This window comes from Anomaloglossus baeobatrachus, chromosome 2 (genome assembly GCF_048569485.1).
Source record: "Anomaloglossus baeobatrachus isolate aAnoBae1 chromosome 2, aAnoBae1.hap1, whole genome shotgun sequence".
Taxonomy (NCBI): Eukaryota; Metazoa; Chordata; class Amphibia; order Anura; family Aromobatidae; genus Anomaloglossus; species Anomaloglossus baeobatrachus.
The window spans coordinates 796,507,527-796,614,636 of NC_134354.1; the positions used below are offsets into that span (position 1 = coordinate 796,507,527).

General features: G+C 51.2%; 1 protein-coding gene across 3 annotated transcripts; it reads right to left on the reverse strand.

The window, feature by feature from the left end:
* Positions 1–14,989: 14,989 nt before the first annotated feature.
* On the reverse strand, positions 14,990–69,258 carry LOC142292379 (uncharacterized). Of its 3 annotated transcripts, none has more exons than XM_075337708.1 (7): positions 69,143–69,258; positions 66,522–67,235; positions 65,880–66,056; positions 54,906–55,040; positions 28,846–29,553; positions 22,035–22,643; positions 14,990–17,509 (listed from the first exon to the last, which is right to left on the reverse strand). In XM_075337708.1, exons 2-7 carry the CDS (start codon positions 67,096–67,098, stop codon positions 16,470–16,472), a joined length of 3,246 nt encoding a protein of 1,081 aa, XP_075193823.1. In that variant the 5' UTR covers positions 67,099–67,235; positions 69,143–69,258; the 3' UTR covers positions 14,990–16,469. The 3 variants fall into 3 exon arrangements, with proteins under 3 accessions (XP_075193823.1, XP_075193821.1, XP_075193822.1); XM_075337706.1 differs by having other exon boundaries at positions 21,939–22,643; XM_075337707.1 differs by lacking the exon at positions 69,143–69,258 and adding an exon at positions 68,408–69,042 and having other exon boundaries at positions 21,939–22,643.
* Positions 69,259–107,110: the final 37,852 nt, after the last annotated feature.

Sequence of the window (107,110 nt, forward strand, 5' to 3'; positions counted from 1 at the left end):
TACCAGGAGGCTCCTGACATACCCAGCTCTGCTTTACCGCGCGGCTCTACTACGTACCAGGAGTCTTCTGACATACCCAGCTCTGCTTTACTGCGCGGCTCTACTACATACCAGGAGTCTTCTGACATACCCAGCTCTGCTTTACTGCGGGGCTCTACTACATACCAGGAGTCTTCGGACATACCCAGCTCTGCTTTACCGCGCGGCTCTACTACATACCAGGAGTCTTCTGACATACCCAGCTCTGCTTTACCGCGGGGCTCTACTACATACCAGGAGTCTTCGGACATACCCAGCTCTGCTTTACCGCGCGGCTCTACTACATAGCAGGAGTCTTCTGACATACCCAGCTCTGCTTTACTTCGGGGCTCTACTACATACCAGGAGTCTTCTGACATACCCAGCTCTGCTTTACTGCGGGGCTCTACTACATACCAGGAGTCTTCTGACATACCCAGCTCTGCTTTACCGCGGGGCTCTACTACATACCAGGAGTCTTCTGACATACCCAGCTCTGCTTTACTGCGGGGCTCTACTACATACCAGGAGTCTTCTGACATACCCAGCTCTGCTTTACTGCGCGGCTCTACTACATACCAGGAGTCTTCGGCCATACCCAGCTCTGCTTTACTGCGGGGCTCTACTACATACCAGGAGTCTTCTGACATACCCAACTCTGCTTTACTGCGGGGCTCTACTACATACCAGGAGTCTTCGGACATACCCAGCTCTGCTTTACCGCGGGGCTCTACTACATACCAGGAGTCTTCTGACATACCCAGCTCTGCTTTACCGCGGGGCTCTACTACATACCAGGAGTCTCCTGACATACCCAGCTCTGCTTTACCGCAGGGCTCTACTACATACCAGGAGTCTTCTGACATACCCAGCTCTGCTTTACCGCGGGGCTCTACTACATACCAGGAGTCTTCTGACATACCCAGCTCTGCTTTACTGCGGGGCTCTACTACATACCAGGAGTCTTCGGACATACCCAGCTCTGCTTTACTGCGGGGCTCTACTACATACCAGGAGGCTCCTGCCATACCCAGCTCTGCTTTACTGCGGGGCTCTACTACATACCAGGAGTCTTCGGCCATACCCAGCTCTGCTTTACCACGGGGCTCTACTACATACCAGGAGTCTTCTGACATACCCAGCTCTGCTTTACTGCGGGGCTCTACTACATACCAGGAGTCTTCTGACATACCCAGCTCTGCTTTACTGCGCGGCTCTACTACATACCAGGAGTCTTCTGACATACCCAGCTCTGCTTTACTGCGGGGCTCTACTACATACCAGGAGTCTTCAGACACACCCGGCTCTGCTTTACTGCGGGGCTCTACTACACACCAGGAGTCTTCGGCCATACCCAGCTCTGCTTTACCACGGGGCTCTACTACATACCAGGAGTCTTCGGCCATACCCAGCTCTGCTTTACCACGGGGCTCTACTACATACCAGGAGTCTTCTGACATACCCAGCTCTGCTTTACTGCGGGGCTCTACTACATACCAGGAGTCTTCGGACATACCCAGCTCTGCTTTACCACGGGGCTCTACTACATACCAGGAGTCTTCGGACATACCCAGCTCTGCTTTACCACGGGGCTCTACTACATACCAGGAGTCTTCTGACATACCCAGCTCTGCTTTACTGCGGGGCTCTACTACATACCAGGAGTCTTCTGACATACCCAGCTCTGCTTTACTGCGGGGCTCTACTACATACCAGGAGTCTTCGGACATACCCAGCTCTGCTTTACCACGGGGCTCTACTACATACCAGGAGTCTTCGGACATACCCAGCTCTGCTTTACCACGGGGCTCTACTACATACCAGGAGTCTTCTGACATACCCAGCTCTGCTTTACTGCGGGGCTCTACTACATACCAGGAGTCTTCTGACATACCCAGCTCTGCTTTACCGCGGGGCTCTACTACATACCAGGAGTCTTCGGACATACCCAGCTCTGCTTTACCACGGGGCTCTACTACATACCAGGAGTCTTCGGCCATACCCAGCTCTGCTTTACCACGGGGCTCTACTACATACCAGGAGGCTCCTGACATACCCAGCTCTGCTTTACTGCGGGGCTCTACTACATACCAGGAGTCTTCTGACATACCCAGCTCTGCTTTACCGCGGGGCTCTACTACATACCAGGAGTCTTCTGACATACCCAGCTCTGCTTTACTGCGGGGCTCTACTACATACCAGGAGTCTTCGGCCATACCCAGCTCTGCTTTACCACTTGGCTCTACTACATACCAGGAGTCTTCTGACATACCCAGCTCTGCTTTACTGCGGGGCTCTACTACATACCAGGAGTCTTCTGACATACCCAGCTCTGCTTTACTGCGGGGCTCTACTACATACAAGGAGTCTTCGGCCATACCCAGCTCTGCTTTACCACGCGGCTCTACTACATACCAGGAGTCTTCTGACATACCCAGCTCTGCTTTATCGCGGGGCTCTACTACATACCAGGAGTCTTCGGACATACCCAGCTCTGCTTTATCGCGGGGCTCTACTACATACCAAGAGTCTTCGGACATACCCAGCTCTGCTTTACCGCGGGGCTCTACTACATGCCAGGAGTCTTCTGACATACCCAGCTCTGCTTTACTGCGGGGCTCTACTACATACCAGGAGGCTCCTGACATACCCAGCTCTGCTTTACCGCGCAGCTCTACTACATACCAAGAGTCTTCGGACATACCCAGCTCTGCTTTACCGCGGGGCTCTACTACATACCAAGAGTCTTCGGACATACCCAGCTCTGCTTTACCGCGGGGCTCTACTACATACCAAGAGTCGTCGGACATACCCAGCTCTGCTTTACCGCGGGGCTCTACTACATACCAGGAGTCTTCTGACATACCCGGCTCTGCTTTACCAAGGGGCTCTACTACATACCAGGAGTCTTCTGACATACCCAGCTCTGCTTTACCGCGGGGCTCTACCGCATCACGAGTCTTCGGACATACCCAGCTCTGCTTTACCGCGGGGCTCTACTACATACCAGGAGTCTTCGGGCATACCCAGCTCTGCTTTACCGCGGGGCTCTACTACATACCAGGAGTCTTCTGACACACCCGGCTCTGCTTTACTGCGGGGCTCTACTACATACCAGGAGTCTTCGGACATACCCAGCTCTGCTTTACTGCTGGGCTCTACTACATACCAGGAGTCTTCTGACATACCCAGCTCTGCTTTACCGCGGGGCTCTACTACATACCAGGAGTCTTCTGACATACCCAGCTCTGCTTTACTGCGGGGCTCTACTACATACCAGGAGTCTTCTGACATACCCAGCTCTGCTTTACTGCGGGGCTCTACTACATACCAGGAGTCTTCAGACACACCCGGCTCTGCTTTACTGCGGGGCTCTACTACATACCAGGAGTCTTCGGCCATACCCAGCTCTGCTTTACCACGGGGCTCTACTACATACCAGGAGTCTTCTGACATACCCAGCTCTGCTTTACTGCGGGGCTCTACTACATAACAGGAGTCTTCTGACATACCCAGCTCTGCTTTACTGCGGGGCTCTACTACATACCAGGAGTCTTCAGACACACCCAGCTCTGCTTTACTGCGGGGCTCTACTACACACCAGGAGTCTTCGGCCATACCCAGCTCTGCTTTACCACGGGGCTCTACTACATACCAGGAGTCTTCGGCCATACCCAGCTCTGCTTTACTGCGGGGCTCTACTACACACCAGGAGTCTTCGGACATACCCAGCTCTGCTTTACCACGGGGCTCTACTACATACCAGGAGTCTTCGGCCATACCCAGCTCTGCTTTACCGCACGGCTCTACTACATACCAGGAGTCTTCGGACATACCCAGCTCTGCTTTACTGCGGGGCTCTACTACATACCAGGAGTCTTCTGACATACCCAGCTCTGCTTTACCGCGGGGCTCTACTACATACCAGGAGTCTTCTGACATACCCAGCTCTGCTTTACTGTGGGGCTCTACTACATACCAGGAGTCTTCGGCCATACCCAGCTCTGCTTTACCACTTGGCTCTACTACATACCAGGAGTCTTCTGACATACCCAGCTCTGCTTTACTGCGGGGCTCTACTACATACCAGGAGTCTTCTGACATACCCAGCTCTGCTTTACCGAGGGGCTCTACTACATACCAGGAGTCTTCTGACATACCCAGCTCTGCTTTACTGCGGGGCTCTACTACATACCAGGAGTCTTCGGCCATACCCAGCTCTGCTTTACCACGCGGCTCTACTACATACCAGGAGTCTTCGGACATACCCAGCTCTGCTTTACCGCGGGGCTCTACTACATACCAAGAGTCTTCGGACATACCCAGCTCTGCTTTACCGCGGGGCTCTACTACATGCCAGGAGTCTTCTGACATACCCAGCTCTGCTTTACCGCACGGCTCTACTACATACCAAGAGTCTTCGGACATACCCAGCTCTGCTTTACCGTGGGGCTCTACTGCATACCAGGAGTCTTCGGATATACCTGGCTCTGCTTTACCGCAGGGCTCTACTACATACCAGGAGTCTTCTGACATACCTGGCTTTGCTTTACCGCAGGGCTCTACTACATACCAGGAGTCTTCGGACATACCCAGCTCTGCTTTACCACGGGGCTCTACTACATACCAGGAGTCTTCGAATATACCCAGCTCTGCTTTACCGCAGGGCTCTACTACATACCAGGAGTCTTCGGACATACCCAGCTCTGCTTTACCGCAGGGCTCTACTACATACCAGGAGTCTTCGGACATACCCAGCTCTGCTTTACCGCAGGGCTCTACTACATACCAGGAGTCTTCGGACATACCCAGCTCTGCTTTACTGCGGGGCTCGACTGCATCACTACGAGTCTTTGGATATACCCAGCTCTGCTTTACCGCGCGGCTCTACTACATACCAGGAGTCTTCGGACATACCCAGCTCTGCTTTACGACGGGGCTCTACTACATACCAGGAGTCTTCAGATATACCCAGCTCTGCTTTACTGCGCGGCTCTACTACATACCAGGAGTCTTCGGACATACCCAGCTCTGCTTTACCGCGGGGCTCTACTACATACCAGGAGTCTTCAGATATACCCAGCTCTGCTTTACCGCGGGGCTCTACTACATACCAGGAGTCTTCAGATATACCCAGCTCTGCTTTACCGCGGGGCTCTACTACATACCAGGAGTCTTCAGATATACCCAGCTCTGCTTTACTGCGGGGCTCTACTACATACCAGGAGTCTTCGGACATACCCAGCTCTGCTTTACCGCGGGGCTCTACTACATACCAGGAGTCTTCAGATATACCCAGCTCTGCTTTACCGCGGGGCTCTACTACATACCAGGAGTCGTCGGACATACCCAGCTCTGCTTTACCGCGTGGCTCTACTACATACCAGGAGTCTTCTGACATACCCAGCTCTGCTTTACTGCGGGGCTCTACTACATACAAGGAGTCTTCAGATATACCCAGCTCTGCTTTACTGCGGGGCTCTACTACATACAAGGAGTCTTCTGACATACCCAGCTCTGCTTTACCACGGGGCTCTACTACATACCAGGAGTCTCCTGACATACCCAGCTCTGCTTTACTGCGGGGCTCTACTACATACCAGGAGTCTCCTGACATACCCAGCTCTGCTTTACTGCGGGGCTCTACTACATACCAGGAAGCTCCTGACATACCCAGCTCTGCTTTACTGCGGGGCTCTACTACATACCAGGAGTCTTCGGACATACCCAGCTCTGCTTTACTGCGGGGCTCGACTGCATCACTACGAGTCTTTGGATATACCCAGCTCTGCTTTACTGTTGGACTCTACTACATACCAGGAGTCTTCAGATATACCCAGCTCTGCTTTACTGCGGGGCTCTACTACATACCAGGAGTCTCCTGACATACCCAGCTCTGCTTTACTGCGGGGCTCTACTACATACCAGGAGTCTTCAGATATACCCAGCTCTGCTTTACTGTTGGGCTCTACTACATACCAGGAGTCTTCAGATATACCCAGCTCTGCTTTACTGTTGGGCTCTACTACATACCAAGAGTCTTCGGACATACCCAGCTCTGCTTTACCGCGGGGCTCTACTACATGCCAGGAGTCTTCTGACATACCCAGCTCTGCTTTACCGCACGGCTCTACTACATACCAAGAGTCTTCGGACATACCCAGCTCTGCTTTACCGTGGGGCTCTACTGCATACCAGGAGTCTTCGGATATACCTGGCTCTGCTTTACCGCAGGGCTCTACTACATACCAGGAGTCTTCTGACATACCTGGCTTTGCTTTACCGCAGGGCTCTACTACATACCAGGAGTCTTCGGACATACCCAGCTCTGCTTTACCACGGGGCTCTACTACATACCAGGAGTCTTCGACTATACCCAGCTCTGCTTTACCGCAGGGCTCTACTACATACCAGGAGTCTTCGGACATACCCAGCTCTGCTTTACCGCAGGGCTCTACTACATACCAGGAGTCTTCGGACATACCCAGCTCTGCTTTACCGCAGGGCTCTACTACATACCAGGAGTCTTCGGACATACCCAGCTCTGCTTTACTGCGGGGCTCGACTGCATCACTACGAGTCTTTGGATATACCCAGCTCTGCTTTACCGCGCGGCTCTACTACATACCAGGAGTCTTCGGACATACCCAGCTCTGCTTTACGACGGGGCTCTACTACATACCAGGAGTCTTCAGATATACCCAGCTCTGCTTTACTGCGCGGCTCTACTACATACCAGGAGTCTTCGGACATACCCAGCTCTGCTTTACCGCGGGGCTCTACTACATACCAAGAGTCTTCAGATATACCCAGCTCTGCTTTACCGCGGGGCTCTACTACATACCAGGAGTCTTCAGATATACCCAGCTCTGCTTTACTGCGGGGCTCTACTACATACCAGGAGTCTTCGGACATACCCAGCTCTGCTTTACCGCGGGGCTCTACTACATACCAGGAGTCGTCGGACATACCCAGCTCTGCTTTACCGCGTGGCTCTACTACATACCAGGAGTCTTCTGACATACCCAGCTCTGCTTTACTGCGGGGCTCTACTACATACCAGGAGTCTTCGGACATACCCAGCTCTGCTTTACCGCGGGGCTCTACTACATACCAGGAGTCGTCGGACATACCCAGCTCTGCTTTACCGCGTGGCTCTACTACATACCAGGAGTCTTCTGACATACCCAGCTCTGCTTTACTGCGGGGCTCTACTACATACAAGGAGTCTTCAGATATACCCAGCTCTGCTTTACTGCGGGGCTCTACTACATACAAGGAGTCTTCTGACATACCCAGCCCTGCTTTACCACGGGGCTCTACTACATACCAGGAGTCTCCTGACATACCCAGCTCTGCTTTACTGCGGGGCTCTACTACATACCAGGAGTCTCCTGACATACCCAGCTCTGCTTTACTGCGGGGCTCTACTACATACCAGGAAGCTCCTGACATACCCAGCTCTGCTTTACTGCGGGGCTCTACTACATACCAGGAGTCTTCGGACATACCCAGCTCTGCTTTACTGCGGGGCTCGACTGCATCACTACGAGTCTTTGGATATACCCAGCTCTGCTTTACTGTTGGACTCTACTACATACCAGGAGTCTTCAGATATACCCAGCTCTGCTTTACTGCGGGGCTCTACTACATACCAGGAGTCTCCTGACATACCCAGCTCTGCTTTACTGCGGGGCTCTACTACATACCAGGAGTCTTCAGATATACCCAGCTCTGCTTTACTGTTGGGCTCTACTACATACCAGGAGTCTTCAGATATACCCAGCTCTGCTTTACTGTTGGGCTCTACTACATACCAAGAGTCTTCGGACATACCCAGCTCTGCTTTACCGCGGGGCTCTACTACATGCCAGGAGTCTTCTGACATACCCAGCTCTGCTTTACCGCACGGCTCTACTACATACCAAGAGTCTTCGGACATACCCAGCTCTGCTTTACCGTGGGGCTCTACTGCATACCAGGAGTCTTCGGATATACCTGGCTCTGCTTTACCGCAGGGCTCTACTACATACCAGGAGTCTTCTGACATACCCAGCTCTGCTTTACCACGGGGCTCTACTACATACCAGGAGTCTTCGAATATACCCAGCTCTGCTTTACCGCAGGGCTCTACTACATACCAGGAGTCTTCGGACATACCCAGCTCTGCTTTACCGCAGGGCTCTACTACATACCAGGAGTCTTCGGACATACCCAGCTCTGCTTTACTGCGGGGCTCGACTGCATCACTACGAGTCTTTGGATATACCCAGCTCTGCTTTACCGCGCGGCTCTACTACATACCAGGAGTCTTCGGACATACCCAGCTCTGCTTTACGACGGGGCTCTACTACATACCAGGAGTCTTCGGACATACCCAGCTCTGCTTTACCGCGGGGCTTTACTACATACCAAGAGTCTTCAGATATACCCAGCTCTGCTTTACCGCGGGGCTCTACTACATACCAGGAGTCTTCAGATATACCCAGCTCTGCTTTACCGCGGGGCTCTACTACATACCAGGAGTCTTCAGATATACCCAGCTCTGCTTTACCGCGGGGCTCTACTACATACCAGGAGTCTTCAGATATACCCAGCTCTGCTTTACTGCGGGGCTCTACTACATACCAGGAGTCTTCGGACATACCCAGCTCTGCTTTACCGCGGGGCTCTACTACATACCAGGAGTCTTCAGATATACCCAGCTCTGCTTTACCGCGGGGCTCTACTACATACCAGGAGTCGTCGGACATACCCAGCTCTGCTTTACCGCGGGGCTCTACTACATACCAGGAGTCTTCTGACATACCCAGCTCTGCTTTACCGCAGGGCTCTACTACATACCAGGAGTCGTCGGACATACCCAGCTCTGCTTTACCGCGCGGCTCTACTACATACCAGGAGTCTTCTGACATACCCAGCTCTGCTTTACTGCGGGGCTCTACTACATACAAGGAGTCTTCAGATATACCCAGCTCTGCTTTACTGCGGGGCTCTACTACATACAAGGAGTCTTCTGACATACCCAGCTCTGCTTTACCACGGGGCTCTACTACATACCAGGAGTCTCCTGACATACCCAGCTCTGCTTTACTGCGGGGCTCTACTACATACCAGGAGTCTCCTGACATACCCAGCTCTGCTTTACTGCGGGGCTCTACTACATACCAGGAGTCTTCGGACATACCCAGCTCTGCTTTACTGCGGGGCTCGACTGCATACCAGGAGTCTTCTGACATACCCAGCTCTGCTTTACCGCGGGGCTCTACTACATACCAGGAGTCTTCTGACATACCCAGCTCTGCTTTACCACAGGGCTCTACTACATACCAGGAGTCTTCGGACATACCCAGCTCTGCTTTACTGCGGGGCTCTACTACATACCAGGAGTCTCCTGACATACCCAGCTCTGCTTTACTGCGGGGCTCTACTACATACCAGGAGTCTTCTGACATACCCAGATCTGCTTTACCACAGGGCTCTACTACATACCAGGAGTCTTCGGACATACCCAGCTCTGCTTTACCGCGGGGCTCTACTACATACCAGGAGTCTTCTGACATACCCAGCACTGCTTTACTGCGCGGCTCTACTACATACCAGGAGTCTCCTGACATACCCAGCTCTGCTTTACTGCGGGGCTCGACTGCATCACTACGAGTCTTTGGATATACCCAGCTCTGCTTTACTGTTGGACTCTACTACATACCAGGAGTCTTCAGATATACCCAGCTCTGCTTTACTGCGGGGCTCTACTACATACCAGGAGTCTTCAGATATACCCAGCTCTGCTTTACCGCGGGGCTCTACCGCATCACGAGTCTTCGGACAGACCCAGCGTGGATGCAGCACTGCATTGTTTCTTCTTAGGCTATGTGCGCACTAGAAATGTGAAGTTTCTCAAGAAAATTTCTTGAGAAACTTCTGGGAGTGAAAGATTTCCGGACCTCCGGAAAAAATCCGCACCAAATCCGCATGCGGATTTGCCGCGGAATTGCCGCGATTTTCCCGCGGAAATAATGGACATGCTCATTTTCTCAAGAAAGTTTCTCGAGAAATTCTTCTCAAGGAAATTTCTTGAGAAAAATCCGCACAGTGCGCACAGATATTTTTTTTTACCATAGAATTTGCTGGGAAATGTCTGCACAAAGATTGCAGACATTTCTCAAGAAATTTCCATGTCCTATTTGGAGAAGAGCCAGGTGCAGAGATCTGTTGTGGAGCTGCCACAGGGGGATGACTTCTATGGCTACCACCGTCCTCCCCAGATCCGCATGCAGGAGCGCATGGGAACAGATGACCGCTGGAGGGTTCGGATTCTGGACGGATAGCTTGTCCTAATGTTTTCTGCTAGGAACCTTTTATGCTGTGGAAGTGTCTAACATGATCCTCAAGACAAGACAGTGTCTCCAGAGATGTCAGAGAGGATTTCAGCCTGTGATGGTCCAGCCATAAGCTGTCAGTGTCCATGGTCCATGGGTATCTGCTCAGTGCAGGGTGGACGTTGATGGGGACATTGTACATGTAGATGACTTCCCCGAGACGTAGGAGAGGCATGACCAGGACCTCCATGAATACGAGAGAACTATGGCCAAGCAGAAGGATACGAAGTGCCCAGTATGAAGCACAGACATACCGATAGGGAATTTACATTGTGAGCCCCAATGGGGACAGTGACAATATATGTACAGCGCCATAAATAGCGCTATATCAGAGACCTCTGAAGAACGGTGAAGATGCAGAGGATCTGGAGTCCACCAGAAACTTGCCGGATGCCACAGAAGCTATGACGGAGAAGAGAGATTGCAAGGACGGAGCGTTAGCGGAGACGCCTCAGGATCGCAATGAGGACAGGACAATCTTTCTCAGGGCTGCAAACAGGTTTGACGAGAAACCTCTGACAATTACACCACAAATAAGGAGTGATAGAAGGCTCCATAAAGGCCAACAAAGGAGAGCGGAGGACGCCACCTTCTTCTATAAACACAAAACTCGTGTCCTGTGGTCCAGAATGCAGCACCGTAACTGAGAAGAGAGGAAGGGAACACAATCAATTGCCAAAGTATATGGGGGGCTAACGAAGGCAAAGCTTAGTGCCATCCCCGGAGGCTAACCACGGTAGAGCTTAGTGCCATCCCCGGAGGCTAGCCAAAGCATAGTGCCATCCCAAGAGGCTAACCACGGCAGAGCTTAGTGCCATCCCAAGAGGCTAACCACAGCAGAACTTAGTGCCATCCCCGGAGGCTAACCACGGCAGAACTTAGTGCCATCCCCGGAGGCTAGCCAAAGCATAGTGCCATCCCCGGAGGCTAACCAAAGCATAGTGCCATCCCAAGAGGCTAACCACAGCAGAACTTAGTGCCATCCCCGGAGGCTAGCCAAAGCATAGTGCCATCCCAAGAGGCTAACCACGGCAGAGCTTAGTGCCATCCCCAGAGGCTAACCAAGGTAGAGCTTAGTGCCATCCCCGAAGACTAACCAAGGCAGAGCTTAGTGCCATCCCCGGAGGCTAACCACGGCAGAGCTTAGTGCCATTCCCAGAGGCTAACCAAGACAGAGCTTAGTGCCATCCCTGAAGACTAACCAAGACAGAGCTTAGTGCCATCCCCGAAGACTAACCATGGCAGAGCTTAGTGCCATCCCCAGAGGCTAACCAAGACAGAGCTTAGTGCCATCCCCGAAGACTAACCAAGACAGAGCTTAGTGCCATCCCCGGAGGCTAATCACGGCAGAGCTTAGTGCCATCCCCGAAGACTAACCAAGACAGAGCTTAGTGCCATCCCCGGAGGCTAATCACGGCAGAGCTTAGTGCCATCCCCGAAGACTAACCAAGGCAGAGCTTAGTGCCATCCCCAGAGGCTAACCAAGGTAGAGCTTAGTGCCATCCCCGAAGACTAACCATGGCAGAGCTTAGTGCCATTCCCAGAGGCTAATCACGGCAGAGCTTAGTGCCATCCCCGAAGACTAACCAAGGCAGAGCTTAGTGCCATCCCCGGAGGCTAAGCAAGGCAGAGCTTACTGCCATTCCCAGAGGCTAACCAAGGCAGAGCTTAGTGCCATTCCCAGAGGCTAACCAAGGCAGAGCTTAGTGCCATCCCCAGAGGCTAACCAAGGCAGAGCTTAGTGCCATCCCCAGAGGCTAACCAAGGCAGAGCTTAGTGCCATCCCCAGAGGCTAACCAAGGTAGAGCTTAGTGCCATCCCCGAAGACTAACCATGGCAGAGCTTAGTGCCATCCCCAGAGGCTAACCAAGGTAGAGCTTAGTGCCATCCCCGAAGACTAACCAAGGCAGAGCTTAGTGCCATCCCCGGAGGCTAAGCAAGGCAGAGCTTACTGCCATTCCCAGAGGCTAACCAAGGCAGAGCTTAGTGCCATTCCCAGAGGCTAACCAAGGCAGAGCTTAGTGCCATCCCCAGAGGCTAACCAAGGCAGAGCTTAGTGCCATCCCCAGAGGCTAACCAAGGCAGAGCTTAGTGCCATTCCCAGAGGGTAAGCAAGGCAAAGCTTATTACCATTTCTGGAGTTCAGTCACAGCCTACTGGGTAGATGACTGTGACTGAAGCCAGTCCACAGCAGTGTGACACTGGCCGACCTCTAATGTGCTGTGACAGCGGAGACAATGTGCAGGCAGCCATATGGGGCACGGAATGACCACCTGCGCTGTTAGAGTTAAGGATCCTGCTATAAGAGGGGAGCAGAGAATGTGCAGACAGCAGTATGGGACACAGACTGACCGCTTGTGCTGCTAGAATTAAGGGTCCTGCTATGAGAGAGATAATGTGCAGGCAGCAGTAGTCATGGGGAATGTACTGACAGAACAGGGGCCCCTAAGCTGGCCCTCAGACTCAAGACCCTGCGCTGTCCCTTATCTCGGAGGTAAGGTTGATGGTAGCCAGGTCCAAGCCCCCAACGTGACCCTGACTCCTGTATGAGCCCTGATCTTACTCCCCACACCCCGAGAGCGGGCCGGAAAACCCAATAACTAACTGAACCCCCACAGAAAAAATATAGACAAGGGAGAACAAAACCTTGTATACACTGCACTCAAACACAAAGGGGAGACAATATGTGCACAGGGGAATAAAGAAACATTTAGGGAAAAACTCACAACAGCGTAAACAGAACAGCAACTGTACTTCACTAAGAACAGTACAGCCACGGAGACCGGGATCGCTGGAAAGTGTATTGAAAGGTCCGCAGAATATAGCGCTATGGGGGCGGAGCTCCAGACCCTGGACATAGGGTCACATGACCGACAGTGACATGCGGGAAAGGAGGACGCTCACCTCAATGTACATTATATCACGGAGACGAGGCTCCGACAACTCTGCAACAAGTGTAATACCGAAGACACGGGAACACTGGAAATAATACCAGAAGCCTCATCTGCTGTTATATTGTGTCTTATCCTCCAGTCACCTCCAAAGCTGCACTCACTATTCTGCTGTTATATTGTGTCTTATCCTCCAGTCACCTCCAGAGCTGCACTCACTATTCTGCTGTTATATTGTGTCTTATCCTCCAGTCACCTCCAGAGCTGCACTCACTATTCTGCTGTTATATTGTGTCTTATCCTCCAGTCACCTCCAGAGTTGCACTCACTATTCTGCTGTTATATTGTGTCTTATCCTCCAGTCACCTCCAAAGCTGCACTCACTATTCTGCTGTTATATTGTGTCTTATCCTCCAGTCACCTCCAGAGTTGCACTCACTATTCTGCTGATATATTGTGTCTTATCCTCCAGAGCTGCACTCACTATTCTGCTGTTATATTGTGTCTTATCCTAGAGTCACCTCCAGAGCTGCACTCACTATTCTGCTGTTATATTGTGTCTTATCCTCCAGTCACCTCCAGAGCTGCAGTCACTATTCTGCTGTTATATTGTGTCTTATCCTCCAGTCACCTCCAAAGCTGCACTCACTATTCTGCTGTTATATTGTGTCTTATCCTCCAGTCACCTCCAGAGCTGCAGTCACTATTCTGCTGTTATATTGTGTCTTATCCTCCAGTCACCTCCAAAGCTGCACTCACTATTCTGCTGTTATATTGTGTCTTATCCTCCAGTCACCTCCAGAGTTGCACTCACTATTCTGCTGTTATATTGTGTCTTATCCTCCAGTCACCTCCAGAGCTGCACTCACTATTCTGCTGTTATATTGTGTCTTATCCTCCAGTCACCTCCAGAGCTGCACTCACTATTCTGCTGTTATATTGTGTCTTATCCTCCAGTCACCTCCAGAGTTGCACTCACTATTCTGCTGTTATATTGTGTCTTATCCTCCAGAGCTGCACTCACTATTCTGCTGTTATATTGTGTCTTATCCTAGAGTCACCTCCAGAGCTGCACTCACTATTCTGCTGTTATATTGTGTCTTATCCTCCAGTCACCTCCAGAGCTGCACTCACTATTCTGCTGTTACATTGTGTCTTATCCTCCAGTCACCTCCAGAGCTGCAGTCACTATTCTGCTGTTACATTGTGTCTTATCCTCCAGTCACCTCCAGAGCTGCACTCACTATTCTGCTGTTATATTGTGTGTTATCCTCCAGAGCTGCACTCACTATTCTGCTGTTACATTGTGTCTTATCCTCCAGTCACCTCCAGAGCTGCAGTCACTATTCTGCTGTTACATTGTGTCTTATCCTCCAATCACCTCGGGAGCTGCGGTCACTATTCTGCTGTTGTGTACTGCCTTATCCTCCAGAGCTGCAGTCACTATTCTGCTGTTGTGTACTGCCTTATCCTCCAGAGCTGCGGTCACTATTCTGCTGTTGTGTACTGCCTTATCCTCCATAGCTGCGGTCACTATTCTGCTGTTACATTGTGTCTTTTCCTCCAGTCACCTCAAGAGCTGCGGTCACTATTCTGCTGTTGTGTACTGCCTTATCCTCCAGAGCTGCGGTCACTATTCTGCTATTGTGTACTGCCCTATCCTCCAGAGCTGCGGTCACTATTCTGCTGTTGTGTACTGCCTTATCCTCCAGAGCTGCGGTCACTATTCTGCTGTTGTGTACTGCCTTATCCTCCATAGCTGCGGTCACTATTCTGCTGTTACATTGTGTCTTTTCCTCCAGTCACCTCAAGAGCTGCGGTCACTATTCTGCTGTTGTGTACTGCCTTATCCTCCAGAGCTGCGGTCACTATTCTGCTATTGTGTACTGCCCTATCCTCCAGAGCTGCAGTCACTATTCTGCTGTTGTGTCGCTGCCTTATCCTCCAGAGCTGCGGTCACTATTCTGCTGTTGTGTACTGCCTTATCCTCCATAGCTGCGGTCACTATTCTGCTGTTACATTGTGTCTTTTCCTCCAGTCACCTCAAGAGCTGCGGTCACTATTCTGCTGTTGTGTACTGCCTTATCCTCCAGAGCTGCGGTCACTATTCTGCTATTGTGTACTGCCCTATCCTCCAGAGCTGCGGTCACTATTCTGCTGTTACATAGTGTCTTATCCTCCAGTCACCTCCAGAGCTGCAGTCACTATTTTGCTATTGTGTACTGCCCTATCCTCCAGAGCTGCGGTCACTATTCTGCTGTTGTGTACTGCCTTATCCTCCAGAGCTGCAGTCACTATTCTGCTGTTACATTGTGTCTTATCCTCCAGTCACCTCCAGAGCTGCAGTCACTATTTTGCTATTGTGTACTGCCCTATCCTCCAGAGCTGCGGTCACTATTCTGCTGTTGTGTACTGTCTTATCCTCCAGAGCTGCGGTCACTATTCTGCTGTTGTGTACTGTCTTATCCCCCAGAGCTGCGGTCACTATTCTGCTGTTGTGTACTGTCTTATCCTCCAGAGCTGCAGTCACTATTCTGCTGTTACATTGTGTCTTATCCTCCAGTCACCTCCAGAGCTGCAGTCACTATTTTGCTATTGTGTACTGCCCTATCCTCCAGAGCTGCGGTCACTATTCTGCTGTTGTGTACTGTCTTATCCTCCAGAGCTGCGGTCACTATTCTGCTGTTGTGTACTGTCTTATCCTCCAGAGCTGCGGTCACTATTCTGCTGTTGTGTACTGTCTTATCCTCCAGAGCTGCGGTCACTATTCTGCTGTTGTGTACTGTCTTATCCTCCAGAGCTGCGGTCACTATTCTGCTATTGTGTACTGCCCCATCCTCCAGAGCTGTTCATTCATCTGAGCTGCACATGGACTGGCCTGTAGGCTGCAGCAGCTCTTGCTGTGATCGGAGGAGACTGGATCTGTATATAGTGGGGAGATGCTGGGTGTAAGGTGGAGATTTGGCTGCAGAGCTGACATCTGCGGGGTTCTCGTGGAAGGCGCACGTGCGCGGTTTTCGGACGGCTCTTCTGGAATCCTCGGGTTTCGGCGGCCGCTTTCTCTGAGACTTTTGTCTTGAAACAATTCAAATTTTCGTTTATTTGGAACAACAGAATAAAAGTCTTAAATAAAATATAGCCAGGATCTAAAAGGTGGGTTCTGGTGGGTGGGCTGCCATCACAGCGGGGGCAGCAGGTGTCCGCCCCCTCCGCCTGCCAGCTCCGGCACCGCCAGCTCCGGCACCGCCAGCTCCGGCAGCCCCGGCAGCTCCGGCACCGCCCGCTCTGGTACCGCCCCCTCCGGCACCGCCCCCTCCGGCACCGCCCCCTCCGGCACCGCCCCCTCCTTGATCTTAGAGTCATGTTGGTGATTGGTGTGCTCGTGTCGCATCCGGGCAGACCGGGAGCAGAAGCTGCGGCCGCACACCTGGCAGCTGAAGGGGCGCTCGCCTGTGTGCGTCCGCAGGTGGTTGATGAGGCTGGGCTTCTGGGAGAAGCAGCGCAGGCAGACGTCGCACTGGTACGGCTGCTCCCCGGTGTGGATCCTTTGGTGTCGGAGCAGGACGGAGCTGCACTTGAAGCTCTTGTTGCACTGCAGGCAGCTGAAGGGGCGCTCCCCGGTGTGCGTCCTCTGGTGCCGCACCAGCGAGAAGTTGCAGTTGAAGGTCTGGCCGCACTCGCGGCACATGAACGTCCCGTCTCCTTTGTGGCTCCTCAGGTGTCTCCTCAGATCTTTGGAGCTGGAGAAGTTCAGGTGGCAGATGCCGCACTTGTGGACCTGCTGCCCGGGGGAGATGGAGGTCACCGGCTCGGGGTAGACGATCCCCGGCTGCTGCCTGCAGTGCAGATTACGATGGCGGAGGAGGGACGACCGGTGGCCGAAACTGTTCCCGCAGTCGGCGCAGACGAAGCAGGGGCTGTCCTCGTGCATCTTCTGGTGCTCGCTGAGGAGAGACTCTGAATGGAAGAACTTGCCGCACAACGGGCAGATACAATTGCTGCACCCCTCCCGCTCCACCTGCGGCTTCTCCTCGCCGGGGTCTTCGGTTTTCACCCTTCCATGATCACTGTTCTGTCCTCCCCCGTGTGGTTCCTGCGGGCCGGGCCCTCCGTCAGTCTGCGACCCCTGCCCGTCCTGCTCCTGGTACCCTGGCTCCTGCTTCACTGAACCCTTCTCCTTCTCCCGTTTGTCGCCTTTCTTGCAGATTTTCTCTGAACCTGAGAAGAAAGGAAAAAAATGCCATTTGTGCTGGTCTGTTACATGACACACCAGCCACCCTTACCCGGCCCGGTGTGAAGGACATGACGGGCCGGTATCTAACCCCCTACACCCCGGGGAGCACAAAACCTCCACTACACCAGCCACCCTTACCCAGCCCGGTGAGAAGGACATGACGGGTCGGTATCTAACCCCCTACACCCCGGGGAGCACAAAAACTCCACTACACCAGCCACCCTTACCCGGCCCGGTGAGAAGGACATGACGGGCCGGTATCTAACCCCCTACACCCCGGGGAGCACAAAACCTCCACTACACCAGCCACCCTTACCCAGCCCGGTGAGAAGGACATGACGGGCCGGTATCTAACCCCCTACACCCCGGGGAGCACAAAACCTCCACTACACCAGCCACCATTACCCGGCCCGGTGTGAAGGACATGACGGGCCGGTATCTAACCCCCTACACCCCGGGGAGCACAAAAACTCCACTACACCAGCCACCCTTACCTGGCCCGGTGTGAAGGACATGACGGGCCGGTATCTAACCCCCTACACCCCGGGGAGCACAAAACCTCCACTACACCAGCCACCATTACCCGGCCCGGTGTGAAGGACATGACGGGCCGGTATCTAACCCCCTACACCCCGGGGAGCACAAAAACTCCACTACACTAGCCACCATTACCCGGCCCGGTGTGAAGGACATGACGGGCCGGTATCTAACCCCCTACACCACGGGGAGCACAAAAACTCCACTACACCAGCCACCCTTACCCGGCCCGGTGTGAAGGACATGACGTGCCGGTATCCAACCCCCTACACCACGGGGAGCACAAAAACTCCACTACACCAGCCACCCTTACCCGGCCCGGTGTGAAGGACATGACGGGCCGGTATCCAACCCCCTACACCCCGGGGAGCACAAAAACTCCACTACACCAGCCACCATTACCTGGCCCGGTGTGAAGGACATGACGGGCCGGTATCTAACCCCCTACACCCCGGGGAGCACAAAAACTCCCCTACACCAGCCACCATTACCCGGCGCGGTGTGAAGGACATGACGGGCCGGTATCTAACCCCCTACACCCCGGAGAGCACAAAAACTTCCCTACACCAGCCACCATTACCCGGCCCGGTGAGAAGGACATGACGGGCCGGTATCTAACCCCCTACACCCCGGGGAGCACAAAAACTCCACTACACCAGCCACCATTACCCGGCCCAGTGAGAAGGACATGACGGGACGATATCCAACCTCCTACACCCTGGGGAGCACAAAAACTCCACTACACCAGCCACCATTACCCGGCCCGGTGAGAAGGACATGACGGGCCCATATCCAACCCCCTACACCCCGGGAAGCACAAAAACTCCACTACACCAGCCACCATTACCTGGCCTGGTGAGAAGGACATGACGGGACGATATCCAACCCCCTACACCCCGGGGAGCACAAAAACTCTACTACACCCGCCACCATTACCCGGCCCACTGAGAAGGACATGACGGGACGATATCCAACCCCCTACAACCCGGGGAGCACAAAAACTCCACTACACCAGCCACCATTACCCGGCCCGGTGAGAAGGACATGACGGGCCCATATCCAACCCCCTACACCCCGGGAAGCACAAAAACTCCACTACACCAGCCACCATTACCCGGCCCGGTGAGAAGGACATGACGGGACGATATCCAACCCCCTACAACCCGGGGAGCACAAAAACTCCACTACACCAGCCACCATTACCCGGCCCAGTGAGAAGGACATGACGGGACGATATCCAACCCCCTACAACCCGGGGAGCACAAAAACTCCACTACACCAGCCACCATTACCCGGCCCAGTGAGAAGGACATGACGGGCCCATATCCAACCCCCTACACCCCGGGGAGCACAAAAACTCTACTACACCAGCCACCATTACCCGGCCCAGTGAGAAGGACATGACGGGCCCATATCCAACCCCCTACACCCCGGGGAGCACAGAAACTCCACTACACCAGCCACCATTACCCGGCCCAGTGAGAAGGACATGACAGGCCCATATCCAACCTCCTACACCCCGGGGAGCACAAAAACTCCACTACACCAGCCACCATTACCCGGCCCGGTGAGAAGGACATGACGGGCCGATATCCAACCCCCTACACCCCGGGGAGCACAAAACCTCCACTACACCAGCCACCATTACCCGGCCCAGTGAGAAGGACATGATGGGCCGATATCCAACCCCCTACAACCCGGAGTGCACAAAAACTCCACTACACCAGCCACCATTACCCGGCCCGGTGAGAAGGACATGACGGGCCAATATCCAACCCCATACACCCCGGGGAGCACAAAAACTCCACTACACCAGCCACCATTACCCAGCCCAGTGAGAAGGACATGACGGGACGATATCCAACCCCCTACACCCCGGGGAGCACAAAAACTCCACTACACCAGCCACCATTACCCGGCCCAGTGAGAAGGACATGACGGTCCGGTATCTAACCCCCTACACCCCGGGGAGCACAAAAACTCCACTACACCAGCCACCATGACCCGGCCCGGTGAGAAGGACATGACGGGCCCATATCCAACCCCCTACACCCCGGGGAGCACAAAAACTCCACTACACCAGCCACCCTTACCCGGCCCAGTGAGAAGGACATGACGGGACGATATCCAACCCCCTACACCCCGGGGAGCACAAAAACTCCACTACACCAGCCACCATGACCCGGCCCGGTGAGAAGGACATGACGGGCCCATATCCAACCCCCTACACCCCGGGGAGCACAAAAACTCCACTACACCAGCCACCCTTACCCCGCCCAGTGAGAAGGACATGACGGGCCGATATCCAACCCCCTACACCCCGGGGAGCACAAAAACTCTACTACACCCGCCACCATTACCCGGCCCAGTGAGAAGGTCATGACGGGCTGATATCCAACCCCCTACACCCCGGGGAGCACAAAAACTCCACTACACCAGCCACCATTACCCAGCCCGGTGAGAAGGACATGACGGGCTGATATCCAACCCCCTACACCCCGGGGAGCACAAAAACTCTACTACACCCGCCACCATTACCCGTCCCAGTGAGAAGGACATGACGGGCCGATATCCAACCCCCTACACCCCGGGGAACACAAAAACTCCACTACACCAGCCACCATTACCCGGCCCGGTGAGAAGGACATGACGGGCCCATATCCAACCCCCTACACCCCGGGGAGCACAAAAACTCCACCACACCAGCCACCATTACCCGGCCCGGTGAGGATATGACGGGCCGATATCCAACCCCCTACACCCCGGGGAGCACAAAAACGCCACTACACCAGCCACCATTACCCGGCCCGGTGAGAAGAACATGACGGGCCGATATCCAACCCCCTACACCCCGGAGAGCACAAAAACTTCCCTACACCAGCCACCATTACCCGGCCCGGTGAGAAGGACATGACGGGCCGATATCCAACCCCCTACACCCCGGGGAGCACAGAAACTCCACTACACCAGCCACCATTACCCGGCCCAGTGAGAAGGACACGACGGGCCGATATCCAACCCGCTACACCCCGAGCATGACAATACGGCACAAACAGGGCTCAGCAAGAACGCCACTAGACCAGCAGGACTAGTATTGTATTAGACCATCAGAGACACCCTCCCCATAGAGACTCGAGCACCCGGCTGGTCACAGCCATACATCCAAAGCCCCACATCTCTAGAAGATCATGGGCCAGGAACACAAGGGGCGAGCAACGAAAACTGTCTAATCTGTCTCACCCCCAAGACCCCAAGGGAGCCGAACTCTGAAGATGGCAAGACGAAGCCCATCAAGAGGAGAGGGATCCAGAAAACCCACCAAGAGGAGAGCAATCCAGTAAACCCACCAAGAGGAGTGGGATCCTGAAAACCCACCAAGAGAAGAGGGATCCGGAAAACCCACCAAGAGGAGAGGGATCCGGAAAACCCACCAAGAGGAGAGGGATCAAGAAAGCCCACCAAGAGGAGAGGGATCTGGAAAACTCACCAAGAGGAGAGGGTTCCGGAAAACCCACCAAGAGGAGAGGGATCCTGAAAACCCACCAAGAGGAGAGGGATCCAGAAAACCTACCTAGAGGAGAGGGATCCAGAAAACCCACCAAGAGGAGAGGGATCCACCAAACCCGCCAAGAGGAGAGGGATCCACCAAACCCGCCAAGAGGAGGGGGATCTGGGAAACCCACCAAGTGACCAGGGATCTGGAAAACCCACTGAGTGACCAGGGATCTGGAAAATCCACCAAAAGGCCAGAGATCCAGCAAACCTGCCAAGATCGCCAGGGACCTGGAACACCCGCTAAGAGCCAGGAGACATAGGGACATTGTTTCTGAGGTTGCGTGGAATGAACATTGCTTATGGCCATGGAGTCACACGCACCTTGTCCTTCGAGAAGGTGATTTTGCTCATGACGCATCAGTGCAGACCGCGAGCAGAAGCTCCGCCCACAGATCCAGCAGCTAAAGGGGCGCTCACCGGTGTGGGTCCTCAGGTGGATGATGAGACTGGTCTTCTGGGAGAAGCCCTTGGTGCACACTTCGCACTGATATGGCTGGTCGGGGGAGTGGATCCTCTGGTGGCGGAGGAGGACGGAGCTGCACTTGAAGCTCTTGTGACACTGCAGGCAGGTGAAGGGGCGCTCGCCGGTGTGCGTCCTCTGGTGGCGCACCAGGTAAAAGTTACTGGTGAAGGTGCGGCCGCACTGGCGACACATGTAGCGCTGATCCCCGCCGTGGCTCTTCAGGTGCCGCCTCATCTCTCCGGAGTCCTGGCAGGCCACCTGACACACGCCACATCTGTAGCTTGGCCGGGACTCTAAGGAGCGAATAGTGACGTTGCAGAGGAGACTTTCCTGCTCTGCGAGGAATGCGCGGTAGTCATATCCCGGCTTCTGTGAGCCCGGACTCTCAGCCACACCGTTCACCGCCTTCCCCTCATCCTGAGCCTCAGGCCTCTTATCCAGGACTGGTCCTCCTGCAGGAGGGGTCACCGTCTGGGTCCTGTGTGGTAAGGGGTCCGTCCTCGTAGCCTCCGCATTGCCCGTCTGAACCATCTTGTGACTCACCGGCGTCCTTTTCTTCTCACCTGCGGAAAAAGAAGGGAATTTTGTTTACTTACCGTAAATTCCTTTTCTTCTAGCTCTAATTGGGAGACCCAGACAATTGGGTGTATAGGCTATGCCTCCGGAGGCCCCACAAAGTATTACACTAAAAAGTGTTAAGCCCCTCCCCTTCTGCCTATACACCCCCCGTGCTCCCACGGGCTCCTCAGTTTTGGTGCAAAAGCAAGAAGGAGGAAAAAAAAAAAAAAATTATAAACTGGTTTAAAGTAACTTCAATCCGAAGGAATATCGGAGAACTGAAACCATTCAACATGAACAACATGTGTACACAAAAAAACAGGGGCGGGTGCTGGGTCTCCCAATTAGAGCTAGAAGAAAAGGAATTTACGGTAAGTAAACAAAATTCCCTTCTTCTTTGTCGCTCTATTGGGAGACCCAGACAATTGGGACGTCCAAAAGCAGTCCCTGGGTGGGTAAAATAATACCTCGTAAGAGAGCCGTAAAACGGCCTCTTCCTACAGGTGGGCAACCGCCGCCTGAAGGACTCGTCTACCTAGGCTGGCATCCGCCGAAGCATAGGTATGCACCTGATAGTGCTTCGTGAAAGTGTGCAGACTCGACCAGGTAGCTGCCTGGCACACCTGCTGAGCCGTAGCCTGGTGCCTCAAAGCCCAGGATGCGCCCACGGCTCTGGTAGAATGGGCCTTCAGCCCTGAGGGAACCGGAAGCCCAGCAGAACGGTAAGCTTCGATAATTGGCTCCTTGATCCACCGAGCCAGGGTTGATTTGGAAGCCTGTGACCCTTTACGCTGGCCAGCGACAAGGACAAAGAGTGCATCCGAGCGGCGCAGGGGCGCCGTACGAGAAATGTAGAGTCTGAGTGCTCTCACCAGATCTAACAAGTGCAAATCCTTTTCACATTGGTGAACTGGATGAGGACAAAAAGAAGGTAAGGAGATATCCTGATTGAGATGAAAGGGGGATACCACCTTAGGGAGAAATTCCGGAACCGGACGCAGAACCACCTTGTCCTGGTGAAACACCAGGAAGGGAGCTTTGCATGACAGCGCTGCTAGCTCAGACACTCTCCGAAGAGAAGTAACTGCAACTAGGAAAACTACTTTCTGCGAAAGGCGTGAGAGAGAAATATCTCTCATTGGCTCGAATGGTGGTTTCTGAAGAACCATCAGCACCCTGTTCAGATCCCAGGGTTCTAACGGCCGCTTGTAAGGTGGAACGATGTGACAAACTCCCTGCAGGAACGTGCGTACCTGTGGAAGTCTGGCAAGGCGCTTCTGGAAAAACACAGAGAGCGCTGAGACTTGTCCCTTAAGGGAGCCGAGCGACAAACCCTTTTCCAGTCCAGATTGAAGGAAGGACAGAAAAGTGGGCAAGGCAAAAGGCCAGGGAGAAATACCCTGAGCAGAGCACCATGACAGGAATATTTTCCACGTCCTGTGATAGATCTTGGCGGACGTTGGTTTCCTAGCCTGTCTCATAGTGGCAATGACCTCTTGAGATAACCCTGAAGACGCTAGGATCCAGGACTCAATGGCCACACAGTCAGGTTGAGGGCCGCAGAATTCAGATGGAAAAACGGCCCTTGAGATAGCAAGTCTGGTCGGTCTGGTAGTGCCCACGGTTGGCCGACCGTGAGATGCCACAGATCCGGGTACCACGACCGCCTCGGCCAGTCTGGAGCGACGAGGATGACGCGGCGGCAGTCGGCCCTGATCTTGCGCAGCACTCTGGGCAACAGAGCCAGCGGAGGAAACACATAAGGGAGCTGAAACTGCGACCAATCCTGAACTAAGGCGTCTGCCGCCAGAGCTCTGGGATCTTGAGACCGTGCCATGAACGCCGGTACCTTGTTGTTGTGCCGTGACGCCATGAGGTCGACGTCCGGCACCCCCCAGCGGCAACAGATCTCCTGAAACACGTCCGGGTGAAGGGACCATTCCCCTGCGTCCATGCCCTGGCGACTGAGATAATCTGCTTCCCAGTTTTCCACGCCTGGAATGTGAACTGCGGAGATGGTGGAGGCCGTGGCTTCCACCCACAGCAGAATCCGCCGGACTTCCTGGAAGGCTTGCCGACTGCGTGTGCCGCCTTGGTGGTTGATGTATGCCACCGCTGTGGAATTGTCTGACTGAATTCTGATCTGCTTGCCTTCCAGCCACTGCTGGAACGCTTTCAGGGCAAGATACACTGCCCGTATTTCCAGAACATTGATCTGAAGCGAGGACTCTTGCTGGGTCCACGTACCCTGAGCCCTGTGGTGGAGAAAAACCGCTCCCCACCCTGACAGACTCGCGTCCGTCGTGACCACCTCCCAGGATGGGGGTAGGAAGGATTTCCCTTTCGATAATGAAGTGGGAAGAAGCCACCACCGAAGGGAAGCTTTGGTCGCCTGCGAGAGGGAGACGTTCCTGTCGAGGGACGTCGGCTTCCTGTCCCATTTGCGTAGGATGTCCCATTGAAGAGGACGCAGGTGAAACTGCGCGAAAGGAACTGCCTCCATTGCTGCCACCATCTTCCCCAGGAAGTGCATGAGGCACCTCAAGGTGTGTGACCGACCTTGAAGGAGAGATTGTACCCCTGTCTGTAGTGACCGCTGCTTGATCAGCGGAAGCTTCACTATCGCTGAGAGGGTATGAAACTCCATGCCAAGGTATGTCAGCGATTGGGCCGGTGTCAGATTTGACTTTGGAAAATTGATGATCCACCCGAAACTCTGGAGAGTCTCCAGGGTAGCGTCGAGGCTGTGTTGGCATGCCTCTAGAGAGGGTGCCTTGATCAACAGATCGTCCAAGTACGGGATCACCGAGTGACCCTGAGAGTGGAGGACCGCTACTACAGTAGCCATAACCTTGGTGAAAACCCGTGGGGCTGTTGCCAGGCCGAACGGCAGTGCCACGAACTGCAGGTGTTCGTTCCCTATGGCGAAGCGCAAGAAGCGCTGGTGCTCTGGAGCAATCGGTACGTGGAGATAACCATCTTTGATATCGATCGATGCAAGGAAATCTCCTTGGGACATTGAGGCGATGACGGAGCGGAGGGATTCCATCCGGAACCGCCTGGTCTTTACGTGTTTGTTGAGAAGTTTCAGGTCCAGGACAGATCGGAAAGACCCGTCCTTCTTTGGGACCACAAACAAGTTGGAGTAAAAACCGTGGCCCTGTTGCTGAAGAGGAACAGGGACCACCACTCCTTCTGCCTTCAGAATGCCCAGCGCCTGCAGAAGAGCCTCGGCTCGCTCGGGAGGCGGGGATGACCTGAAGAATCGAGTCGGGGGACGAGAGGTGAACTCTATCTTGTAACCGTGAGACAGAATGTCTCTCACCCAACGGTCTTTTACCCGTGGCAGCCAGGTGTCGCAAAAGCGGGAGAGCCTGCCACCGACCGAGGATGCGGAGTGAGGATGCCGAAAGTCATGAGGAAGCCGCTTTGGTAGCGGCACCTCCGGTGGTCTGTTTAGGACGTGACTTAGACCGCCATGCATCAGAGTTCCTTTGATCTTTCTGAGGCCTTTTGGACGAGGAGAATTGGGACCTGCCCGCGCCCCGAAAGGACCGAAACCTCGACTGCCCCTTCCTCTGTTGGGGTATGTTCGGTTTGGGCTGGGGTAAGGATGTATCCTTTCCCTTGGATTGTTTGATGATTTCATCCAAACGCTCGCCAAACAATCGTTCGCCAGAAATTGGCAAACTGGTTAAGCGCTTTTTGGAAACAGAATCTGCCTTCCATTCCCGTAGCCACAAGGCCCTGCGGAGTACCACCGAATTGGCGGCTGCAACCGCCGTACGGCTCGCAGAGTCCAGGATAGCATTAATAGCGTAAGACGCAAATGCCGACGTCTGAGTGGTTATAGACGCCACCTGTGGCGCGGACGTGCGTGTTGGCTGCGTCAATTTGCGCTTGACCTGCTGAGATAGCTTGTAGCGCCCATACGGCTGCGAATGCTGGGGCAAAAGAAGCGCCGATCGCTTCATAGATGGATTTCAACCAGAGCTCCATCTGCCTGTCAGTGGCATCTTTGAGTGAAGCCCCATCTTCCACTGCAAGTATGGATCTAGCTGCCAGTCTGGAGATTGGAGGATCCACTTTGGGACACTGAGTCCACCCCTTGACCACGTCAGGGGGAAAGGGATAACGTGCATCCTTAAGGCGCTTAGAAAAAACGCTTATCTGGACAAGCTCGGTGTTTCTGGACTGCCTCTCTGAAGTCAGAGTGGTCCAGAAACATACTCGGTGTACGCTTGGGAAACCTGAAACGGAATTTCTCCTGCTGGGAAGCCGACTCCTCCGCCGGAGGAGCTGAGGGAGAAATATCCAACATACGATTGATGGACGCAATAAGGTCGTTCACTATGGCGTCCCCGTCCGGAGTATCAAGATTGAGAGCGGCCTCAGGATCAGAATCCTGATCAGCTACTTCCGCGTCATCGACCAGCGATTCCCCTCGCTGAGACCCTGAACAATATGATGATGTCGAGGGAAAATCTAAGCGAGCTCGCTTAGTCGGTCTGGGGCTGGGGTCTGTGTCAGAACCCTCAGCCTGGGATCTATGAGATACCCCGGGAGGACATGGTTGGTCCAGCTGAGGTGGGCCAGGGAACAAAGAATCAGCAGAGTCCCTGTGCTGAGATACCGGCCTGGACTGCAAGGCTTCTAGTATCTTAGCCATAGTCTCAGAAAGTTTTGCAAACTCCGTCCCTGTCACCTGAACAGTGTCAGCAGGTGGCTCCCCCTGGGCCCCCCCTAGCAGAGGCTCTGGCTGAGTAAGTGCCACAGGGGCCGAACAGTGCCTACAATGAGGGTCAGTGGAACCTGCCGGTAGCGGCGTCGTACATGCGGCGCAGGCAACATAATAAGCCTGTGTTTTGGCACCCCTGCCTTTCGTGGGCGCCATGCTATTATCTTCCCTGAGCAACACAATAGGGTATATAGCCAGAAATCAACTGTGCACTATACGGTGTAAAATAAACATATAATGTTACACTACTGCACAATGGGGCTAGCACCACAGGTGCTGCTTACCACCCGCTTAAAGCGGTTGTGCGGTCACCAGAGTCCCTGCCTGGGTCTCCCAGATTTTGTCCCCCTCTGCTGCGTCCGAGGAGCTGACAGGAATGCGTCCTGAGGAGAGGAGAGAGCCGTGGGCGTGACCCAGAAAGAGCGATAACTGGTGCCTGCACTGTGCACAGTGAGAGGGGTGGAGTATGCAAAACATGCTCCAGCCCTCAGTGCTGCTCGTTCTGTGCAGCGTCCCGCCCTTCCCCTGCCTGTCAGGGCTGTGGGCGGGAGGAAAGGAAACTAGGCCGCAAAAAGCCGGGGACTCTAGTAATAAACGCGGCCGGCGTGGAAGTCCCCGGCGCACTACAAGTCCCAGCCGCGCCGCAGTGTTTCCATGGCAGCGGCGGTCAGTGCGGCAGTTCCTATACATAAACACACTCAGGAACGCTGAGTGTGTAATGGCACATATTAACCCGGTCAGCGCCGCGGTCCCCGGTGCACTAGCACACCCAGCAAAGCTGGAGTGTTGCTATGTGCGGTCCCAACGGGGACACAGAGTACCTCCAAGTAGCAGGGCCATGTCCCTGAACGATACCCGGCTCCTATCCAGCAGGCTCCACAGGAGTTGTGGATGAAGCACGGTCTCCTGTGCCTGGAGACCGATAGGATCCCACTTCCACCAGAGCCCTGAGGGGGATGGGGAAGGAAAGCAGCATGTGGGCTCCAGCCTCCGTACCCGCAATGGATACCTCAACCTTAACAACACCGCCGACAAGAGTGGGGTGAGAAGGGAGCATGCTGGGGGCCCTGTTATGGGCCCTCTTTTCTTCCATCCGACATGGTCAGCAGCTGCTGCTGACCAATCTGTGGAGCTATGCGTGGATGTCTGACCTCCTTCGCACAAAGCAAAAAACTGAGGAGCCCGTGGGAGCACGGGGGGTGTATAGGCAGAAGGGGAGGGGCTTAACACTTTTTAGTGTAATACTTTGTGCGGCCTCCGGAGGCATAGCCTATACACCCAATTGTCTGGGTCTCCCAATAGAGCGACAAAGAAAACCACTGCGTCACCATCACGATGAATCTCTACAACCTGCAGCAATCTCACCGCAGTGCCAGATTCTTACACAGTGTGCCGCCACGGGTGACCACCAAAGAGCACCGGCCCATCCCCACGTCCCACCACGTCCAGCACACGGCATCAGCACCTACCTTTCCAGTTCTTCATGATGTCATGGCGGCTGCGCTGGTGCCGTAGCATAGCCGAGCGGGAGTAGAAGGCTCTGCCGCAGACGAAGCAGGTGTACGGCCGCTCGCCCGTGTGCGTCCTGATGTGGATGACCAGGCTGGCCCTCTGGGAGAAGCCTCGCCAGCAGAGCTTGCACTTGAAGGGCTGCTCTCCTGTGTGCGTCCTCTGGTGCCTCACTAAGAAGTAGTTGCAGTTGAAATCGCGCCCGCACTCCTGGCACGTGTAGCGGCCGTCGCCCAAGTGACTGGTCAGATGCTTCCGCAGCTCGCTCAGGCCCCGGAACTTCTGGGTGCAGATGCCACACTTCTGCACCAGCTCGGAGGTGTCGGTGAGGACCCGGCTGACGCTAGGGACCTTGGTCTTCTCCACCATGCAGCGAGACTTCTGGTGGCGGAGGAGCGTGGAGCGGTAGCTGAAGCTCTTGCCACACTCGATGCAGGGGAAGGGCTGCCCTCCGGCGTGCATCCGCTGGTGCTCCGAGAACAGTAGAGCAGAGCGGAATGTCTTCCCACAGTCCGGGCAGATGATGCCGCCATCGTCCTCCTTGGGCTCCTGACTCTCCACTTTCCATGGTCCTTTGTTGCCCGGTAATGGCGGCCTCCACGCGTCCTCCTGAGGCTCTACGGAGACTTCTTCAGGTTTTATCAGACGTTGTGCGGATGGAGACGTCTCTGCAAGATTAAGGAGAGGAAACAGTCACATGGAGCCCAGGAGCACGACTTCACGGGGAACTAGGAATCAGGGCCATGGGAAAAAGAGCTGACAATCTATCTGCAACGCCCTCGCTAATCAGTGTGGAGTGAGGGCAGTACGTGGGGTGACACTACTGAGTCGCTGTGTAATTGGCTCTTCCTACGGGGCCACGGGACAAAGAGCTGACAATCTATCTGCAACGCCCCCGCTAATCAGTGTGGAGTGAGGGCAGTATGTGGGGTGACACTACTCAGTCGCTGTGTAATCGGCTCTTCCTACAAGGCCACGGGACAAAGAGCTGAGAATCTATCTGCAACGCCCCCGCTAATCAGTGTGGAGTGAGGGCAGTACGTGGGGTGACACTACTGAGTTGCTGTGTAATTGGCTCTTCCTACGGGGCCACGGGACAAAGAGCTGACAATCTATCTGCAACGCCCCCTGTGAGGCAAATCCCGGGATATGAAGATGAATTATGACTTCCAGTCATAATCGCTCATCACTCCCTGGCAGTGCCCCCCTCCCTTCTTGTCCTCAATGTCCAGCATCTGTGAAGGTGTCACATCCCATGGCCATCTCCTATGATATGGAAATGAGATGATGTGGGAACAATGGACACAGGATGACTCCCTGCCGTGACCCTGTGGTAGGAGCTGCTATCTAATTAGCAAGCTTGGAAGTATCCAGACAGAACGACTCCAGTAAAAAATGGTTCATATCTCGCAAGCCATATTTCCGATAAATATGGCAACCATAAAAATGGTGTCTCCGCATGCGGACGATGCTGGCACACCCTTTTTATGGGAGCGGGAGCTTGGGAAATACCCCAGGCGTGATATCCGCCAATGTGGAACTAGTAGACAAGTCATGAGTCCTCTCGTTCTGTAGCTAAATTCATAGCTGTCACAATGAGAGCGTTGGCGTCCGCCTACGACGCTCCCAGGCAAAGTTATGGCCCATATTCCATGTTGTGGATTGTCCATAACTCCAGCCAGGGGTGGAGCAGTGTTCCCTGTGAGGTCACGAAGGTAGGAGGGGACCTGGATTTGCCCAGGTTGATAACCCTACTTCGGCCATTTTCCAGGGTTCTTTCGCTGGGGGTCACGTGCAGGAAACATCTGTGGGAGTTCCTAGAAACCTGGTCTACAGCGCCCCCCTGTGGCCAGACGCACAAGGTAACTGATTGAATTGCATACCTGTTTGTAAACCATGCTTTATCTGTAACTGTACTCTGACATATGTATATTCTGTAGATTCCCTATTGTATATATTGTAGTTTCTAGTGTGCTTTAGGCTGATTAAATTATATAATTAATCTTGGGCTGTTCTGTTATCTCGATCTTGAATCCCACGTCTGTGTGTTCGGCTAATAGTTACCATAAATCGGTTGGTGGCAGCGAGTTTGTGCCAAGGATTATTGTGGGGAGGCCAGTGAGATTCGGGGAGGTTTTATATATTCCGCCCGCGGAGGTCGGGGGAATATATACCCTACTCTCACCGGGGACCCTTCAATAATCGGCATAAGTAGTATAGCGGCCTCCTTGCTTATTGTCGGGCAATTCCATAATTGGCCTGACTATAAGAGGGGCGCTAGAGAGCGCATCACGTGCTCTGTCTGTCGGTCGGGAGGTATAAAGGAGGGGTGACCCCCACTTGTTACCCCCCGATTGTGACGTACTGGTAGCCAGCGCGGGGGATTTCTGAGTGACCCCCCCGGTGGTTCGTGACATATTGGTGGCATAGCGGTGGGATCGAGATAATAGTGTGTGTGAGTGTGAGACCCATACTCCCAGACACTAAAGACTGCCTGCAGCAGCTGTGGCTGCTGGGGTCTTCAGACCAGACCAACACTAGAGTGTCAGAGTGCAGATACTGTAAGGTGTGTGGAGGCATCAGGTGTCAGTTCTGTGTCAGTGACCAAAAGTCTGCAAGAATGGCTGATGGCACCAGGAGCAAAGCCAAAGGAATGGCCGATGCTCAGGCCAGAGACGATGAGGAGGTTGTCCACGAGCCCTCCAAGAGCCCGACGCCAGAGAACAGCTCTGCAGAGGACATCGCACAACCTGGCACTGCTGGACAAAATGAGGAGGAGCTCGCCCAAGGGTCCTCAACGAGCCAGATGCCAGCCCTCCGCTCTGCAATGGACAGTGAATCACCAGGCTCCGCAGCGGGCCGCAGATCACCACGTGCCATTCCACCGAGCCTGGGAGGCTCGGATAGCCTTCTTCAAATGGCTATGGCCCTTCTCCAGGCTGGAGACCAGGAGGGCTACAAGGAACTCCTGGCAGAGCGCAGGGCAGAGCGGCAGGCAGCGCGTGACGCTGAGGCTGCGGAGCGGCAAGCAGTGCGTGAGGCTGCGGAGCGGCAAGCAGCACGTGAAGAGCGACAGCAACAGGCAGAGCGTGACTACCAGCTGCAGCTAGCTCAGCTCCGGCCCTCATCAGCCACACGTGACCTTCAAGACACCAAACTTCCAAAGGTCCGTGTTGAGGACTTCCCAGTGCTGGAGAAGGATGGAGACTTGGACTCTTTCCTGACTGCTTTTGAACGGACTTGCTTGCAGCACCATCTGGACAAGGATCAGTGGGCCAAATACCTGACCCCCCGTCTAAGGGGTAAGGCCCTGGATATCCTTGGGGACTTGCCTGCTGAGGCAGATCAGGGCTACGACACCATCAAGCGGGCCCTGATCCAACAGTACAACCTCACTCCGGAGTCCTACCGCAAGAAGTTCCGGACCCTGCAAAAGGGACCAAAGGACTCCTGGGCTGACCACCGGCGGGCACTTGCCCGAGCTGCCGACCACTGGACCCAAGGCCTGCAGCTTTCCACCGGACCGGAGATCCTGGACTTGTTCATCACGGAGCAACTCTTGTGGAACTGCCCTGAGGATCTCCGCCAGTTCATCCGAGACCAGAAGCCAAAGGGGTCCACGGCTACAGCTGCCCTGGCCGATGACTACACCAACAATCGGGCCCCGGAGGCCAGGAGAGCGGCCACCAGCAGCACCTGGAGAGGGGGTAAGATGAATTCTGCGACTGCCCCACCTGCCCCTAGACTGCAGGGAGTGTCCCCCTCAACTCCCCTCTCCAGGCCCGTGGCAGAGCCAAGACGGTGCCACCAGTGCAACCTACCTGGACACTTCAAGGCCATGTGCCCTCAGCGTCCCAAGGCCCCGGCTCCGTCCCCGTCCCAAGGGCCGCCCAAGGTGTATTGTGTGGGTGGGGGTGGTGGTAGGTCCCTGGACAGCTTCCAACCTGTCACCGTCGGCCGGTCTGTGACCATAGGACTGCGAGACAGCGCCTCGGAGGTGACTCTGGTGCGGCCTGAGATGGTGTCCCCCCAAGACTTGATCCCTGGAAAAACCCTCGCTGTCTCCGGGATTGGAGGCATTGACCCGGCGCTGCCTGTTGCTGACATTTATGTGGACTGGGGCGCAGGGCGAGGGGTGAGGGAGGTGGGGGTAACTGATCGGATCCCTGCAAACGTGCTACTTGGGACAGATTTGGGGCAGATAACCTCCCAGTTTGGGCCCCCCCCAAGGGCTGAACCTTCAGCCCGTACTGACATGACTCCTAACAATGTTAATGTGTTATCTATGAATGATGTAAGGGAGGAGGGAGTGAACTCTGATATTTCTGCTTGCACAGACACCATAGACACACACACAGCTGCAGCTGTGACAGGAGGGGAGGGGGTCAGAGAAAGGTGTGACAATGCCTCTACAAGTAACCAGCCTGTGAGCTGGGATCTGTTGCCCTCTGCAGGGATAAGCAGAGAGCAGGGTGCTGCAGGGGGAGGACCAGTGTGTGGGGTGGGGGCTACCACAGCAAATGTGGGGTCCCCAGAGATTTCACAGCGGGGTTCTGTTGCTGCAGGAGGGGAACAGGCAGGTGAGATTGGGGCCGGTCCAGGAGCGGAAGTGCTCCCAGGTAAGATCTCGGTGCATGGTTCCCCCACAACCGGGGTGTCAGGAAGCCAGGTAGGTCTGCCTGAACCGGCGACTTGGTCAGGAACGGAGGAGGAGCAGGCACGACCCACGGTCGCAGCGGCTGTGGCCGCTGTCACCCGAAGTGGGAGTGCTGGAAGCCAAGGGGCCTCCCGGAGGTCCGATAGCTCTTCCCCTTCTGACCAAGTGGCAGCCGAGTCAGGCGGAGGCCAGGACACAGGTCCCGGGGTACTGACTGAAGATGTGACAGTCTCGTCGATTCTGGCCACATCTAGTCAGGGGTTTCAGGCAGCGTTAGAAGCTGACGACAGCCTGAAAGCTCTTAAGGAGCAGGCGGCACAGCCTCCCTCGGACTCGGACCCGGAGCGAGTGGTCTGGGACCAAGGACGGCTGTACCGGGCCACGGTCCAGCAGGGTTCACCGGAGGCGTGGCCCAGGGACCGACAGTTGGTGGTACCCTATCCGTTCCGGACGGAGTTGTTGCGGATCGCACATGAGATTCCGATGGCCGGACACCTAGGGATCGCTAAGACCAAGGCCAGGTTAAACCAGCATTTCTACTGGCCAAAAATGGGGGCCGATGTGGCTGCCTACTGCCGTTCGTGTGAAACCTGTCAGAGAGTGGGGAAGGCGGGGCCACACCCCAAAGCCCCACTAGTATCTCTGCCAATCATCGATGAGCCTTTCAGGAGGGTGGCTGTGGATCTGGTCGGCCCGCTGGCCATCCCCAGCAGCTCCGGGAAACGCTTCATACTGACGGTAGTGGACTATGCCACCCGGTACCCAGAAGCAGTGGCCTTGTCGTCCATTCGGGCTGACAAGGTGGCCACCGCATTGCTGGAGATTTTCTCCCGAGTGGGTTTTCCCCAGGAAATGCTCACTGACCGGGGGACCCAATTCATGTCCCAGCTGATGGAGGCCCTCTGTAAGCAAGTCCAGGTGCGACATCTGGTGGCCAGCCCGTACCATCCACAGACTAATGGCCTGTGCGAGCGGTTTAATGGCACCTTAAAGCAGATGCTTAAGATGTTGGTCGACTCCCATGGGCGTGACTGGGAGCGGTATCTCCCACACCTGTTATTTGCTTACCGGGAGGTTCCACAGGCCTCAACAGGATTCTCACCGTTTGAGCTCCTGTACGGGCGACGTGTGCGGGGCCCCCTGGCTCTGGTGAAAGAGGCTTGGGAAGGGGATTTGGCCATCCCTGGAGTGTCGGTTATCGAGTATGTCATGCGCTTCCGGGACAAAATGCAGGCCTTGACGCAACTGGTACACGACAATATGGCTCAAGCCCAGGCCGATCAGAAGCGTTGGTACGACCAGAACGCTTGTGAGAGGACCTACCAAGTGGGTCAAAAGGTGTGGGTACTGGTCCCCGTACCACAGGACAAGCTTCAGGCAGCCTGGGAAGGCCCATACCTCGTGTACCAGCAGCTCAACCCTGTGACGTACCTGGTCACCCTGGACCCTGCCCGTGGAAGGCGGAAGCCCTTCCATGTGAACATGATGAAGGCACATCATGAGCGGGAGGCATGTGCGCTCCCCGTGTGCAACCTGCCCGAGGAGGGAGAAGCGGAAACCCTCTTGGATATGCTAGCCCAGGTTAGGGCAGGCGGATCCATTGAGGATGTGGAGGTTGGCCACCAGCTCTTGGAGGACCAACGGTCCCAGCTGTGGGCCACCCTACACCCCTTCCGGGGGTTGTTTACCAACCAGCCCGGAAGGACTGACTTGGCTGTCCATCACGTGGACACTGGGGATCATCCCCCGATCCGGCGTTCAGCATATCGGGTTTCCCTGGAGGTGCAGCAACACATGCGCCAGGAGATTGACGAGATGCTGAAGCTGGGGGTGATCCAGGCATCCAACAGCGCTTGGGCCTCGCCTGTAGTCCTCGTCCCTAAGAAGGACCGAACCACTCGGTTCTGCGTGGACTACAGGGGGCTCAATGCTGTCACGGTCGCCGATGCGTACCCAATGCCACGCATCGATGACCTGCTCGATCAGTTGGCCGGGGCTCAGTACCTGACCATCATGGACCTGAGCCGGGGATATTGGCAGATCCCCCTGACTCGCAAGGCCAGGGAACGCTCTGCCTTTATTACCCCATTTGGACTATACGAGTCCACGGTGATGCCATTCGGGATGAGGAATGCCCCTGCCACTTTCCAGCGGATGGTCAACACCCTGCTCAAGGGACTTGAAGGGTACGCGGCCGCGTACCTGGATGACATTGCCGTCTTCAGTCCCACCTGGGAGGACCACCTAGAGCATCTAGCACAGGTGCTCAGGCGGATCCACCGGGCAGGTTTGACCATCAAGCCGGGAAAGTGTCAGCTGGCCATGAGCGAGGTCCAGTACCTCGGTCACCGGGTAGGCGGGAGAACACTGAAGCCCGAGCCTGAGAAAGTGGAGGCCATCGCATCCTGGCCCACCCCCAGGACCAAGAAGCAGGTGATGTCCTTCTTAGGGACCGCCGGGTACTATAGGAGGTTTGTTCCACGCTATAGTAGCCTGGCAAAGCCCTTGACGGACCTCACCAAGAAGAAGCTGCCCTCTGCAGTCGATTGGACAATGGACTGCGAGACAGCCTTCCAGGCCCTAAAGGACGCCCTGTCCAGCCCGCCCGTGCTACAGGCAGCCGACTTCACGCGGCCGTTTGTAGTACAGACCGACGCCAGTGACTTCGGCCTCGGTGCGGTGCTCAGCCAGGTGGACTCTGCGAGCCAAGAGCACCCAGTCTTGTACCTGAGCAGGAAGCTGTTACCAAGGGAAGTGGCCTATTCCACGATGGAGAAGGAGTGCCTGGCCATAGTGTGGGCCCTGCAGCGTCTGCAACCCTATCTATACGGGCGCCACTTCATCGTGGAGACGGACCACAATCCCCTCAGCTGGTTGCACACCGTCTCTGGGACGAATGGGCGATTGTTGCGATGGAGCCTTGCGCTCCAGCAATACAACTTCACCATTCGCCACAAAAGGGGCCGTGACCACGGTAACGCAGACGGGCTGTCGCGACAAGGAGAGGTCGCGGACGGGGGAACACCGGAGTGTGCTGCCCCCTAGCGCCCTCAAAAGGGGGGAGGTGTGAGGCAAATCCCGGGATATGAAGATGAATTATGACTTCCAGTCATAATCGCTCATCACTCCCTGGCAGTGCCCCCCTCCCTTCTTGTCCTCAATGTCCAGCATCTGTGAAGGTGTCACATCCCATGGCCATCTCCTATGATATGGAAATTAGGTGATGTGGGAACAATGGACACAGGATGACTCCCTGCCGTGACCCTGTGGTAGGAGCTGCTATCTAATTAGCAAGCTTGGAAGTATCCAGACAGAACGACTCCAGTAAAAAATGGTTCATATCTCGCAAGCCATATTTCCGATAAATATGGCAACCATAAAAATGGTGTCTCCGCATGCGGACGATGCTGGCACACCCTTTTTATGGGAGCGGGAGCTTGGGAAATACCCCAGGCGTGATATCCGCCAATGTGGAACTAGTAGACAAGTCATGAGTCCTCTCGTTCTGTAGCTAAATTCATAGCTGTCACAATGAGAGCGTTGGCGTCCGCCTACGACGCTCCCAGGCAAAGTTATGGCCCATATTCCATGTTGTGGATTGTCCATAACTCCAGCCAGGGGTGGAGCAGTGTTCCCTGTGAGGTCACGAAGGTAGGAGGGGACCTGGATTTGCCCAGGTTGATAACCCTACTTCGGCCATTTTCCAGGGTTCTTTCGCTGGGGGTCACGTGCAGGAAACATCTGTGGGAGTTCCTAGAAACCTGGTCTACAGCGCCCCCCTGTGGCCAGACGCACAAGGTAACTGATTGAATTGCATACCTGTTTGTAAACCATGCTTTATCTGTAACTGTACTCTGACATATGTATATTCTGTAGATTCCCTATTGTATATATTGTAGTTTCTAGTGTGCTTTAGGCTGATTAAATTATATAATTAATCTTGGGCTGTTCTGTTATCTCGATCTTGAATCCCACGTCTGTGTGTTCGGCTAATAGTTACCGTAAATCGGTTGGTGGCAGCGAGTTTGTGCCAAGGATTATTGTGGGGAGGCCAGTGAGATTCGGGGAGGTTTTATATATTCCGCCCGCGGAGGTCGGGGGAATATATACCCTACTCTCACCGGGGACCCTTCAATAATCGGCATAAGTAGTATAGCGGCCTCCTTGCTTATTGTCGGGCAATTCCATAATTGGCCTGACTATAAGAGGGGCGCTAGAGAGCGCATCACGTGCTCTGTCTGTCGGTCGGGAGGTATAAAGGAGGGGTGACCCCCACTTGTTACCCCCCGATTGTGACGTACTGGTAGCCAGCGCGGGGGATTTCTGAGTGACCCCCCCGGTGGTTCGTGACACCCCCGCTAATCAGTGTGGAGTGAGGGCAGTACGTGGGGTGACACTACTCAGTCGCTGTGTAATCGGCTCTTCCTACAAGGCCACGGGAAAAAGAGCTGACAATCTATCTGCAACGCCCCCGCTAATCAGTGTGGAGTGAGGGCAGTATGTGGGGTGACACTACTCAGTCGCTGTGTAATCGGCTCTTCCTACAAGGCCACGGGAAAAAGAGCTGACAATCTATCTGCAACGCCCCCGCTAATCAGTGTGGAGTGAGGGCAGTATGTGGGGTGACACTACTCAGTCGCTGTGTAATCGGCTCTTCCTACGGGGCCACGGGACAAAGAGCTGACAATCTATCTGCAACGCCCTCGCTAATCAGTGTGGAGTGAGGGCAGTACGTGGGGTGACACTACTCAGTCGCTGTGTAATCGGCTCTTCCTACGGGGCCACAGGATAAAGAGCTGACAATCTATCTGCAACGCCCTTGCTAATCAGTGTGGAGTGAGGGCAGTACGTGGGGTGACACTACTCAGTCGCTGTGTAATCGGCTCTTCCTACGGGGCCACAGGATAAAGAGCTGACAATCTATCTCCAACGCCCCCGCTAATCAGTGTGGAGTGAGGGCAGTATGTGGGGTGACACTACTCAGTCTTCCTACGGGGCCACGTTTTGAAGGTTCTGTAGATTTTCGGGACCGTGGCGCAGCACAACACATTCACTTGCACTGATGTGCGGCCTATTAGGCCAGATTTAATATCAGCCAGACAGATGGGGTCGTTTATGTCATGTCTCAGGTATAGAAAGCTAAACTCATGATAAGAAATATGGCGATATCTCCCACCTGCGACTTCACGAGGGCGGGGGCAGATATCCTGCACATCGGGGCTCCCATGTTTGGTACCGGCCCCTATCTGAGCTCACCGGGGGAGGTTGGTGGGAACGGCCGGTACCTGGTAGAAGCAGGGTGTGGTGCACCCCATGTTCAGTGCTGGGAGGTGCAGCGCGGTGTAAGGGCCGCACCATCTCCCGATCAGTCACCCCTCCACACATCACTGTCACATCAACGCTGCTGCTGATCACTTTCTTTTGTTTCTCCCCTTTATAACATTTTTTTTATATTTTTATAAACTCTGATCAGTTCAGATTAAAAATATGAAATGTCGTCACTTCATTCCTCTTCTCTAGAAACTGCTCCCCTGAAGCCAAACGTTAGCCGTCACCGGCGTCCAATCCACACAAACGACTGCTGACAGCAGCAGCTCGTCTCTCATCCTCTAGTCACCTCCAGAGCTGCACTCACTATTCTGCTGTTACATCATGTCTTATCCTCCAGTCTCCTCCACAGCTGCATTCACTATTCTGTTACATCATGTCTGATCCTCCAGTCACCTCCAGAGCTGCAGTCACTATTCTGCTGTTACATCATGTCTTATCCTCCTGTCACCTCCAGAGCTGCACTCCCTATTCTACTGTTACATAGTCATACTGTACTGTACATACTGTTACTGTTACATAGTCTTGGTGAAATGGTGGAAGGGGATGAGGGTAAAGCAACCTGCTGAATGACTTTTTTTCTACGGTTTTTATACAAGAAAATGCCATGGCAGATGACATGACCAGTGATACCATAAATTCACCCTTGAATATTACCTGCTTAACCCAGCAGGAAGTACGCCGCCGCCTCGAAATCACTAAGGTTGACAAATCTCCGGGCCCGGATGGCTACACCCCAGAGTACTACAGGAATTGAGTTCTGTGATAGATAGACCATTATTTTTAATCTTCTCAGATTCCTTAATAACAGGGTCGGTACCGCAGGACTGGCGCATAGCAAATGTGGTGCCAATATTCAAAAAGGGGACAAAAACTGAACGGGAAATTATAGGCCGGTAAGTGTAACCTCTACGGTTGGTAAAATCCTTGAGGGTTTCTTGAGAGATGCTATACTGGAGTATCTCAAGAAAAGAAGGGAATTTTGTTTACTTACCGTAAATTCCTTTTCTTCTAGCTCCAATTGGGAGACCCAGACAATTGGGTGTATAGCTACTGCCTCCGGAGGCCACACAAAGTATTACACTAAAAGTGTAAAGCCCCTCCCCTTCAGCCTATACACCCCCCGTACTGCTACGGGCTCATCAGTTTTGGTGCAAAAGCCAGAAGGAGGAAAAAATTATAAACTGGTTTAAAGTAAATTCAATCCGAAGGAATATCAGAGAACTGAAACCATTTAACGTGAACAACATGTGTACACAAAAAACAGGGGCGGGTGCTGGGTCTCCCAATTGGAGCTAGAAGAAAAGGAATTTACGGTAAGTAAACAAAATTCCCTTCTTCTTTGTCGCTCCTAATTGGGAGACCCAGACAATTGGGACGTCCAAAAGCAGTCCCTGGGTGGGTAAATAATACCTCATAATAGAGCCGTAACGGCTCCGTCCTACAGGTGGGCAACTGCCGCCTGAAGGACTCTCCTACCTAGGCTGGCATCTGCCGAAGCATAGGTATGCACCTGATAGTGTTTCGTGAAAGTGTGCAGGCTCGACCAGGTAGCTGCCTGACACACCTGCTGAGCCATAGCCTGGTGTCGCAAGGCCCAGGACGCTCCCACGGCCCTGGTAGAATGGGCTGTCACAAACCACCGGGGGGGTCACTCAGAAATCCCCCGCGCTGGCTACCAGTACGTCACAATCGGGGGGTAACAAGTGGGGGTCACCCCTCCTTTATACCTCCCGACCGACAGACAGAGCACGTGACGCGCTCTCTAGCGCCCCTCTTATAGTCAGGCCAATTATGGAATTGCCCGACAATAAGCAAGGAGGCCGCTATACTACTTATGCCGATTATTGAAGGGTCCCCGGTGAGAGTAGGGTATATATTCCCCCGACCTCCGCGGGTGGAATATATAAAACCTCCCCGAATCTCACTGGCCTCCCCACAATAATCCTTGGCACAACTCGCTGCCACCAACCGCTTCACGGTAACTATTAGCCGAACACACAGACGTGGGATTCAAGATCGAGATAACAGAACAGCCCAAGATTAATTATATAATTTAATCAGCCTAAAGCACACTAGAAACTACAATATATACAATAGGGAATCTACAGAATATACAGTTATGTCAGAGTACAGTTACAATCAAAGCATGGGTTACAAACAGGCATACACAGTTCCAGCAGTTACCTTGTGCGTCTGGCCACAGGGGGGCGCTGTAGACCAGGTTTCTAGGATCCTTCCCACAGATGTTTCCTACACGTGACCCCCAGCAAAAGAACACTGGAAAATGGCCGAAGTAGGGTTATCAACCTGGGCAAATCCAGGTCCCCTCCTACCTTCGTGACCTCACAGGGAACACTGCTCCACCCCTGGCTGGAGTTATGGACAATATCCACAACATGGAATATGGGCCATAACTTTGCCTGGGAGCGTCGTAGGCGGACGCCAACGCTCTCAATGTGACAGTTATGAATTTAGCTACAGAACGAGAGGACTCATGACTTGTCTACTAGTTCCCCATTGGCGGATATCACGCCTGGGGTACTTCCCGATGTCCTACTCCCATAAAAAAAGGTGTGCCAGCATCGTCCGCATGCAGAGACACCATTTTTATGGTTGCCGTATTTATCGGAAATATGGCTTGCGAGATATGAACCATATTTTACTGGAGTCGTTCTGTCTGGATACTTCCAAGCTTGCTAATTAGATAGCAGCCCCTACCACAGGGTCACGGCAGGGAGTCATCCTGTGTCCATTGTTCCCACATCATCTAATCTCCATATCACAGGAGATGGCCATGGAGGTGTAAGTGGAACACAGACCAGTTCCTTTGACACCTATCTGCTAAACAAACCGTTTATCCCTGTGGTAAATTTTCTGATTGAAGGAGTTGTGTGAAGGAAAGGGGGGGTGACACCAGGAGAGGGCTTCCTGACATAACTTGAATATCATGATTTATCGTCATATCTACGGATTTACCTCACACCTCCCCCCTTTTGAGGGCGCTAGGGGGCAGCACACTCCGGTGTTCCCCCGTGCGCCCGTCCGCGACCTCTCCTTGTCGGGACAGCCCGTCTGCGTTACCGTGGTCACGGCCCCTTTTGTGTCGAATGGTGAAGTTGTATTGCTGGAGCGCCAGGCTCCATCGCAACAACCTGCCATTCGTCCCGGAGACAGTGTGTAACCAGCTGAGGGGATTGTGGTCCGTCTCCACGATGAAGTGGCGCCCGTATAGATAGGGTTGCAGACGCTGCAGGGCCCACACTATGGCCAGGCACTCCTTTTCCATCGTGGAATAGGCCACTTCCCTTGGTAACAGCTTCCTGCTCAGGTACAAGACTGGGTGCTCTTGGCTCGCAGAGTCCACCTGGCTGAGCACCGCACCGAGGCCGAAGTCACTGGCGTCGGTCTGTACTACAAACGGCCGCGTGAAGTCGGCTGCCTGTAGCACGGGCGGGCTGGACAGGGCGTCCTTTAGGGCCCGGAAGGCTGTCTCGCAGTCCATTGTCCAATCGACTGCAGAGGGCAGCTTCTTCTTGGTGAGGTCCGTCAAGGGCTTTGCCAGGCTACTATAGCATGGAACAAACCTCCTATAGTACCCAGCGGTCCCCAAGAAGGACATCACCTGCTTCTTGGTCCTGGGGGTGGGCCAGGACGCGATGGCCTCCACTTTCTCAGGCTCGGGCTTCAGTGTTCTCCCGCCTACCCGGTGACCGAGGTACTGGACCTCGCTCATGGCCAGCTGACACTTTCCCGGCTTGATGGTCAAACCTGCCTGGTGGATCCGCCTGAGCACCTGTGCTAGATGCTCTAGGTGGTCCTCCCAGGTGAGACTGAAGACGGCAATGTCATCCAGGTACGCGGCCGCGTACCCTTCAAGTCCCTTGAGCAGGGTGTTGACCATCCGCTGGAAAGTGGCAGGGGCATTCCTCATCCCGAATGGCATCACCGTGGACTCGTACAGTCCAAATGGGGTAATAAAGGCAGAGCGTTCCCTGGCCTTGCGAGTCAGGGGGATCTGCCAATATCCCCGGCTCAGATCCATGATGGTCAGGTACTGAGCCCCGGCCAACTGATCGAGCAGGTCATCGATGCGTGGCATTGGGTACGCATCGGCGACCGTGACAGCATTGAGCCCCCTGTAGTCCACGCAGAACCGAGTGGTTCGGTCCTTCTTAGGGACGAGGACTACAGGCGAGGCCCAAGCGCTGTTGGATGCCTGGATCACCCCCAGCTTCAGCATCTCGTCAATCTCCTGGCGCATGTGTTGCTGCACCTCCAGGGAGACCCGATATGCTGAACGCCGGATCGGGGGATGATCCCCAGTGTCCACGTGATGGACAGCCAAGTCAGTCCTTCCGGGCTGGTTGGTAAACAACCCCCGGAAGGGGTGTAGGGTGGCCCACAGCTGGGACCATTGGTCCTCCAAGAGCTGGTGGCCAACCTCCACATCCTCAATGGATCCGCATGCCCTAACCTGGGCTAGCATATCCAAGAGGGTTTCCGCTTCTCCCTCCTCGGGCAGGTTGCACACGGGGAGCGCACATGCCTCCCGCTCATGATGTGCCTTCATCATGTTCACATGGAAGGGCTTCCGCCTTCCACGGGCAGGGTCCAGGGTGACCAGGTACGTTACAGGGTTGAGCTGCTGGTACACGAGGTATGGGCCTTCCCAGGCTGCCTGAAGCTTGTCCTGTGGTACGGGGACCAGTACCCACACCTTTTGACCCACTTGGTAGGTCCTCTCACAAGCGTTCTGGTCGTACCAATGCTTCTGATCGGCCTGGGCTTGAGCCATATTGTCGTGTACCAGTTGCGTCAAGGCCTGCATTTTGTCCCGGAAGCGCATGACATACTCGATAACCGACACTCCAGGGGTGGCCAAATCCCCTTCCCAAGCCTCTTTCACCAGAGCCAGGGGGCCCCGCACACGTCGCCCGTACAGGAGCTCAAACGGTGAGAATCCTGTTGAGGCCTGTGGAACCTCCCGGTAAGCAAATAACAGGTGTGGGAGATACCGCTCCCAGTCACGCCCATGGGAGTCGACCAACATCTTAAGCATCTGCTTTAAGGTGCCATTAAACCGCTCGCACAGGCCATTAGTCTGTGGATGGTACGGGCTGGCCACCAGATGTCGCACCTGGACTTGCTTACAGAGGGCCTCCATCAGCTGGGACATGAATTGGGTCCCCCGGTCAGTGAGTATTTCCTGGGGAAAACCCACTCGGGAGAAAATCTCCAGCAATGCGGTGGCCACCTTGTCAGCCCGAATGGACGACAAGGCCACTGCTTCTGGGTACCGGGTGGCATAGTCCACTACCGTCAGTATGAAGCGTTTCCCGGAGCTGCTGGGGATGGCCAGCGGGCCGACCAGATCCACAGCCACCCTCCTGAAAGGCTCATCGATGATGGGCAGAGATACCAGTGGGGCTTTGGGGTGTGGCCCCGCCTTCCCCACTCTCTGACAGGTTTCACACGAACGGTAGTAGGCAACCACATCGGCCCCCATTTTTGGCCAGTAGAAATGCTGGTTTAACCTGGCCTTGGTCTTAGCGATCCCTAGGTGTCCGGCCATCGGAATCTCATGTGCGATCCGCAACAACTCCGTCCGGAACGGATAGGGTACCACCAACTGTCGGTTCCTGGGCCACGCCTCCGGTGAACCCTGCTGGACCGTGACCCGGTACAGCCGTCCTTGGTCCCAGACCACTCGCTCCGGGTCCGAGTCCGAGGGAGGCTGTGCCGCCTGCTCCTTTAGAGCTTTCAGGCTGTCGTCAGCTTCTAACGCTGCCTGAAACCCCTGACTAGATGTGGCCAGAATCGACGAGACTGTCACATCTTCGGTCAGTACCCCGGGACCTGTGTCCTGGCCTCCACCTGACTCGGCTGCCACTTGGTCAGAAGGGGAAGAGCTATCGGACCTCCGGGAGGCCCCTTGGCTTCCAGCACTCCCACTGCGGGTGACAGCGGCCACAGCTGCTGCGACCGTGGGTCGTGCCTGCTCCTCCTCCGTTCCTGACCAAGTCGCCGGTTCAGGCAGACCTACCTGGCTTCCGGACACCCCGGTTGTGGGGGAACCCTGCACCGAGATCTTACCTGGGAGCACTTCCGCTCCGGGACCGGCCCCAATCTCACCTGCCTGTTCCCCTCCTGCAGCAACAGAACCCCGCTGTGAAATCTCTGGGGACCCCACAGTTGCTGTGGTAGCCCCCACCCCACACACTGGTCCTCCCCCTGCAGCACCCTGCTCTCTGCTTATCCCTGCAGAGGGCAACAGATCCCAGCTCACAGGCTGATTACTTGTAGAGGCATTGTCACACCTTTGTCTGACCCCCTCCCCTGTCACAGCTGCAGCTGAGTGTGTGTCTATGGTGTCTATGCAAGCAGAAAAATCAGAGTTCACTCCCCCCTCCCTTACATCATTCATAGATAACACATTACCATTGTCCGGAGGCTCGTCAGTACTGGCTGAAGGTTCAGCCCTTGGGGGGGGCCCAAACTGGGAGGTTATCTGCCCCAAATCTGTCCCAAGTAGCACGTTTGCGGGGATCCGATCAGTTACCCCCACCTCTCTCACCCCTCGCCCTGCGCCCCAGTCCACATAAATGCCAGCAACAGGCAGCGCCGGGTCAATGCCTCCAATCCCGGAGACAGCGAGGGTTTTTCCAGGTATCAAGTCTTGGGGGGACACCATCTCAGGCCGCACCAGAGTCACCTCCGAGGCGCTGTCTCGCAGTCCTATGGTCACAGACCGGCCGACGGTGACAGGTTGGAAGCTGTCCAGGGACCTACCACCACCCCCACCCACACAATACACCTTGGGCGGCCCTTGGGACGGGGACGGAGCCGGGGCCTTGGGACGCTGAGGGCACATGGCCTTGAAGTGTCCAGGTAGGTTGCACTGGTGGCACCGTCTTGGCTCTGCCACGGGCCTGGAGAGGGGAGTTGAGGGGGACACCCCCTGCAGTCTAGGGGCAGGTGGGGCAGTCGTAGAATTCATCTTACCCCCTCTCCAGGTGCTGCTGGTGGCTGCTCTCCTGGCCTCAGGAGCCCGATTGTTGGTGTAGTCATCGGCCAGGGCAGCTGTAGCCGTGGACCCCTTTGGCTTCTGGTCTCGGATGAACTGGCGGAGATCCTCAGGGCAGTTCCACAAGAGTTGCTCCGTGATGAACAAGTCCAGGATCTCCGGTCCGGTGGAAAGCTGCAGGCCTTGGGTCCAGTGGTCGGCAGCTCGGGCAAGTGCCCGCCGGTGGTCAGCCCAGGAGTCCTTTGGTCCCTTTTGCAGGGTCCGGAACTTCTTGCGGTAGGACTCCGGAGTGAGGTTGTACTGTTGGATCAGGGCCCGCTTGATTGTGTCGTAGCCCTGATCTGCCTCAGCAGGCAAGTCCCCAAGGATATCCAGGGCCTTACCCCTTAGACGGGGGGTCAGGTATTTGGCCCACTGATCCTTGTCCAGATGGTGCTGCAGGCAAGTCCGTTCAAAAGCAGTCAGGAAAGAGTCCAAGTCTCCATCCTTCTCCAGCACTGGGAAGTCCTCAACACGGACCTTTGGAAGTTTGGTGTCTTGAAGGTCACGTGTGGCTGATGAGGGCTGGAGCTTGGCTAGATGCAGCTGGTGGTCACGGTCTGCCTGTCGCTCTCGCTCTCGCTCTTCACGCGCTGCCTGCCGCTCTGCCCTGCGCTCTGCCAGGAGTTCCTTGTAGCCCTCCCGGTCTCCAGCCTGGAGTAGGGCCATAGCCATTTGAAGAAGGCTATCCGAGCCTCCCAGGCTCGGTGGAATGGCACGTGGTGATCTGCGGCCCGTTGCGGAGCCTGGTGATTCACTGTCCATTTCAGAGCGGAGGACTGGCATCTGGCTCGTTGAGGACCCTTGGGTGAGCTGCTCCTCATCTTGTCCATAATTGCCAGGTTGTGCGCTGTCCTCTGCAGAACGGTTCTCTTGCGTCGGGCTCCTGGAGGACTCGTGGTCAACCTCCTCATTGCTGTCCACAGCACCGTCCTCCCTCTCTTCGGCTCCTGCCTTAGCATTGGCCAGTTGCATAGCTCTGCTCCTGGTGCCATCAGCCATTCTTGCAGACTTTGGTCACTGACACAGAACTGACACCTGATGCACCCACACACCTTACAGTATCTGCACTCTGACACTCTAGTGTTGAGCTGGTCTGAAGACCCCGGCAGCCACAGCTGCTGCAGGCAGTCTTTAGTGTCTGGGAGTATGGGTCTCACACTCACACACACTATTATCTCGATCCCACCGCTTGCCACCAATATGTCACGAACCACCGGGGGGGTCACTCAGAAATCCCCCGCGCTGGCTACCAGTACGTCACAATCGGGGGGTAACAAGTGGGGGTCACCCCTCCTTTATACCTCCCGACCGACAGACAGAGCACGTGACGTGCTCTCTAGCGCCCCTCTTATAGTCAGGCCAATTATGGAATTGCCCGACAATAAGCAAGGAGGCCGCTATACTACTTATGCCGATTATTGAAGGGTCCCCGGTGAGAGTAGGGTATATATTCCCCCGACCTCCGCGGGTGGAATATATAAAACCTCCCCGAATCTCACTGGCCTCCCCACAATAATCCTTGGCACAACTCGCTGCCACCAACCGCTTCACGGTAACTATTAGCCGAACACACAGACGTGGGATTCAAGATCGAGATAACAGAACAGCCCAAGATTAATTATATAATTTAATCAGCCTAAAGCACACTAGAAACTACAATATATACAATAGGGAATCTACAGAATATACATATGTCAGAGTACAGTTACAATCAAAGCATGGGTTACAAACAGGCATACACAGTTCCAGCAGTTACCTTGTGCGTCTGGCCACAGGGGGGGCGCTGTAGACCAGGTTTCTAGGATCCTTCCCACAGATGTTTCCTACACGTGACCCCCAGCAAAAGAACACTGGAAAATGGCCGAAGTAGGGTTATCAACCTGGGCAAATCCAGGTCCCCTCCTACCTTAGTGACCTCAGAGGGAGCACTGCTCCACCCCTGGCTGGAGTTATGGACAATATCCACAACATGGAATATGGGCCATAACTTTGCCTGGGAGCGTCGTAGGCGGACGCCAACGCTCTCATTGTGACAGTTATGAATTTAGCTACAGAACGAGAGGACTCATGACTTGTCTACTAGTTCCCCATTGGCGGATATCACGCCTGGGGTACTTCCCGATGTCCTACTCCCATAAAAAAGGTGTGCCAGCATCGTCCGCATGCAGAGACACCATTTTTATGGTTGCCATATTTATCGGAAATATGGCTTGCGAGATATGAACCATATTTTACTGGAGTCGTTCTGTCTGGATACTTCCAAGCTTGCTAATTAGATAGCAGCCCCTACCACAGGGTCACGGCAGGGAGTCATCCTGTGTCCATTGTTCCCACATCATCTAATCTCCATATCACAGGAGATGGCTGTTGGAGGTGTAAGTGGAACACAGACCAGTTCCTTTGACACCTATCTGCTAAACAAACCGTTTATCCCTGTGGTAAATTTTCTGATTGAAGGAGTTGTGTGAAGGAAAGGGGGGGTGACACCAGGAGAGGGCTTCCTGACATAACTTGAATATCATGATTTATCGTCATATCTCCGGATTTACCTCACATGGGCCTTCAGCCCTGAGGGAACTGGAAGCCCCGAGGAACGGTAAGCTTCGAGAATTGGTTCCTTGATCCACCGAGCCAGGGTTGATTTGGAAGCTTGTGTCCCTTTACGCTGGCCAGCGACAAGGACAAAGAGTGCATCGGAGCGGCGCAGGGGCGCCGTACGAGAAAAGTAGAGTCTGAGTGCTCTCACCAGATCTAACAAGTGCAAATCCTTTTCACATTGGTGAACTGGATGAGGACAAAACGAGGGTAAGGAGATGTCCTGATTGAGATGAAAAGTGGGCAAGGCAAATGGCCAGGGAGAAAACGCCTGAGCAGAGCACCACGACAGGAATATTTTCCACGTCCTGTGGTAGATCTTGGCGGACGTTGGTTTCCTAGCCTGTCTCATAGTGGCAATGACCTCTTGAGATAATCCTGAAGACGCTAGGATCCAGGACTCAATGGCCACACAGTCAGGTTGAGGGCCGCAGAATTCAGATGAAAAAACGGCCCTTGAGACAGCAAATCTGGTCGGTCTGGCAGTGCCCACGGTTGGCCGACCGTGAGATGCCACAGATCCGGGTACCACGACCTCCTCGGCCAGTCTGGAGCGACGAGAATGGCGCGGCGGCAGTGTCGGCCCTTATCTTGCGTAACACTCTGGGCAACAGAGCCAGAGGAAGAAACACATAAGGAAGCTGAAACTGCGACCAATCCTGAACTAAGGCGTCTGCCGCCAGAGCTCTGTGATCTTGAGATCGAGCCATGACCTTGTTGTTGTGCCGTGACGCCATTAGGTCGACGTCCGGCATCCCCCAGCGGCAACAGATCTCCTGAAACACGTCCGGGTGAAGGAACCATTCCCCTGCGTCCATGCCCTGGCGACTGAGAAAGTCTGCTTCCCAGTTTTCTACGCCCGGGATGTGAACTGCGGATATGGTGGATGCTGTGGCTTCCACCCACAGCAGAATCCTCCGGACTTCCTGGAAGGCTTGCCGACTGCGTGTCCCACCTTGGTGGTTGATGTAAGCCACCGCTGTGGAGTTGTCCGACTGAATTCGGATCTGCTTGCCTTCCAGCCACTGCTGGAACGCTTTTAGGGCAAGATACACTGCCCTGATCTCCAGAACATTGATCTGAAGTGAGGACTCTTGCTGAGTCCACGTACCCTGAGCCCTGTGGTGGAGAAAAACTGCTCCCCACCCTGACAGGCTCGCGTCCGTCGTGACCACCGCCCAGGATGGGGGTAGGAAGGATCTTCCCTGTGATAATGAAGTGGGAAGAAGCCACCACCGAAGGGAAGCTTTGGTTGCTTGAGAGAGGGAGACGTTCCTGTCTAGGGACGTCGGCCTCCTGTCCCACTTGCGTAGGATGTCCCATTGAAGAGGACGCAGGTGAAACTGCGCGAAAGGGACTGCTTCCATTGCTGCCACCATCTTCCCCAGGAAGTGCATGAGGTGCCTCAAGGGGTGTGACCGACCTTGAAGGAGAGATTGTACCCCTGTGTGTAGTGAACGCTGTTTGTCCAGCGGAAGCTTCACTATCGCTGGAAGAGTATGAAACTCCATGCCAAGATATGTCAGTGATTGGACCGGTGTCAGATTTGACTTTGGAAAATTGATGATCCACCCGAAACTCTGGAGAATCTCCAGAGTAACGTTGAGGCTGTGTTGGCATGCCTCTTGAGAGGGTGCCTTGACCAGCAGATCGTCTAAGTAAGGTATCACTGAGTGACCCTGAGAGTGGAGGACCGCAACTACTGTAGCCATGACCTTGGTGAAAACCCTTGGGGTTGTCGCCAGGCCGAACGGCAGTGCCGCGAACTAAAGGTGTTCGTCTCCTATGGCGAAGCGCAAGAAGCGCTGATGCTCTGGAGCAATTGGTACGTGGAGATAAGCATCCTTGATATCGATCGATGCTAGGAAATCTCCTTGGGACATTGAGGCGATGACGGAGCGGAGGGATTCCATCCGGAACCGCCTGGTCCTTACGTGTTTGTTGAGCAGTTTTAGGTCCAAAACAGGACGGATGGACCCGTCCTTCTTTGGAACCACAAACAGGTTGGAGTAGAAACTGTGACCCTGTTGCTGAAGAGGAACCGGGACCACCACTCCTTCTGCCTTCAGAATGCCCACCGCCTGCAGAAGAGCCTCGGCTCGCTCGGGAGGCGGAGATGTTCTGAAGAATCGAGTCGGAGGACGAGAGCTGAACTCTATCCTGTAACCGTGAGCCAAAATGTCTCTCACCCAACGGTCTTTTACTTGTGGCAGCCAGGTGTCGCAAAAGCGGGAGAGCCTGCCACCGACCGAGGATGCGGTGTGAGGAGGCCGTAAGTCATGAGGAAGCCGCCTTGGTAGCGGCACCTCCGGCGGTCTTTTTAGGGCGTGATTTAGACCGCCATGCGTCGGCGTTCCTCTGATCCTTCTGAGGCCTTTTGGACGAGGAGAATTGTGACCTGCCCGCACCCCGAAAGGACCGAAACCTCGACTGTCCCCTCCTCTGTTGGGGTGTTTTTGGTTTGGCCTGGGGTAAGGATGTTTCCTTTCCCTTGGATTGTTTGATGATTTCATCCAATCTCTCACCAAACAAACGGTCGCCAGAAAATGGCAATCCAGTTAAGCACTTTTTGGAAGCCGAATCTGCCTTCCATTCCTGCAGCCACAAGGCCCTGCGTATTGCCACCGAATTGACGGCTGCAACCGCCGTACGGGTCGCAGAGTCCAGGACAGCATTAATAGCGTAGGACGCAAATGCCGACGTTTGAGAGGTTATGGACGCCACCTGCGGCGCAGACGTACGTGTGAGTGCGTCAATTTGCGCCTGACCAGCTGAGATAGCTTGGAGTGCCCATACGGCTGCGAATGCTGGAGCAAAAGACGCGCCGATAGCTTCATAGATGGATCTCAACCAGAGCTCCATCTGTCTGTCAGTGGCATCCTTGAGTGAAGCCCCATCTTCAACTGCAACTATGGATCTAGCCGCCAGTCTGGAGATTGGAGGATCCACCTTGGGACACTGAGCCCAGCCCTTGACCACGTCAGGGGGGAAAGGGTAACGTGTATCCTTAAGGCGCTTGGAAAAACGCTTATCTGGATAAGCTCGGTGTTTCTGGACTGCCTCTCTGAAGTCAGAGTGGTCCAGAAACATACTCTTTGTACGCTTGGGAAACCTGAAACGGAATTTCTCCTGCTGTGAAGCTGACTCCTCCACCGGAGGAGCTGAGGGAGAAATATCCAACATTTGATGTATGGACGCGATAAGATCATTCACTATGGCGTCCCCATCAGGAGTATCAAGGTTGAGAGCGGCCTCAGGATCAGAATCCTGATCAGCTACCTCCGCTTCATCATACAGAGAGTCCTCTCGCTGAGACCCTGAACATTGTGATGATGTCGAGGGGATATCATAGCGAGCTCGCTTAATCGGTCTGGGGCTGCGGTCCGTGTCAGAGACCTCACCCTGGGATCCATGAGACACCCCGGGAAGACATTGCTGTTCCAACTGAGGGGGACCAGGGGGCAATGATTCCACAGTGCCCCTGGCTTGAGATGCCGGCCTGGACTGCAAGGCTTCTAATATCTTAGCCATAGTCTCAGAAAGTCTTTCAGTAAAAACTGCAAACTCCGTCCCTGTCACCTGGACAGTGTTAACAGGTGGATCTCCCTGGGCCACCCCTAGCAGAGGCTCCGGCTGAGAAAGTGCCACAGGGGCCGAGCATTGCACACAATGAGGGTCAGTGGAACCTGCCGGCAGTATAGCCGTACATGCTGCACAGGCAGCATAGTATGTTGTCTCCTCTGAGCAATACAGGAGGGTAAATAGCCACAAATCAACAGTGCACCCTACAGTGTAAAGTATAGACTATAATCATATAAACTATAAATACACTTCTGCACTAGTGGGGCCAGCACCACAGGTGCTGCTTACCGCCTGCGCAAAGCGTTTGTGTGGGCACCAGAATTCCTGCCTGGGTCTCCCTGAGCTTGTCTCTCCTCTCCAGCGTTAGCAGAGCTGAGAGGAATGGCTGCCGGCGTCCTGAGGAGAGGAGGGAGCCGTGGGCGTGACCCAGAAAAGTGCGGGAACTGGTGCCCCACTGTGCAGAGTGAGGGGGGTGGAGTATGCAAAGCATGCTCCAGCCCTCAGTGCTGCCGTGCTGTACAGCGTCCCGCCCTTCCCCTGACTGGCAGGGCTGGGGGCGGGAAAAGAATGAGACTAGGCCGCAGAAGCCGGGGACTATAGTTATAAGCGCGGCCGCCCTACACAAATACACTCAGCGACGCTGAAGTGTATAGTGGCACAAATGCAGCCAGCGCTGCTGTCCCCGGTGCACTAGCACACCCAGCAATGCTGGAGTGTTGCTGTGCGCGGTCCCCACGGGGACACAGAGTACCTCCAAGTAGCAGGGCCATGTCCCTGAATGATACTCGGCTCCTATCCAGCAGGGTCCTCAGGAGCTGTGGATGGAGCACGGTCTCCTGTGCCTGGAGACCGATGGGATCCCACTTCACCCAGAGCCCTAATTGAGGGATGGGGAAGGAAAGCAGCATGTGGGCTCCAGCCTCCGTACCCGCAATGGATACCTCAACCTTAACAACACCGCCGACAAGAGTGGGGTGAGAAGGGAACATGCTGGGGACCCTGTTATGGGCCCTCTTTTCTTCCATCCGACCTAGTCAGCAGCTGCTGCTGACTAAGCTGTGGAGCTATGCGTGGATGTCTGACCTCCTTTGCACAAAGCATAAAAACTGATGAGCCCGTAGCAGTACGGTGGGTGTATAGGCAGAAGGGGAGGGGCTTTACACTTTTAGTGTAATACTTTGTGTGGCCTCCGGAGGCAGTGCTATACACCCAATTGTCTGGGTCTCCCAATTAGGAGCGACAAAGAAATAACCTTATGACAGAGGATCAACATGGGTTTATGAGGGATCGATCCTGTCAAACTAATTTGTTCAGCTTCTATGAAGAGGTAAGTTCAAGCCTGGAGCAGGGAAATGCAGTGGATGTTGTGTATATGGACTTTTCAAAAGCTTTTGATACGGTGCCACACAAAAGGTTGCTACATAAAATGAGAATAATGGGGATAGGGGAAAATATGTGTAACTGGGTTAAAAACTGGCTCAGTGATAGGAAACAAAGGGTGGTTATTAATGGTACGTACTCGGACTGGGTCTCAGTTCATAGTGGGGTATCACAGGGGTCAGTATTGGGCCCGCTTCTTTTCAACATATTTATAAATGACCTTGTTGGGGGCATGCGGAGTAGAATTTCAATATTTGCAGATGATACTAAACTCTGCAGGGTAATCAATACAGAGGAGGATAATTTTATATTACAGGGAGATTTATGTAAATTGGAGGATTGGGCTGAGAAGTGGCAATTGAAGTTTAATGTAGATAAATGTAAGGTCATGCACTTGGGTAGAGGAAATAACATTTATGATTATGTACTTAATTGTAGAACACTGGGTAAAACAGACACAGAAAAAGACTTGGGTGTATGGGGGGATGGTAAACTTCACTTTAGTGGCCAGTGTCAGGCAACTGCTGCCAGGGCTAATAAAATAATGGGATGTATTAAAAGAGGTAGAAGTGTTCATGAAAAAATATAGTTCTACCTCTGTACAAGTCACTAGTGCGACCGCACTTATATACTGTGTACAATTCTGGTCACCGATATATAAGAAGGACATAGCTGAACTGGAGAGGGTGCAGAGAAGACCACCAAGATTATTAGAGGAATGGGGGGGCTGCAATACCAAGACAGGAAAAACGAAGGCTTAGGGGGGATCTAATCACAATGTATAAATATATGAGGGGACAGTACAGAGACCTTTCCAAAGATCTTTTTACACCTAGGCCTGCGACTGGAACACGGGGGCATCCGCTACGTCTTGAGGAAAGAAGGTTTAATCATAATCACAGACGAGGATTCTTTACTGTACGAGCAGTGAGACTATGGAACTCTCTGCCGCATGATGTTGTAATGAGGGAGTCACTACTAACATTAAGCAGAGCCTGGACGCCTTTCCTGAAAAATGTAATATTACCAGTTATGTATATTAGATTTTATGACAGGGTATTGATCCAGGGAACTAGTCTGATTGCCGGATGTGGACGAAGGAAGGACATTTTTCCCCCATTGGAGCTTATTTGACACATTGGGGTTTTTTGCCTTCCTCTGGATCAACATGTTAGGCTACGGGGTGAACTAGATGGACTTAGAGTCTCCCTTCAACCTTAAAAACTATGATACTATGATACTGTGATACATCATGTCTTATCCTCCAGTCACCTCCACAGCTGCACTCCCTATTCTACTGTTACATCGTGTCTTATCCTCCAGTCACCTCCAGAGCTGCACTCACTATAATATAGCACTACATCCAGTGCTGCAATGTGATTGGCTGCTCAGGACGCTGCACGACTTACCGCCGCCCCCCTCCCTATCGCGGCTTCTTCCATCTTCTTCTTCTTCTTCCCGCTGATCTTCCATCTTGCGCTTCTGCTTCTTTCTTGACTGTGGATTCTTCGTCCTCCAATCACTGAGCGGCTCCGACCCCTGCACTGAGGACGGAAAGAAGAAAGTCACCCCCAACATACTGATAAGTGACGTGTCTATGGGTCAGATACAGATAGATGGAGCTGATAAGTGACGTGTCTATGGGTCAGATACAGATAGATGGAGCTGATAAGTGACGTGTCTATGGGTCAGATACAGATAGATGGAGCTGATAAGTGACGTGTCTATGGGTCAGATACAGATAGATGGAGCTGATAAGTGACGTGTCTATGGGTCAGATACAGATAGATGGAGCTGATAAGTGACGTGTCCATGGGTCAGATACAGATAGATGGAGCTGATAAGTGACGTGTCTATGGGTCAGATACAGATAGATGGAGCTGATAAGTGACGTGTCCATGGGTCAGATACAGATAGATGGAGCTGATAAGTGACGTGTCCATGGGTCAGATACAGATAGATGGAGCTGATAAGTGACGTGTCCATGGGTCAGATACAGATAGATGGAGCTGATAAGTGACGTGTCCATGGGTCAGATACAGATAGATGGAGCTGATAAGTGACGTGTCTATGGGTCAGATACAGATAGATGGAGCTGATAAGTGACGTGTCTATGGGTCAGATACAGATAGATGGAGCTGATAAGTGACGTGTCTATGGGTCAGATACAGATAGATGGAGCTGATAAGTGACGTGTCCATGGGTCAGATACAGATAGATGGAGCTGATAAGTGACGTGTCCATGGGTCAGATACAGATAGATGGAGCTGATAAGTGACGTGTCCATGGGTCAGATACAGATAGATGGAGCTGATAAGTGACGTGTCCATGGGTCAGATACAGATAGATGGAGCTGATAAGTGACGTGTCTATGGGTCAGATACAGATAGATGGAGCTGATAAGTGACGTGTCTATGGGTCAGATACAGATAGATGGAGCTGATAAGTGACGTGTCCATGGGTCAGATACGGATAGATGGAGCTGATAAGTGACGTGTCCATGGGTCAGATACAGATAGATGGAGCTGATAAGTGACGTGTCCATGGGTCAGATACGGATAGATGGAGCTGATAAGTGACGTGTCTATGGGTCAGATACGGATAAATGGAGCTGATAAGTGACGTGTCTATGGGTCAGATACAGATAGATGGAGCTGATAAGTGACGTGTCTATGGGTCAGATACGGATAGATGGAGCTGATAAGTGACGTGTCCATGGGTCAGATACGGATAGATGGAGCTGATAAGTGACGTGTCTATGGGTCAGATACAGATAGATGGAGCTGATAAGTGACGTGTCTATGGGTCAGATACGGATAGATGGAGCTGATAAGTGACGTGTCTATGGGTCAGATACAGATAGATGGAGCTGATAAGTGACGTGTCTATGGGTCAGATACAGATAGATGGAGCTGATAAGTGACGTGTCTATGGGTCAGATACAGATAGATGGAGCTGATAAGTGACGTGTCTATGGGTCAGATACCGATAGATGGAGCTGATAAGTGACGTGTCTATGGGTCAGATACAGATAGATGGAGCTGATAAGTGACGTGTCCATGGGTCAGATACAGATAGATGGAGCTGATAAGTGACGTGTCTATGGGTCAGATACAGATAGATGGAGCTGATCAGTGACGTGTCCATGGGTCAGATACAGATAGATGGAGCTGATAAGTGACGTGTCCATGGGTCAGATACAGATAGATGGAGCTGATAAGTGACGTGTCCATGGGTCAGATACAGATAGATGGAGCTGATAAGTGACGTGTCCATGGGTCAGATACAGATAGATGGAGCTGATAAGTGACGTGTCCATGGGTCAGATACAGATAGATGGAGCTGATAAGTGACGTGTCCATGGGTCAGATACAGATAGATGGAGCTGATAAGTGACGTGTCCATGGGTCAGATACAGATAGATGGAGCTGATAAGTGACGTGTCTATGGGTCAGATACAGATAGATGGAGCTGATAAGTGACGTGTCCATGGGTCAGATACAGATAGATGGAGCTGATAAGTGACGTGTCCATGGGTCAGATACAGATAGATGGAGCTGATAAGTGACGTGTCTATGGGTAAGATACGGATAGATGGAGCTGATAAGTGACGTGTCTATGTGTCAGATACAGATAGATGGAGCTGATAAGTGACGTATCCATGGGTCAGATACAGATAGATGGAGCTGATAAGTGACGTGTCTATGGGTCAGATACAGATAGATGGAGCTGATAAGTGACGTGTCTATGGCTCAGATACAGATAGATGGAGCTGATAAGTGACGTGTCTATGGGTCAGATACAGATAGATGGAGCTGATAAGTGACGTGTCTATGGGTCAGATACAGATAGATGGAGCTGATAAGTGACGTGTCCATGGGTCAGATACAGATAGATGGAGCTGATAAGTGACGTGTCTATGGCTCAGATACAGATAGATGGAGCTGATAAGTGACGTGTCCATGGGTCAGATACAGATAGATGGAGCTGATAAGTGACGTGTCCATGGGTCAGATACAGATAGATGGAGCTGATAAGTGACGTGTCTATGGGTCAGATACGGATAGATGGAGCTGATAAGTGACGTGTCCATGGGTCAGATACAGATAGATGGATCTGATAAGTGACGTGTCCATGGGTCAGATACAGATAGATGGAGCTGATAAGTGACGTGTCTATGGGTCAGATACAGATAGATGGAGCTGATAAGTGACGTGTCCATGGGTCAGATACGGATAGATGGAGCTGATAAGTGACGTGTCTATGGGTCAGATACAGATAGATGGAGCTGATAAGTGACGTGTCTATGGGTCAGATACAGATAGATGGAGCTGATAAGTGACGTGTCTATGGGTAAGATACAGATAGATGGAGCTGATAAGTGACATGTCTATGTGTCAGATACAGATAGATGGAGCTGATAAGTGACGTGTCCATGGGTCAGATACAGATAGATGGAGCTGATAAGTGACATGTCTATGTGTCAGATACAGATAGATGGAGCTGATAAGTGACGTGTCTATGGGTCAGATACAGATAGATGGAGCTGATAAGTGAGGTGTCTATGGGTCAGATACAGATAGATGGAGCTGATAAGTGACGTGTCTATGGGTCAGATACAGATAGATGGAGCTGATAAGTGACGTGTCTATGGGTCAGATACGGATAGATGGAGCTGATAAGTGACGTGTCTATGTGTCAGATACAGATAGATGGAGCTGATAAGTGACGTGTCTATGGGTCAGATACAGATAGATGGAGCTGATAAGTGACGTGTCTATGGCTCAGATACAGATAGATGGAGCTGATAAGTGACGTGTCCATGGGTCAGATACAGATAGATGGAGCTGATAAGTGACGTGTCTATGGCTCAGATACAGATAGATGGAGCTGATAAGTGACGTGTCCATGGGTCAGATACAGATAGATGGAGCTGATAAGTGACGTGTCTATGGGTCAGATACAGATAGATGGAGCTGATAAGTGACGTGTCTATGGGTCAGATACAGATAGATGGAGCTGATAAGTGACGTGTCCATGGGTCAGATACAGATAGATGGAGCTGATAAGTGACGTGTCTATGGGTCAGATACGGATAGATGGAGCTGATAAGTGACGTGTCTATGGGTCAGATACAGATAGATGGAGCTGATAAGTGACATGTCTATGGGTCAGATACAGATAGATGGAGCTGATAAGTGACGTGTCCATGGGTCAGATACAGATAGATGGAGCTGATAAGTGACGTGTCCATGGGTCAGATACAGATAGATGGAGCTGATAAGTGACGTGTCTATGGGTCAGATACAGATAGATGGAGCTGATAAGTGACGTGTCTATGGGTCAGATACAGATAGATGGAGCTGATAAGTGACGTGTCTATGGGTCAGATACAGATAGATGGAGCTGATAAGTGACGTGTCTATGGGTCAGATACAGATAGATGGAGCTGATAAGTGACGTGTCCAAGGGTCAGATACAGATAGATGGAGCTGATAAGTGACGTGTCTATGGGTCAGATACAGATAGATGGAGCTGATAAGTGACGTGTCCAAGGGTCAGATACAGATAGATGGAGCTGATAAGTGACGTGTCCATGGGTCAGATACAGATAGATGGAGCTGATAAGTGACGTGTCCATGGGTCAGATACAGATAGATGGAGCTGATAAGTGACGTGTCCATGGGTCAGATACAGATAGATGGAGCTGATAAGTGACGTGTCCATGGGTCAGATACAGATAGATGGAGCTGATAAGTGACGTGTCCATGGGTCAGATACAGATAGATGGAGCTGATAAGTGACGTGTCCATGGGTCAGATACAGATAGATGGAGCTGATAAGTGACGTGTCCATGGGTCAGATACGGATAGATGGAGCTGATAAGTGACGTGTCTATGGGTCAGATACGGATAGATGGAGCTGATAAGTGACGTGTCTATGGGTCAGATACGGATAGATGGAGCTGATAAGTGACGTGTCTATGGGTCAGATACAGATAGATGGAGCTGATAAGTGACGTGTCCATGGGTCAGATACAGATAGATGGAGCTGATAAGTGACGTATCCATGGGTCAGATACAGATAGATGGAGCTGATAAGTGACGTGTCTATGGGTGAGATACAGATAGATGGAGCTGATAAGTGACGTGTCTATGGGTCAGATACAGATAGATGGAGCTGATAAGTGACGTGTCTATGGGTCAGATACAGATAGATGGAGCTGATAAGTGACGTGTCTATGGGTCAGATACAGATAGATGGAGCTGATAAGTGACGTGTCTATGGGTCAGATACGGATAGATGGAGCTGATAAGTGACGTGTCTATGTGTCAGATACAGATAGATGGAGCTGATAAGTGACGTGTCTATGGCTCAGATACAGATAGATGGAGCTGATAAGTGACGTGTCCATGGGTCAGATACAGATAGATGGAGCTGATAAGTGACGTGTCTATGGCTCAGATACAGATAGATGGAGCTGATAAGTGACGTGTCCATGGGTCAGATACAGATAGATGGAGCTGATAAGTGACGTGTCCATGGGTCAGATACAGATAGATGGAGCTGATAAGTGACGTGTCTATGGGTCAGATACGGATAGATGGAGCTGATAAGTGACGTGTCCATGGGTCAGATACAGATAGATGGAGCTGATAAGTGACGTGTCCATGGGTCAGATACAGATAGATGGAGCTGATAAGTGACGTGTCCATGGGTCAGATACAGATAGATGGAGCTGATAAGTGACGTGTCCATGGGTCAGATACGGATAGATGGAGCTGATAAGTGACGTGTCTATGGGTCAGATACAGATAGATGGAGCTGATAAGTGACATGTCTATGTGTCAGATACAGATAGATGGAGCTGATAAGTGACGTGTCTATGGGTCAGATACAGATAGATGGAGCTGATAAGTGACGTGTCTATGGGTCAGATACAGATAGATGGAGCTGATAAGTGACGTGTCTATGGGTCAGATACAGATAGATGGAGCTGATAAGTGACGTGTCTATGGGTCAGATACAGATAGATGGAGCTGATAAGTGACGTGTCCATGGGTCAGATACAGATAGATGGAGCTGATAAGTGACGTGTCTATGGGTCAGATACGGATAGATGGAGCTGATAAGTGACGTGTCTATGGGTCAGATACAGATAGATGGAGCTGATAAGTGACATGTCTATGGGTCAGATACAGATAGATGGAGCTGATAAGTGACGTGTCTATGGGTCAGATACAGATAGATGGAGCTGATAAGTGACGTGTCCATGGGTCAGATACAGATAGATGGAGCTGATAAGTGACGTGTCTATGGGTCAGATACAGATAGATGGAGCTGATAAGTGACGTGTCTATGGGTCAGATACAGATAGATGGAGCTGATAAGTGACGTGTCTATGGGTCAGATACAGATAGATGGAGCTGATAAGTGACGTGTCTATGGGTCAGATACAGATAGATGGAGCTGATAAGTGACATGTCTATGGGTCAGATACAGATAGATGGAGCTGATAAGTGACGTGTCTATGGGTCAGATACAGATAGATGGAGCTGATAAGTGACGTGTCTATGGGTCAGATACAGATAGATGGAGCTGATAAGTGACGTGTCCATGGGTCAGATACAGATAGATGGAGCTGATAAGTGACGTGTCCATGGGTCAGATACAGATAGATGGAGCTGATAAGTGACGTGTCTATGGGTAAGATACGGATAGATGGAGCTGATAAGTGACGTGTCCATGGGTCAGATACAGATAGATGGAGCTGATAAGTGACGTGTCTATGGGTCAGATACAGATAGATGGAGCTGATAAGTGACGTGTCCAAGGGTCAGATACAGATAGATGGAGCTGATAAGTGACGTGTCCATGGGTAAGATACAGATAGATGGAGCTGATAAGTGACGTGTCCATGGGTCAGATACAGATAGATGGAGCTGATAAGTGACGTGTCTATGGGTCAGATACAGATAGATGGAGCTGATAAGTGACGTGTCCAAGGGTCAGATACAGATAGATGGAGCTGATAAGTGACGTGTCCATGGGTCAGATACAGATAGATGGAGCTGATAAGTGACGTGTCCATGGGTCAGATACAGATAGATGGAGCTGATAAGTGACGTGTCCATGGGTCAGATACAGATAGATGGAGCTGATAAGTGACGTGTCCATGGGTCAGATACAGATAGATGGAGCTGATAAGTGACGTGTCCATGGGTCAGATACAGATAGATGGAGCTGATAAGTGACGTGTCCATGGGTCAGATACAGATAGATGGAGCTGATAAGTGACGTGTCCATGGGTCAGATACGGATAGATGGAGCTGATAAGTGACGTGTCTATGGGTCAGATACGGATAGATGGAGCTGATAAGTGACGTGTCTATGGGTCAGATACGGATAGATGGAGCTGATAAGTGACGTGTCTATGGGTCAGATACAGATAGATGGAGCTGATAAGTGACGTGTCCATGGGTCAGATACAGATAGATGGAGCTGATAAGTGACGTATCCATGGGTCAGATACAGATAGATGGAGCTGATAAGTGACGTGTCTATGGGTGAGATACAGATAGATGGAGCTGATAAGTGACGTGTCCATGGGTCAGATACAGATAGATGGAGCTGATAAGTGACGTGTCTATGGGTCAGATACGGATAGATGGAGCTGATAAGTGACGTGTCCATGGGTCAGATACGGATAGATGGAGCTGATAAGTGACGTGTCCATGGGTCAGATACAGATAGATGGAGCTGATAAGTGACGTGTCCATGGGTCAGATACGGATAGATGGAGCTGATAAGTGACGTGTCCATGGGTCAGATACAGATAGATGGAGCTGATAAGTGACGTGTCCATGGGTCAGATACAGATAGATGGAGCTGATAAGTGACGTGTCCATGGGTCAGATACAGATAGATGGAGCTGATAAGTGACGTGTCCATGGGTCAGATACAGATAGATGGAGCTGATAAGTGACGTGTCCATGGGTCAGATACAGATAGATGGAGCTGATAAGTGACGTGTCCATGGGTCAGATACGGACAGATGGAGCTGATAAGTGACGTGTCCATGGGTCAGATACAGATAGATGGAGCTGATAAGTTACGTGTCCATGGGTCAGATACAGATAGATGGAGCTGATAAGTTACGTGTCCATGGGTCAGATACAGATAGATGGAGCTGATAAGTGACGTGTCCATGGGTCAGATACAGATAGATGGAGCTGATAAGTGACGTGTCCATGGGTCAGATACGGATAGATGGAGCTGATAAGTGACGTGTCCATGGGTCAGATACAGATAGATGGAGCTGATAAGTGACGTGTCCATGGGTCAGATACAGATAGATGGAGCTGATAAGTGACGTGTCTATGGGTCAGATACAGATAGATGGAGCTGATAAGTGACGTGTCCATGGGTCAGATTCGGATAGATGGAGCTGATAAGTGACGTGTCTATGGGTCAGATACAGATAGATGGAGCTGATAAGTGACGTGTCTATGGGTAAGATACGGATAGATGGAGCTGATAAGTGACGTGTCCATGGGTAAGATACAGATAGATGGAGCTGATAAGTGACGTGTCTATGGGTCAGATACAGATAGATGGAGCTGATAAGTGACGTGTCTATGGGTAAGATACGGATAGATGGAGCTGATAAGTGACGTGTCCATGGGTAAGATACAGATAGATGGAGCTGATAAGTGACGTGTCCATGGGTAAGATACAGATAGATGGAGATGATAAGTGACGTGTCCATGGGTCAGATACAGATAGATGGAGCTGATAAGTGACGTGTCTATGGGTCAGATACAGATAGATGGAGCTGATAAGTGACGTGTCTATGGGTAAGATACGGATAGATGGAGCTGATAAGTGACGTGTCCATGGGTAAGATACAGATAGATGGAGCTGATAAGTGACGTGTCCATGGGTAAGATACAGATAGATGGAGCTGATAAGTGACGTGTCCATGGGTAAGATACAGATAGATAGAGCTGATAAGTGACGTGTCCATGGGTCAGATACAGATAGATGGAGCTGATAAGTGACGTGTCTATGGGTCAGATACAGATAGATGGAGCTGATAAGTGACGTGTCTATGGGTCAGATACAGATAGATGGAGCTGATAAGTGACGTGTCCATGGGTAAGATACGGATAGATGGAGCTGATAAGTGACGTGTCCATGGGTCAGATACAGATAGATGGAGCTGATAAGTGACGTGTCTATGGGTCAGATACAGATAGATGGAGCTGATAAGTGACGTGTCTATGGCTCAGATACAGATAGATGGAGCTGATAAGTGACGTGTCCATGGGTAAGATACAGATAGATGGAGCTGATAAGTGACGTGTCCATGGGTCAGATACAGATAGATGGAGCTGATAAGTGACGTGTCCATGGGTCAGATACAGATAGATGGAGCTCATAAGTGACGTGTCCATGGGTCAGATTCGGATTGATGGAGCTGATAAGTGACGTGTCCATGGGTCAGATACAGATAGATGGAGCTGATAAGTGACGTGTCCATGGGTCAGATACAGATAGATGGAGCTGATAAGTGACGTGTCCATGGGTCAGATACAGATAGATGGAGCTGATAAGTGACGTGTCTATGGGTAAGATACGGATAGATGGAGCTGATAAGTGACGTGTCCATGGGTAAGATACAGATAGATGGAGCTGATAAGTGACGTGTCCATGGGTCAGATTCGGATAGATGGAGCTGATAAGTGACGTGTCCATGGGTCAGATACAGATAGATGGAGCTGATAAGTGACGTGTCTATGGGTAAGATACGGATAGATGGAGCTGATAAGTGATGTGTCCATGGGTCAGATATAGATAGATGGAGCTGATAAGTGACGTGTCCATGGGTCAGATACAGATAGATGGAGCTGATAAGTGACGTGTCCATGGGTCAGATACAGATAGATGGAGCTGATAAGTGACGTGTCCATGGGTCAGATACAGATAGATGGAGCTGATAAGTGACGTGTCCATGGGTCAGATACGGATAGATGGAGCTGATAAGTGACGTGTCCATGGGTCAGATACGGATAGATGGAGCTGATAAGTGACGTGTCCATGGGTCAGATACAGATAGATGGAGCTGATAAGTGACGTGTCCATGGGTCAGATACGGATAGATGGAGCTGATAAGTGACGTGTCTATGGGTCAGATACGGATAGATGGAGCTGATAAGTGACGTGTCCATGGGTCAGATACAGATAGATGGAGCTGATAAGTGACGTGTCCATGGGTCAGATACGGATAGATGGAGCTGATAAGTGACGTGTCTATGGGTCAGATACAGATAGATGGAGCTGATAAGTGACGTGTCCATGGGTCAGATACAGATAGATGGAGCTGATAAGTGACGTATCCATGGGTCAGATACAGATAGATGGAGCTGATAAGTGACGTGTCTGTGGTCAGATACAGATAGATGGAGCTGATAAGGGACATGTCTATGGGTCAGATACAGATAGATGGAGCTGATAAGTGACATGTCCATGGGTCAGATACAGATAGATGGAGCTGATAAGTGACGTGTCTATGGGTCAGATACGGATAGATGGAGCTGATAAGTGACGTGTCTATGGGTCAGATACAGATAGATGGAGCTGATAAGTGACGTGTCTATGGGTCAGATACAGATAGATGGAGCTGATAAGTGACGTGTCCATGGGTCAGATACGGATAGATGGAGCTGATAAGTGACGTGTCCATGGGTTGTCAAGGTAGAGATTTGGGGTAAAGATAGCTAATGCTATCTTCATACAGGGTATGCAGAGACCGATGCCGTATTAGCTGTATATCAGTGCTGATGTTAATGTATCAGACCATGACCACACAGACATTTTCTCTCCTTGAGCCAGCGTCATCAACTGAACTTGTGTATTCTATAGCTCAGATTTTAGTATTACATTTCAACCTTCAGACATGTACAAAAGTATCAATCTTCTTCTCTCACACATGGAAGCTGCATAGGGAGAGTTGGGGAGTGCAGGTACCCACATTTCATCCCACAGGTGACACATTCCTTCTTTGTGTGGAACTACTGATAAGGATAAATACTTTCTTTGTTTATTGTTTGTACATCTGTTCACTTATCCTTGGTAACCCCTTCATGACCATACAGCGTAGAATCATATTATGGCGTCTGTGCGATTGTCACATAGACACACAGATAATTATGCAACTACATCTATATTTTGATTATTTACATACACGGATATTCTTATTACGTTTAAACAAACAATCTATAGCCCAGGCCACCTCCACAGGGTCAGATACGGATAGTGAAGTGTCTGGGGGGCTCCCCAGCGTCTGGCGCCCAGAACCCCCATCGTGGATTCTCCTTTACCTGTGTCCTTCTCCTTCTTCACGCCCTCCATCCCGTCTGGCTTTTTCGGCCGCTCCTTCCTCTTCTCCTCATCGTCTTCTTCTTCGGAGGAGGTCGCCGGCCCTTTCAGGTCATCTGATGAAATGTCCATGATCTTCAGCTTGATGAAGTCCTCGTCTTCCTCTGTAGAGTTGGACCCTACGGAGAAGATGTCAGTGTGTTATGCTCTGGGCGGCGGTGCTGGTGATCAGGGCGGAAGGCGGGGGCGGTGGCAGTGATCAGAGCGGCAGTGGCGGGGGCGCTGCCAGTGATCAGGGCGGCAGTGGCGGTGCCGGTGATCAGGGAGGCAGTGGCGAGGGCGGTGATCAGGGCGGCAGCGGCGGGGGCGTGCTGGTGATCAGGGCGGCAGTGGCGGGCAGCTGTGATCAGGGCGGCAGTGGCGGGCAGCTGTGATCAGGGCGGCAGTGGTGATCAGGGCGGCAGTGGCGGGCAGCTGTGATCAGGGCGGCAGTGGCGGCAGTGGTGATCAGGGCGGCAGTGGCGGGCAGCTGTGATCAGGGCAGCAGTGGCGGGCAGCTGTGATCAGGGCGGCAGTGGCGGGCAGCGGTGATCAGGGCGGCAGTGGCGGGCAGTGGTGATCAGGGCGGCAGTGGCGGGCGGTACCTTCGGGTGACGGCTGCTCCCGGTGACTTCGCTCGTGGAGGATCAGGTCGGATTTGGAGCAGAACCTCCGCTCGCAGGAGGAGCAGGTGTAGGGGTGCTGCCCGGCGTGTGTGCGCAGGTGGAGGATGAGGCTGCTCTTCTGGGAGAAGCCCTTGGTGCAGACGTCGCACTGGTACGGCTGCTCCCCGCTGTGGGCGCTCTGGTGGCGGAGCAGGACGGCGCTGCTCTTGAAGCTCTTGCCGCACTGTGGGCAGGTGAAGGGGCGCTCGGCACTGTGCGTCCTCTGGTGCCGCGCCAGGCTCAGGTTACTGGTGAAGGTGCGCCCGCACTGGCAGCACATGTAGCGCTCCTCCCCGCCGTGACTGTCCATGTGTCTCCGCAGCTCGCTGCCGTTCCCGAACGTCTCCTGGCAGACGCTACACTTGTGGGGCGGCGGGGCACCAGTGGGCGCAGCATTGGAGGAGTCCGGAGCGCTGCCAGGCTTACAGCGCGACCTCTGGTGACGATTCAGGGCGGAGCGATGACTGAAACTCCTCCCACAGTCTGGGCAGCACAACGCATCACCCAATGCCTCCATCTTGCTGAGGTGGCCGGTGACATGCGGGGTCCCAGAGGCCGGCACAGGCGGGGGCAGTCACAGGTGGGGTCCCAGCGGCCGGTCACAGGCGGGGTCCCAGCGGCCGGTCACAGGCGGGGTCCCAGCGGCTGGCACATCTGTGAAGACAAACAAAGTGGTGAGAGAGGAGGCAACAAAACAGATGGGGAGCACCGCCATGAAGACGTCACATGACCACGGGGACACAGGGGTAATATAGATGGGGAGCACCGCCATGAAGACGTCACATGACCACGGGGACACAGGGGTAATATAGATGGGGAGCACCGCCATGACTGCGTCACATGACCACAGGGGGGGGCGGTCACGGTTCTCTCTCTGCTGTAAGAGCTAAGTGACAGGTTTTTGGTCTGAGTCACTTTCCCCTGTGAGGCTCTGTTATTTCGGCGGGTTTTCTTTTCCATTGGCAGTTGTAGGGTTAATGGCAGTATTCTTTGCCAGCAAGCAGCTCTAGTACCAGCTCAGGTGTTTCTGGTTTGGGACCACTCCCAGTCCCTTTATACACCCTCTGCTACCAGCAGAGGGGGGTTATTTTTGATTTATTTGGACACTTGGCCTGGAGGTGGAAGGAGCTGCTGGAACCTGATGCTGGTGCGGCTGCAGCCTCGGCGGTGACGGCAGCCTCGGCGGTGGCGGCAGCAGCCTGTTGTTGTGTTCCCCCGCCTGTCTTCCTTCCCTGCTGTGTTGTTTCCGTGAAAGTGGTGGGGCTAGCGTCCGTCACCTGCCCACTCCTTAGCCAGGGACTATTGTAGGGTCACTCCGGAGGCTGTATCGGGGCTGGCTGGAGAGCGGGGTACAGCGGCAGGTTGGTGGTGCAGGCGTCCATCCTCCCTCTCTCTAGTGATAGGATGTTCTTCGTGTCTCTGGTGCACCCCTCGTTTGTCGTTATATTGCCCCTGTTTTGTTGTGTATTTCGCCTCACACCGGACCTTACTGTATTTGTGTAACCGGGAACCGGGGTAATTCAGACGGGGAGCACCGCCATGATGAGGTCACATGACCACGGGGAGGGGGACACAGGGAGTAATACAGACAGGGAGCACAGCCTGCGTCACATGACCACGGGACGGGACACAGGGGTAATACAGACGGGGGGCACCGCCATGAAGATGTCACATGACCACGGGGGGGACAGTGGTAATACAGATGGGGGGCACCGCCATGACTGCGTCACATGACCACGAGGGGGGAACGACACAGGAGTAATACAGACAGGGAGCACCACCATGACTGTCACATGACCACGGGGGGGGACAGGGGTAATACAGACCTGGGGAGCACCACCATGACTGCGTCACATGACCACGGGGGGGGGGCACCGCCCTGACGGCGTCACATGACACGAGGAGGGGACACGGGTAATACAGACAGGGGGCACCACCATGACTGCGTCACATGACCACGGGGGGGGGACACAGGGGTAATATAGATGGTGGGCACCACCATGACGGCTTCACATGACACGAGAGGGGGGGCACAGGGGTAATACAGATGGGGGGCACCACCATGACTGCGTCACATGACACGAGAGTGGGGACACAGGAGTAATACAGATGGGGGGGCACCACCATGACTGCGTCACATGACCACGGGGGGGGACACAGGGATAATACAGATGGGGAGCACCGCCATGACGGAGTCACATGACCACGGGGGGGGACACAGGGATAATACAGATGGGGAGCACCGCCATGACGGCGTCACATGACACGAGGAGGGGACACAGGGGTAATACAGATGGGGGGCACCACCATGACTGCGTCACATGATGGACTCTGCACATTATACAGGGCAGCCAATCAGACTGCAGGTTACATAAGTGGCACATAATGAAGCAGGGCTGTGATTGGCTGCTGTGTGCAGTGGGGTGGATGGCTGATATAAGCGCTGTGTAATGTGAGCCGGCATCCCGTGCCCTGCAGTCACCCTGCCCCTCCTGCACTGCACTGCACGGCCGCTCACTGCCCCACCCCAGGGCAATGCACGGGTTAACACCGCTCCTCACCTCACGGTCGCACCGAGCTTTTATCCTATAGAAGCATCTTGATGACGTCATGGTCATGTGACCGGTCACACAGGCTCCTCCCCGCTCTACTACGTTGACGCCCCTATCGTCTGGATGACTCTAGGTGTGAGCACGTGATCAGCGGGATCCTACCACTGCGGGGAGGGGGCGCGGCACAGTCCAAGTCACACGTAGGGGTGCGTGTCGTGCTGTAGTGACGCTGACGTCGGTGGATGAGTCGCGGGGGGATGTTTCATAAAAAACACAACCAAACATGAGGGAATACCGCACCAGCACCGCTGCAACGTGTGAAAGGGGCAGGAAGGGTGTTCAGCGGGGTTATAGGAATCAGCCACCGACCTCACACTGCGGAGAGGAGGAAAGCTCGGGGGGAGGGATGTCTGAGGGAACATCTGAGGGGGGAGGGATGTCTGAGGGAACGTCTGAGGGGGGAGGGATGTCTGAGGGAACGTCTGAGGGGGGAGGGATGTCTGAGGAAACGTCTGAGGGGGGAGGGATGTCTGAGGAAACGTCTGAGGGGGGAGGGATGGCTGAGGGACCGTCTGAGGGGGGAGGGATGGCTGAGGGAACGTCTGAGGGGGGAGGGATGGCTGAGGGAACGTCTGAGGGGGGAGGGATGGCTGAGGGAACGTCTGAGGGGGGAGGGATGGCTGAGGGAACGTCTGAGGGGGGAGGGATGGCTGAGGGAACGTCTGAGGGGGGAGGGATGTCTGAGGAAACGTCTGAGGGGGGAGGGATGGCTGAGGGAACGTCTGAGGGGGGAGGGATGGCTGAGGGACCGTCTGAGGGGGGAGGGATGGCTGAGGGAACGTCTGAGGGGGGAGGGATGGCTGAGGGAACGTCTGAGGGGGGAGGGATGGCTGAGGGAACATCTGAGGGGGGAGGGATGGCTGAGGGAACATCTGAGGGGGGAGGGATGTCTGAGGGAACGTCTGAGGGGGGAGGGATGGCTGAGGGAACGTCTGAGGGGGGAGGGATGGCTGAGGGACCGTCTGAGGGGGGAGGGATGGCTGAGGGAACGTCTGAGGGGGGAGGGATGGCTGAGGGGGGAGGGATGGCTGAGGGAACGTCTGAGGGGGGGGGATGTCTGAGGGAACGTCTGAGGGGGGGGGATGTCTGAGGGAACGTCTGAGGGGGGGGATGTCTGAGGGAACGTCTGAGGGGGGAGGGATGGCTGAGGGAACGTCTGAGGGGGGGAGGGATGGCTGAGGGAACGTCTGAGGGGGGGAGGGATGGCTGAGGGAACGTCTGAGGGGGGAGGGATGGCTGAGGGAACGTCTGAGGGGGGAGGGATGGCTGAGGGAACGTCTGAGGGGGGAGGGATGGCTGAGGGAACGTCTGAGGGGGGAGGGATGGCTGAGGGAACGTCTGAGGGGGGGGATGTCTGAGGAAACGTCTGAGGGGGGAGGGATGGCTGAGGAAACGTCTGAGGGGGGGGCATGTCTGAGGGAACGTCTGAGGGGGAGGGATGTCTGAGGAAACGTCTGAGGGGGGGAGGGATATCTGAGGAAACGTCTGAGGGGGGGAGGGATGTCTGAGGAAACGTCTGAGGGGGGGAGGGATGTCTGAGGGAACGTCTGAGGGGGGAGGGATGTCTGAGGGGGGGAGGGATGGCTGAGGGAACGTCTGAGGGGGGAGGGATGTCTGAGGAAACGTCTGAGGGGGGAGGGATGTCTGAGGGAACATCTGGGGGGGATGTCTGAGGGAACATCTGGGGGGGGATGTCTGAGGGGGGATGTCTGAGGGAACATCTGGGGGGGATGTCTGAGGGAACGTCTGAGGGGGGGATGTCTGAGGGAACATCTGAGGGGGGGGATGTCTGAGGGGGGATGTCTGAGGGAACATCTGAGGGGGGGATGTCTGAGGGGGGGGATGTCTGAGGGAACGTCTGAGGGGGGGGATGTCTGAGGGAACGTCTGAGGGGGGGGATGTCTGAGGGAACGTCTGAGGGGGGGGATGTCTGAGGGAACATCTGGGGGGGGATGTCTGAGGGAACATCTGGGGGGGGATGTCTGAGGGAACATCTGGGGGGGGATGTCTGAGGGAACATCTGGGGGGGGATGTCTGAGGGAACATCTGGGGGGGGATGTCTGAGGGAACATCTGGGGGGGGGGTGTCTGAGGGAACATCTGGGGGGGGGGTGTCTGAGGGAACATCTGGGGGGGGGTGTCTGAGGGAACATCTGGGGGGGGATGTCTGAGGGAACATCTGGGGGGGGATGTCTGAGGGAACATCTGGGGGGGGATGTCTGAGGGAACATCTGGGGGGGGATGTCTGAGGGAACATCTGGGGGGGGATGTCTGAGGGAACATCTGGGGGGGGATGTCTGAGGGAACATCTGAGGGGAGGATGTCTGAGGGGAGGATGTCTGAGGGAACATCTGGGGGAGCAATTTTTCTTCTATATCCTTAAATTCTAGTCAGTTAGGGTACTTTCACACTTGCGTTATTTTCCTTCCGTTACAATCCGCCCTTTTGGGAAACAGCGGAATCCGTTAACGGATTCCGCTGTTTCCCATAGACTTGTATGGTTGACGGATTGTACCAAAAGGAGCTGCGTTGCTTCCGCTGGGCGACGCTCCGTTGCTTCCGCCCAGCGGGAGGAACGCAGCATGTAACGTTATTTTGAGCAGCGGAATCCTCTGGATTTCACTGCGCATGCTCTTTTTTTTTTTTTTTTTTTTTTTTTAAATCAAACTTTATTTTGGCTCGCGGTGGCCGAACGTTCAGCTGAGCGCCCGGCCGTCGGCAAGCGACAGCGCTCAGCTGAATGACCGGCCACCAGCATGCCCGGCCGCCGGCAAGTCACAGCGCTCAGCTGAGCGCCCGCCCGCCGGCATGCCCGGGCGCCGGCAAGTGACAGCGATCAGCTGATCACCCGGCGGCCGGCTGCAGGGAGCGATCAGCTGATCACCCGGCGGCCGGGAGCGATCAGCTGATCACCCGGCGGCCGGGAGCGATCAGCTGATCACCCGGCGGCCGGGAGCGATCAGCTGATCACCCGGCGGCCGGGAGCGATCAGCTGATCACCCGGCGGCCGGGAGCGATCAGCTGATCACCCGGCGGCCGGCTGCAGGGAACGATCAGCTGATCGTTCACTATAGTCTGCCGCTGGTAAAACCGGGAAAAAAAAAAAAAAAAATCAAAACGAATTGCGTTGTTTTGCAGCATCCGTTGCATCCGTTGTGTCACTATATGCAACACATCCGTTGCATCCGTTACACAACGCAATGCAACGGATACCGTTCAACGCAAGTGTGAAAGTAGCCTTAGTAGGCATTAACCCTCTATTTGTGACCCTTTTGCTATGTGGAATTTTGCTTCATGGTGAATTCAGCCTGTGTATATCTTATGCCTCGGGCACATGCGAGGCTCTGCGCTATGGGAACCTTCGTTATGCCGCTTTGAGAATATGGGCGGCTGCGTGGTTGGCGCAGGTTTGCGCAAGCGCGGTGGCTTTGATGGGATATATGCTTCGGGCGCATGCGCGGCGCTGCGCTATGGGAACCTTCGTTATGCCGCTTTGAGAATATGGGCGGCTGCGTGGTTGGCGCAGGTTTGCGCAAGCGCGGTGGCTTTGATGAGATATACGGGAAGTGACATCAGGTTTGTGTATGAAGCAGGGTGAATGACGTGACTGCGCGTGTGCGCGGTCGCAGTGAATGATGGGAGGCGGCTGGGACCGGAAATGTAATGGCTCCCGCACTCATTTAAAAGGTTGCCGCATGGTGGCTGGTTGGCGTTCTGGTGTCCTCATTTGGGGATTTTCTGGGACGGAGGCTATCATGGCGTTCTGCCAGTTTCTACTGTCTCATCTTACTTGGACCCCTGAACGATTGCTGTAGTGGTCCGGTTTGGCATACCATGCTTTATCGGAGGTGATTTTGGGGTGAGTGACATTGTCTATATCTATTGTATCTTTTTAGAATCAGCTGACTGACTTGGTCTATATGATTGTTCTTGGGGTTACTGATTTAGATATACGCATACATATTGGTGCTCCCCTTTCCATTTGTAAGGAGTAGACCTGTTTTGATGTAGGGGATATGTATACGGAATGGGGCAATTGGTATCTAATGGGATCATTTATAGCCTCATTTGAGTGAGACCCTGACGGTGTAGTCTTCTTGTGTGTATGTTGGGAAGCGTTTCTTATCTATACTGAGAGACTGTATATATTTCTCTCCTCCTCTTTTAGATCCATATTGAATATTGATATTATACCCATGGATCAATAAAACCTCCTGATGAACCCTTTGGCTCTATCATACAAGGGGGAAACGCGTCGAGGTGTAAGGTGTAAATTGTATCCCAGGAGTGTGAAGCTATCGAGCACAGAGTGTGTAACCATTACCAGAAGGAACCTGCGACATGTCACATGTCTGACATCATCTACCTCCATGAAGAAGGATATTACTTTATATGACAATCTCAAGTGGATATGTGATAAATACTTCATCTATCAAGAATCCTATTAAGGGACAAATTATGCTCACTGGACCTTTTATTCTGTATTATCTTTGGCATATATGTGTTTATTGCTTTGCTGAAAATATCTTTTTTCTAACAGTCCAGATGATGGCCTCGGGCCGATATTAGGTCTCTGTTCTGTAGAGAATGACCTTTGGCCTTCTATAGGGTGCATGGTATCTAAAATAACAGTTCGGTAGATGAGTTTACACCACATATTGGGTGTTGGTTCTGTTAGGAATAACCTAGGGTATTCCAGGATGTGCCTTTTTTCCAAAAAACGTTATCCCTGTTTTTTCCTCTGTTCAATTGACCAGTTGAGGATGTGATTTGGATGTCGAGTAGCTGTCAAAAACATAAAAAAGAGTGACCAGGGATGACATTAGCATAAGTGTGCTTTTATGGTCTCTAAAACTGGATAGGGGTTGGAACTGGATATAGAGACGAAATATCTTTTTGTCTCTGTATTCAGCTCCTAAACCACTGTGTGACGGTGAGTTTAATAGGTATTTATAAAAAATATACAATGTGAATAATGGTATGAAGTATATAAATCTTTAAAAAATTGCAATTTTTCCCTCTGAGGAATATTTGATGAGGGGAAATAGGTATCAAATCATGAAAGAAGGATGAATTGTATATTGCAATGTATCTACCCCCTTATTGGTTGAATCCAGCTGAGACATTGTATGTATTTATGTCTATGAGTCTGTTTAGCTTTTGGTATAATAAAGGAATTTTTTTTAAAAAGTTGGGGTTTTTAATATATTTTTGAGAACATCTGGGGGGGATGTCTGAGGGAACATCTGGGGGGGATGTCTGAGGGAGGATGTCTGAGGGAACATCTGGGGGGGGATGTCTGAGGGAACATCTGGGGGGGGGGATGTCTGAGGGAACATCTGGGGGGGGGATGTCTGAGGGAACATCTGGGGGGGGGGATGTCTGAGGGAACATCTGGGGGGGGGGATGTCTGAGGGAACATCTGGGGGGGGGGATGTCTGAGGGAACATCTGGGGGGGGGGATGTCTGAGGGAACATCTGGGGGGGGGGATGTCTGAGGGAACATCTGGGGGGGGGGATGTCTGAGGGAACATCTGGGGGGGGGATGTCTGAGGGAACATCTGGGGGGGGGGGATGTCTGAGGGAACATCTGGGGGGGGATGATGTCTGAGGGAACATCTGGGGGGGGATGATGTCTGAGGGAACATCTGGGGGGGGATGATGTCTGAGGGAACATCTGGGGGGGGGGATGTCTGAGGGAACATCTGGGGGGGGGGGATGTCTGAGGGAACATCTGGGGGGGGGGGATGTCTGAGGGAACATCTGGGGGGGGGGATGTCTGAGGGAACATCTGGGGGGGGGGGGATGTCTGAGGGAACATCTGGGGGGGGGGATGTCTGAGGGAACATCTGGGGGGGGGTGGGATGTCTGAGGGAACATCTGGGGGGGGGTGGGATGTCTGAGGGAACCTCTCGGGGGGGACCTGTATGGATATCTTTGGTGGGGAGATCTCTGGTGAGGCTCAGACCAGAAGGTCACAGCCTCTTATTATGCACAGGTCTGCAGCTTGTGATTAAATCTCTGCTTTCTTTCGGAGCTGTAGGGGTTAAGGACCCTTTCCTCTCTGGCTGTCCTTTTGTAGCCTTGATCTCAGGTGCAGCTCTTTGTGACCACTCCCCTTCACTATAACTAGTCACGTGTGTTACCATCTGATGCTGGTTATAGAATCTCACTCTTATGCTGACCACTTTGGAAGGAGCCTGTCTGTGGAAGGAGCTGAGGTGTTGTGACAGTTGCAGCTGTGGTGTTAGCTGTATAGGAGGAGCTTGGAGTGTTTTCTTTTTGAGTCTATGTCCCCCTGTCTGTCTCCCTTGTGTTATTGTAATGGTGGGACTAGTGCTCTTGCCAGCCTTCTCACTAGCCAGGGTGAGTTCAGGGCAAGTGAGGGCCTAGACATGTGATGGGGGATGGACTGGAAATGGGGACATTAGGACATGCAGGGATCAGCCTCAGGTGAGTGCAGGAGGTGACCCTGCGCCCCCTCCATAATGCCAAGGCCCACCATTGTATCGTGTCCCTGGTGTACCCTGATTGTTGCAGCGCTCGCTGGGGGTTCCCTTGTATCTGGTGGAATCTCAGTAGTCGCTGTGTGATAGTATAACGGATCCTGACATGGAGCCAGTAGAGGCCGATGCTGAGGCAGAGCCTGCCCCTTGTGCTGCCAGACCTGCGATCCAGGGATCTGTGGCAGCTATAGTGCACCTGAACTCAAGGTGGCGCTGCTGGGTAGATGCTCAGGAGGGCAGGATACGTTTATTGTATTCCGTGAAGCCTGTAAGCTTTATTCCAAGCTCCGCCCACACTCTTCATTAGTGAGGACAACGGGTGGGGATCGTGATGTCTCTCCTCCAGGGAGACCCCAATCATGGTCCTTGTTGCTTTGGTTGGTCCATGACTTTCTTGTGGCCCTAAACCTCATCTCACCGAGTCTCCCTAGCGAAGTCTCAGCTACACAAGCTCCAGCAGGGAGACCGGCAGGTGGAGACGACTGGGTGGATAAAATGTAACAGCAGAATAGTGAGTGCAGCTCTGGAGGTGACTGGGGGATAAGACACAATGTAACAGCAGAATAGTGACTGCAGCTCTGGAGGTGACTGGGTGGATAAGACACAATGTAACAGCAGAATAGTGACTGCAGCTCTGGAGGTGACTGGGGGATAAGACACAATGTAACAGCAGAATAGTGACTGCAGCTCTAGAGGTGACTGGGGGATAAGACACGATGTAACAGCAGAATAGTGAGTGCAGCTCTGGAGGTGACTGGGGGATAAGACACAATGTAACAGCAGAATAGTGAATGCAGCTCTGGAGGTGACTGGGGGATAAGACACAATGTAACAGCAGAATAGTGAGTGCAGCTCTGGAGGTGACTGGTGGATAAGACACAATGTATCAGCAGAATAGTGACTGCAGCTCTGGAGGTGACTGGGGGATAAGACACGATGTAACAGCAGAATAGTGAGTGCAGCTCTGGAGGTGACTGGAGGATAAGACCTGATGTAACAGCAGAATAGTGAGTGCAGCTCTGGAGGAGAAAGTTACTGTTTGGGGCTGATGTGACGAGGTTGTACTGTGCCGCCTCCGTTCTTGCTCCTCAGGTCTCGCGTCTTCTGACGTTTCTTGTGTTGATAATTTATTCATTAGGGCTGAGAGGCCTCTGCTGCTCATCACCTCTTATGCTGCTGCTCTCTGTTATCTGCACGTCCAGTAGGGTGTCAAGGCAATGCATGGTAAAAATGTAAGTAGCAAGTTTTTGAAGGTCTTACCCCCTAATTGTGTTCCTTTTTGGTTACAGATATCTTATAATTTTCTGTAAGATTAGTTGTCAGTTACGGGTTGCTCCGTGGCTCATCATGCTGCAGCTTCAGTTTTTTATGTTTGCAATGATTAAGTTGATATTATAAATGCAGCAATGCTACTTGGATTCCGTCCGTAGACCATACGCATCAGCCCCACCACGGGCTTATCACTGCTACTGAATAATGAAGGAAGTATTATACCTGCATTAAAGGGATTTTGAATATTCACTATTAATCTCATCTACTGTATTTTGTTGGATGTAGATGATGACTGCTGGTACTGGAACGTCACAAGTAAGCAAAGGCAAGGCTCGTGGTATATGCTTACCTCCAACGTTTGAAGAGAGGAAAGAGGGACAAATTATGGCCACACCCCTAGCCACACCCATTTGGCAGTAAGGGTCATGCAGTAGATGCCCCGCACTTCGTTCATAGTCATAGCAGCCAGAATTGTCTTATTTCTATGTGTTACTATATGACATGTTGCTTATTTGTGCCTATAAATCCGTGGTCACACGCTGCATAAATTCTGTGGTTTTTGTTCCTGCCGCTGTCTGTGTTATACTACACAATATGAATCTTCTCTGGTTTTTCCAGTTTTGCTGCATTTTTTCTGCCTTTTCTCCATTATTTAATGTGTTTTTGGTTCAGATGTGAATCTGCGTTTTAGGCTATGTGTCCACGGTAGAATGTACCTGCGGATTTTTCTGCATGAAAATCCGCGACTTTCGCGGCAAATCCGCACCTTATTTTTTCCGCGGATTTACCGCAGATTACCGCGGATTTTGATGCGGATTTTTTTTTTTTCCCCCCCATTCTATACCCAAAATCCGCACCAAAATCTGCAACAATAATTGACATGCTGCAGATTTTTCCGGATCAAAATCCGCGGCAAATCCGCCGCGGAAAAATCCGCAGCATGGACACAGCATTTCCAAAATGCCATTGAAATGGCTTGGAAGTGCCGGTGCTGCAGATTTTCGGAAAATCCGCGGCAAAATCCGCGGTAAATCCGCAGCGTGGGCACATAGCCTAAAAGTGTTTTTTATTGTAAAGAGAAGCTTTTTCCTGCTTTTTTTTTTTTTTTTTTTTTTTTTTTTTTTTTTTTTTAGCTCCACATAGAAACCTCCAGAGAAAAAAACCCCAGCAATATTATTTCATGGAATCACATCCATTTTGCTTGGATAATTAAATACAGCAGAATAAATGGGCAAAAAAACAGAAGAAGAAAATGCAGCATTTACACTACATGTGAACACGGACTAATTGTCCAAGCAAAGTGGAAGAGACGTCCTGAAATTTCCGCCCCCGGTGCGTGGAAAGATGCCGCTGAACTGCGCGGATTTGTTTTTTTTGTTTTGTTTTTTTTATAAACTTCAGGATTCACATTTGCACCAAACATGTATCAGATAAGGGGACAATGCATAAAAAATACCGCAAACACCAATAATCAGAGGAGATTGTTATTGCGCTCGTGGTGCGGACACCTGCATTTATACTATGTGTGAAAACGGCCTCAGTGATACATTTTTTATTAATTTTTTTTATGGGTTACAATAAATGGTGCCATTTTTTTTCCCACCATTTACCGATCCCCATAAATAATCTAATCGCTGTGTTGTTCTGGTCATTACGATTACAGGGACACCAAATCTATCCATGTTGTTTGCTGATTTGTGATGTTTATTATTTTATAAAAAAAAGTGTAATAAAATTACATAATTCTATTTTTTTTTTTTATTATTATTTTTAGTAATTTTATTAGAAGGAAAAAAAAAAACTCTTTTCCTCTCCCTATAGAATAAAGGACATAGAGACTCTGCTCTGTTCAATGGAGCTCTGTGTCCTATGTAATCAGAGGCTGTATTGTAGGGTTATTCATATAAAATCCTCCCTCTGCCATCAATTCCTAGTGGCTCAGCAGCTAGGAAAGCTAGGAGGCTGCCGGACACATGTTTGAAAGTTGCTGTTTGAATCCAAGGTGGGGAAGCTAAGAAAAAAAAAATAAATTTGTATTTTTTTTCCTCATTCCTTTATAGTAGTTTTATTGGAACAAATGAATCTGACTCTTTCCTTCACCTATAAAGAGATGCAGTAGCCATCCCTCCATCCCACTTCTGGTTTCTCACCTGCAATACAGAGGTCAGGATTACCAAATCTTCTTATCCTTTGCAATACAGGCAGTGGCTCAGTGGTTGGAGGCTGTGGCCTTTTGAGCAATGAGCTCACCGTTTACGGGTTTAATGTCCCGGCCGCCCCGAGTCGATGAGAATTTAATTTATTCACTGCACTGAGGGGAGGAGCCGGGACATCAGCTTCGAGGCGCGGGACAGACCTCTAAAATCGGGGCAGTCCTGCAGAATCCGGGACGGTTAGGAGGTATGTATATGGCTAATTGGAGGGACAGCAAGTTCGATAAGAGGATGCAAACTGGCTTCAAACAGACAAGTATTATTCAGATTCTTTCAACTGCACACCGTTCAACGTCAAACTATTAAAGACAGCGCTACGGCAAGAGAAGTGATACAATGTTGGGCGAAAGCACGAATTCCTACACGTCAGGAATACAACATACGAGGGGCGATCCAAAAGTAATGATAATCGGTTATTTCTATTGCACACAGAAATTAAAATAAAATGTTCTCTTCTCTCTTAGGTACCCAATAGTCCAGGAAAAAAAAATCACTTAAATAGGCCACGATTCCCGGGAGCTCCATTCATTTGAATATGAACTGCCGAGGAGTGAACGTCAAAATGGAAAAAAACGAGCTCAGAGCTGTCATCAAATACCTCTGCTTGAAAATGACTACCAAAGACATACACAGCGACTTGGTGGAAACATTGGGGGACTCTTCTCCTCCATATTCCACAGTTGCACGCTGGGCCAAGGAATTTAAGCTGGGAAGAACATTGACAGAAGATGAACATCGTGAAGGATCCACGTCCCTCAATGAAGAAAACATGAAAAAAGTTGAAGAAGTTGTATTGGCAGATTGAAAATTAGCAGATTGAAGAGTGACTATCAGGCATGTAGCTGAGGTCACAGGGATCTCATATGGCAGTATTCAAAGAATCCTTGCAAAAGAATTGCATATGAGAAAGGTCTCCGTGCGTTGGGTGCCAAAAATGTTAACCGACGAGCAAAAGAAGAAACGAGTTGACATTTCAATAGCAAATCTCGAAAAGTTCCAAGCAGACGAGGAGAATTGTTTGTCACGTTTTTTAACCATGGACGAGACCTGGATCCACCACTTTGATCCCGAAACTAAACAACAATCGATGACATGGAAACGAGCCGACGCCGAAGAAATTCAAAGTGTCAAGCTCAGCAGGGAAGGTTATGGCGTCCATTTTTTGGGACGCTGAAGGAATTATTATGGTGGACTATGTGGAGAAGGGAGCCACTATTACGGGCGGCTACTACGCAGAACAAATAAGAAGATTGCGGGAGGCTATCAAGGAGAAAAGGCGCGGCAAACTGCGGGCTGGGGTGCTGTTTCACCAAGATAACGCGCCGGCTCACAAAGCTGCAGTTGCCATGGCAACCATTCAAGAAGTGGACTTTGAACTGGTGGAACACCCCCCCCCCCCCTATTCGCCAGATCTAGCCCCCAGTGACTTCTTTCTCCTTCCTCGCCTCAGGGAACACATCCGGGGCAAGAAATTTGCCGACCATAGCGATGTGATAACTGCTGTTGGGGATTTTTTTTGAGGATCAAGAATTTTTTTCGAAGGGAATTCCCAAGTTTAGAAAAGAGATGGACTAAATGTATAGACTTGTTAGGAGACTATGTAGCAAAATATTTTTATTTTTTTTTAATATATCCATTGTGTTTATTATTGATTATCATTCACTTTTGGATCGCCCCTCGTAGTTCTGAAACTTAAAGACCTCCATGGTAAATGGCAAGGATTAAAGAAAGATTCTGGAAGAAAAACCGACTCGCAAAGAAGAGTTTCCGGATATTTTAGACGATCTGTGTGACGTGGCTCATGCTGACGCCGTGAGCGTGATAAACATTGAGGAGAGTAGAATGATTCTGGAAGCGCAAAGGGAGAAAGGAAGAAGAGGGAGTGTGGCTCCTGCCCATACAAAGCTGGCTAAGGGCCGTTTCACGCCTCCGGCATTTCACCGGATTACCAGATCCAGCACACTCCAGTACAGTGTTAATACTGTACAATGACATCGCGGCAAGCTCCGGTCACATGCTGTCATGTGACCGGAGCATGTGACCATAGTTTGCCGCAATGCCATTGTACTGTATTACACTGTACTGGAGTGTGCCGGATCCGGCAATCCGGCAAAATGTCGGATGTGTGAAATGGCCCTAAAAAAGAGGAATGGCGCAGACCACGAGAAAACTGAAATTACAGCACAGAAAGCTGGACCTATTGGTCACTGGAAAAACACAGATGTGAGTTTCCAGATCCGAACAAGTCCACACTGGTATGCAGCCCAGAAATCCGGACCGGCCTGCTAAACACTGATACATGTGCAATGTACATCACCGTGTAATGCAGACTCCACAGTGATACAATGCTTGCTGCCATTCATGTGTCCTGAACCATTAATAGTATATCCAGATAAAGATATGATGACAAACGGAGAGGTTATTGTACAATACTGTGCAAAATGAGAAACCTGGGACAATTCACAAGCCTTGAGCAAGTGGCAAAGCTAAAATTAATGTCAACATATTTTAGATGGTGAATCCTTATGCCAAAAGGAACAAATTTCAGGGGTAAGTAACAATTTGCAAAGTTCATTTTTCCTTGGCACCCTACCGTCCAGCCTGTGTATCTGGACTCTCGTCCATCTGTGAGGTCGGTGTGTGGTGCGGGGTAGTCGTGTGTACTGTACCAGTGTACGCAGCTCTCCTGCATAGCCATGCACTACACACATCCTGTGTATTGTGTGCTGGGGAAGAGTGAAGTGTCTGACGGTTCCTGGTCGCCTTCCGTCCTCAGGATCTGCCTGGACGACCCTTTTATTGTCACAAGGGAAGATGATATCTCCTGTGTGCTGTAATAAGAGGCGATATCTCCTGTGTGCTGTAATAAGAGGTGATATCTCTCCTGTGCTGTAATAAGAGGTGATATCTCCCCTGTGCTGTAATAAGAGGTGATATCTCCCCTGTGCTGTAATAAGAGGTGATATCTCCTCTGTGCTGTAATAAGAGGTGATATCTCCCCTGTGTGCTGTAATAAGAGGTGATATCTCCTCTGTGCTGTAATAAGAGGTGATATCTCTCCTGTGCTGTAATAAGAGGTGATATCTCCCCTGTGCTGTAATAAGAGGTGATATCTCCCCTGTGCTGTAATAAGAGGTGATATCTCCCCTGTGCTGTAATAAGAGGTGATATCTCCCCTGTGCTGTAATAAGAGGTGATATCTCCTCTGTGCTGTAATAAGAGGTGATATCTCCCCTGTGCTGTAATAAGAGGTGATCTCTCTCCTGTGCTGTAATAAGAGGTGATATCTCCCCTGTGCTGTAATAAGAGGTGATATCTCCTCTGTGCTGTAATAAGAGGTGATATCTCCCCTGTGCTGTAATAAGAGGTGATATCTCCTCTGTACTGTAATAAGAGGTGATATCTCTCCTGTGCTGAAATAAGAGGTGATATCTCCCCTGTGCTGTAATAAGAGGTGATATCTCCCCTGTGCTGTAATAAGAGGTGATATCTCCCCTGTGCTGTAATAAGAGGTGATATCTCCCCTGTGCTGTAATAAGAGGTGATATCTCCCCTGTGCTGTAATAAGAGGTGATATCTCCCCTGTGCTGTAATAAGAGGTGATATCTCCCCTGTGCTGTAATAAGAGGTGATATCTCCTCTGTGCTGTAATAAGAGGTGATATCTCCCCTGTGCTGTAATAATAGGTGATATCTCCCCTGTGCTGTAATAAGATGGGATATCTCCCCTGTGCTGTAATAAGATGGGATATCTCCCCTGTGCTGTAATAAGAGGTGATATCTCCCCTGTGCTGTAATAAGAGGTGATATCTCCTCTGTGCTGTAATAATAGGTGATATCTCCCCTGTGCTGTAATAAGAGGTGATATCTCCTCTGTGCTGTAATAAGAGGTGATATCTCCCCTGTGCTGTAATAATAGGTGATATCTCCCCTGTGCTGTAATAAGATGGGATATCTCCCCTGTGCTGTAATAAGATGGGATATCTCCCCTGTGCTGTAATAAGAGGTGATATCTCCCCTGTGCTGTAATAAGAGGTGATATCTCCTCTGTGCTGTAATAATAGGTGATATCTCCCCTGTGCTGTAATAAGAGGTGATATCTCCTCTGTGCTGTAATAAGAGGTGATATCTCCTCTGTGCTGTAATAAGAGGTGATATCTCCCCTGTGCTGTAATAAGAGGTGATATCTAACCTGTGCTGTAATAATAGGTGATATCTCCCCTGTGCTGTAATAAGATGGGATATCTCCCCTGTGCTGTAATAAGAGGTGATATCTCCCCTGTGCTGTAATAAGAGGTGATATCTCCCCTGTGCTGTAATGAGAGGTGATATCTCCCCTGTGCTGTAATGAGAGGTGATATCTCCCCTGTGCTGTAATAAGAGGTGATATCTCCCCTGTGCTGTAATAAGAGGCGATATCTCCCCTGTGCTGTAATAAGAGGCGATATCTCCCCTGTGCTGTAATAAGAGGCGATATCTCCCCTCTGCTGTAATAAGAGGTGATATCTCCCCTGTGCTGTAATAAGAGGTGATATCTCCTCTGTGCTGTAATAAGAGGTGATATCTCTCCTGTGCTGAAATAAGAGGTGATATCTCCTCTGTACTGTAATAAGAGGTGATATCTCCCCTGTGCTGTAATAAGAGGTGATATCTCTCCTGTGCTGAAATAAGAGGTGATATCTCCCCTGTGCTGTAATAAGAGGTGATATCTCCCCTGTGCTGTAATAAGAGGTGATATCTCCCCTGTGCTGTAATAAGAGGTGATATCTCCCCTGTGCTGTAATAAGAGGTGATATCTCCCCTGTGCTGTAATAAGAGGTGATATCTCCCCTGTGCTGTAATAAGAGGTGATATCTCCCCTGTGCTGTAATAAGAGGTGATATCTCCTCTGTGCTGTAATAAGAGGTGATATCTCCTCTGTGCTGTAATAAGAGGTGATATCTCCTCTGTGCTGTAATAAGAGGTGATATCTCCTCTGTGCTGTAATAAGAGGTGATATCTCCTCTGTGCTGTAATAAGAGGTGATATCTCCTCTGTGCTGTAATGAGAGGTGATATCTCCCCTATGCTGTAATGAGAGGTGATATCTCCCCTGTGCTGTAATAATAGGTGATATCTCCCCTGTGCTGTAATAAGATGGGATATCTCCCCTGTGCTGTAATAAGATGGGATATCTCCCCTGTGCTGTAATAAGAGGTGATATCTCCCCTGTGCTGTAATAAGAGGTGATATCTCCTCTGTACTGTAATAAGAGGTGATATCTCCCCTGTGCTGTAATAAGAGGTGATATCTCCCCTGTGCTGTAATAAGAGGTGATATCTCCCCTGTGCTGTAATAAGAGGTGATATCTCCCCTGTGCTGTAATAAGAGGTGATATCTCCTCTGTGCTGTAATAAGAGGTGATATCTCTCCTGTGCTGTAATAAGAGGTGATATCTCCCCTGTGCTGTAATAAGAGGTGATATCTCCTCTGTGCTGTAATAAGAGGTGATATCTCCCCTGTGCTGTAATAAGAGGTGATATCTAACCTGTGCTGTAATAATAGGTGATATCTCCCCTGTGCTGTAATAAGATGGGATATCTCCCCTGTGCTGTAATAAGATGGGATATCTCCCCTGTGCTGTAATAAGAGGTGATATCTCCCCTGTGCTGTAATAAGAGGTGATATCTCCCCTGTGCTGTAATAAGAGGTGATATCTCCTCTGTGCTGTAATAAGAGGTGATATCTCCTCTGTGCTGTAATAAGAGGTGATACCTCCTCCCCTGTGCTGTAATAAGAGGTGATATCTCCCCTGTGCTGTAATAAGAGGTGATATCTTCCCTGTGCTGTAATAAGAGGTGATATCTCCTCTGTGCTGTAATAGGTGATATCTCCTCTGTGCTGTAATAAGAGGTGATATCTCCCCTGTGCTGTAATAAGAGGTGATATCTCCCCTGTGCTGTAATAAGATGGGATATCTCCCCTGTGTTGTAATAAGAGGTGATATCTCCCCTGTGCTGTAATAAGAGGTGATATCTCCTCTGTGCTGTAATAAGAGGTGATATCTCCTCTGTGCTGTAATAAGAGGTGATATCTCCTCTGTGCTGTAATAAGAGGTGATATCTCCTCTGTGCTGTAATAAGAGGTGATATCTCCCCTGTGCTGTAATAAGAGGTGATATCTCCCCTGTGCTGTAATAAGAGGTGATATCTCCTCTGTGCTGTAATAAGAGGTGATATCTCCTCTGTGCTGTAATAAGAGGTGATATCTCCCCTGTGCTGTAATAAGAGGTGATATCTAACCTGTGCTGTAATAATAGGTGATATCTCCCCTGTGCTGTAATAAGATGGGATATCTCCCCTGTGCTGTAATAAGATGGGATATCTCCCCTGTGCTGTAATAAGAGGTGATATCTCCCCTGTGCTGTAATAAGAGGTGATATCTCCCCTGTGCTGTAATAAGAGGTGATATCTCCTCTGTGCTGTAATAAGAGGTGATATCTCCTCTGTGCTGTAATAAGAGGTGATACCTCCTCCCCTGTGCTGTAATAAGAGGTGATATCTCCCCTGTGCTGTAATAAGAGGTGATATCTTCCCTGTGCTGTAATAAGAGGTGATATCTCCTCTGTGCTGTAATAGGTGATATCTCCTCTGTGCTGTAATAAGAGGTGATATCTCCCCTGTGCTGTAATAAGAGGTGATATCTCCCCTGTGCTGTAATAAGATGGGATATCTCCCCTGTGTTGTAATAAGAGGTGATATCTCCCCTGTGCTGTAATAAGAGGTGATATCTCCTCTGTGCTGTAATAAGAGGTGATATCTCCTCTGTGCTGTAATAAGAGGTGATATCTCCTCTGTGCTGTAATAAGAGGTGATATCTCCTCTGTGCTGTAATAAGAGGTGATATCTCCCCTGTGCTGTAATAAGAGGTGATATCTCCCCTGTGCTGTAATAAGAGGTGATATCTCCCCTGTGCTGTAATAAGAGGTGATATCTCCTCTGTGCTGTAATGAGAGGTGATATCTCCCCTATGCTGTAATGAGAGGTGATATCTCCCCTGTGCTGTAATGAGAGGTGATATCTCCCCTGTGCTGTAATAAGATGGGATATCTCCCCTGTGCTGTAATAAGATGGGATATCTCCCCTGTGCTGTAATAAGAGGTGATATCTCCCCTGTGCTGTAATAAGAGGTGATATCTCCTCTGTGCTGTAATAGGTGATATCTCCCCTGTGCTGTAATAAGAGGTGATATCTCCCCTGTGCTGTAATAAGATGGGATATCTCCCCTGTGCTATAATAAGAGGTGATATCTCCCCTGTGCTGTAATAAGAGGTGATATCTCCTCTGTGCTGTAATAAGAGGTGATATCTCCTCTGTGCTGTAATAAGAGGTGATATCTCCTCTGTGCTGTAATAAGAGGTGATATCTCCTCTGTGCTGTAATAAGAGGTGATATCTCCTCTGTGCTGTAATAAGAGGTGATATCTCCCCTGTGCTGTAATAAGAGGTGATATCTCCCCTGTGCTGTAATAAGAGGTGATATCTCCCCTGTGCTGTAATGAGAGGTGATATCTCCCCTGTGCTGTAATGAGAGGTGATATCTCCCCTGTGCTGTAATAAGATGGGATATCTCCCCTGTGCTGTAATAAGATGGGATATCTCCCCTGTGCTGTAATAAGAGGTGATATCTCCTCTGTGCTGTAATAAGAGGTGATATCTCCTCTGTGCTGTAATAAGAGATGATATCTCCTCTGTGCTGTAATAAGAGGTGATATCTCCCCTGTGCTGTAATAAGAGGTGATATCTCCCCTGTGCTGTAATAAGAGGTGATATCTCCCCTATGCTGTAATGAGAGGTGATATCTCCCCTGTGCTGTAATGAGAGGTGATATCTCCCCTGTGCTGTAATAAGATGGGATATCTCCCCTGTGCTGTAATAAGAGGTGATATCTCCTCTGTGCTGTAATAAGAGGTGATATCTCCTCTGTGCTGTAATAAGAGGTGATATCTCCTCTGTGCTGTAATAAGAGGTGATATCTCCCCTGTTCTGTAATAAGAGGTGATATCTCTCCTGTGCTGTAATAAGAGGTGATATCTCCTCTGTGCTGTAATAAGAGGTGATATCTCCCCTGTGCTGTAATAAGAGGTGATATCTCCTCTGTGCTGTAATAAGAGGTGATACCTCCCCTGTGCTGTAATAAGAGGTGATATCTCCTCTGTGCTGTAATAAGAGGTGATATCTCCTCTGTGCTGTAATAGGTGATATCTCCTCTGTGCTGTAATAAGAGGTGATATCTCCCCTGTGCTGTAATAAGAGGTGATATTTCCCCTGTGCTGTAATAAGAGGTGATATCTCCTCTGTGCTGTAATAAGAGGTGATATCTCCCCTGTGCTGTAATAAGAGGTGATATCTCCCCTGTGCTGTAATAAGAGGTGATATCTCCCCTGTGCTGTAATAAGAGGTGATATCTCCCCTGTGCTGTAATAAGAGGTGATATCTCCCCTGTGCTGTAATAAGAGGTGATATCTCTCCTGTGCTGTAATAAGAGGTGATATCTCTCCTGTGCTGTAATAAGAGGTGATATCTCCCCTGTGCTGTAATAAGAGGTGATATCTCCTCTGTGCTGTAATAAGAGGTGATATCTCCCCTGTGCTGTAATAAGAAGTGATATCTCCTCTGTGCTGTAATAAGAGGTGATATCTCCCCTGTTCTGTAATAAGAGGTGATATCTCTCCTGTGCTGTAATAAGAGGTGATATCTCCTCTGTGCTGTAATAAGAGGTGATATCTCCTCTGTGCTGTAATAAGAGGTGATATCTCCTCTGTGCTGTAATAAGAGGTGATACCTCCCCTGTGCTGTAATAAGAGGTGATATCTCCTCTGTGCTGTAATGAGAGGTGATATCTCCTCTGTGCTCTAATAGGTGATATCTCCTCTGTGCTGTAATAAGAGGTGATATCTCCCCTGTGCTGTAATAAGAGGTGATATCTCTCCTGTGCTGTAATAAGAGGTGATATCTCTCCTGTGCTGTAATAAGAGGTGATATCTCTCCTGTGCTGTAATAAGAGGTGATATCTCCTCTGTGCTGTAATAAGAGGTGATATCTCCCCTGTGCTGTAATAAGAGGTGATATCTCTCCTGTGCTGTAATAAGAGGTGATATCTCCCCTGTGCTGTAATAAGAGGTGATATCTCCCCTGTGCTGTAATAAGAGGTGATATCTCCCCTGTGCTGTAATAAGAGGTGATATCTCTCCTGTGCTGTAATAAGAGGTGATATCTCTCCTGTGCTGTAATAAGAGGTGATATCTCTCCTGTGCTGTAATAAGAGGTGATATCTCTCCTGTGCTGTAATAAGAGGTGATATCTCCTCTGTGCTGTAATAAGAGGTGATATCTCCTCTGTGCTGTAATAAGAGGTGATATCTCCCCTGTGCTGTAATAAGAGGTGATATCTCCTCTGTGCTGTAATAAGAGGTGATATCTCCCCTGTGCTGTAATAAGAGGTGATATCTCCCCTGTGCTGTAATAAGAGGTGATATCTCCCCTGTGCTGTAATAAGAGGTGATATCTCCCCTGTGCTGTAATAAGAGGTGATATCTCTCCTGTGCTGTAATAAGAGGTGATATCTCTCCTGTGCTGTAATAAGAGGTGATATCTCCTCTGTGCTGTAATAAGAGGTGATATCTCCCCTGTGCTGTAATAAGAGGTGATATCTCCCCTGTGCTGTAATAAGAGGTGATATCTCCCCTGTGCTGTAATAAGTGGTGATATCTCCCCTGTGCTGTAATAAGAGGTGATATCTCCCCTGTGCTGTAATAAGAGGTGATATCTCCCCTGTGCTGTAATAAGAGGTGATATCTCCCCTGTGCTGTAATAAGAGGTGATATCTCCTCTGTGCTGTAATAAGAGGTGATATCTCCCCTGTGCTGTAATAAGAGGTGATATCTCCTCTGTGCTGTAATAAGAGGTGATATCTCCCCTGTGCTTTAATAAGAGGTGATATCTCCTCTGTGCTGTAATAAGAGGTGATATCTCCCCTGTGCTGTAATAAGAGGTGATATCTCCCCTGTGCTGTAATAAAAGGTGATATCTCCCCTGTGCTGTAATAAGAGGTGATATCTCTCCTGTGCTGTAATAAGAGGTGATATCTCCCCTGTGCTGTAATAAGAGGTGATATCTCCTCTGTGCTGTAATAAGAGGTGATATCTCCCCTGTGCTGTAATAAGAGGTGATATCTCCCCTGTGCTGTAATAAGAGGTGATATCTCCTCTGTGCTGTAATAAGAGGTGATATCTCCCCTGTGCTGTAATAAGAGGTGATATCTCCCCTGTGCTGTAATAAGAGGTGATATCTCCCCTGTGCTGTAATAAGAGGTGATATCTCCCCTGTGCTGTAATAAGAGGTGATATCTCCCCTGTGCTGTAATAAGAGGTGATATCTCCCCTGTGCTGTAATAAGAGGTGATATCTCCCCTGTGCTGTAATAAGAGGTGATATCTCTCCTGTGCTGTAATAAGAGGTGATATCTCCTCTGTGCTGTAATAAGAGGTGATATCTCCCCTGTGCTGTAATAAGAGGTGATATCTCCCCTGTGCTGTAATAAGAGGTGATATCTCCTCTGTGCTGTAATAAGAGGTGATATCTCCCCTGTGCTGTAATAAGAGGTGATATCTCCCCTGTGCTGTAATAAGAGTTGATATCTCTCCTGTGCTGTAATAAGAGGTGATATCTCTCCTGTGCTGTAATAAGTGGTGATATCTCCCCTGTGCTGTAATAAGAGGTGATATCTCCCCTGTGCTGTAATAAGTGGTGATATCTCCCCTGTGCTGTAATAAGAGGTGATATCTCCCCTGTGCTGTAATAAGTGGTGATATCTCCCCTGTGCTGTAATAAGAGGTGATATCTACTCTGTACTGTAATAAGAGGTGATATCTCCCCTGTGCTGTAATAAGAGGTGATATCTCCCCTGTGCTGTAATAAGAGGTGATCTCTCCTCTGTACTGTAATAAGAGGTGATCTCTCCTCTGTACTGTAATAAGAGGTGATATCTCCTCTGTGCTGTAATAAGAGGTAATATCTCCCCTGTGCTGTAATAAGAGGTGATCTCTCCTCTGTACTGTAATAAGAGGTGATATCTCCTCTGTGCTGTAATAAGAGGTGATATCTCCCCTGTGCTGTAATAAGTGGTGATATCTCCTCTGTGCTGTAATAAGAGGTGATATCTCCCCTGTGCTGTAATAAGTGGTGATATCTCCCCTGTGCTGTAATAAGAGGTGATATCTACTCTGTACTGTAATAAGAGGTGATATCTCTCCTGTGCTGTAATAAGAGGTGATATCTCCTCTGTGCTGTAATAAGAGGTGATATCTCCCCTGTGCTGTAATAAGAGGTGATCTCTCCTCTGTACTGTAATAAGAGGTGATATCTCCTCTGTGCTGTAATAAGAGGTGATATCTCCCCTGTGCTGTAATAAGAGGTGATATCTCTCCTGTGCTGTAATAAGAGGTGATATCTCTCCTGTGCTGTAATAAGAGGTGATATCTCCCCTGTGCTGTAATAAGAGGTGATATCTCCCCTGTGCTGTAATAAGAGGTGATATCTCCCCTGTGCTGTAATAAGAGGTGATATCTCCTCTGTACTGTAATAAGAGGTGATATCTCCTCTGTGCTGTAATAAGAGGTGATATCTCCCCTGTGCTGTAATAAGAGGTGATATCTCCCCTGTGCTGTAATAAGAGGTGATATCTCCCCTGTGCTGTAATAAGAGGTGATATCTCCCCTGTGCTGTAATAAGAGGTGATATCTCCCCTGTGCTGTAATAAGAGGTGATATCTCCCCTGTGCTGTAATAAGAGGTGATATCTCTCCTGTGCTGTAATAAGAGGTGATATCTCCTCTGTGCTGTAATAAGAGGTGATATCTCCCCTGTGCTGTAATAAGAGGTGATATCTCCCCTGTGCTGTAATAAGAGGTGATATCTCCTCTGTGCTGTAATAAGAGGTGATATCTCCCCTGTGCTGTAATAAGAGGTGATATCTCCCCTGTGCTGTAATAAGAGTTGATATCTCTCCTGTGCTGTAATAAGAGGTGATATCTCTCCTGTGCTGTAATAAGAGGTGATATCTCCTCTGTGCTGTAATAAGAGGTGATATCTCCCCTGTGCTGTAATAAGTGGTGATATCTCCCCTGTGCTGTAATAAGAGGTGATATCTCCCCTGTGCTGTAATAAGAGGTGATATCTCCTCTGTGCTGTAATAAGAGGTGATACCTCCCCTGTGCTGTAATAAGAAGTGATATCTCCTCTGTGCTGTAATAAGAGGTGATATCTCCCCTGTGCTGTAATAAGAGGTGATATCTCTCCTGTGCTGTAATAAGAGATGATATCTCCTCTGTGCTGTAATAAGAGGTGATATCTCCTCTGTGCTGTAATAAGAGGTGATATCTCCTCTGTGCTGTAATAAGAGGTGATACCTCCCCTGTGCTGTAATAAGAAGTGATATCTCCTCTGTACTGTAATAAGAGGTGATATTTCCTCTGTGCTGTAATAGGTGATATCTCCTCTGTGCTGTAATAAGAGGTGATATCTCCCCTGTGCTGTAATAAGAGGTGATATCTCCCCTGTGCTGTAATAAGAGGTGATATCTCCTCTGTGCTGTAATAAGAGGTGATATCTCCCCTGTGCTGTAATAAGAGGTGATATCTCCTCTGTGCTGTAATAAGAGGTGATATCTCCCCTGTGCTGTAATAAGAGGTGATATCTCCTCTGTGCTGTAATAAGAGGTGATATCTCTCCTGTGCTGTAATAAGAGGTGATATCTCCTCTGTGCTGTAATAAGAGGTGATATCTCCCCTGTGCTGTAATAAGAGGTGATATCTCCCCTGTGCTGTAATAAGAGGTGATATCTCCCCTGTGCTGTAATAAGAGGTGATATCTCTCCTGTGCTGTAATAAGAGGTGATATCTCTCCTGTGCTGTAATAAGAGGTGATATCTCCTCTGTGCTGTAATAAGAGGTGATATCTCCCCTGTGCTGTAATAAGAGGTGATACCTCCCCTGTGCTGTAATAAGAAGTGATATCTCCTCTGTACTGTAATAAGAGGTGATATTTCCTCTGTGCTGTAATAGGTGATATCTCCTCTGTGCTGTAATAAGAGGTGATATCTCCTCTGTGCTGTAATAAGAGGTGATATCTCCCCTGTGCTGTAATAAGAGGTGATACCTCCCCTGTGCTGTAATAAGAAGTGATATCTCCTCTGTACTGTAATAAGAGGTGATATTTCCTCTGTGCTGTAATAGGTGATATCTCCTCTGTGCTGTAATAAGAGGTGATATCTCTCCTGTGCTGTAATAAGAGGTGATATCTCCCCTGTGCTGTAATAAGAGGTGATATCTCTCCTGTGCTGTAATAAGAGGTGATATCTCTCCTGTGCTGTAATAAGAGGTGATATCTCCCCTGTGCTGTAATAAGAGGTGATATCTCCTCTGTGCTGTAATAAGAGGTGATATCTCCTCTGTGCTGTAATAGGTGATATCTCCTCTGTGCTGTAATAAGAGGTGATATCTCCCCTGTGCTGTAATAAGAGGTGATATCTCCCCTGTGCTGTAATAAGAGGTGATATCTCCCCTGTGCTGTAATAAGAGGTGATATCTCCTCTGTACTGTAATAAGAGGTGATATCTCCTCTGTGCTGTAATAAGAGGTGATATCTCCCCTGTACTGTAATAAGAGGCGATATCTCCCCTGTGCTGTAATAAGATGGGATATCTCCCCTGTGCTGTAATAAGAGGTGATATCTCCCCTGTGCTGTAATAAGAGGCGATATCTCCCCTGTGCTGTAATAAGAGGTGATATCTCTCCTGTGCTGTAATAAGAGGTGATATCTCCCCTGTGCTGTAATAAGAGGTGATATCTCCCCTGTGCTGTAATAAGAGGTGATATCTCTCCTGTGCTGTAATAAGAGGTGATATCTCTCCTGTGCTGTAATAAGAGGTGATATCTCCCCTGTGCTGTAATAAGAGGTGATATCTCCCCTGTGCTGTAATAAGAGGTGATATCTCCTCTGTGCTGTAATAAGAGGTGATATCTCTCCTGTGCTGTAATAAGAGGTGATATCTCCTCTGTGCTGTAATAAGAGGTGATATCTCCCCTGTGCTGTAATAAGAGGTGATATCTCCCCTGTGCTGTAATAAGAGGTGATATCTCCCCTGTGCTGTAATAAGAGGTGATATCTCTCCTGTGCTGTAATAAGAGGTGATATCTCCTCTGTGCTGTAATAAGAGATGATATCTCCTCTGTGCTGTAATAAGAGGTGATATCTCCCCTGTGCTGTAATAAGAGGTGATATCTCCCCTGTGCTGTAATAAGAGGTGATATCTCCCCTGTGCTGTAATAAGAGGTGATATCTCCCCTGTGCTGTAATAAGAGGTGATATCTCCCCTGTGCTGTAATAAGAGGTGATATCTCCCCTGTGCTGTAATAAGAGGTGATATCTCCCCTGTGCTGTAATAAGAGGTGATATCTCTCCTGTGCTGTAATAAGAGGTGATATCTCCTCTGTGCTGTAATGAGGTGATATCTCCTATGTGCTGTAATAAGAGGTGATATCTCCCCTGTGCTGTAATAAGAGGTGATATCTCCTCTGTGCTGTAATAAGAGGTGATATCTCTCCTGTGCTGTAATAAGAGGTGATATCTCCCCTGTGCTGTAATAAGAGGTGATATCTCCCCTGTGCTGTAATAAGAGGTGATATCTCCCCTGTGCTGTAATAAGGTGATATCTCCCCTGTGCTGTAATAAGAGGTGATATCTCCTCTGTGCTGTAATAAGAGGTGATATCTCCTCTGTGCTGTAATAAGAGGTGATATCTCCTCTGTGCTGTAATAAGAGGTGATATCTCCCCTGTGCTGTAATAAGAGGTGATATCTCCTCTGTGCTGTAATAAGAGGTGATATCTCCCCTGTGCTGTAATAAGAGGTGGTATCTCTCCTGTGCTGTAATAAGAGGTGATATCTCCCCTGTGCTGTAATAAGAGGTGATATCTCCCCTGTGCTGTAATAAGAGGTGATATCTCCTCTGTGCTGTAATAAGAGGTGATATCTCCCCTGTGCTGTAATAAGAGGTGATATCTCCCCTGTGCTGTAATAAGAGGTGATATCTCCTCTGTGCTGTAATAAGAGGGGATATCTCTCCTGTGCTGTAATAAGAGGTGATATCTCCCCTGTGCTGTAATAAGAGGTGATATCTCCCCTGTGCTGTAATAAGAGGTGATATCTCCTCTGTGCTGTAATAAGAGGTGATATCTCTCCTGTGCTGTAATAAGAGGTGATATCTCCTCTGTGCTGTAATAAGAGGTGATATCTCCTCTGTGCTGTAATAAGAGGTGATATCTCCTCTGTGCTGTAATAAGAGGTGATATCTCCTCTGTGCTGTAATAAGAGGTGATATCTCTCCTGTGCTGTAATAAGAGGTGATATCTCCTCTGTGCTGTAATAAGAGGTGATATCTCCTCTGTGCTGTAATAAGAGGTGATATCTCTCCTGTGCTGTTGTGGCGCCCTGGACAAGCCAGGGGCCACAGAGCATAACACCCACACACCCCACACTCCCGGTCAGGCACACGGAAGTCAGACACAAAACCCTTTTTGCCTTCCTCCAGGGGCTGATGATCACACCAGGGGGTGGGCCAGGCGGTTGGCCCCACCCACCAAGGAGTTCACAGTCCTGGAGGCGGGAAAATCAGGCAGATTAGTTGTAGAGTTTGTAGTGGAAGGAGGAAAGTAGTAAGAGAGCAGCCTGAAGTTGCTCCGGGTGTGTGGCCCGGACGGATCATCAAGGTTGGCAGACGGTGGTGACCGTCTGCAGGAGTGGCCTATCTGAGTTACCGTAAGGACCGTGGACGGGCGGTGGCCCGGCGGTACCGGACCGGTACACAAAGAGAAGCCAGCACCATCTGGCAGGGGCTTTTCGGACCCGGGCAAGGCTAGGAGTCGCCGTGAATTTGCCGAATCTGTTAGTGAAGGGGACCTCCTGGGTTTCCAAACAGTCAAGTCCCGACAGAAGGCAACAGTCCAACTAACAGAGGGAGACCCTGCCACCGCCAAGGCAACCGTTTCTCAGGCCCAGCGCCTGCGGGCAAAGAGGGTCTCCTCCAGCCCATATCCAAGCTGGGGAGCGGGTTACCGGTGGGAACCCATCGGAACCATCAACCGTACTTAGGTGCAGGGAAAGGCAGTCACCATCAACCTGCCGGGAGAAACAACACCGCAGCTGTCTGTGGGACCCGTCCATCCAGCAGAGTGTTTTCCGAGAACTGTGTCTTCATCATTGGGCTGAGTGAGTACCACCGTGCCGTGCGGCACAGCGCTGTCCCTGCGACCCTGCACCTCGCCAGGCCCCGCACCCGGCCTGCCATCCATCCCTACCCCATCACCGGGCTTCGGGACAACCAACCCCCTAACCACGGAGGGGAGAACTAACAACAAAGCTGCTCCCTGTCAACACTCCCGGGATCCCCGTCCAGAGCAGCGGTGGTGTCACCAATATCACCACAGCCGTGGGTGGCGTCACGGACAATAAATCCCCACAATCAATCCAAATCCTTTTCACTCACGGGCGAGGAGCGCCGCTCGAGTCCCCGGGATCCGGCCCACCGCTTGAGCCACCACCGAGCAGCAGCAGCACGAGCGGCCGGACCCGAGCAGTGGGAGAGCGCAGCATCCCCTCCTCCGCCCGCGACAACTTGGCGTCACGAACAGGATCCTACCGTTCTACCGACTGGTGGAAGTGCACCTTGTGTGACTGCCGGAGGTGTCCGGCTGAAAATTTGCCGATGCCGCCAACTTGGGCGCGAAGAGTTCCCGCTCGAGCGTCTCCTCGAGTAGTAGAGGCGCGAAGGCCAAAACCCCGCCCCAATAGAGGAGGAGCTGGAAAGAAACTAAGGGGGACGAAATGGCGGCCGGTCGCATGTGAGTGCGGCTATAAAAGCAGGGACGCCAGGACTCTGCGGCGATCTTGTTCCTGGGAGAGGCCGCCAGCAAGATGTACATGCCGTCCCGAAGCACCGTAGCCCCCGCGCCTGGAACAGCGGCGTGGGTGGAGATCGGACCGCGCAGCTCTATCAGAGGCTGCAGGTCAAGCTGCAGCTCCTCTTGGAGGAGTGGGAGACCGACATGACGGAGGTCATAGCGACCGTGCGGAGACGCGAGGAGGGAGTTGCGGAGGAGAGGGTGAGTGACCGACGCCCCGGTACCCCTAGTGGGCCGGTCATCGTGGCTGCGGGACCCGGTCTGGACCCCCTCACCCTGCTGCCTCCCTCGCCACCCGTCCCGGCTGCCGTGACCCCGCCACTAGGCCCGCTACCACCGCAACCGGTAGCGATACCCAGCATGTCCGCCCAGGCGGTCCGACCTGTGGCCGGAGCCCGTAGCCGACCGGAGGTGCTACAGTGGAAAGCCCCGAAGCCTGAACCGGAGGCACCCCCCGAGAGATTCCCCGAGCCGGAGCCGATAGACCGCTCCGTGAAAAAGGCCCAGCAGAAGAAAGCCCCTGTGCCCATCCCCCATACCTCGGCTGAGGTTGCGCCGGGTTGTCGCTGCAAGGCGGCGTCCAAGGCTAAGTCACCGCGGGACCTTCTGCCCAGATCACCAGCAGTGGGCAGTGTCCAACAGGTCTCGCGGGGCCCGACCCGTGCGCCGGAGCTCGCAGCAGCGCCATACTGGGATAGGGAGCCGGTACCGTTGGGCCCAGAAATCGAGGAAAGGGAAAGGAAGAAGGCGGAATTGGTTGCCCGTGCAATCCGGGAGAAAGAGAACCTCCATCAGGCAACCTTCCGTGTCCGGGGCCCGCTGTATGAGGGGCAGGTGAGGCGGTTTGATGTCCGCCGGGGCTATGGTTTCATCAATGAACCGGGCCTGGAGGCCGAAGTCTTTATAGCCCGGCGGGATGTTAATGCCCACCTGCCAGAAGAGCACCCAGGCCGTAACCTGATGCCGGGCGACCTGGTGCAATACACCCGGCACTGTGGGGAGAGGGGGTGGTTTGCTCTGGATGCCAAGCTGAGGGGCAGTCAGGAAGCCCGGGTGTCCGCCGCACCCTCTCCCCCAGCAGACACCGAAGAGTCGGAGTAAGGGCAGCAGAATGCCGTTGTCCCCGTCCCCGTTGGGACCACGTGTGTGTGTTAAGAAAGTACTGTTTAAAGTTTTGAAAGTTTTGCAAAAATGATAAGGATAATCTACTGATGAAGTCACCTGATTGCCATCTGATTTACTGCTGATTGAAACCGGTTGTTGCCGGCACCGTTGTCCCCGTGGGGACCATTCAAAAAGTTGCATAAAGAACTCTTTATGAACAGGCCCGAGAACTTGCAGGGCAACCACAAACTTAGTGGCATGTAAATAAAAATGTTTGTTGTGGCTTCCACCGTTACCGCCTCCGGAGAGGCAGATTGGAGGAAGGGCCCGCAGTGGAAAAGGCTGGGGCCCAGCCACCACCGGAACCGGTGGCAATCCTCTGGGGGTTTCAGGGGTTCCCCATGGACGTGGGTCCCCTGAAAAGGACAGAACCCGCTCGGGCAACTTGTGCTGGACTGGGGTCAAGGGGTGCTGCCTATTTGCTTAGGGGCAGCATCAGGGCCAGGTTGCTTGGGTGGGAGAGAGCGGAAGCCGTAACCGTAACGTTTAAGTAAGAGTACCTCCCGATGTGGGAAGATGTTATTTTAATTGTAATCCCTGTTTTACCGTTTTCCATATTTTTCAGTTGGTGAAGAAAAAAACGGTGATGGACGGGCAGCCCGCGGACGGTCTGCATTTAACTGAGGGGGAATGTGGCGCCCTGGACAAGCCAGGGGCCACAGAGCACAACACCCACACACCCCACACTCCCGGTCAGGCACACCGAAGTCAGACACAAAACCCTTCTTGCCTTCCTCCAGGGGCTGATGATCACACCAGGGGGTGGGCCAGGCGGTTGGTCCCGCCCACCGAGGAGTTCACAGTCCTGGAGGCGGGAAAAGCAGGCAGATTAGTTGTGGAGTTTGTAGTAGAAGGAGAAAAGTAGTAAGAGAGCAGACTGAAGTTGGTCCGGGTGTGTGGCCTGGACGGAGCAGCAAGGTTGGCAGACGGTGGTGACCATCTGCAGGAGTGGCCTATCCGAGTTACCGTAAGGACCGTGGACGGGCGGTGGCCCGGCGGTACCGGACCGGTACACAAAGAGAAGCCAGCACCATCTAGCAGGGGCTTTTCGGACCCCGGCAAGGCTAGGAGTCGCCGTGAATTTGCTGAATCCGTTAGTGAAGGGGACCTCCTGGGTTTCCAAACAGTCAAGTCCCAACAGAAGGCAACAGTCCAACCAACAGAGGGAGACACCACCACCGTCAAGGCAACCGTTTCTCAGGGCCAGAGCCTGCGGGCAAAGAGGGGCTCCTCCAGCCCATATCCAAGCTGGGGAGCGGGTTACCGGTGGGAACCCATCGGAACCATCAACCGTACTTAGATGCAGGGAAAGGCAGTCACCATCAACCTGCCGGGAGAAACAACACCGCAGCCGTCTGTGGGACCCGTCCATCCAGCCGTGTGTTTTCCGAGAACTGTGTCATCATTGGCTGAGTGAGTACCACCGTGCCGTGCGGCACAGCGCTGCCCCCGCGACCCTGCACCTCACCAGGCCCCGCACCCGGCCTGCCATCCATCCCTACCCCATCACCGGGCTTCGGGACAACCAACCCCCTAACCACGGAGGGGAGAACTAACAACAAAGCTGCTCCCTGTCACCGCTCCCAGGATCCCCGTCCAGAGCAGCGGTGGTGTCACCAATATCACCACAAACGTGGGTGGCGTCACGGACAATAAATCCCCACAATCAATCCAAATCCCCTGGATCCGGATTGAGTCCCCGGGATCCGGCCTACCGGTCGAGCCACCACCGAGCAGCAGCAGCCGGACCGAGCAGTGGGAGAGCGCAGCGTCCCCTCCTCCGCCCGCGACACTGTAATAAGAGGTGATATCTCCTCTGTGCTGTAATAAGAGGTGATATATCCCCTGTGCTGTAATAAGAGGTGATATCTCCCCTGTGCTGTAATAAGAGGTGATATCTCCCCTGTGCTGTAATAAGAGGTGATATCTCCTCTGTGCTGTAATAAGAGGTGATATCTCCTCTGTGCTGTAATAAGAGGTGATATCTCCCCTGTGCTGTAATAAGAGGTGATATCTCCCCTGTGCTGTAATAAGAGGTGATATCTCCCCTGTGTTGTAATAAGAGGTGATATCTCCTCTGTGCTGTAATAAGAGGTGATATCTCCCCTGTGCTGTAATAAGATGTCATATCTCCCCTGTGCTGTAATAAGATGTGATATCTCCCCTGTGCTGTAATAAGAGGTGATATCTCCTCTGTGCTGTAATAAGAGGTGATATCTCCCCTGTGCTGTAATAAGAGGTGATATCTCCCCTGTGCTGTAATAAGATGTGATATCTCCCCTGTGCTGTAATAAGATGTGATATCTCCCCTGTGCTGTAATAAGAGGTGATATCTCCCCTGTGCTGTAATAAGAGGTGATATCTCTCCTGTGCTGTAATAAGAGGTGATATCTCCCTGTGCTGTAATAAGAGGTGATATCTCCCCTGTGCTGTAATAAGAGGTGATATCTCCCCTGTGCTGTAATAAGAGGTGATATCTCCTTTGTGCTGTAATAAGAGGTGATATCTCCCCTGTGCTGTAATAAGAGGTGATATCTCCCCTGTGCTGTAATAAGATGTGATATCTCCCCTGTGCTGTAATAAGATGTGATATCTCCCCTGTGCTGTAATAAGAGGTGATATCTCCCCTGTGCTGTAATAAGAGGTGATATCTCCCCTGTGCTGTAATAATAGGTGATATCTCCCCTGTGCTGTAATAAGAGGTGATATCTCCCCTGTGCTGTAATAAGAGGTGATATCTCCTCTGTGCTGTAATAAGAGGTGATATCTCCTCTGTGCTGTAATAAGAGGTGATATCTCCCCTGTGCTGTAATAAGAGGTGATATCTCCCCTGTGCTGTAATAAGAGGTAATATCTCCCCTGTGCTGTAATAAGAGGGGATATCTCCCCTGTGCTGTAATAAGAGGTGATATCTCCCCTGTGCTGTAATGAGAGGTGATATCTTCCCTGTGCTGTAATGAGAGGTGATATCTCCCCTGTGCTGTAATAAAAGGTGATATCTTCCCTGTGCTGTAATAAGAGGTGATATCTCCCCTGTGCTGTAATAAGAGGGGATATCTCCCCTGTGCTGTAATAAGAGGTGATATCTCCCCTGTGCTGTAATGAGAGGTGATATCTTCCCTGTGCTGTAATGAGAGGTGATATCTCCCCTGTGCTGTAATAAGAGGTGATATCTCCTCTGTGCTGTAATAAGAGGTGATATCTCCCCTGTGCTGTAATAAGATGTGATATCTCCCCTGTGCTGTAATAAGAGGTGATATCTCCCCTGTGCTGTAATAAGATGTGATATCTCCTCTGTGCTGTAATAAGAGGTGATATCTCCCCTGTGCTGTAATAAGAGGTGATATCTCTCCTGTGCTGTAATAAAAGGTGATATCTTCCCTGTGCTGTAATGAGAGGTGATATCTCCCCTGTGCTGTAATGAGAGGTGATATCTCTCCTGTGCTGTAACAAGAGGTGATAACTCCAAAGACATACAGATAGGGACTCTAGATTGTGAGCCCCAATGGGGACAGTGTTGCCAATGTATGTAAAGCGCTGTGGAATTAATAGCGCTATATAAATGAATAAAATTATTATTATTATTATTAATTATCTCCCCTGTGCTGTAATAAGAGGTGATATCTCTCCTGTGCTGTAATAAGAGGTGATATCTCCCATGTGCTGTAATAAGAGGTGATATCTCCTCTGTGCTGTAATAAGAGGTGATATCTCCCCTGTGCTGTAATAAGAGGGGATATCTTCCCTGTGCTGTAATAAGAGGTGATATCTCCTCTGTGCTGTAATAAGAGGTGATATCTCCTCTGTGCTGTAATAAGAGGTGATATCTCCTCTGTGCTGTAATAAGAGGTGATATCTCCCCTGTGCTGTAATAAGAGGTGATATCTCCCCTGTGCTGTAATAAGAGGTGATATCTCCCCTGTGCTGTAATAAGAGGTGATATCTCCCCTGTGCTGTAATAAGAGGTGATATCTCCCCTGTGCTGTAATAAGAGGTGATATCTCCTCTGTGCTGTAATAAGAGGTGATATCTCCTCTGTGCTGTAATAAGAGGTGATATCTCCCCTGTGCTGTAATAAGAGGTGATATCTCCCCTGTGCTGTAATAAGAGGTGATATCTCCCCTGTGCTGTAATAAGAGGTGATATCTCCCCTGTGCTGTAATAAGAGGTGATATCTCCTCTGTGCTGTAATAAGAGGTGATATCTCCTCTGTGCTGTAATAAGAGGTGATATCTCCCCTGTGCTGTAATAAGATGTGATATCTCCCCTGTGCTGTAATAAGAGGTGATATCTCCCCTGTGCTGTAATAAGATGTGATATCTCCCCTGTGCTGTAATAAGATGTGATATCTCCCCTGTGCTGTAATAAGAGGTAATATCTCCCCTGTGCTGTAATAAGAGGTGATATCTCTCCTGTGCTGTAATAAGAGGTGATATCTCCCTGTGCTGTAATAAGAGGTGATATCTCCCCTGTGCTGTAATAAGAGGTGATATCTCCCCTGTGCTGTAAAAAGAGGTGATATCTCCTCTGTGCTGTAATAAGAGGTGATATCTCCTCTGTGCTGTAATAAGAGGTGATATCTCCCCTGTGCTGTAATAAGAGGTGATATCTCCCCTGTGCTGTAATAAGAGGTGATATCTCTCCTGTGCTGTAATAAGAGGTGATATCTCCCTGTGCTGTAATAAGAGGTGATATCTCCCCTGTGCTGTAATAAGAGGTGATATCTCCCCTGTGCTGTAATAAGAGGTGATCTCTCCCCTGTGCTGTAATAAGAGGTGATATCTCCCCTGTGCTGTAATAATAGGTGATATCTCCTCTGTGCTGTAATAAGGGGTGATATCTCCCCTGTGCTGTAATAAGAGGTGATATCTCCCCTGTGCTGTAATAAGAGGTGATATCTCCCCTGTGCTGTAATAAGAGGTGATATCTCCTCTGTGCTGTAATAAGAGGTGATATCTCCTCTGTGCTGTAATAAGAGGTGATATCTCCTCTGTGCTGTAATAAGAGGTGATATCTCCCCTGTGCTGTAATAAGAGGTGATATCTCCCCTGTGCTGTAATAAGAGGTGATATCTCCCCTGTGCTGTAATAAGAGGTGATATCTCCCCTGTGCTGTAATAAGAGGTGATATCTCCCCTGTGCTGTAATAAGAGGGAATATCTCCCCTGTGCTGTAATAAGAGGGGATATCTCTCCTGTGCTGTAATAAGAGGTGATATCTCCCCTGTGCTGTAATAAGAGGGGATATCTCTCCTGTGCTGTAATAAGAGGGGATATCTCCCCTGTGCTGTAATAAGAGGTGATCTCTCCCCTGTGCTGTAATAAGGGGTGATATCTCCCCTGTGCTGTAATAAGAGGTGATATCTCCCCTGTGCTGTAATAAGAGGTGATCTCTCCTCTGTGCTGTAATAAGAGGTGATATCTCCTCTGTGCTGTAATAAGAGGTGATATCTCCTCTGTGCTGTAATAAGAGGTGATATCTCCTCTGTGCTGTAATAAGAGGTGATATCTCCTCTGTGCTGTAATAAGAGGTGATATCTCCCCTGTGCTGTAATAAGAGGTGATATCTCCCCTGTGCTGTAATAAGAGGTGATATCTCCCCTGTGCTGTAATAAGATGTGATATCTCCCCTGTGCTGTAATAAGAGGTGATATCTCCCCTGTGCTGTAATAAGAGGTGATATCTCCCCTGTGCTGTAATGAGAGGTGATATCTCCCCTGTGCTGTAATAAGAGGTGATATCTCCTCTGTGCTGTAATAAGAGGTGATATCTCCCCTGTGCTGTAATAAGAGGTGATATCTCCTCTGTGCTGTAATAAGAGGCGATATCTCCCCTGTGCTGTAATAAGAGGTGATATCTCCCCTGTGCTGTAATAAGAGGTGATATCTCCTCTGTGCTGTAATAAGAGGTGATATCTCCTCTGTGCTGTAATAAGAGGTGATATCTCCTCTGTGCTGTAATAAGAGGCGATATCTCCCCTGTGCTGTAATAAGAGGTGATATCTCTCCTGTGCTGTAATAAGAGGTGATATCTCCTCTGTGCTGTAATAAGAGGTGATATCTCCCCTGTGCTGTAATAAGAGGTGATATCTCCCCTGTGCTGTAATAAGAGGTGATATCTCCCCTGTGCTGTAATAAGAGGTGATATCTCCCCTGTGCTGTAATAAGAGGTGATATCTCCTCTGTGCTGTAATAAGAGGCGATATCTCCCCTGTGCTGTAATAAGAGGTGATATCTCTCCTGTGCTGTAATAAGAGGTGATATCTCCCCTGTGCTGTAATAAGAGGTGATATCTCCCCTGTGCTGTAATAAGAGGTGATATCTCCCCTGTGCTGTAATAAGAGGTGATATCTCCCCTGTGCTGTAATAAGAGGCGATATCTCCCCTGTGCTGTAATAAGAGGTGATATCTCCCCTGTGCTGTAATAAGAGGTGATATCTCCCCTGTGCTGTAATAAGAGGTGATATCTCCCCTGTGCTGTAATAAGAGGTGATATCTCCCCTGTGCTGTAATAAGAGGTGATATCTCCCCTGTGCTGTAATAATAGGTGATATCTCCTCTGTGCTGTAATAAGAGGTGATATCTCCCCTGTGCTGTAATAAGAGGTGATATCTCCCCTGTGCTGTAATAAGAGGTGATATCTCCCCTGTGCTGTAATAAGAGGTGATATCTCCCCTGTGCTGTAATAAGATGTGATATCTCCCCTGTGCTGTAATAAGAGGTGATATCTCCCCTGTGCTGTAATAAGAGGTGATATCTCCCCTGTGCTGTAATAAGAGGTGATATCTCCCCTGTGCTGTAATGAGAGGTGATATCTCCCCTGTGCTGTAATAAGAGGTGATATCTCCTCTGTGCTGTAATAAGAGGTGATATCTCCCCTGTGCTGTAATAAGAGGTGATATCTCCTCTGTGCTGTAATAAGAGGCGATATCTCCCCTGTGCTGTAATAAGAGGTGATATCTCCCCTGTGCTGTAATAAGAGGTGATATCTCCTCTGTGCTGTAATAAGAGGTGATATCTCCTCTGTGCTGTAATAAGAGGTGATATCTCCTCTGTGCTGTAATAAGAGGCGATATCTCCCCTGTGCTGTAATAAGAGGTGATATCTCTCCTGTGCTGTAATAAGAGGTGATATCTCCCCTGTGCTGTAATAAGAGGTGATATCTCCCCTGTGCTGTAATAAGAGGTGATATCTCCCCTGTGCTGTAATAAGAGGTGATATCTCCCCTGTGCTGTAATAAGAGGCGATATCTCCTCTGTGCTGTAATAAGAGGCGATATCTCCCCTGTGCTGTAATAAGAGGTGATATCTCTCCTGTGCTGTAATAAGAGGTGATATCTCCCCTGTGCTGTAATAAGAGGTGATATCTCCCCTGTGCTGTAATAAGAGGTGATATCTCCCCTGTGCTGTAATAAGAGGTGATATCTCCCCTGTGCTGTAATAAGAGGCGATATCTCCCCTGTGCTGTAATAAGAGGTGATATCTCCCCTGTGCTGTAATAAGAGGTGATATCTCCCCTGTGCTGTAATAAGAGGTGATATCTCCCCTGTGCTGTAATAAGAGGTGATATCTCCCCTGTGCTGTAATAAGAGGTGATATCTCCCCTGTGCTGTAATAATAGGTGATATCTCCTCTGTGCTGTAATAAGAGGTGATATCTCCCCTGTGCTGTAATAAGAGGGGATATCTCCCCTGTGCTGTAATAAGAGGTGATATCTCTCCTGTGCTGTAATAAGAGGTGATATCTCCCCTGTGCTGTAATAAGAGGTGATATCTCCCCTGTGCTGTAATAAGAGGTGATATCTCCCCTGTGCTGTAATAAGAGGTGATATCTCTCCTGTGCTGTAATAAGAGGTGATATCTCTCCTGTGCTGTAATAAGAGGTGATATCTCCCCTGTGCTGTAATAAGAGGTGATATCTCTCCTGTGCTGTAATAAGAGGTGATATCTCCCCTGTGCTGTAATAAGAGGTGATATCTCCCCTGTGCTGTAATAAGAGGTGATATCTCCCCTGTGCTGTAATAAGAGGTGATATCTCCCCTGTGCTGTAATAAGAGGCGATATCTCCCCTGTGCTGTAATAAGAGGTGATATCTCCCCTGTGCTGTAATAAGAGGTGATATCTCCCCTGTGCTGTAATAAGAGGTGATATCTCCCCTGTGCTGTAATAAGAGGTGATATCTCCCCTGTGCTGTAATAAGAGGTGATATCTCCTCTGTGCTGTAATAAGAGGCGATATCTCCCCTGTGCTGTAATAAGAGGTGATATCTCTCCTGTGCTGTAATAAGAGGTGATATCTCCCCTGTGCTGTAATAAGAGGTGATATCTCCCCTGTGCTGTAATAAGAGGTGATATCTCCCCTGTGCTGTAATAAGAGGTGATATCTCCCCTGTGCTGTAATAAGAGGCGATATCTCCCCTGTGCTGTAATAAGAGGTGATATCTCCCCTGTGCTGTAATAAGAGGTGATATCTCCCCTGTGCTGTAATAAGAGGTGATATCTCCCCTGTGCTGTAATAAGAGGTGATATCTCCCCTGTGCTGTAATAAGAGGTGATATCTCCCCTGTGCTGTAATAATAGGTGATATCTCCTCTGTGCTGTAATAAGAGGTGATATCTCCCCTGTGCTGTAATAAGAGGTGATATCTCCTCTGTGCTGTAATAAGAGGTGATATCTCCTCTGTGCTGTAATAAGAGGTGATATCTCCCCTGTGCTGTAATAAGAGGTGATATCTCTCCTGTGCTGTAATAAGAGGGGATATCTCCCCTGTGCTGTAATAAGAGGTGATATCTCTCCTGTGCTGTAATAAGAGGTGATATCTCCCCTGTGCTGTAATAAGAGGTGATATCTCCCCTGTGCTGTAATAAGAGGTGATATCTCCCCTGTGCTGTAATAAGAGGTGATATCTCTCCTGTGCTGTAATAAGAGGTGATATCTCTCCTGTGCTGTAATAAGAGGTGATATCTCCCCTGTGCTGTAATAAGAGGTGATATCTCTCCTGTGCTGTAATAAGAGGTGATATCTCCCCTGTGCTGTAATAAGAGGTGATATCTCCCCTGTGCTGTAATAAGAGGTGATATCTCCCCTGTGCTGTAATAAGAGGTGATATCTCCCCTGTGCTGTAATAAGAGGTGATATCTCCCCTGTGCTGTAATAATAGGTGATATCTCCTCTGTGCTGTAATAAGAGGTGATATCTCCCCTGTGCTGTAATAAGAGGGGATATCTCCCCTGTGCTGTAATAAGAGGTGATATCTCTCCTGTGCTGTAATAAGAGGTGATATCTCCCCTGTGCTGTAATAAGAGGTGATATCTCCCCTGTGCTGTAATAAGAGGTGATATCTCCCCTGTGCTGTAATAAGAGGTGATATCTCTCCTGTGCTGTAATAAGAGGTGATATCTCTCCTGTGCTGTAATAAGAGGTGATATCTCCCCTGTGCTGTAATAAGAGGTGATATCTCTCCTGTGCTGTAATAAGAGGTGATATCTCCCCTGTGCTGTAATAAGAGGTGATATCTCCCCTGTGCTGTAATAAGAGGTGATATCTCCCCTGTGCTGTAATAAGAGGCGATATCTCCCCTGTGCTGTAATAAGAGGCGATATCTCCCCTGTGCTGTAATAAGAGGTGATATCTCCCCTGTGCTGTAATAAGAGGTGATATCTCCCCTGTGCTGTAATAAGAGGTGATATCTCCTCTGTGCTGTAATAAGAGGTGATATCTCTCCTGTGCTGTAATAAGAGGTGATATCTCTCCTGTGCTGTAATAAGAGGTGATATC

What these genes read in the sequence shown, in the direction of transcription:
- LOC142292379 (XM_075337706.1), bottom strand. Translation starts at nt 67,098, where the DNA reads ATGGAGGCATTGGGTGATGCGTTGTGCTGCCCAGACTGTGGGAGGAGT. An exon ending in CGATAGGGAGGGGGGCGGCG is followed by an intron (nt 29,554 to 54,905) that starts GTAAGTCGTGCA and finishes TTAATCTTGCAG; the next exon opens with AGACGTCTCCATCCGCACAA. An exon ending in TCACCTTCTCGAAGGACAAG is followed by an intron (nt 17,510 to 21,938) that starts GTGCGTGTGACT and finishes CTTTCTTCTCAG; the next exon opens with GTTCAGAGAAAATCTGCAAG.